This window comes from Gorilla gorilla, chromosome 9 (genome assembly GCF_029281585.2).
Source record: "Gorilla gorilla gorilla isolate KB3781 chromosome 9, NHGRI_mGorGor1-v2.1_pri, whole genome shotgun sequence".
NCBI classification, from domain to species: domain Eukaryota; kingdom Metazoa; phylum Chordata; class Mammalia; order Primates; family Hominidae; genus Gorilla; species Gorilla gorilla.
The window spans coordinates 37,210,755-37,354,933 of record NC_073233.2 but is presented as its reverse complement, the minus strand read 5'-3'; the positions used below and the strand labels follow the sequence as shown (position 1 = coordinate 37,354,933).

At 37.3% G+C, this 144,179-nt stretch overlaps 2 protein-coding genes across 2 annotated transcripts in view; both read left to right on the top strand.

Moving 5' to 3' along the window:
- The window catches only part of DCDC1 (doublecortin domain containing 1), a 401,001-nt gene extending 358,809 nt beyond the window's left edge, over nt 1-42,192 (top strand). Inside the window, exon 21 of the mRNA XM_055356896.2 lies at nt 41,883-42,192. Within this exon, the coding sequence (XP_055212871.2) occupies nt 41,883-42,033 (151 nt within the window). The 3' untranslated portion in view covers nt 42,034-42,192. The remainder of the gene's footprint in view (nt 1-41,882) is intronic.
- Nucleotides 42,193-62,530: 20,338 nt separating this feature from the next.
- Nucleotides 62,531-132,276, top strand: LOC129523513 (doublecortin domain-containing protein 1-like). Its single transcript, XM_055356902.2, has 20 exons — nt 62,531-62,706; nt 65,957-66,049; nt 70,417-70,516; nt 73,207-73,342; nt 74,906-75,065; nt 78,812-78,970; nt 80,129-80,329; nt 84,432-84,525; nt 86,734-86,904; nt 89,126-89,311; nt 90,691-90,894; nt 92,169-92,370; nt 95,359-95,511; nt 96,219-96,320; nt 101,475-101,611; nt 102,859-103,038; nt 114,569-114,719; nt 117,174-117,341; nt 128,092-128,792; nt 130,554-132,276. The coding sequence occupies exons 1-18, from the start codon at nt 62,573-62,575 to the stop codon at nt 117,299-117,301; spliced, it is 2,691 nt and encodes an 896-aa protein (XP_055212877.2). The 5' UTR covers nt 62,531-62,572; the 3' UTR covers nt 117,302-117,341; nt 128,092-128,792; nt 130,554-132,276.
- Nucleotides 132,277-144,179: the final 11,903 nt, after the last annotated feature.

Here is a 144,179-nt window from a genome sequence, read left to right as displayed (position 1 = left end):
CATCCAAACCATAGCATATTGTGTGTGTTTGACTTTATAAATATGTACCAAGCTGTTTCTGATGTGGCTGTACCATTTTATGTTCTCATCAAAAATGAATGAAAGCTCCTGTTGCTCTGCATCCTCTATAGCCCTTAGTATTGGCAGGTTTGGGGTTTGTTTTTGTTTCATTTTGCTTTCTCTTTGCCATTCTAATAGATGTGTAGTGATCGTTCATTATGGTTTTAATTTTCAATTTACTAATGACTAATGATGTTATACCTCTTTTCCTGTGCTTTGTGCCATCTGTCTGTCTTCTTTCGGTGATGGGTCTGTTCAGATCATTTGCCCTTTTTAAAATTGGGTTGTTTCTTATTGCTGAATTTTAGAGTTCATTATACATAGTGGAGACAAGTCATTTATCAGATACATGATTTACAAATATTTTTCCCAGTCTATGTCTTCTCTTTCATTTTCTTAAGTGCTTACACAGAGCAAACGTTTTTAATTTTGATAACGTCTAATTTAAATTTTGTTTCTTTATGGATGATTGTGCTGATTGTGCCTTTGGGGATGTATCTAAAATCTCATGGCCAAACTCCTATTATTCTCTAGATGATTTAAGAGTTTTACCTTTTGCCATTAAGTCTGTGATCCATTTTGGTTTACTTTTTTTGTATAAGGTATGAGGTATTTATCAAGGTTCTTTTTGGTTTTTGTCTTATTTTTTGTTTTCCTTCATAGAGACATCCACTTGGTTCAGCACTATTTGCTGAAAGACAATTCTTTCTCAATTAGTTGCTTTTCTACCTATGTCAAAAGTCAGTTGACTATGTTTTTTGTGGGTCTATTTCTGGGCTCTCTCTTTTGCTCCATTGATTTTTATTTCTATCCTTGCACTAATACCACACTATGTTGATCATGTAACTCCATAGCAAGACCTGGAATTGGGTAGTGTGAGTCTTCTACCATTGTTCTTTTTCAGAATTACTTGGCAATTCGAATTGCTTTTGACCCTCCATATAACTTTTAGAAGCAGCTTGTCGAAATCTACAAAAGAGTTTGCTGGGATTTTTATTGGAATTACATTGAATCTATAGATCAAATTGGAAATAATTGTCATTAATATCTTAATGATATTAAGTTTTCCAGTTCATGAATATGGTGTATTTATTTATTTAGATCTTTGATTTTTAAACCAGTGTTTGTAGTTTTTACCATGTAGATACTGCACACATTTTAAAAAGACTTATACCTAAGTGCTTTATCTTAATATTTTGTGTAACTGTAAATGTGATGTTTTGAGATTTAGTTTCAAATTTTATTTCTTTCATTGCGGGTATATAGAAATACATTGATCTTGTAGCTCACAACCTTGTTAAACCTTCTTACTAACTCTAGGATTTTTATTGTACTTTTTTTTAAAGATAATCATATTGTCTGTGAATCAGGACTCTTATATTTCTTTCTTCCCAGCCTGTATGCCTTTCATTTCTTCTTTTTATTCCTCCCCTTAGTGTATTGCCAAGGATTTCTGGGACCATGATTAATAGCAGTAGTAAGAAATGAAATCTTTGTCTTACTCTTGATTTTAGGGGGAAACATTCAGTCTCTCACCATTGAGTATGATGTCAGCTGTATGGTATACATATATATTTATTATAATAAATATTATATATAATAAATATAATAAACAAAGATATATATTATATATTTATTAAATAAATATATAATATATTATAACATATACTATATGTTATATATCATAACAATAATATGTTATATATTATAATAAATATATAAATAATTTATATATATAGATAAATTACAGGTGTGAGCCACCCCACCTAGACTTTTTTACCCTTACAAAGGGCATGCATATATATATATATATATATAACTTGAGGTCAGGAGATCAAGACCAGCCTGGGCAACATGGTGAAACTCCATCTCTGCTAAAAATACAAAAGTTAGCCTGGCATGGTTGTGGGCGCCTGTAGTTTCAACTACTTGGGAGGCTGAGGCATGAGAAATACTTGAACCTGGGAGGCAGAGGTTGCAGTGAGTGGAGATTGTGCCACTGCACTGGGTGACTGAGTGAGTCTCCAGAAAGAAAAAAATGGGTAAAAAAGTTTCATTCTATTCCTGGTTTGCTGTAAATTTTTATTATGAATGCATTTAGAATTTTGTTGGATAATTTTTCTGCATCTATTGAGATCATTACATGATTTTCCTATTTAGTCTATGGTAAGTATGGTATGTTACATTAATTGATTTTCAAATATTGAGCAATCTTGCATTGTTATAATGAATCTCACTTGGTCGTATGATGTTTCATTCCTTTTTTATATTGCTGGATCTAATTTGGTAATATTTTGCTGAAGCTTTTTGCATCTATGTCCATGAGGAATATTGATCTGTAGTTTTTCTATTCTTGATAGAGCTTTAGCTGGGTTTAATATTGGGATAATGCTGGCTCATAAAATGAGTTGGGAAGTTTTCTCTCCTCTTCTATGTTCTGGTATAAACTATATAGCATTGGTATTATTCTTTATTAACTATTTGGTAGAACTTGACAATACAGTTCTTTGAGCCTGTACTTTTCTGTTCTGGAAAAATTTTGACTACAAATGTAACGTCTTGAATACACCTGTTAAAACTACATATTTCTTCTTGGAAAGAGATTTGTAGTTCTTGTCTTTCAAGTAGTTGTTATATTTTAATTTGTCATATATATGGGCATAGAGTTGTTGGTAGTATTCACTTATTATACTTTCACTGTGTATGGGATTGATCTAGTGATGTCCTGTTTTTCATTTCTGATATCAGTTATTGTTGTCTTGTTTTTCTCTGTGTCAGTCTAGCTAGAGGTTTATCAATTTTAGAAATAGTTTTTTCATTCATTAATTTTCTCTGTTGTTCATTGGTTTTCAATTTCATTGACCTATGCTCTAACCTTTATTATTTCTTTCTTTTTGCTTGCTTGATGCTTAATTTGCTTCTCTTTCTCTAGTTTCTTAAGGCAGAAGCTTAGATTACAGATTTTACATCTTTATTCTTTACTAATATAAAATTTAATGCTGTTAATTTCCTTCAAAGTAGTGCTGTAACACGGGCAATCTCTGAATTTTGATGTTGTATTTTCACTTTCATTTAGTTAGCTTATGAAAAGCTACATTAACTTAAATTAAAAGTATTTTATTTCAGAATATTTAAAAATTTTGACACTTCCTCTTTGATCCAGGGGTTATTTAGAAGTAAATTACACATAGTATTTTGAAGAAGTAGGATTTAACATAAGTTTTCAACATTTGCTATATGCTAGAAAAGTAATTTTTATATAATTTTTTTTCACGTGGAGTGCCATTTTACTTTTTTAAATTAAGTAAATATTAAAATTTAGGAAAGTTAAGCCTAATTTATGACTGAAAATCAAAATTAACTTGGTTGGTCTCAAATCTCTTATGAAATATGCAAAGTGCATTGAGTTTACCACAAGCTGTACAATATACTTGTTGGATCAACTTCAGTACCCACCTTCTTCATAGAATATAACACACAAAAACAAATTTCCTCTACTTTTATTTTAGATTTTTTTAATATCAAGACTAATATTGACAGTCAGGAAGTAGTAACTTTTCCTGAAATACTACACATTGTCTTACAAACAGCTTATAACAGATGTCTAGACTTTGGACTTTGTTTCTTCAGTTTACATAGTGGTTGAAAATTTAATTATTCCTTTAGCTTTGTGTCTCTCAGTACCATCATGGCCTCTCCATGCATCTTTACAGTATACCTTCTGAGACCTGCTGAGGATATGACTCAGCAAATCACCATGGTGATGGGAGAAAGCCAGGTTGTGGGGGCACCAGCTATAACGGGGTAATACTTGGAAGGCAATTTCTTTCTGAGAACTTGCTGCATCCTAGCTTGGAGTCCTGGCCTGGAAAGCTTGAATATGGAAAGTCAGGTTGGTATCTATCTTTGGCAGGAGTGCCTCACTGGGTCTGGGTTTAAATAACTCCTTGGAAGTCAGATCTTTCATTCAGCCGCAGGGAGCTTACCCTGTTAAGTAGCCTGTCTTGGTTTGTCAGTCATTATTTGTTCACTGCAAGGGGTTAACCCTCAGCTACATGGTCACCATTTCAGGATCTTGTTATTCGGAAAGTAGGATTCAGACCTGTAATTTAACATGTTGATACATTTCTGTTAAAAGAAAAATACAGCATTTCTTTTAAAATGACTTGTTAGCAATTTATAGTTAACATACACTCAAATGAGACCTTATGGGAAGAAGTATGATTTTACTTATGTTTTTCTTAAGGTACCTTAAGACAGTGCATTTTACATTGTACTTTATTTGTGTAACATTTGCTCTTAGAAAGACAGGGAACATACCATTTTCATTTTTGGTTTCTCAACAACACAGAAGTGCATGGCACATACTAGGCCTCAAGCACTGCTTGTTGAATGAATATTACATATGTGGGTGAAGTATATGATATTCTTTCTCCTTGTTTTACTTTTATCCTTCATTTTCAGTACATTTAAATTCTTTTCCCAAAAATATTATGAAAGCTGTTTTCTCTTTGTCTTATATGTTCCCAGTGTTTATCTGAAGGAATGCAATTTGCTACCCATGTTACTTAAAAAAATTTACTTGTATGTTTATTGGTAAAATCTTTCATAAATAAACTTATTTTGGTGTTATGCCTACTGAATAATTCCAGAAGTATATATATTTTTTCAAGCTGGAGAAGACAAGAGAGATTAGGGAAGAGACAGCAGAGATCAAATGTGCAGGCTTGTACACCTGGTGTAGTTACGTTTAGAGTAACCACAGAACCTAGTGACGTCGGTGGTGCATGGCATGCCCTAAATAAACATCTAGTTTAAAGCGTCCCAATTTGAGCTGTCCGATCCAGTTGCCACTGAGTTTTCTTTTATGTTACTTAAGAGCCTTACTAATTTTCAGCACCAATACAATTCAGTTTTTAGAATTAGGCAATTAGAATCATGGCATTTTGCTGATTGGGAATACCCAACTAAGCCTGGTGACCTTGCATGGGACCCCTTTGTCTCTGTCTTTTTATTTATTATTATGGTATATGGTTAAGGTGTACACTCTGATGTTTTGATAAATGTATATCTAGTATTACAGTCTATTTCTAGAGTCACACTCACTCCCAGCTATGCTGCCTCCCTCCTCCTTAAGGCAGGCTCTCATAGCCTTCTCTCCTGTCTGCTCTTGAGGTCTTGGGTTCTCATTACAGCTGAGCACCTGCTGTTTCAAGCCAGCCTCCTCATGGTTACCAGGGATGTCCCTTAGCCCTCCCTTGGCAAACCCGTTTGTCAGTTGCCTCACTCTCTGGCAGCACCTATTTTTATGCCAGCAATATTACAGCTTTCTCACATCAGCTTTTCTTCGTAACTCTCACTTAAATGTGACTTTATGATACCAGGAAGCTTCCCACCCCAAAATTATTTTGGAATTGCATAATTTCAAGGCTACTGGCCTGGAAAATGTCACAAGAATGGGAAGTTCTTACCCATGTTACTTACTGGAACATAAATTTGCTTCACTGCACTTGCGTGATTAGCGTCAGTGAAACTGTCTATTCATGTCACGTCTTTACTAAATAACTTTAACTACAATTCCACTGTGTAAATAGCCTAGTACAGTTAATAAGAAAAAAAAACATAGAATTGTATTATAAAACACACGTGCTTTGTTATTAGTGTAAACTAAATGTCCTCAGACCTTACTACCCGAGGTAAAAATAAGGTCACCTAACAAATAGCTGCATTTCCTAATTGCTTCATCTGCACAGCTGCAGCACCTTCACTCTTCTAGATCATCTTTCCTATGTCTCCCTGGTTATTTCTGAGTGTCTCCAGTGTTTCACATTTTGTCTCTTATATTTTTTGGCTGTGGCTTCCTTGCTGAGAGCCCACGACTCATAAAGAAAGTTCTTACCTGTCCTGTGGGTGCCTCCATAACAACAGGGGTTTGCTGCTCCTAGGAGCATCTTCCGGTGCATCCCTAACACTACAAATGTCTCAAGATGCAATAAGGTGTTGTGCTTTGTTCAGTCCCCACAGTGATGATTCTGGGTTATGCTCCTGGGAGAGCATATCTTCAAATGAGATCTTACAGGAATAAGAAGAATGTTTTTGTATCTCTCTTAAGGTACCAAATGCATTTTACATTGCATGCACAAACTCAGCTGCATATATATATATATATATGTTCCACTGTAGTTGACACCCCAACTCTGTGCTGCTTTTGTCACTTAGATTCTGAGGCAGCTCTGATTGTGCCTTTTGTTTTCACACTATCTCTTGAAAAAGCGTCTTCTTCCCATCTTAGGGTTTCTTTCTTGGCAGGTTTTGGGGCTGACTCGAGTAGAGATACACCATCCTTCACCTTTCCAGTCTAAGTGTTTTGGGCTCAGGTATGCACACACACCTGCACACATGACCAGTCACCGCTCACCTCTCCAAATTAAGACACGAGTCTTCCCTGGATCGTCTCTTCCCGTCATTCACAGCAACTTTTGGTAGCCTGAGAGGTTTCTAGTTCAACTTTTTACAAGAACAACCACAAATTGGTTTTATTTTTGGCATCCCACAGCATTCATCTTTTAAAAAATGGCTTCCTAGGTAAAGGCATGAGAAATATCTTGAATGCACAATATTATATATTATTTAAAGAGGATGCTTTCTCCGACTCTATAAATACATTATTGAATAGATTTGAGCAGAAATAATTCACTCAGCCTGGTAGTGCTCCACCTTAGAAAGCACAAATATGCTGGTTTCTAATGTGTAAAGCACAGAAGAGAGCAAAAGCCTACTTAAATGTACTTTAAATGTCTGTATTTTGATGCGATATGGGTGCATTTCTGTGCATTAGAGAGTGAGGATAAAGAGGACTACAGATTCTCAGATTTGTTTTTATTTTTCCAAATTCCCAAGGACCATGATAGGGCTCTCAGATTCAACCTGGGAGTCAATAGAGCAGTCTATGTTTGTTTGGAATGTCTTGTTCTTCAGGAATATAAATGATCTTGATTTTGGAACAGAGTTTCACTCACATTAAATGAAATATTGAAAAATATCTTCTCCCTCTGTACTATGTAAACAGGCTTTACAAAAGTCATTTCTCTGTTCTGATATTATTTGATCTTACAAAGCATTCGACTCATTGAACTACTTCCTACTTGTGAAACACTTTCTTCTCTTGATTTCTCTCCATCACTGAACACTCCTTTTCAATCTCTTTTACTGCCCCCATCTTATTTTGTCCTAACTCTAAATGTCACGTATGCCAGGGCTGTGTTCTCTGACTTCTCTATTACCTCTCTACTTCCTGGATGATCTCATCTACTCCCATGAATTGAAATGCCATAGAAATATCAGTGATTCCCAAATCTGTAGCTCCAGTTTCAACCTCTGCAGGTTCATAGATCCATTTTCATGCCAGCCACTTTCATCTGGAGGTGTTACTGGAATTTCTAACCATATGAAGCCATATGAAGCTCATTTGAAGTATTTGGGGCCAGAGGAACAGCTGGTGGAAAGGCTGTAGATCAAGCTTGTCCAACCCATGGCCCATGGGCCACATGTAGCCTACGATGCCTTTGAATGTGACCCAACACAAATTTGTAAACTTTCTTAAAACGTTATAAGATTTTTTTGCATTTTTTTTCTCATCAGCTATCAGCTATCATTAGTGTTAGTGTATTTTATGTGTGGCTCAAGACAATTCTTCTTCCTCCAGTGCAGCCCAGGGGAGCCAAAAAATTGGATGCCCCTGCTGTAGATAGAGAAAGGCTTAGTATGTTCTAGAAGCAGAAAGAAAGCTGGGAGGCTGGAGAAGAGTGGGGCGAGGGAAGCAGTTAGATACAGATTAGGAGATTAGGTCACAGAGGTGACCAAATAGCGTGCTTATTTTCCTTTCCCAAACTTACTCCTTACTCCAGTCATCATCATCATCATCCAATTTTTTTTTTCAAGCTGAATAGCTGGGAATTTTCCCTCTTTTCTTTTTCCTTCACTAGCCCCATCCCAATACCTATTCTATCCCCAAGTTCAATGGATGAATGTGTTCATTTATTTCCATGCCTACATCTTGAGTTTGTCCATTTATTTTGATTTTCACTAAACTGTACTCTCAGGCACCATCATCCATTCTACAGCATTTGGTTCCTAACTGCTCTTTCTGCTTCTACTTTTGCTCTCTACTATTTATTCTCCATCTAGCAGCCAGAGTCATTATTTTTAAATGAAAACCAGATAATTTCACTCTCCTGCTTAGTACTCTTCATTATGTTTGGAATAGAATCTGAACTTCTTATCTTGGCTTGCAAAACACTCCACAGTCTGGCTTCTGCCCACCTCTGTGACCTTATCTCCTGTATTTAACTGCTTCCCTCACCACACACTGCTCCAGCCTCCCAGCTTTCTTTCTGCTTCTAGAACATACTAAGCCTTTCTCTATCTACAGCAGGGGCATCCAATTTTTTGGCTTCCCTAGGCTGCACTGGAGGAATAAGAATTGCCTTGAGCCACACATAAAATACACTAACACTAATGATAGCTGATAGCTGATGAGAAAAAAAAATGCAAAAAAACTTATAATGTTTTAAGAAAGTTTACAAATTTCTGTTGGATCACATTCAAAGGCATCCTAGGCTACATGTGGCCAATGGGCCATGGGTTGGACAAGCTTGATCTAGAGCCTTTCCACCAGCTGTTCCTCTGGCCCCAAATACTTCAAATGAGCTTCATATGGCTCATTTTTTCTTATCATTCAAATCTCAGCTTAAATATAGCCCTATAAGAGAGGTTTTTCCTGATGACTCCATATAAATTAGCCATACAGTCCATCTCTATCATGTTGACTTATTTTAACTCTGGATGATGGTATTTTGAGATATTCTTTATTTGTTTATTAATTATAAGCTCCATGATAACAGTAAAAATGTTTGTCTTGTTCATGTCTGTATCCCAAGTGCCCAGAACAGTTTCTGGCATTGTAGATAATTAAGAAATATTTATCATCAAATGGCTCAGTTTCATTTGTGGTTTTCTCTCCCTTAAAAACAAAGAAATAGCCTGGGTGCAGTGGCTCACGTCTGTAATCCCAGCACTTTGGGAGGCTGAGGCAGGCAGATCACTTGAGGTCAGGAGTACGAGAGCAGCCTGGCCAACATAGTGAAATCCTGCCTCTACTAAAAATACAAAAATTAGCTGGGTGTGATGGTGCATGCCTGTAGTCCCAGCTACATGGGAGGCTGAGGCAGGAGAATCGCCTGAACCCGGGAGGTGGAGGTTGCAGTGAGCCTAGATTATGCCACGGCACTCCAGCCTGGGCAACAGATTGAGATTCCATCTCAAACAAACAAAAACAAATAAACAAGCAAACAAACAAAAACTAATGGCATTCTACTTTTTCGGTTTCTTTTTGTATTTTTCTTAAAGACAGTAGGAGTTATTTTCACTAGGTCACTTCAGAAAGAATACCATTCTCTTTGATGGTATTGTTTAGTGCAATGAGTTCAGGTCATGAGCAGAACTGTTTATTATATTTGGAATTTCCTACATTTGTTACTCTACCTACTTACATTGTAAGCTTTTTATCTGTTTCTGGAAAAGAAACTACTGATTGTCTACAAATTTTCATTCTTTCTTTCTTTTTAATTATTAAGGGTGGAAACAGGTCTAGCCAAAACACTTAACACCCCAGTCTCCAGTACAGATATAATTTGGCTTTAATATAAAAAGTAGAAGTCATTGGCTGGGTGTGGTGGCTCACACCTGTAATCCCAGCACTTTGGGAGGCCGAGGCAGGTGGATCACAAGGTCACGAGATCGAGACCATCCTGACCAACATGGTGAAACCCCGTCTCTACTAAAAATACAAAAATTAGCTGGGCATGGTGGTGCGTGCCTGTAGTCCCAGCTAATTGGGAGGCTGAGGCAGGAGAATCACTTGAACCCGGGAGGCGGAGCTTACAGTGAGCCAAGGTCATGCCACTGCACTCCAGCCTGGAGACAGAGCGAGACTCCATCTCAAAAAAAAAAAAAAAAAAAAAAGAGAAAAATGTGGAAGTCATTATGTAAAATCCTTGGGTAAACTACTTGAAAGGTACTGAACAAAGTATTAGGCGGAAATCTTTTACTATTGCCTTTTTTTTTCTTGCTGTCTGGGGAGTGAACATGATGGCTGGAGCTGCAGCAATTATTTGTGACCATGAAGCAACCACAGGGAAGGAAAAGATGTAAGAATAGTAGAGAAAGAAGAAGACATGCTTTGGGTTTCTGATGACTAAATAAATGTCATAACAATCTTGGGCTGCCAATCTCTGGATTTATACACTACAGAAAAATATACCTCTATCATGTTTAATCCACCATTATGTGAGTTTTCTGCTAGACGCTGCTGAGCCTAATACTAATTTCTGTCCCCCTCAAAAAAATGGCACTTTTTTGAATGTTAGGAATATCAGGATGTCAATTTTAATATATTGTTTCATAAAGTGTCTTACTATTCATTAAAAAAATTTGTCATAATTTAGTTTTGGAATTTATTTCCATAAATGTAGATTGCCATGTTCTCATGGTCCTCTCCTGATAGAAGCACTGTGGCTTGGGGGAAGGATGTGGACTTTGGAATCAGATGATCATGTGTTTGAAACTAAGCCTCTTCACCTGTGGCAAATTCCTTGATTATCTGGGCCCCACCTTCCTCACTGCAACTCATATAGTTTATTATCTCATTTACTTTTAATATTTCATATACTTTTAGTAAGGGTAAAGTGAGGTGATAAAAATAGTTTATCTTCTGTTTGCTGTCATATTTTTACTCAGATGTCTACATGTTTTAAAATGTCATTGTACTATACATTTAAGATACGCACATTTTACTTTATGTGAATTATATCTTAATTTTTAAAAACTTATAAATAGGCATACCATAAATATAAAAAAAGAAACCCACATACTTCAACATACTGCAGTGTTTTAACATGATTATCATTAGTTCTATAATAAAAAAGAGAGATAATCATTCTGTTTGATGGATTGAAATTTACAGGCATTTTAATTTTAAAGTTCAGAAACTGAAATGATTGCATTCTCCTGGACCTTCTCACACATGATAGTCAAACATGCGGAAGCTTTCTTTTTTCATTTCTGACTCCCCTTCTAAAGCTCCTTACCTTAAAATCTTTTAAGATTCACAATTATTGCCAAGAAGTGTTGTGATTTTGTTTCCTGTGCTGAAGACTTGAAGTGTGGGAAACAGAATCGAAAAGTTGTGCTTTTTATTTAAATTAAGGAGTCAGTGTCTCCTTTCTTGAGATGATTCACAAGGAAAGAATTGTTCAGAAATGAAGGAATCATCTGATCTCTGTGGAAAAGATTGTGGCCAAGGTTAGATGTGTGGACTTTGAGACCCTGGGAACTCACCAACCGCCCTGGACTCCCAACCTTTTAGGAAAGACTGTATTTCTTGCCTTAGTTAGTGAGGTGCCATTCCCAGTTTTCTCCTTCTCCAGTCTCTTCTCCCGTTGTTTCCAAATGTATCAGCACATGTGGAAGCAGTTCCCCCTGTCATTTGGGAGGTGCCAATTTACTTCTATGAGAGACAGGCTGGTTTTTACATTACACTGGCAACTATCCTGGACTTTCAAAAAACAGCTGTGTGCTTACCAGCTGACCTGCTTTCAACTAAACAGCTGCTTCTTAAAGTCACGGGTAGAGTTTGCAAATCCTTGGGGATTGAACGTCACGTTACGCCCACCTTTGTTTGAGGATATGAAATGTCCAGGTTATGAACAATAGGAATTGCTTCTGATACAATCACAGCAGATGACCTTCTGTGCTGGCTGCTCTAACTGACTCACCCTGAGATCAGATTAGGCAGACCTTGTGTGTTGTGTCAAGAATTGTATGAATCCGGTTATTCTCCTATTTCTCATCAGTTGCTTACCAAACTAAAATCAGTGAATTTTTGTGAGAGAAAAACCTGTTTTTCCCAGGTTGTTTTTGAAGTGAGGCAGTGAGAATACAGACAAGATTTCTTGTGTGTGAAATATAGTGCTGAGTGGCATATTTGTTGGTGAGGGAGAGAGGAGGCCCAGTGACACAGTTCTGTATACACACATGCCCAAACACACACCTATGCTCACACACACACAGCCATCTCACATGGAGTAACTATGGATTGAGATATCTTTATTTCTGTCTTCGTGAAATAAACTCTAAAAACCATGGAATAAACTCCATTTATTTTTGCTCCTTTTACCTCTTCACCTGTATGATGCACAGTAATTTTGCTCCCCAGGACAGCTTTTAAGATTCTAATCTTGTTCCTGTCCAGCACTTTTCTCACAGCAGTAAGGAAAGGACTGGCATTCCTCCACTATTGTATATAAAGGAGAACCCATTCTTGGGAATAAGAGCATTGTTTATGTTGAAATTCCCTTAGCTTAGCTGAACCTTCGATTATATCGCCCATTTAGATAACCAGATTTTTACCCCCTGTGGTCTGTTTCCATTCTCAGAGAATTGTCAACAATTTATTTCTGCTCTGGTGATTATTTTCATGAGTGAGGGAGAGAGACATCTGGGAAGATTTTGATAACTGAGTAATGTACACAAAACTCTAAGCACGTTTTTTAAAGATATAATGTGAAAAAATATAGCTTTCCTTAAAAATAGCAAATTGAACTTAGTCACTGCTGAGGTGGCATTTGTAAGCTGTGACAATTTTTTAAAAATATAAATTGCACTGTTAACTTGATTCCAGATATCATGGAAAACACTTTTATTTGTATTTCATAAATCTGAGTAATGTTATTTGAAAAAATCCAATATGATTTATGTAATTTTAATGGATCGCAAATGTGAACCAAATAATTCTATTATTTTTGTAAAAGTTATATGAATTTAGAATTAGACTGCATGGGCTTAAAAGTGCTATGTCGATTTTATGCAACATAATACTGACAATATAAACCCCTAACCACAAAGATTTTTCATTTCGCAATATTGTGTTTCCTCTGTATAATTCCATTTATTAGGCACTTTCATCCAGAAGCAATAAAAAGTAAGCAAAGACATGTAATGGTCGGTATATTTTGCCCAATGGGAAACACTTCTGATTATGTGTTCATTGGGGAAATGTTGCTTCATACACTGTTATTCCCATTGTTGAATATTTACAAGGACCAGAGAATATTCAAAGCAAAGCCTTTTTTTTTATTTTGTTAAGTTCCATGTTTATGGCATTGTGTACAAAATGCACATAAAAGACATTTTCTTATCTATTCCTGTTATATTAGAGAAGTTCATGCCCCACTCTTAGCATTTTCCAACACAGCTGTAGAGTAGTTTAAAGCCTATTTTTTAAATAAGCGATGCTCAATTTGTCTTTGATGATCCGGATGATTCAGGTGAGATGGGAGCACGGTCGGGCCCTTATTTGCATAAAAATTAATCACAGAAAAATGTAAATTGATAAAATTTTGCCTGGCTTTTCCCCCCTATTTGAGAACCCGTGGATGGCTCCCAGAAGCAATCATCTCAGTATGGGGCCGCATTGGATGCTGTACAAATGATCACATTTGTGTTGAATACTCACTCATTTAAATGTCAGCACTGATGGGGCGGTGCATCAGTAGAAAAAAATGAAAAATAAATACACAGCAGCTGAAGACTATCAAATCTGTGGGCACTCTTTAGAGATATATGATCTACTGTGAAAAAATTGCAGATTAATTATCCTTTTTGCAAATGGTAATTGTTTTAGTATCACACCAGGAAAAAATCTGCAATTTATTTGGAATCAAACAAAACACAGTAATGTTAAATACGTCATTACATCATTGTGTTTATTAGAAGCCTGCAATTAATTCCTAAGGCTCCTTTGGTCTTTAATGCTACATAAAATGAGACAAAAGAGTGTTGCTATTAATTCTGAAACAAATGCTTATCTTTCAAATCAGTCTGAGTTGTATGAAAAAGGAAGCAATGTTATGAAAGTTTTGGTAGATACTGTATACTAACTTAATTTCATTGTGCTGCTGACACTGTTGATAATATATTCACAGATCCATTGAAGCTATAATGTTAAATTGGAAGGTTTTTGTTCAGTAGCTTGTAACTTTAACTCACCTTGGAAGAAGTTGTGGAGAAGCGTCTTCTCAAGAGGTGCTTTAAGAAAAACAACAGCAATACTAATTTGCGGGACAATAGTCAGAAACTATTTGTAAGACCTGAAACATAAAAATTCTTTGCGCTGCCTCTAGTGTACCTTTAACATGCATGAGTTTTTAGACATGTAATTTATGTCCATTTGAAATAAAGAATTTTGGTTAGCTATCTCAAGGAAAAAATAAATTTATTTAAATAAAAATAGGCATAAGCAATTACATTTTCACTCTAAAAGATGGTTGAAAGCCTTTTTTCACAGTAGTATGATTGTTTTTATGGCTTATCCAATCCCTTTATCTTTGCTTCTGGGTGGCTCTTTTTGGCTCCTATGCCTCAGCTGCTTTGGTGTTCCCAGCGTGTGGTATCCATGCAGCATTCCAGCCCAGATGGATATTAGGTTCTTTCTTATTATTCTATAACTTTAGCATAGATTTTAAATGACTGAAACGTTGAACAGATCTTTATTAGCTAGGGAAGACAAAGTTAAAACACAGCCTTTCCACCTGCTGACTTACTAAACTCCTATTGAATTAATATTACAGTAACCAATAGTGCCAACACACTAGAAATATTTTGAGATGGTTGAAATCTACTGGCTTTGTAGTTAGTTTGGTGAACAGCCCTTAAAATTTAAATTGACTAACACTTAGAAACTATGCCTGCTTTTGACATTAAATATAAATTGGCATATAATAAGAATAATCACACACCATTTATGTTATTTAACAATAACATCACATTTAACTCTGGAAGTCAGCCCTTCCAGAGTGCTGACTGTGAGCCAGATACCATTCTATTTCTTTACAAATAATAATTTGTTTAATCTTTATAGCAGTTCTATGAAGTAGGTATTCTTTTTAAAATTTATTTTAATTCATGGGGTACATGTGCAGGTTTGTTATATGAATATATTGCATAGTGGTGAGATTTGGGGTTCTAGTGTGCCCGTCACTCAAATGGTGAACATTGTACCCAACAGGTAATTTTTCAACCCTCGCTCTCTTTCCACCCTCTCCGCTTTTGGAGTCCCCAGTGTCTATTCTTTCCCTCTGTGGGCCCATGGTACCCATTGTTTAGCTCCCACTTATAAGTAAGAACATGTGGTATTTGATTTTCTGTTTCTTAGTTATTTCACTTAGGTTAATGACCTCCAGCTCCATCCATGTTGCTGCAAAAGACATAATTTTATTTCTTTATGGCTATGTTGTGTTCGTGGTGTATATATACCACATTATCATCTGTTGACAATTAAGTTAATTCCATGACTTTGCTATTGTGAACAGTGCTGTGATAAACATATGAGTGCAGGTGTCTTTTTGATATAGTGATTTCTCTTCCTTTGGGCAGATACACAGTAGCGGGGTTTCTGGGTCAAATGGTAGTTCTGTTTTTAGTTCTTCTAGGAGAGGCCCCTATCCAGTTTTACAGAGTTTATCATTATCAGAATCTTTGGGGAAACCTCTTAATTTCTCTTTCACTGGCATATTTTATTTGTTTATGTCAAAGGCATTCTTTTCATTCATTTATTGATCCATCTATTTATTTAAATAAGATTGCTCTTAAAATTTGCAGGGTTGAGAAAAAAACAAAAATGGAAGCCCATGGGCCACCCCCATTTCTGCACAGCCACAACTCTATCCAACACCACAATGGGCTTCCAAATTCACAGCCACACCATCCCCCATGTCCAATATTTGCCCTTTCATGCCTGACAGAGCTATCTCTTGTCTACCTTTCAGTACTAGGAGTTGTACACTAGTAGCATGATATACTACTGGTATACTAGTATTCCAGTCTCTAAAAACAAGTATGGAGCTATTTGGCCAAAGAAGTCTGAGGCCTCAGAGAATGGTCTAGAAGTGAAAAGAAGGCACACAGGTGTCAGATGGGCACTCCCTTTGGTTTCATGGACTCATTGCCCACTGAGTGAAGCCGGAGGCCCAGGGAAGGTGCCATGGCTACATAGATCTGCAGTTAGTATTGTTCTGCATTTTACAAAATGTATTTGGTGTGAGTTATATGCCAGATGCTGTGCTAGGCACTGGGGATGTACTGAAACAAAGTGGACAAAGTCCTATAGTCTACTCTAGTAGATTACAGCCTAGTAGAAATAGATACCATTTCTTATACACTGAATTTTATGATGTCCACAATATCAAGCTGTGACAAATATAGGATTGTTTGCATGTGTGTTTATTAAGAGTTTTCTTTGTATAAAGTACAGTGTTAGAGGAAAATATAAATGACCCTTTTGAGAGGCTCAGAAACTTTGGGAAATTGCTATTGCTTCTTGCCTGTCAGAGAAAATGTCCCAATTTTGCTGTAAAAGAACAGAGAGAAGATCATCTCACATCCTGATTTTAACAGTTTTACTCAACGAATATTTATTGGGTGACTTCTTTTATGACAGTCACACTTGAACTGAACTATTAAAATTACTGTTCAAACTAGGTCACTTTCTAGGCATTTAAGGCTCTTTATGTCTAAACATGGGTTATTTTTCCATGTGGTTTGTATGGCTGTAGGCATCTGTAAAGCTTTTCCTTTAACTTGCTGGACAAGTCTTGGACCTCATTTCCCTCACTGAGAAATGATAAGTGTGAAAAATTAACCATAATTCCTCTCAGATCCAAGAGAAACAGCATCTAGACCTGAAGGCTGGTAAGTGAAAGTGTTCCCTACTCACCCTTGGTCACTGTAATGAGAAGTAAAACATAGATAAGATGCATGGGACATTCCCTGGGCATGTACTGGCTCAGTATTTCACTGTATTTAAAGGTTTGTTCAGAAATGCAAGATTTATGCAACTAGTAAATACCTACCTGATTTTAATACTTTCATTATGATTTAATTTGGAAGGTAATTTGGCATTTAGGCCCTTGAGAGATAGGTGTTCCTCCACAGTAACTTGCAGAGTGCAAGCAGGCTTCCTCACTTCCTGCTCCTTTCTTGCCTTGTTTCTTGTTGAGTTTCATGTTCTCTCTTAGATGATCTATTCGAAGTGTGATGATGTACTTGCTGTTTTAGTTATTCTTTGTGGAGGAGGTGAATCCCAGATGCTTCTAGTCAGCCTTCTTGAAGTTCCTCCCTCTCCAAATTTCTTATATTAATAGGAGAGTAGAGGTTAATGGGCACAGTTATGTAGTTCAGAGTTTGGAGGCTCTAAAATTAGAATTCCTATCTCTGTATTTGAAAGTAAATTATTCTTTTTGATCTTTTAAAATACAGGCATAATCAAGTCCCTACATGTACATGTACATATAAACCAGGCACAGAAAGACAGACATTGCATATTCTTATCCATATATGGGAGCCAAAAGAGTTGATCTCCTGGAGGTAGGGAGTAGAATGATAGATACCAGAGGCTGAGAAGTGTGTGTGTGTGTGTGTGTGTGTGTGTGTGTGTGTGTGTGTGTGTGTGTGTTGAGGGGGGACTGGGAGGATGAAGAAATTCGGTTAATGGCACTTGTAGAGTTAGATGGAAGGAATAAGTTCTAACATTCTATAGCACTGTAGGGTTTCTATCGTTAGCAAAAAGGTGTTGTATATTTCAAAACAGCTAAAAGGAAGACTTGAAATGTTATCAACACATAGAAATGATAAACACTTGAGGTAATGTATATCCTAAATGCCATACTTGATCATTACACATTCTATGCGTGGAACAAAATATCACATTTACCCCATAAATATGTACAAATATTGTGTATCAATAAAAAAGATGTACAAATATTACATATCAATAAAAAGAGAAACTTTATTTCAATATCTTCTTATCTATTATGTATTTATTATGTTTCAGATATTGTGCTAGACTTTGTGGATATAACCATGTGCAAGATGGTCAGGATCTCTGTCCTTGCAGAACTTATAGTGTAGTAAGGGGAACAGAAATTAATCAGTTGTTGGTTAAGACATAAGTGGTGCAAGTTAAAACCATCCAATGTACAGAAGCACCTAATCCAGACAGGTCTGAGGTCACATTAAGTCTTCAGATTCGTGTGAGAATAGGTAAGTCACCTACAATTGGCGTGGATATCCACATAACTTTTAGAGAACTTCTTTCTATTTTTATCACTTCCCGAGTCAGAGTTAAGTAATTTTAAACATTATGGTCAAATCTGTAGGTATTGGCCTACTGACTTCTTTTACAGAAAAAGAATTCTAATTAGCACCACTCCTTTAGAGAACAATATGGCAATATACATCAATAACTTTAAGTGCTAATATTCTTTGACTTAGCAATTACATTTCTTACGGTTTGGTTTTTTTAGGAAACAGGGTCTTGCTCTGTCACCCAGGGTGGAGTGCAGTGGCACAATCTTGGCTCATTTCAGCCTTGACCTCCTGGGCTCAAGTCATCCTCCCACCTCAGCACCCACGAGTAGCTGGGAATACAGGCAAGCCACAATGCCTGGCTGGTTTTTGTATTTTTTTGTAGAGATGGGGTTTCACTATATTGCCCCTGCTGGTCTTGAACACCTGAGCTCAGGCAATCTGCCCACCTTGGCCTCCCAAAATGCTGGGATTACAGGTGCGAGCCACCATGCCTGGCCAGCAATAACCTTTCTAAATGTCTAGCCTAAGGTAGTAATCCTACATATTGAAAGAGGAAAATGCTTTATGAACAAATATATTCATTAAATATTTTATATAATTTTAAAAATTAGAAGAAACATATTTAATAATAAGGATTTAGTTAAGCAATCTATGGTATTTTGTATAAGCTAATTTTTATTGCTACGTAATATTTGTACATATTTATGAAGTACATGTGATTTTATTACAAGCATGAATGTGTAATGGTCAAGTCAGAGTGTTTGGAGTGTCCCATTGAGTATTTACCGTTTCTATGTGTTGGGAACTTTTCAAGTCTTTTCTTCTAGCTATTTTCAAATGCACAATACATTGTTGCTAACTATAGTTACCCTACTCTGCTATCAAACATTAGAACTTATTCCTTCTAACTATATGTTTGTATCCATTAAGAAAGCTCTGTTCATCCCCCACAATCCCCAACCACACACCTTTTCCAGTCTCTGGTATCATTCTGCTCTCTACCTTCATGAAATCAACATTTTTAGCTCTCACATATGAGTGAGAATGTGTGATATTTGTCTTTCTGTTCCTGGCTTATTCCACTTATCATAATGACCTCTAGTTTCATCTATGTTGCTGCAAATGACATGATTTCATTTTTTATGGCTAAATAATATTCCATTTTATATATACTCCACATTTTCTTTGTCGATTTGTCCACTGATGGAAGCTTAGGTTGATTCCATAGCTTGCTACTGTGAATAATGCTGCAATGAAGACAGGAGTGTAGGTATCCTTTTGATATACTGATTTCTTTTCCTTTGGATAAATGCCCAGTAGTGGGATGGCTAGATTGTATGGTAGTTCTATTTTTAGCTTTTTTGAGAAATCTCCATACTGTTTTCCCTAATGGCTGTACTAATTTACATTCCCACCAACAGTGTATAAGAGTTTCTTTTCTCCACATCCTTGCCAGCATCTGTTATTTTTTGTCTTTTTAATAATAACCATTCTAACTGGGGTGAGATGATATCTCATTGTAGTTTTGATTTGCATTTCTCTGATGATTAGTGATGTTGAGTATTTTTTCAAATGCCTGTTGGCCATCTGTATGTCTTTTTTTTTTAAAGTCTATTCACATTCTTTGCCCACTTTTTCATGGAATTATTTGTCTTTTTACTGTTGAATTGTCTAAGTTCCTTGTATATTCTGGATATCAGCCCCTTGTCAGACAAATAGTTTGCAAATATTTTCTCCCATTCAACAGATAGTCTTTTCACTTTGTTGATTGTTTACTTTGCTGTGCAGAAGCTTTTTAGTTTAATATAGTCTATTTGTGTATTTTTGACTTTGCTACCTGTGCTTTTGGGGTTTTAGCCATAATATCCATAGGCAGAACAAAGTTTTGAAGTGCTTTTTGTTTTCTTCTAGTTTTATAGTTTCGGGTCTTAGGTTTAAGTTTTCAATTCATCTTGAGTTGATTTTTGTATATGGTGAGAGATAGGTGTCTAATTTCATTCTTCTGCATATGGAGATCCAATTTTCCCAAAACTGATTATTGAATAGGGTGTCTTTTCACCAATGTTTGTTCTTAGCATCTTTGTCAAAAATCTGTTGGCTGTAAATATGTGGATTAATTTTTAGGTTCTCATTTCTGCTTCATTGGTACATTTGTCTGTTTTTGTACCAATTCCATGTTATTTTTGTCACTGTAGCCTTGTAATATATTTTGAAGTCAGGTAGCATGATGCCTCCAGCTTTGTTCTTTTGCTCAGGATTGCTTTGGTTATTTGGAGTCTTTTTTGTTTCCATACGAATTTTAGAATTTTTTTTCTATTTCTGTAAAAAATGACATTGGCACTTTGATAGGGATTGTACTGAATCTGTAGATTGCTTTTGGCTGTATGGTAATTTTAATGATATTAGTTCTTCTGATCCCTGAACATGGAATGTCTTTCCATTTGTTTGTGTCCCCTTCATTTTCTTTCATCAGTGTATTGTTGTTTTCCTTGTAGAAGTCTTTCACTTTGGTTAAATCTATTGCTAGGTATTTTATTTTATTACTTTGTAGCTATTATAAATGAGCCTCGATTTCTTTCTCAGCTAGTTCACGTTTGGTATATAGAAATACTACCAATTATTGTATGTTAATTTTGTGTCCTGTAAATTTATTGATTATCTCAGAGGTTTGTTTTCATGAAATCCGTAGTTTTTTTTTATAGCTATAAGATTATATTATCTGCAAAGAGGGACAGTTTGACATCATCTTTTCCAATTTGGGTGCCTTTTATTTTTTTCTTTTGCCTGATTGCTCTGGCTAGGACTTCCAGTACTATGTTGAATAAGAATGGTGAGAGTGGGGTATCCTTGTCTTGCTCCAGTTCTTAGAGGTAATGTTTTCAGCTTTTCCCCATTCAGTATGTTAGCTGTGGGTTTGTCATATGTTGCCTTTATTATGCTGAGGTATGTTCTCTCAGTATCTAGTTTGTTGATAGTTTTTATCATGAAGAAATGTTAAATTTTATCAAATGCTTTTTCTGTGTCTATTGAGATAATCTTACAGTTTTTGTACTTCATTCTCTTGATGTGTTGTATCAAATTTATTGATTTGTGCATGTTGAACCATCCTTGAATCCCTGAGATAAATCCCACTTGATTGTGGTGTGTTATCTTTTTAATGTACTGTTGGATTCAGTTTGCTAGTATTTTGTTGAAAAATTTTACATCTAAATTCATCAAGGATATTGGCTTGTAGTTTTCTTTTTGTTGTTGCATCCTTGTCTGGTTTTGGTATTAAGGTAACACTGGCCTTATAGAACGAGCTAGAGAGAGTTCCATAGTCTTTATTTTTTATGGGGAATAGTTTAGAATAGTTTGAAGAAAGCTGGTAAATTCTTCTTTGTAAGTTTGGTAGAATTTGGCAGTGAAGCCATCAGGTCTGGACTTTTCTTTGCGGAAGACTTTTTGTTACTGATTGAATCTCATTACTTCTTATTGGTTTGTTCAGGTCTTCTGTTTCTTCCTGATTAAATCTTGGTAGGTTGTATGTGTCCAGAAATTTACCCATTCCCTCTAGGTTTTCCAGTTTGCGAATGTATAGTTATTCATAATAGTCTCTGATGAGCTTTTGTTTTCTGTGGTATTAGTTGTAATGTCTCCATTTTCATTTCTGGGTTTATTTGGGTCTTCTCTCTTTTTTTCTTGATGATTCTAGCTAACAGTTCATTGCTTTTGCTTATCTTTTTGAAAAACCAACTTTTTGTCGATCCTTCGTATTATCTTTTATGTGTGTATTTCATTTATTTCTGCTCTGATATTATTTCTTTCCTTCTACTAATTTTGGGATTTTTTTCTTGCTTTTGTAGTCCCTTGAGGTGCTTTGTTAGATTGTTTGAAATCTTTCTTTTTTTTTTTGATGTAGCTGTTTATTGCCATAAATTTCCCTCTTAGCACTGCTTTTGCTGTATCCGACAGGCTTTGGTGTGTTGCGTTTTGGTTTGCATTTTTTCAAGAACTTTTTTTATTTCTCCTTAATTTCTTCCTTGATCCAATGGTCATTCAGGAGAATGTTTAATTTCTATGTATTTGTAGTTTCAAAAGTTCCTCTTGTTATTATCTTCTAGTTTTATCTTTTTTTTGGTCTGAGAAGAGACTTGATATGACTTCAGGTTTTTAAAATATGTTGGGACTTCTTTTGTGTCCTAACAAATGGTCTGTCCTGGAGAATGTTCCATGTACTGATGAGAAAAAAATGAGTATTCTGTAGCTATAGGATGAAGTGTCCTGTAAAAGTCTGTTTAGTCCATTTGGTCTAACATGCAGTTTAAATCCAATGTTTCTTTCTTAATTTTCTATCTACATGACCTGTCTATGTTGAGAGTAGGATGTTGATGTATCCAACTGTTACTGTATTACAGTTTATTTCTCCCTTTATGTTTAATATTATTTGGTTCATGTATCTGAATGCTTCTGTGTTGGGTGCATATATGTTTAGAATAGTTATATCCTCTTACTGAATTGATCACTTTATCATTATATAATGACTTTCTTTGTCTCTTTTTATTATTTTAAACCAACGTCTGTTTTATCTAAGTGTAGCTACTCCTGCTCACATTTGGTTTTCATTTTCAGGGAATCTGTTTTTCTATGCCTTTACTTTCAGACTATATGTGTCTTTATAGATAAAGTGAGTTTCTTGTAAGCCACTGTATTAGTGTGTTCTCGCATTGCTGTAAAGAAAAGAGGTTTAATTGGTCCATGGTTCCACAGGCTGTAAAGGAAACATGGCAGCTTCTGCTTGGCTTCTGGAGATGCCTCAGGAAACTTACAGTCATAGTGGAAGACAAACAGGGAGCCAGTACTTCACATGGCCAGAGCAGGAGGAAGAGAGAGAGGGGGGAGATGCTCCATTTTTTTTTTTTTTTTGAGATGGAGTCTCACTCTGTCACCCAGGTTGGAGTGCAGTGGTGCCATCTTGGCCCACTCTTTAACTTCCACCTCCCCGGTTCAAGTGATTCTCCTGCCTCAGCTTCATGAGTAGATGGGATTACAAGTGCACACCATCACGCCTGGCTAAATTTTGTATTTTTAGTAGAGATGGGGTTTTGCCATGTTGCCCAGGCTGATCTCGAACTCCTGACCTCAGGTTATCCACCCACTTCAGCCCCCGAAAGTGCTGGGATTACGGTCATAAGCCACCACGCCTGGCCGGTGCTACATACTTTTAAACAAGCAGATGTTGTAAGAACTCTTATCAAGAGGACAGCACCAGGGGGATGATTTTAAACCGTGAGAAACTACCCCTGTGATTCAGTCACCTCCCACCAGGCCCCACCTCCAACACTGGGGATTATAATTGAACATGAGATTTGGGTGGGGACACAGATCCAAACCATATCAGCCACATAGTGTTTGATCATTTTCTTTTAATCCATTTGGCTTGTCTGTATCTTTTAAATGGAAAGTTTAATCTATTTACATTCAAGGTTATGTTATGATGTGAGGACTTATTTTTGTCAATTTATTAATTCTTTTTTTGTTTTCTTTTTTGGTATAGCCTTGTTTCTTTCTCTCTCTTTTATTTTTATCATTGTGGTTTGGTAGTTTTCTATAGTGGTAACATGTTAGTCTTTTCTCTTTCTTATTTATGTGTTTGCTCTACCAGTGGGTTTTATACTTTTGTATGTTTTCATGATGGTAGATATCATCCTCTTGTTTCCAAGTGTAGGATTTTAAGCATTTTTTGTAGGGCTGGTCTAGTGATAACAAATTTTCTCAGCTTTTGCTTTTCTGAGAAAGACTTTATTTCTCCTTCATTAATGAAGGATAACTTTTCTGGATATAACATGCGACAGTTTTTTTCTTTCAGCATTTTGAATATATTATCTCATTCTCTCCTATAATGTTTCTACTAAGAAACCTGCTGTTAGTCTGCTAGAGGTTTCCTCTTAAGTGACTAGATGCTTTTCTCTAGCTGTGTTTAGAATTTTCTCTGTTATTGACTTTGCCAGTTATACTATAATATGCAATGGAGAAGACTTTTTTGAATTGCATCTATTTGAGGATCTCTGAGCTTCCTGTACTTGGATGTCTAAATCTCTTGCTGGACTTGGGAAGGTTTCAGTTATTATTTCATTCAATATGTTTTCTATCCTTTTTGTTTTCTATTTGCCTCCTGGGACACTGGAAATTCAAATATTTGATCACTTTATGGTGTGCCATATGTAACGTAGACTTTGTTTTTCTTTTCAAAATTTTTGTTTGATTGGTTATTTCAAAAAGCCTGTTTTTGGCCAAGTGCAGTGGCTCACGTCTGTAATCCCAGCACTTTGGGAGGCCGAGGCAGGCCGATCACAAGGTCAGGAGATCGAGACCATCGTGGCTAATACAGTGAAACCCCGTCTCTACTAAAAATACAAAAAATTAGCCGGGCGTGGTGGCGAGCACCTGTAGTCCCAGCTACTCGGGAAGCTGAGGCAGGAGAATGGTGTGAACCCGGGAGGCAGAGCTTGCAGTGAGCCAAGATCGCACCACTGCACTCCAGCCTGGGTGGCAGAGTGAGACTCCGTCTCAAAAAAAAAAAAAAAAAAAAAAAAAAAGGCCTGTTTTTAAGTTCAGAAATTCTTTCTTCTACATGACATACTCTTGGTGAAGCTCTCAAATGTATTTTTTTATGTCATTCAATGGATTATTTCATTCCTAGGATTTGTTTGGTTCTTTTGTAATGATATCTATCTCTTTAATAAATTTCTCATTTATATCTTGAATTATTTTCCTAATTTCTTTGTATTGTTTATCTGTATTTTCTTGTATCTCACTGAGCTTCTTTAGTATCATTATTTTGAATTCTTTCTCTGGCATTTCATAATTTATTTTTCACTAGACTCTTACTGGAGAATTATTGTGTTCTTTTGTTCTTTTGGAGATGTGATCTTTTCTTGACTGTTCTTTTTTGTGTGTGTGTCTTTATATTACTGATGTCTGCATATCTGGCATAATAGTTGCTTCATCCAATTTTTTGAATTAGCTTTTGTAGATAAGGACTTTTTCATGAAGATGTATTTATGGTGTTGGTTGGGTCAGTAATGTCTGTGATTTCCTCAGTGGATTAGGATGGAGTTGTTAGTTGTGGTGAAATTTTGCTGGGGATGGGGATACCAGGTGGAACTTTGTGTGTGGGGGGGGGCACCAGCTGTGATGATAGTGGCAGATTGGGTGGGCCCAACCTCAGGCCTCTGGAAGGAGTGCTCAGGTGCCAATGGTGGTGTGCTGTGCTGGGCAATCTCCAGGCCCCCAGATGGCATGCTTAGGCACTGGATAAGGAGCTGGGCTGGGCCAACTTGACCTCAGGTCCCCTATGGTGCATGCAGATGCTGGCTGTGGTAGGCAGATATGGGGTAATCCCCAGGTCCCTGGTGAAAAGGTTGAGTTGGGGGAAGGATCAGTGGCTGTGCTGTGGCCCTGCTACTGGGGAGGGCAGGGTTGCTCTCATTGGCAGAAACCATAGTCAGGCAGCTGGGGAGTGTACACTTTAGCCCCAGATGGTGGCTGCAGGTGGAGTAGCTTGTCCTCAGGGCATTAGCAAATGTGTGACAGTTCCTCTGTTGGGGGTGGTGGAGTCACTGCCAATGGCTCATGCTTTGGCCTTGGTGGCAACTGCCAGCAACAGTGGCAGAGTCTGTCCTTGGGGTGCTTGAAAATGTACATAGTTTTGCTGGTGGGAGCAGTGGGGTCACAACTAACAGCTTGCACTTTAGCCCTGGTGGCAGCAGCAAGCCACAGTGGTAGCTGCAAGTGGGAGATGTCAATGTAGCTCCATGGATTTGTAGATGTAGGGGCTGTTGGACCCCAGGGCAGGATGTAGTCTTGTGGGGACTGGGCCCTCAAAATGGTGCCATGCTGTAGCTGCTTAGGACTTGGGGAACCAGCATGAGCTCTCTCTCTCTGAAGCAATGCTGTTGTGTGGCCTCCAGGCATCTCACTATGTTAGTTTCAGGACCTGCGAGGGTTGAGGCACTTTCCCATGGCTCCAACTACAGGAGTCTATTGTGGAAATGTAGATTGCTAGGGATATCTTACTTACCCTTTCCCCACACTGGGGATCCTTTCCAGATTCCCATTCTATCCTAATTAAATAGGCTGCCTCATTTCCCTCCTTCCTTGCTTTTGGTGTTTTCTGTCACTTCTCTGTTGAATTCCAGTGTTCTGTCTTAGATGATCTATTAGAAGTGTGATAATCTGCCCACTATTTTGGTTCTTCTTTGTGAAGGAGGCAAATACCAGATACCTCTAGTCAAGTCCCTCTTCTATGAACTTTTATGCAGTTACTAAGAATGATGAATATGAAAAACATAATGCAAATATTACCAGTTTTAAAGAAAATTAGGACATAAAAATTTAAAATGTAGTTTGATTATAATATTACAACTTGTTTTAAATAAAAGGAAATGAATGAAAATGACCTCCAAAAAATCTGTAGTAAAAAATCTAGCTAAAGAGGAATATGCAAATATGAATTATAAGATTTTCTCTATTTCTACACTCAAAACTTACCTCAAAGCAAAGAAGCAATTACTGTTGGAATTTATAACTTATTTTCAAATTATGTATTAGTTTCTTTTGGCTGATGTAACAAACTGCCGCAAATTTGGTGACTTAAAACAATAGAAATTTATCTTCATAATTCTAGATGCCAGAAATTTAAAAATCAGTATCATTGAGCCAAAATCAAGTGTCAGTGGGGCCATACTACCTCTGGAGGTTATAGGGAACAATACATTCCTTGCCTCTCAGCTTTTGGTGGCTGCCAGCATCCCTTGATTTGAGGCCTCATCACTTTAATCTTTGCTTTTGTGATCATATTGCCTTCCCCTCTTTTGTAGTGTCAAAATTCCTTCTGCCTCTCTCTTCTAAGGACACTTGTGATTAGGTTTAGGGCCTAAACACAGATAATCCAGGAAATCTACCTATTTCAAAATCCTGAACTTAATCATACCCACAAAGTTTAATTTTGCCTCTGAAGTAATATTCATGTTTTAGGAATTAGGGTGTGAGCATCTTTAGAGGGACCATTATTCTACCACAGACTGTAACATATCAACTCTTTGTTTTGTAAATCTTGCGGTGGCTTTGGCCAAAAAAGAATCATTATTTATGCATAAATAAATTGATTGGCAATGATGGAATTTCAGTACTTAATTTTGAGAAATAATTTTGAGTAGGGGAATTTTGTGATATCTTGCAAATTAATGCAAATGATCTCTTACTTAGAAGTAAAGGAATTTGTGTGTTTTTAAATGTTCTCTCACTTTAAAGATTTAAGAATTCAATAATTTCGAGTATCAATATATGGCAAATTGAGAAGTTAGAATTCACCAGCTAGATTTTAAATGTGCAGAATCCCTCCCTATACATTTCAAGACCCCTAGTGGATGCCTGAAACCACAGAAAATATCAAACCATATATATATATATATATAAAATTTGATATATATATAATTTGATATATATATTTGATGTATATATAACCACAGATAATATCAAACCATATATATATACACACACTTTGTTTTTTCTTATATAAACATAAGTGATAAAGTTTAATTTATAAATTATACACAGTAATACAATAGTAATAACTAGTTATAAAATAGAACAATTATAACAATATGCTGTAATAACGGTTATGTTAATGTGGTCTCTTCCTCTCTTTTTCTCTCTCTTTCAACAAGAGTTTTCCCTTTAGTATTTTCAGACTGTGATTGATCACTTGTTTCTGAAACTGAAGAAAGCAAAACTGTGATAAAGGGGACTACTGGAGTCCAGGTTAACTTATTCATTCATTGAGTAAATAGCAGAATGTGTCCTATGGGCTAGACGCTGTTCTGAATCCTAGGGAACCAAATTCCCATGTCCTGTCTGTTGACTCTTCAAACCCCTCAGGAAGAATCAGCGGTGCTATGGTCAGTTCTCTGCAGTACTTTCTACAAAACCCATGATTACCCTGATCACCTGTGTTACTGGTACCTATTCCATTGGCCCATCCTGCTCACCAAACTGGGACTCCTCAAGGATAGAAACTGTCTCAGTTCCTGGGATCCCTGGCACCCAGCAACATAAATGTAGGTGGTGAAAATGTGTTGGATGGTGTTTCCCAAGGCAGACTTTAGACAAAGCATCCTTGTTATTTCATTACATTTGTGGACTTCCTACTAATATTCATTCTTTTCCCATACCTCAGAGCTCTCATACCTCATCATTTCTTTTCTCTACCTAACTGCTCTTGTCCTTTTCATGTGGGACCTCTGGGGTGTTTTTCTTTGTTTTTCAGTTTCTTGTTCTTATTTCTCATCTGTTTCCTAAGATCTTTGATTGACACAGAACTGAAATGTGACTCATAATAGACTATCTATAGACTTTAAGAGCTGTTTGGGGAAATATTTCTGAATTGGAGATACTTTTGAAAAGCTATCACTCACTTCCTTATAACTTCTAATCTCTTTGACCTGTTGTGATGATTGAAGACTGTCCCACAATTTCCTGGGTAAACACACAGAACCACCTTAGACTAGGCAAGTGGGTCCCCTGGCCAGATCCCAGGCCCCAGGAGCCTTTACCTCAAAGTGTCTGCCTTGAAATTTTCTAAGATATCTCTGGTGACAAGAATGCTTTAAGTCCAGACTGGGATGGTGTGGGTCCCATCCCCATTTTTTCCCTTCAAGGCCCTCTCTGATCCTCTACTCATTGTGGGATTGGACAGATACCCTGAGAAGCTATAGGTTCAGAGGGTAACCTGATGAGTGGATCATTCTTGCTGGCCAGCACAATATTTCTTTTGTGGTATGATATGGAGACTGGGCCTCCAGAATGGTACTGACATGGTGATTTTTGGGTGACTCTCACTCATGTCAGATACAGAACAAGTTCAAGGCTCTGGACTTTGGATGATTCACTGCCTATTCTTGAGTTTAAGTTATGTGTGTACACCTATGTGTTGGCTTTCGCCTGTATGTGTTCTGACCATGGCACCACCTCTTGTCCATGGCAATCTTGCGTAGAGAATGGCAGCAGGTTTGCTTTATCCTTTGCACTCCACTGGTGTCCAAGGGACTCACTCACCCTGTCTGCAGGCTCCAAGCCACATGTCTGTTTGGCAGTCCTCTGGAAGTTACCATGCCTATCTTTTCTGAGGGCTTTAGAGATTACTGCTCCGAAGCCTCAACAAGCCATTTGGATCTATGTCCTCTCATACCTCTGATCGACATGACATGCTGTCCTGTTGATCTTAAGCCATGCAGAAGAAAGGATGAACATTCCTTGTGCAAATGAGACTCATCATTTCATTCTGCCTATTGGCCCCTCTTCCATCCTCCCCACTTGTGTTAAGGGTGAAGATGTGGTTAACATTGGAAGAAACCACATTCTTGAATGCAATGATTGTAGCAGAAAAAGTTCAAATATATATATATAATTGGACTTATATTGGTCTATGATTATGCTATAAAATTCCAAAAAATAATTTTAACATGATTAGAAAACAAATCATCGTTCACATTTTCCTACATACTCTGGGTAACACTTGTACTTGGTTATCATCAGTGAACCCCAGCAATGACCTCTGAGGGAGTCTTTGTAAGCTGGTATTCATGGATGGTGTGATGGATGCTGCGGTGTCATGAGTAATTATGTTAACAGCATTGCATCATGGTGTTAAGGAACTGCAGAGGCAAAAAGATCTATGCCATGTCAATACAAATAAATTCCAAAGAGCCATGACAGTGGAACTTCTTGAGGGGAGGGATATGAAATTAGTCAAGAACTGCACATTCGATGATAAAGAACACAAAGAGGTGGTTCCTGAACCTGAGATAATGTCTAGAACTTATGAAGAATCTTCACGTGCACCACTTGAGCAATAAACAAATGTGTAAGCATCTCTTCTCTATCCATTAATCACTATACCTCACACAGACCTGTAAGTTTTGGAATGAATTCTAAAATTGTGTTGTTTACATAGGCAAGTACCCTACAAAAACTATTTTTGCAGGGCACTGCACACCCTAGGAGTGGCCCTGGAGATTTTTTAAAAAACATATTTTTAGTGCCAATACTTCTGAAGAGCTAACACTTCCTGCCTATAGGAGTGTTTCTTGAAGAACTTGGAGAAGTGGATGAAAATCAGAAGAAGGAAAAACAGGACAAGAATTTACGAAAACAGCAATGAGAATTAGGAAGGATATGACTTAATGGTGGCAGAAACACATGAAAATTTCCCAGAAGTAGATAGCAGAAAAAGCAGTAAAATGTTCAGAGGAAGTGCACAGGAAAATGTAAAAGACTGGGGCCAATGAAAAAACCCAAGATTATCCTAGAAAGTGTGTTAAGCTAAGCTGCTGTGGCAAAGAGACTCCAAAACATTTAGGCTTACCCCGAAGCTCATTTCTGTTTGCATGATAGTTTATAGATAGGTAGTGCTACAGAGCTGGTAGGTGGCTCTGCCATTCTTATCATGTGGCTCCCACCTGTGGCTCTAAAGCAGTTAGTCCAGCTCTTATCATCTCCCAGTCAGTGGGGTGGAGAAGAGGGACTAGTGGAGTACATGTCCAGTTGCTTTAAGGGTAAGGTCTGTGAGTGGTGCCCATCATATCCACTCACAACCTATCTGGCCAGAACTTTGATACATGGCTACACCTAAATGCAAAGAAATCTTGTAATAGCTGGGTAGCCGTGTACCCAGCTAAAAGTCTATTACTACTGAAGGAAGAGAAAATTGATTTGGGGAATTAACTGTTTCTGTCTGATATGGACAAATAGAGGCAATCAGCACTTTAGTTGACAGCAAAATTAGTTGACGTAACTGAGGCCAGGAAATGACCAGGCCAGGAAATGACCAGTTGAAGATATGAATTGCTCTCTCTTCTAGCTCGAACTCTGTCTTTACTCGAAGAATCATATGTTTGGGAGTTATATAATATCAAAAGATTATTCTTCCTTGGTTTCTTGAAATGGCACGAACTTCTTTTGTATTCCTTGTAATGCCTAGCGTGGTGCTGGGGAGAGACAGCAAGTGCTCAAGAGAGCATTCATTTATCTTGCTTTCATTTAAATAAATATGGAAACTTTAGGGAGTTTATCCACCAAATATCTGAGATACCAAAGCTAACCTACCTATCAAGCCCAGATAGGTGATGAATGCAACAGATTCAAGAACTCCAGGATCACGTGTGGTTCCATCATAAGCAGGTATTGTTGAAGAAGGGATGGTTTTTTGTTTACAAATCTTGCACTTTGTAGAGACTACTGAGTTGCAAAGAGAGCTTTGCTTTTACACCAAGTATGAAACTCTGACTATGGGAGATAATGATAGGTTTTTAGTGCTGAATATAAATTACTCCTATGTATCCAGAATCTAAATAACCAGGAAGCTCAACCAACTAGAAAAACAAAACAAAATAGCAGGTAAAAGACTTATGTTAAAAGCGAACTTCCAAGAGATGTCAGGATTGGCTTTGTATCCATTTGTATATCCATTTATTTTTCTAGATTAAATATATATGTACTACTGGCAATTATTATTAATGTACCATATGTTTCCACCATATTTAATAATTAATCTTTTAAAAATAAATTTAGATTGTGTTAAGGTGCTTAAAGAAAATCAGTTGGGAGGGATATAATATAACATTATGGAAATTATGATGAAATAAATATTCTTTTCAGTGTCATTGTTGAAATGATTTCTTATTCTTAGAAACTCCCAGCTATACAGGATGGATTATTATCATAGCATAGCATTCTCCTTCTTAGCCCTTAATTGCCATTAAAGTCCAGTTCCTGTTTTAAATAATTTGCTAGTTATCAAAATAATGTAAAGAGATAGGGCAAAGGGGCATGAATATACAATAAGGCAGATGAACAAATTTCAACTGTATTTATTAGTTTGTACAAAATATTCCAGAAATAAAGTAGAATAATGTTTAATTTACAAAAATTACTTGATCTTTGTAAATTTTGGCTTGCAAATTAATAATGCTGCAGTCTTTAGTGTCTTGTTTCTTTTAGGATGAAGTTACTTAAAATTTAAATCTTAAAATAATGGTTTACATAAAATATTAATTTATCTTTAATGTTCATTGTAAGTTGCAAAATAAAAATGGGCTAAAATATTTCATAGAGTGATACTGGTTAAAAACTAGAGAGTAATATTTAATGTATTCAGGTTTCAGTGGTGCATCTAACCTTTTAACCCTTATGCAGTGTTTAAGACCAGCTTGTGCATGTAGTTCCAAATCTGGAGTGATTTGTTCCCTGTCCAGAGTACTAGAACCTTAGAAACCTTCAAAACAGTTCAAATCCATGGAATTTTGATGGGCTATTTTCAAATTCCATCAAAGTAAGTAATTATTACTATTACTTTTTATAATCTATATATTTATTTTTCTTATTCTTTCCTTTTTTTCAGAGATGGAGTACTTAAAATCAGTCTTATAAACTGAATCCTATCAAAATTAATGCACAAAATATATTATTGTACCCATATGAATAATATCCTCTTCACTGTTTCTACGGAAACATACCATTTTAAATTCATTATAAATACATTCTAAGTGCTATTATCTTATTGCTTAGGTAATCCTAAAAACTGAAAAGTGGTCAGCAAAATAAATAGCACCTTGCGTAAAACAAAACGTTAAAGCGTTTGTTTAACAGTCATGGGATGTGAATCTGATCATTTTAACCCTCATGTTTGTTAGACACTGCTTATTTGAGCTGGAATTTGCTGGAATATCTGTTATTTATCTATTATATACTGTGCCAGATCCAAATGATATATTGTCTAATTTTATTACTATGTTCATTACCTTATTGGAAACAATACAATTTTGTCCTGATAGAATATGAAAAAGACTATTTCTTTTCAACTAGGGCACATTTAGATTTGTTTTTCTTTTACTGTTGATTTCCAAGAGTGCTAAATAGTATCTTTTTGTTACAATGTATACAGACTTGCACAAATTTTCATAGTTGTAGTTCCATTAAAGGCACTGGACTCCGAAAAATTATCTAAAGTATTTTTGTTTTCCATTACTTTAAAAGATTAATTGAATAAAGCATTGTGGTGGATCTGTGGCTCCATTAATCATTCTGAAATTGATATGTTTAATTCTGGATTTTGTTTTTGAGAGAGGAGATAACTGTCAATCAAATATTGAACAGAGACCCTAGTATTTCTTTTAAGTTCAAATAAATCTGGGAGGAAATTGCAATTTTGTTCATACTCCTATCCATGGAAGTAGATACTCATGAAGTATCATAAATGGAATTTTGCCTTTAATGGGAAGGCAAAGCTAATAAAGACATTATATTAAATAAATAAAATTGCCTTTGAAGCTTATTTGGCTGCCTTGTGGGCTGTGTGTATACATGAGTGTTTTCAAGTAGGTCCTTCCAAAGCCTGAGATGTTTTGTTTTATATAACATTTCTATCAGAAATACCAATTGTTCAAGAACACCCCTGTCCACACTGAAGAAAAACATGGAAATATTAAATAGAAGCAAGTTCTCCAGGGGACTACGAAAAGGCTGCCTGTAAGCATTGCATGAATCACTGTCTCCACCTAGTGCTAGCTTTTAAGAATTAGGATTCCAGAGAACTTACTGATGCTGTAAAGTTCTAATTTGTGTTGTGCACATGTGTTGTCATTATAGCTGGGCCAGCTAGTGCCATTACAGTTAAGGGTCTGTCAGCTTTTCATTTATAAAGCACAATATTAAGAGTTCTATTGCTTTTACATGAAAGGTCAATCTGTGTCAGAACTCTGCAGTCTAATAGCCTTTGCTCTATGTTAATGTTTATTAACAGTGTAAGTTGAACATGACCGGCTCATTTTAAAGACACCCTGATGGGCTGAAGTTATATAGGCACTGCAACCAGATAATGAAAAACTGTAGAAGTAAACTAGGATGTGATTTTATATCCATACAAGTATGCTTATATAAGATATATACATATAGTTGTTCTATTATATATTTATACTTGAAGATTAAATTCCATCCCCAACACCCAACTTCTTGGTTGAGAGATAATTTAGATTGAATTTAGACTCTTTTATGGCATACTACCTGAGAGTGTGATCAGATAGAGATTTAGATTGCTCCTCACCCGTGTCTTTTGGGTGCTTCAGTTCGAGTTTCCTAGTAAACAGTAGCCTGAAGAAGTTTATATGCTAAGGTTTATTAGGAAGTGCAATCCCAGGTCAGCAACAGCGAAAGAAAAATGAAAGCAGGGAAGGGAAGGGAAGGAGGGAAATAAAGTACCAGGTGGAGTGAGATGGATTTGGCCATAGCTTCAAAAGTAAACTCACTTGGGACACCTTTCATCCAGGTTTGTAGGACCCACGTATCTTGGGAAGGAAAGGAAAGGGATTTATTTATTGATTCCTCTTGTCTCTAGGTTCTAATTAGTCAAAGTTTGCCCCAAGAGGCATTGAGTCCCCCTCACTTCTGGGTTATATTACTGATCCTCCGAGGACCTTTTAGGCAGTCACTGGGGAAGCCAGAGTCCATGCCCTGTGGGACAATATTTTATCTGAGACAGGAAGTGGTGGAATGACTGGTCAGCTCCAAGAAATGGAGCACTCCAGTAGTTCAGTGGGTATGAAGGAACACTCCATACCCATGAGCATTCCATAGTTCAGTGGGTATGAAGGAAGCTGTGCCAAAGCCTGGCCCTCTCTCTGGGAGTATATAAGAGAATCAGTGCTGGTAGAAGATGAAGTGACTACAGTGGTCACCTAAGATCTTCACTGAACATGTGAACAGGGAGGAGAATGGGGCTGAGCGAATTTGGAGAGGCATGTAAACCGGGCCCAGTACAGTCCACCTCTTAGGCCATTCAGATCCACTTGCACCTCTAACAATATCCCTATCTTATAGGAGAATAAGATGCCCTCAATTCTGCCTCAAGGGGTTGGGGTTATAGTTAAGTACTTCAATGTGGTCATCCATTGCAGTCTCCTAAAATGACTCAAAAAGGGTTTGCAAATCAAGCCTCAACCTTCACTGCTGCAGTTGGTCCTAAGATTCTGATTGGAAGGCATCAACTTCCTCCTTTTCCATCAATTTTAGATTTCTCTTATTCTTGGCCAGTGCTTTGATTAGTGTGAGTTACTTTACCCAGGACTTTATCCTTGAGAAGTCTCAGCCCTTAATGTATTTGCCCATACTAGACTATGACTGATGCAATTGCCCCTTTCCTCTATTCACTGGGCATAGAAGCACTACCAAATGTCCCCAAGGTCCCCTGGGTTTCAGACCTTTGCCTCCACTGTGTAGGGGCAAATTTCAGTCCTCATGGCAATCAAGATCAATTCTCCAATCACTCCCCAGGTCAGTGGAAGACTTATTGCATCCACTGGCAGAAGTGTTACCACAGTGAAAATCAGTACCCAGCAAAGCCTAAGGTTTTAGAAATAGGAATACAGATTCTGAAGTAGCTTTTTGAAAGTGATGGCAAGAAGGGCCAGTCCTCCCTCTACCATTGGTTTCTGAACCCATGTATTCTAGCTGTTAAGGACACACCACCATGTAATGCTGGGATTATTGCATATACTGATCCTTAGGATAACACCCCAACCTTACCAGTGTTACCCCAAGCTGGAGACTTAGTTCAGACTTCAGGGCCATTCTTTCATTCTCTGATGCCAACTGCTTCTGGGAGATAATGTACAATGTAAGACAGGTGAATCCTGTGGTTCACTATTGCACCTCCTTTGCCATAAAATGGGTCTCTTAATCTGAGACAATGTTGTGTGTGATATCAGGTCAATAGATAAACATTCTGATGGGGCACTTTGGGCATCCTGTCCACTTGGTTGTTGAGAACCTCTTCTGTGATAGATGCTCTCTGGTAGGCATTTACATGACAAATAAAGTTTCATGAGCTTTATACCCTCCCCGTAGATCCATCCACATGCTTTTTCCTCAAAATTCCATTTCCCTGATCTTCCAGTTTTGTCTTCTTGAGGCTTCTGATCAGCAGGTGAAATCATTAATAATGTGTCAATGTATATCCACAGCTCTGGTTACCTATACTTTCTACAAAGTGGATGATCAAGTATTCCACTCACAGCTCAACCTAATGGGACAATTTCTCACCACTGTCTTTCAGGGACACATCCAAGTGGGACTATAAATGTAACAGCAGTGCACTCTGACCAGCACTAACATATCACACTGACCTCTTTGTGAACCAGGCTTGAGTTCTTCTGCCATTAAGTCAAATAGTCATAGAGAAACTGTCTTCAGGCCATAGGTGTAAGTTAAGGGAGAAGAATCAGTGCAAAAACCTGGATTTGCTTGAGCCTGATCCTAAATATTTCACTTCCATTGTACAATATAGGATGTCATTGCATCTGTCTTACCACCTGTCATGAAGGATATTACCACACCCAGCTCATGATGGGTGGCTCAGTTTTCATAGTCACTTCACCATGCATGTCCCAGTTCTTAGTCTCAAAAACAGTGTTTCAATAAACCAGGGATTGTTTTTCAAAAACACAGTTGTTTTCTGTTGCAAAGAGGATGATCTTGCTCAACAATCTTAGGACCAACACTGCACCTCTCTTAATGGGCTTACCAGAGACTTAACACAGAATCCTTTATCACCTCAGATAACTTTAGTACAATTGGGTCTGCCAGGTCAGAAGGAGGAAATACCCTTTGTCAGATGTTTCTGTTAGTTCAGGTATGTTTTAAGAAAAGACCTTTGACTTCGGTAATGTGAAAACCCTGATGAGGCAGTTTCACTGGAGTTTCAGAGATGAAAATCTAATAGGAATGGTTTAGGAGAGAAAGGGAAGAGAATGAAAAAGGAGATGAGTCTTTTAAGGTCTTTGCTGCAAAGGGACACACAGAAATAAGGCAATAACTAGTCATGGATGTGGGTGTAGAGAGGGTTCTTTTTTCCATGTCAGATTGTCAGACATTATGCAGATGGAATGATGCAGAAGGGAAGGAAAATTAACAGCAGAAAGCAGGAGCAAAGTCCTAGATGAGGGAGGATAAGGGTCTGAGGCACAAGCACAAGTACTGGCCTTCAATCAGAGAATAGACAGCTCCGCTATAGTGGAGGGCAGGAGGGCAGGCAGAGTGTATGGGTACAGAGGCAGGGAGCTGGGTAGATTTGCTGGTGGGAGGATGAGGAAAGTCTTCTGACCACTTCTATTTTCTCAGTGAAATAAGAAGGGCTCCAGCAGACATTGAGAAATGGGCAGTGGGAAGTGAGAGGTTTGATGAGAAAGAAGTCATGTGCCCCTCAGGGGTTGGAGTCAATGGGATGGAGGAATGCAGTGAGATGGCCCAGCAGTGCTAAGGGTCCACTTGAGGTTTGCGGTTATAAATTTAAAAGAGTAGTTGTCAACACTACCCGATCTCATGCTCCCTCTTTATAAAAAATATATTTTAATGACTTCTTTATTATCCTAAAATAAAATTTATAGTTAAGATAACCTACCCACTAATGTAATTTTAAAGAAATGGTTGACCAGTAATAATTATGGAAATAAAAGAAAAATAACTTTAAAGTAAAAGTAATATATATTATAATATAGATTCTCAGCACAGCTATTCTGGACAACATTAAGTTTGCAGATACTTGCTCCTATGCATAGAACGAACTGGATATGTGAACTATAAATACCAAAGGATACAACTATGTTGTATTGGTGACTCAAATACCATAAATGGTAATGCTATCAATGATGTGATTTTTCCAAAATAGTGAACAACATAAAAAAAAATCAGAGCTTCCCTAGTTGAGATATTGGAGGGAGCTGAATTTCTATAAAATTCAGTGTGTATGAAAAAGTACTTTGGGCTGGGCATGGTGGCTCATGCCTATAATCCTTGCACTTTGGGAGGCCAAGGTGGGAGAATTACTTGAGGCCAAGACTTTGAGACCAGCATGGGCAACATAGCTACACCCCATCTCAATAAAAAAAAAAATTGTGTCATTTTGTAAAATATACTTTGGCTTTAGACTCCAATTTTCCCCAACATGAATGCTCAGAGGGAAATTTGAAAGTCTGTGAGATGCAGGACAAACTTTCCCATATTTTGAAGGATATTTGGTATTCTTGGTCTCCTGCCAGTTAGATGACAGTAGTGTCATCTAATCATTGTGACAACCAAAAAAGTCCTCAAATTCTTAAACACTCCCTAGTATATCCGTACTGCTCCCCAAACCACATTGTGATCTGATCATTTGTAGCAATTTCATTCATGGTTGTTTGTGTTTTTCTCCAACCACTGATCAACTCTTCAAGTATAGGCTTTGAGTTGGACTTAACCAGAGTTGGTTTATTTATTTATTTTTTAAGTTAATACAGAGAAGGAGAAGGGGCAATGGGTTGAGGGCAAGCACAAGACAGTGGCTATGACGCTGGACCATGAATCTTAACTGAGTACAAAGGGAAGAGCCTACCTGGCAGGGAGGTTATGAAGTATAAATAGGTGATCAATGCAGTGGCTTGGATAATCTGGAAGAGTTGAGGAATTATTGGAATACGGATACTTAAATACATGAACTAGAGATAAAGGAGGTGGTGGTGAAAGGGTGATGGTGTTGAAAATAGGATTTTGAAAGTGGTGTAGTTATTTGTATTGACCAGTTTGAGGTTGTGTTCATGGGAAGAGTAGGCTGATATTTGAAAAGGGGTTAAAGTCTTGGGAGGCCCTGAGAGGCCAGGGTGGATTGTCTACTCAGATAATGAAAAGATGTTGGATAATTACAGGAGCAGAGATGTAGAGAGAACAAAAGTAAGCCAGGATAGTAAACTCTTCAATGAATGAGAAGAGAGGATATAGGAGAACTGATATAAATGCAACCAGGAAGTGAAGTAGGTGTTATGGTCTATTGATATGTGCTTCAAAGCGACTGGGGATCTTTGGAAGTGGATGGAGTAACAATAAACTAGATATGGCTATGAGAAACAACAAAGCAAGCTTTTATATCTTCAGGCCCAGAAGATATTGACGTGTGAATGAGAAAACTACAGGAAAGGTTTTCAAAAGAAGCGAGTTCTTGGAGGTAGACCACGTATTCCAAAAAATAAAATAAAATAGGTATGATTTAAATATATGTGTTCCTGTTACTTTTACCTGCAGTTGTAGGAGCTTACCGCCTTCTGAAGTTGTTCGCTAATATTCCAATAACTCAAATATGTTGTCTGAATTAATGAACTTTCCATTTCTCTTTAGACTTCAATTTGGGTTGCTGGGTATTGGTTGTCTTGTATGTAGCCAACACTCCACGAAACAAGACATATAAAAAGCATTGCTCAGATAATGAATTTGTGATTTCACAGAGCAAAGAAGAGAAATACAAGGCCAAGTACTATGGATGGATCTGATGGGGCTAAGGGATCTCAGAAAATTTGCAGGCTCAGATGACCATCATGTGCACTGGAAAATTATGGGTGATGCACTGCTCCTGCACTCTCATTCATTAATCAGTGATGTATTGCATTAGTAAATGTCCGTCGTTTCATTTCTAGGACCAGTATTTCTTAGCTATTATAATTATGCTCTTGCCACAATGTTACATTTTATTGGCTAGTACTGATTTAGGAATTTTACATCTTTAATTATAAATACAATTGCTGTATCACTTGTTAAATTACCACTGACTAACTTTATTATGAAGCTTATCTCCCCTTCATGGGATGAATTAACTAGTTTTCTGTATCTTTATGGTTTAAAGTATTTTATATCACATGAAAAGATCTGTCCCATGTTCTGCAAAGATATATGATCAGGAGCTCATTTTTAGTATTTTCTATTTCAAATCTGTGAGGTTTTTTCCAGAAATTAATTTATTCATTAGAATTGTTGTATTTAGGCCGGGCGCAGTGGCTCACACCTGTAATCCCAGCACTTTGGGAGGCCGAGGAGGGCAGATCACGAGGTCAGGAGATCGAGACCATCCTGGATAACACGGTGAAACCCCGTCACTACTAAAAATACAAAAAAATAGCCGGGTGTGGTGGCAGGCGCCTGTAGTCACAGCTACTCGGGAGGCTGCGGCAGGAGAATGGCGTGAACCCGGGAGGCGGAGTTTGCAGTGAGCCGAGATCGATCGAGCCACTGCATTCCAGCCTGGGCGACAGAGCGAGACTCTGTCTCAAAAAAAAAAAAAAAAAAAAATTGTTGTATTTATTAATATATACATGCATAATATACTCTTACTTTTCATTTTGTTAATGTTAAATATTTAGCTCAATTTTTCTGTTTGGTTTGTCTTACATTCTTATTCATCTAGATTTATTTGCAAGAGATTTGCTATTATATTTTTTATTTCAAAGACATATTTTGGGGGTTGTTTCTACTTTTTGCCTACTATTAATAGTGCTGCTGTGAACTTTCATGCACAAGTATTGTTTGAATACGTACTTTCAAATCTTTTGAGTTTATAAACCTAAGTATGGGATTGCTGGGTCACGCGGCATTCTAATATTTGACTCTCTGAAGAACTGTCAAACTGAAAAACACTTCTTTGGACCATTCTGCTGAGGGTCTACTTTCCAAGTTATTGATTTCTATTTGAACCTTTATTATAATTCCCCTCCACATATTTTTCCTTAGGACAATTTTATATTTAAAAAAATAATAATTTGAGTTGAATGTTTTATTAATTTCCCTTCTCTACTTAGCTTTTAATAAATTAGCACTTAATATTATAAATTTATCTTTGGATATAATTCTACATGTATCCTGTAAGGTTTCAAGTACGTTATTTCATTGCTTACTAAATAACTACTGATCACATTTCTTCCCCCCCATCTGGTATGATAGAGTTTTAGGGAAGAAATGTGTGTTTACTTATAATTAATATATAATTAATATAATGCTTATGATAATAAATATAATACTTATATATAATGTAATTAATATAATTACTATATAATTAATATAATATGTGGTCGAAATTTTAAAATTGCATTTATATCTGATTTTATTTTCTCATTTGTCACAATATATGACTTATTCTATTTTTATTTTAAAACTATATTAAAGTTTACTTTGTGTATATGTGGCAAATATTAGAAATATTCCATGAATTGTTGAGAAAGATATATTCTCCATTAGCATGTTACAGTGTATATAAATATTTGCATTTATTAGTTATAGCATTCAGATATTTTGTTTCTATTACTTTAAAAAATTTATCTGGTACTTTGCAATCTGTTGGTCTTTTAATAATGTATCCCACAATAATTGTATGTCAGCTAACTTCTCTTTTACTGTCTAAAGTTTTGCTTGATTTTTATGTTAATATTGTTATTTATGTCATTGTTATTATAAAAGGACTGTTATTCTACTTTACCTTTTGCCTCAAATACAGTTGTCTAGCAATAACATTGCCAATTTTGCCTTAATGCTTTCCTGATTTTAAAATTTATTATTTTTTAGTAAGTTACTCTCATTTGTGTCTCTTTACACAGCAAATTTTCAGATTTGGGTTTTTAATTCAAACTGAGTTTTTGCCTAGTGTATAGTAAGTACTCAATGAATAAAATGAATATTTTAAAGTGATATTTAACCTTGCTAAATTTCTTTTTGTTTTTTATCTTTTGTTTTAGGTGGGCCATAAAACATGAAGGAACCAGTAAGCCAGGCCAGTGGAAACATTCTAGAGTTGAAAATCCTCTATGGAACAAGCTTACCTATATGTGGCCTGTCCTTCCCAGCGGCCAACTTAATGAGGTTGTTAGCTTAAGAGATGGTCATTGAGACTTACTTTAAGGCCCAGTTGTGTGGTCAAATTCCTGACAACTTCCATATAGCTTTTGAATTGCAGCTGTTAGGTGCAAGATATCAAACTTGCTAATTCTGTTGTTCTATCAATTAATTAGAAAGATGTGTTTAAGTCTCCCATTATGGAGATGAACTTATCTATTTTTTTCTTGTAATCTGTCAAATATTGCTTCATATATTTTGAGATTTAATTCTTAGGCACACACGTGTTCAAAATATTATATCTCCCTGGTGGATTGAAACTTCTATTATTATGTAGAAACTGTCACTAGCTCTAATCACTAGTCTCATTTATCCAATACTAATAGAAACATTCCAACTTTCTTTTGGTTATTATTTTCCTAGTAAATCTTCTTTCCACCCTTTCCTTTCTGTGTTTATATGTTCTTCTGTTTTAGAGGGGCTCCCAGTAATCAGCATATGGTTCATTTAAAAATTTTATCTGGCAATTTTTGTGTGTAGTCTGAAGTATTTGGTCTTTTCTATGTGTTGCAATTACAGGTGTGAATTGTATTTGGATTATTATGGGCTTTCTATTTGTCCTGGCTTTTCTGTTTTCTCCCCTCACCCCTTTCTTGTGTTCTTTCAGACCAAATGTTTTTTTTTTCTCATTACATTTTCCCCATCAACTAGTTTGGAAATTATAACATTTTTATTCTGTTTATTTCTGAACATTTTAGCTTGCATACCTAAATGATCAAAGTTTAAAGTTAACAAGTATATTAATTTGTTACTTTCTTCTCTCAAATAATCCAATCATATGATTTGTGACTTATATGCTATTATAGTAATATAGTGTAATTTTATCTTTTAATAATTTTCCATTAGATCACATTGTGTGTAGTCAATATATATTTAGAGTTATCCCCAATTTTTCATCTTTCTGGTTATAATTTCTTCTTATGTTCCAGTCCTTCCACCTGGGCTACTTTCTTTTAGCTGAATACAACCTTCTTTTAGTTATTGGTAGCAAGCTCTTCTCATTTTTACTTATCTGAAAATGTCTTTATTTTGCCCTTATTCATGTAAGGTATTTTCACATAGCAAAGCAAATACATCATCACTGACTTCTACTTTCCATTGTTGTTATGGAGAGGTCAGCTATCATTCTAAATGTATTCCCATGTAGGTATCTATCTTTTTTCTCTGGTTGGTTTTAATATCTTCTCTCTGGTATTTTACAGTTTCAGCACAATATATCTGGGAGAAGATTTCTTTTTATTTATCATTCTTCAGATTCTAAGATTCTTTGGGGTTCTTGAATCTGTGGATTGGCATCTTGCAGAATTTCTGGAAAATTATCACCTATCAACTCTTCAAATATTTTCTCTCTTATATTCTCCCACTCCCTTATTTTTTCTTTAAAAATTTATTTATAATTATTATGGACACATTGTATTTATACATAATTTATGAGATACATGTGATGTTTTGATACAGGCATATCATGTAGTGTGTAATGATAAAATCAGAGTAATTAGAGTATCCATCACCTCAAGCATTTATCATTTCTTTGTTTTAGGAACATTCCATTTCTACTATTTTGGTTATTTAAAAATATACAGTAAATTGCTGTTTAGTCATTCTATCGTGCTACTGACTACTAGATCTTATTCATTCTATCTAAACTGTAGTTTTGTACCTATTAAACACCTCCCTTTATTCCCTCCTCCCCGCTACCTTTCCCAGCCTCTGGCAACCATCATTCTAGTCTCTATCTCCATGAGTTAAATTTTATTTATTTTTTTGCTCCTATGTATGAGTGAAAACATGCAATATTTGTCTTTTTGTGCTTGGCTTATTTTACTTAACAAAATGTCCTCCAGTTCCACCTGTGTTGTTGCAAATGAGAGGATTGCATTCTTTTTTATGGCTGAAATACTTCACTGTGTATACATACATTTTCTTTATCCATTCATCTGTTGATGAATACTTAGGTTGATTCCATATTTTGCCATTATGAATAGTGCTGAATAGTGCTGCAATAAACAAGGGAATGCAGACATTTCTTTGATGTATTGATTTCCTTTCTTCTGGATGTATATCCAGTAGTGGGATTACTGGAACATATGGTAGTTCTATTTTTAGTTTTTGGAGGAACCTCCACACTGTTCTCCATAATGGCTGTACTAATTTACATTCCCACCAACAGTGTAGGGTTGGTGGGAGAAAAGGTTTCTCTTTCTTCTTATTCTCACCAGCATTCATTGTTGTCTTTCTTTTGGATAAAAGTCATTTTAACTGGGGTGAGATGATATCTCATTGCAGTTTTGATTCTCATTTATCTGATGATTAGTGATATTGAGCATTTTTGCATATACCTGTTTGCCATTTGTATGACTTCTTTTAAGAAATGTCTATTCAGCTCTTTTGCCCATTTTTTATTATTATACTTTAAGTTCTGGGGTACAGGTACACAACGTGCAGGGTTGTTAAATGGGTATACACTTGCCGTGGTGGTTTGCTGCACCCATCAACCCATCATCTATATTAGGTATTTCTCCTAATGCTATTCCTCCCCTAGCTCCCCACCCCCCGACAGGCCCCACTGTGTGATGTTCCCCTCCCTGTGTCCATCTGTTCTCATTGTTCAACTCCCACTTATGAGTGAGAACATACGGTGTTTGGTTTTCTGTTCTTCTGTTAGTATGCTGAGAATGATGGTTTCCAGCTTCATCCATGTCCCTGCAAAGGACATGAACTCATCCCTTTTTATGGCTGCATGGTATTCCATGGTGTATATGTGCCACATTTTCTTTATCCAGTCTATCATTGTGGGCATTTGGGTTGGTTTCAAGTCTTTGCTATTGTGAATAGTGCCACAATAAGCATACATGTGCATGTGTCTTTATAGTAGAATCATTTATAATTCTTTAGGTATATACCGAGTAATGGGATTGCTGGGTCAAATGGCATTTCTGGTTCTAGATCCTTGAGGAATCACCACACTGTCTTCCACAATGGTTGAACTAATTTACACTCCCACCAACAGTGTGAAAGCATTCCTATTTCTCCACATCCTCTCCAGCATCTGTTGTTTCCTGACTTTTTAATGATCACTATTCTAACTGGCGTGAGATGGTATCTCATTGTGATTTTGATTTGCATTTCTCTAATGACCAGTGATGATGAGCTTTATTTAATATGTTTGTTGGTTGCACGAGTGTGTTCTTTTGAGAAGTATCTATTTATATCCTTTGCTCACTTTTTGATGGGGTTGTTTGCTTTTTTCTTGTAAATGTGTTTAAGTTCTTTGTAGATTCTGGATATTAGACATTTGTCAGATGGATAGATTGCAAAAATGTTCTCCCATTCTGTAGGTTGCCTTTTCACTCTGATGATAGTTTCCTTTGCTTTGCAGAAGCTCTTTAGTTTAATTAGATCCCATTTGTCTATTCTGGCTTTGTTGCCATTGCTTTTGGTGTTTTAGTCATGAAGTCTTTTCCCATGCCTATGTCCTGAATGGTATTGCCTAGGTTTTCTTCCAGGGTTTTTATGGTGTTAGGTCTTATGTTTAAGTCTTTAATCCATCTTGAGTTAATTTTTGTATATGGTGTAAGGAAGGGGTCCAGTTTCAATTTTCTGCATATTGCTAGCCAGTTTTCCCAACACCATTTATTAAATAGGGAATCCTTTCCCTGTTGCTTACTTTTGTCAGGTTTGTCAAAGATCAGATGGTTTTAGATGTGTGGTGTTATTTCTGAGGCCTCCGTTCTGTTCCATTGGTCTATATATCTGTTGTTGTAGCAGTACCATGCTGTTTTGGTTACTGTAACCTTGTAGTATAGTTTGAAGTCAGGTAGCATGATGCCTCCAGCTTTGTTCTTTTGGCTTAGGATTGTCTTGGCTATGAGGGCTCTTTTTTGGTTCCATATGAAATTTAAAGTAGTTTTTTCTACTTCTGTGAAGAAAGTCAATGGTAGCTTGATGGGGAGAGCATTGAATCTATAAATTACTTTGGGCAGTATGGCCATTTTCACGATTTTGATTCTATCTATGAGCATGGAATGTTTTTCCATTTGTTTGTGTCCTCTCTTATTTCCTTGAGCAGTGGTTTGTAGTTCTCCTTGAAGAGGTCCTTCACATCCCTTGTAAGTTGTATTCCTAGGTATTTTATTCTCTTAGTAGCAATTATGAATGGGAGTTCACGCATTATTTGGCTCTCTGCTTGTCTATTATTGGTGTATAGGAATGCTTGTGATTTTTGCACATTGATTTTGTATCCTGAGACTTTGCAGAAGTTGCTTATCAGCTTAAGAAGATTTTGGGCTGAGATGATGAGGTTTTCTAAATATACAATCATGTTATCTGCAAACAGAGACAATTTGACTTCCTCTCTTCCTATTCAAATACCCTTTATTTCTTTCTCTTGCCTGATTGCCCTGGGCCAGCCACTTCCAATACTATGTTGAATAGGAGTGGTGAGAGAGGGCATACTTGTCTCGTGCCAGTTTTCTAAGGAAATGTCTATTCAGCTCTTTTGCCCACTTTTTTTGTTAGGTTATTTGATTTTTTTTCCTATTGAGTTGTTTGAGCTTCTTATGCATTCTAGTTATTAGTCCCTTCTCAGACGTGTAGTTTGCAAATATTTTCTTCCATTCTTTGGGTTGTCTTTTTACTTTGTTGCTTGTTTTGTTTGCTGTGCAGAAGCTTTTTAGCTTGATGTGATCCCATGTTTTCATTTTTGCTTTGGTTTCTTGTGCTTTTGTGGTATTACTCAAGAAATTCTTCCCAGACTATTCTTGTGCTGAAGTTACTTCTTAATGTTTTCTTCTAATAGTTTCATAAGTTTAGGTCTTAGATTTGAGAATTTAATTCATTTTGATTTTATTTTTGCATATGTTGAGAAATAGGGGTCTGGTTTCATTCTTCTGTATACGGATATCCATTTTCCCCCAGCACCATTTATTGAAGAAGGTGTCCTTTTTCCATGGTATGTTCTTAGCATATTTGACAAAAATGAGTTCACTGTAAATGTGTGAATTTATTTATAGGCCATCTATTCTATTCATTTAGTCTATATGTTTTTATGCCAGTACCATGCTATTTTGGTTACTATAGCTTTGTAATACAATTTCAAGTCAGGTAATGCTTCACTCTGTTCCTTACAGAAATCTGATTAGGTGCACGCAAGACCTTCTTATTTTGACTTCCATGTCTCTTAACTCTTCTTTACTATTTTTCATCTCTTTGTATCTTTATGATGCATTTTTGCATCATATTTTCAGACATTTTTCTTCCAGATTATTAATTTTCTCTTCATCTTTGTCTAATATTATTTAAACTCCAAGGATCAACCTGTGATATGAATCCTCAATGATTATTTTTCTTCACACAGCGAAAATGTTTGAGATAGTCTGTTTTACTTGTAACATCCTGGAAAAGTATTATTTATGGTTTACCTTTTCAGTGAAATTTAGCCTATTGTGATTCTTGTTTTATGAAGGGAGATGGTCTCCTGTTAGATTTCCTTTCTTGGCTGACCTTTGGAATTTGTGTCCTGAGCCCTTCCTCTGCAAGACCAAATTCCATCCAGGTAAAAGCTAGGTTGAGCATTCTGCTTATCTCTCTGGATCTCTAGTATGTAATATTTTATTTCTAGGTCAATGGCACAGTGTAAAAGATTTTTTAGACATAATTTATCCTGACTTTTTAGTTGTTTGCAGCAGAGAGTCAATCAACTTGTCTAATTTGTCGTATTTTCTGGTCTCAACCAAGTTTTTATTCTTTCCTCTTAAAAATCATGATCCCCTGTGCTTTCTCACTGATTGAATCAATGAGTCGCAGCACTTTTGATCATGAATAGATGGAGTCTGAAGCCAAGAAGTCATTGTTTTGGCCCCTAAAGATGTTCTTAAACTTAGACTCTAGTGAAGCAACAGTCTGGAAAACTGAGTTTTGTTAAAAAAAAAAAAAGAGTTATTCAAAATAGCAAAAGCATTGTGGTGGGCAGTCTAAGCCAGTGGCTGGATGAATTAATATGTTTGAAACTCAGGGTTTGAGGGCCCACATGGAGCCAAGCATGAAGGGGTGGCATGGAGAGACAAGGAGGCCAAGCATGAGCCAAGAAAAGACTGAATTGCACCGATTTTTCTACTGAGGTGTAAGGAGGATGAGGCTAAAACCAGAGATCAGGCAGGATAACGTACACCACTGCTGGTGGTAAGCAGGTGCCAGCAGGTTGCCTAGTAGCCAAATAGGGCAAGAGGAATGTCCTTAGAGGCCTCTGAGAATCCAGGACATCACAAGTACCTCCATATGGACACCGTGGACCTCTTTCCCAATGGTATATGATTTATTGAGCTTTCATATGAACTCAGAAACCATCTTCAGGGGGAAAAGTGTATCTCTGAAAGGAAACAACAGTCCTGTTAAGAAGTTCGAACCTTCAATTTGATTGACTAGGTAGTCAAAAGGACAGAGCTAAAAAACGAACAAAAAAAGAGGCTGTTTTAAATAGGCAGGAACTGGGACACTTCTAGTTGGAATATCAAGCTTCCCACCCACCTAATGGATGGGTGGTGAACAGAGCTGCCTCACAAGAAGATACTTTTTTTATGTATGGAAAGAGAAACAATTATAATTATTACAAATTTCATAGATTGTGCATATCTATCTATAGATAGATAGATAGATAGATAGATAGATAGATAGATAGATTGATTGATTGATTTTTGAGATGGAGTTTTGCTCTTGTTACCCTGGCTGAAGTGCAATGGCACCTTCTTGGCTCATTGCAACCTCTGCCTCCTGGGTTCAAGCAATTCTCCTGCCTCTGCCTCCTAAGTAGCTGGGATTACAGGCATGTGCCACCATGCCTGGCTAATTTTGTATTTTTAGTAGAGATAGGGTTTCACCATGTTGGTCAGATTGGTCTTGAACTCCTGACCTCAAGTGATCCACCCATCTCAGCTTCCCAAAGTGCTAGGATTGCAGGCATGAGCCACTGCACCTGGCCAATATTGTGCACATATATATAAATATATACATTTAACTTGGCATAAAAGTACAAGTAATTCAGTTAATTAATTGATTTAAGTGATTAATGGTAATTATATTAGAAAACCTAAGTGAACAAAGTTCCTTTTAATATTTACTTTAAAAATGACATTTTTGGCCGGGCACGATGGCTCACACCTATAATCCCAGCACTTTGGGAGGCTGAGGCGGGCAGATCATGCGGTCAGGAGTTGGAGACCAGCCTGACCAACGTAGTGAAACCCCGTCTCTACTAAAAATACAAAAATTTGCCGGGCATGGTGGCAGATGCCTGTAGTCCCAGCTACTCAGGAGGCTGAGGCAGGAGAATTGCTTGAACCCAGGAGGCAGAGGTTGCAGTGAGCTGAGATTGTGCCACTGCACTCCAACCTGGGAGACAGAATGAGACTCTGTCTCAAAAAAAAAAAAAAAAAAAAAAAAGACATTTTTGTCGATTGTCTGTGATTTGACAATTACATGATCTTAGGCATGAATACAAACTACCTCAAAGTTCTCTAGGCTATTCAAACAGAACAGTAGCTTTTGTGTGGAGTAGATAAGTTACTGCACCCCAACAAAAATCTGTCCCTTACTTGTAAACCAAAAGGAAAGAACTAAGGCACTACAGTAGCTAAAGATAGACAAGTTGACTATGTATTTCAAAATGACTCAGTCTAAGGGTCCTCCTACTTATTGAAATGTCTGAGGAAGAGAAGAGAATACTTACCAAGCAGGGAAACTCAAATTTAAAATTAAGTACAGTGTATTTCACTTAAAGTCTGAATCCACCTTATTTGAAGGAACCATATTTTCTTCCAGTCCTATTTTCAAGCAATTGATTCTTTTTTAGCAGAACAAACTCTATTTCAGTGAACAGTTAAATGCAATTCATATTTTGGTTGGAAAGCTTTCCATATAAATAAACTGTGATTAGGAAATGTGACACTCATATTGTGGCATTCAGAATACTTTGGGTACTATACGAATAAATAATAATTTTATACCAGATTTAAGTTTCCAACTTTACTATTTATCTAACCATTATGTATTACATATTTAGGCAATGCAGACAGAGCAAGGAAGGAGATAGACATGGTTCCTAAGTTCATGAAGCTTACAGATTAAGAAGTATAAGCTAGAGTCAACAAGGAAGAAACCAGAAAAGGAAGGAGACAGAGTTGATGAATAAAGGAGAAGGAAGGGAGAGAGAAGAAACTCACAGAAAAAGTTTGGTGTTCCAGAAATCAAGGCTATTCATTGAGCCAGTTTATTTAGTCATATAGTCACTATGAAGAAAGATCAGCTGGGCTGATTGTCCAAATGGGCCTGAAAATTAAGTAAAAATACTAAATCTAGGAAAACCATCTAACAAACAACACCCTGAGTGAGACTCCAATTCTCCTGTTAGTTCCTTGACAAGAAACTTTCAAAATAGAATGATGACTAGGGAAGTATGAACAATATAGAAATATGGAATCATCTTGGTAATGTCTCAGACTGCATTAATACCAAAAACTGTGTACCTCTCAGTGGTGACAGCTGCTTTGAGAACTGATTTCATGCTGTCCCCACTTTTAAATATTATTCATACTAAAAGGCAATTGATAATATTTTTATGAACAAATAGCATTTAATATATCTAGGGATATCAGTATTTTTTAAATATCGTAAAGCCTTATTGAAAACCAACATTAATAAATTCTTTTGGTTTCTTTTGTGACTAAGTTCACTGGAAAAAAATTAGAGGAACTCAAGTTATTTTCTCACTCTATGGGGGAAAAGTTGTGAATTGAAAAATTGTGCTTCTAAACACTTAAAGGTAAGGAGCAATGGATTTTCATATTCAAGGAAGGAATTGTGGTAAAAAGTAAGATTAAAAAGATGTACGATTTTGGAATGAGCTGTTGGATAGTTATTTTAAAATATCTAAATTAAAATATATCCATTTGGACGGGCCATGCCAGACAGAACAAAGCTAAAAGTTTATTACTCTGTTGAGAGATGATAATAAGTAGCTACCAGAATAAAGAAGTGGGGAAAGGAGACGTAGGAAGGCTCAGGAGAGAACATTGAAGAATATATTATATTGTTAATAGCAAATAGATAAAAGAGGACTAATATAGCTATGAAACTTAGATTGCTGGTTAAGAGCTGGACTCCCAAAACGAACACATGCTCTCTCTGTTATGAGAGAGAGATGAAAAAAAAAAAGAAGAATGATCAATTTAAGGGAGCACCACAGCTCATCTAGGGTCTCCCGACTGTGGAGCTGTGACATAGAACAGTGTGAACACAGAGAAAACCAATAAAGACATGAATGGGAACATAAGAATTCCAACTGAGAAAATGGAGGGAGAAGAACCAGCACTCCAGTCAGTTTAATTACATGTCTGTACTTTTTGTTGTTCTTCATTATCCCAACGCCATATTTCTCTATGTCTATGAAGGACAGAAGGAAAGTGCCTGAAACACAAGAACAAGAATTAAAGCAGCTTAAAGGAAGAACCGACAGTAGTAGTTAACATTTGTAAAGTTTTGAAACCCAAGTTAACGTTTTAATCTCATTTAATTGGGTTTCTGTGATGTCTCACATTAAAAAGAGAAGACTCTTGGGCTTCCTTCATCTAACTGGAAAGTAAAAGAAGCCATCCAAAGACAGCAGTGCTTCAGTAGTGCCAAAGCCAATGTCTGCAGATGCTACCATTTGCCATGGGACAAGTTGGAAGTGAGAAAATGTAGAAATAGCTAGGAGCTAAGACAGCACACTTCAGATATGTTCATCAGAAATATAGCATACTTGGGATATCGAAAAGAACAGTTACACACCCTGAATCTATGAATCGACATGTATCACAGACAAAGCATGAAGGAGAATCTGGTTTCTTTTGCCTTTCCCTGCCATGGTTCAGAAAGAAAGAGATATATTAGCTATTTTACACCAAGACTTCAATGCAACAGTAATTTTCTAATGAGATTCCCTCACCATCTCTCTCACCTACCCAACCCTTGCTTCATGATCTTTTATGACTGAAACCAGTATAAAAGTTGATTTTCTCCATCAACTAAATTGTTCCATATCTCCGCTATAGAATAGTTACAGACAAATCCCAAACATACTTATTGAAGTTATGTGACTCCATCCCACTACTTCCCTTTATACAACAGGCCAATTTCAAATAAAAATATACAATGAAGTTGTCGTAACCTTTGATAATTTATTCTCAGTAACCATAATAAGAAAAAACAGCCCCATGTTGCTCCATTCATAGATAGCAGACACTTATCTAAATAAACACTTGATCATCTACCCTCTGCAATATTATTTCTGTACTGGTGAAAGGTTCTCAGTGAGGTTTAAGAATAAAATGAAGCTTCTTTAGTTCAAATTTTTCTTATTTAGAATTGTGTTAAGTCACCCTTATTGTTTGTCACTGTTGTTAACATGTTTATCAAGCAAAATATTCTAGTAAAAATATAAAGGAAAAAACATTTAAACTGAAATCATTCTGCTCATCTGATTTTTAAACACTTATTTATACTGCTTTTCTCCTAATTAAATGCAATTAATGGTATTTATGCACTCATCTCACAAATTTGTGCATCATGATTAGATGCTTTTTCAGTAATCTTCACAGTTTTCAGATTTTGTTTATAATTTATTTAAAACACTTTCTACAACATAATTGCAAGATTCAAAAACTTTTCAGGGAATGTAAGTTAATATAATAATGTATGTTGTCCTAGCTTTTAAAAATTTTGGAATATTACTAGTAAATTTCCAAAATTTTTAAAATTTAAAAAATTACTAGCTTTGGAAATTTTAGATTGACTAGGGAAGGCTTCATTGAGGTGATACTTGAGTAAAGACCTGAAGAACAAGCAGATCTCTAGGAAAATAGCATGCCAGGAAATGTAAACAACTGAAATGATGTGTTTAAGGGACATTGAGGTAAAATATGACAGAAGCAGTGTGAGTGAGGGAGAGGGCAGCAGGGGAGAAGGTCAGAGAGAAAATAGGAGGTACTGATCATACAGGGCCTTCCATGTCATTATAAGGCCTTTGGCTCTTAGTCTGAGATAGAAAGCCATGGGAGGGTCTGGAGCAAAGGAGTGATATGCTCTGACTTAAGGATAAATAGGATCATTATGACAATAGAGTAAAATGGGCTGAGGTAGAAACAGGAATAAACAGTTGGAAGGCTTTTGCAGTCTCTAACTGAGAAGAAATAATTTCTTGGACCAGGATGGTAGGAATGGAGGTGATGAAAAGTAGTTGGGTCCTTGATATAGGGTCCTTGATATAGTCTAATAATGCAAGCACGTGTAACTGATGGATTAAGTTAAAAATAAATAGCTAAAATAATTTTATAAGACCATATATTAGAAATTTACAAAGATGTTTTAACTAACTTGTGAGACGAAGAAGAAAGCATAATGAAAATTTTAAAAAGGAAACATTTAGAATCAAAGCAAAAGGTGTTAGAATCAGCTAAAGCATACTTGAAGGAAATTTATAGCCTTAAATGCTTATATTAAAATGGAAAAGAGGCTAAAAATTAATGAGATAAGCATCTGTTCTGCCAATGGTGACAGAATGAAGTCAAAGAATTAGAAGGAAAGAAACAGTAAATGGTAAGAGCAGAAACTGATGCTCTTACATCAGAAATAGATGATTCATATAAACCAGAGTCTTACATCAGTTCTTACATCAGAAATAGATGATTCATATAAACCAGAGTCATCAAAGTCAAATTTAGGTTCTTTGAAAATATTAATAAAATCAATATAATTGGCAAAACTGATTAAGATAAAAAATAATAATATTAAAAATGTTACCAAAACTCCAAGGGTTCAGTCTAGGTCCTGCTGCTTGCCACACAGAAAGCCAATCACTGAGACAACAAATATTGCCAGGCAAGAAGGCTTTAATCTCATTTAATTGGGCTGCAGCCAAGGAGATAGGAGATCAGTTTCAGATCTATTTCCCTGGCCCATTAAAATTAGGGGTTTATATAGCAGGAAAGAAACACAACCGTGTATGGAAAAACAGGAACTGGGGAGAGGTAAAGAAGAGCGGTTGGGCAACAGGAAGCGGGTGGTTAGTTAGGCAATCATAACAACTGGGGGTCTGGCATCTCATTGTCCAGATACAGTGATCTGGTATGTTTTAGTTCCTTGATGCTATCTGGGAGGCCTGATGATTGGCTTCCTGAGAAAGGAACTCAGATAAGACAAATGTAACTTTCTCAAGTTTCAAGACTGGAAGGGTCAATTTCTATGTTTATTCAAGAGAAACGATTAACATAAGTTCTATCGGATAATTGGGCCAGTTTCAAGAATAAAAGATATGAATATAGACACTGAGATTCAGAAGATTGCAAAAGAATATTACAAGTAACTTTGTGCTAATAAATATAGTAGCTTAAATAAATAAAATGGCCAAATTTCTGGACAAAAGTAATGTAACAAAATGGACCCAAGAAGAGACAGCCTAAATAGTCCAAAAACCATAGAAAAAATAGAATCAGTAGTCAAAATTTCCACACAGAAATAATTTCATGATCTAATAGTTTTACTGACAAATTCTACTAAACATAGGAAACAAATATTTCAGAATATAAGAAAAGAAGTGTGAAAAAAACCTTTTAAATGGTACATTTTCAAGACATGATAAATCAAGTACTGACAGCCAGCCTGCAAAAGTAACAAACTGCTCAGCTCATGTACCTAGAAGGTCACAATAAGCAAACAAAATGTAGAGGTGGGGTCAGCTCATTAAAGAGAAGAAAGTTTCATTATTGGGAAATTGAAACTTAAGAGGGGAAAGGGACGGTTTATAACCTTACAAGGGGAATAATGAAACTTAAGCAACATTCGGGAAGATTTTAACCCCATAGTTCTCAACCAATGAGGAACTGGGAGAGGGACTTGTGTGGTGAGGGATAAATTACCTGTTGTGACTGCCCTGGATGTGCCTGCTCACCAGACACCTGATCTTGCAAGACCGTTATTAAAAACTCTCACTTTTGCTGTTCTTCGTGCCTCTAAGTCCATTCTTTGGGTTTGGACCGGTGAGTGTGTTTCTCACAACCTGGTGGTCCATCCAGGATCTCTGTGCCTGCATAGAGTGGGACTCCAGCCAAGAGGGGAGAGGCGTCCCGACCAATTTAGGTGGCCCGCTCTGTCTGGGTGTCCCAGCTCCCCACTGAAGCCATAGATAAACCTGAGACTGTTATTCAGGAGACAGTGGAGGTAACAGGGAGAAAAGCAAGCCCTGCGGCAACCAGGCAACCTCGTGCATGAGCCAAGATAGGAAAATTGGACTATAAGTACTGCCTTGGTAGTTAGGCATTTTCAGAGGTCAAGTATGTGTGTCTGAGATGTATCCTAGATACAAAGCAAGTGTGGAGTCCCAATCTGTGGTTCCATTATCCCGCGAGGGAAACAGCTGGAGACAGACAAAGCAGTTGACTCACAGGGTGTAAAAGAAACTTCCAATAAGGGGGTTGAGTACACAGGAAAACTCAGACATGAGGACCAGCTGAAAATGGAAAGCAAAAATTCTAGGCCTAGGGAACAAAGGAAGGAGGGAGCCAACGTGGCCCCCTCCAACATTCCCACAGATAATTCACTGGGAAGAATGTTACAGGCTTGGGGAAATAACCCCCAAACCATGGATAAGGAAAAACAAAAAATGATAAAGTATTGCTGTTTTATCTGGCCCAAAGACCCCCGTTAGTATGCCTTCGGTCTTTTGGCCTAAGATTGGCTCAGATGAGGATTGGGTGTGCCAAGCTTTAATTCTCTATGTGAGTAATAAAACCCCATCCTCACAAGAAGAGATGGGTTATGCTCTCTGCTGGATCAAGTAATTAGCCCCCATGTTCCCCCTCAAAGAAGAAAGGAAAAAAGGGATAAAGTAAGAAAGGAAATCAGAAAGAGAAAGGGGAGGAAACAGCAAATGTAGAGGGCCAGAGAGGGAGAGAAGGAGTTAAGCTGCTGACCCTGAAGGCAGGGGAGAGCCAGCTGCACAGCTGTGTGTGAGAGCTGGCTGCTAAAAACTTGATAAAAGCTGCTGCTGAATCTTTGTCGTTTCAGCAGAGCTGTCCGTCTTTGCAGACAGACAGGAGGGAGCCAGGGCACAGCACGGCTTGGCTCGTGCCCAGAGAGAGAAAGAGGAAGAAACTGAGTGTTAGGGAGAAAGGAAACAGGAGATGATAGAGAGAGAGAGAGAGATAGAAGAAGAAAAATGAACGAGAGAGAAACTGGAAAAGACAGAGATCAAAGAGAGACCCAGAAGGTGAGACTGGGGAGAAAAATAATGTAAAAGAAAGGAAGAGTACAAGAGGAAGTGAGAGGATGTGGAGAGGTTGGCAGGGCTCGGGGAAGGTTCTGGAGGTTCAAGCAACAAGGAGGTGCAGGGAAAGGGTGCAATGAGGCCACTGAGGAGGGACAGAGCCCAGAAACTGGTGGATGCAAGTGAGAAAGGGATGTGGAGGAGAGTTTAGGATCAGGCTGCTTGAGGAGTAGTGGGTTGCCTACAGCAAAGTAGCTGTTTGTCAGCAGGCGGTAGAAAGGATTCAGGTTATGGAAGGGTAAATGGATGAGATAACCATTAAAGGTTTTGTTGTTGTTTTCCTGAGAGGCTGTAAGTCCACCGGGGGCAGCTGTCAGTAAGGCTGCAGAAGGGTTGGGGAGCTACATAAGGAAGATAAAATAGAAACTGCAGAAGATTGATGGATGGAATGAAAAACCGATTGAGGAATTACTGAGGGAAGCTCAGAAGGTCTTTGTGAGGAGAGAGGAAGAGAAGCAGAAACAAAAAGTGAAAATCATGGTTTCCACTGTGGAATAGGTAATCAGAAAAAGGTTAGATCAAGATCTCCCTCGAAGGAGACGAGGGAATGATAGATTTCGACACAGGGAAGGAAGGGAAAGGCAGTGAAAAGCTCCTAAGACTATGAGTGGATGTTACAAGTGTGGAAAGCCTGGGCATTTTTAGAGAGAATATCCTGAATGGAAGAAAAGGTGATCCCCCTCATGACCGTTGATGAGGACTGGGGGAGTCAGGGGTTCCTTTTGAGTAGGTCCCACCAGGAACCCTTGATAAATTTGAAGGCGGGACCTGAGGGAGAAAAAGTGACATTTTGGGTTAATACTGGGGTGGCTTGCTCCTCCCTAATTCACCAACCAAGGGATACAGAACTCTCTAAGGGAAAATTGGCAGTATCAGGGGTAAGAGGGGAGGGATTTGAGGTTCTGATAGTCAAGAAAATGTTAAATGGAACCACAACAAATTGAAGGGTCACTCTTACATGTTTCTGAAGCAGGAACTAACCTCCTGGGTAAAAGCGTAGTTGTGAGGTTGGGTTTAGGATTAGGAATAGAGGAAGGACAAATAAAGGTAATGATAAGCCTCCTAATAGAGGAGAAGGAAAGAAAAATTAATCCCCTTATGTGGGTTGGGGAAGGCAACAGGGGAGGGTTAAAAATTACACCCTTACAGATTGAACTAAAACAACCATAAGAAGTAGTTTGCAAGAGCAATATCCCATTGCTATTGAAGGGAGAAAAGACCTCCAACCAGTAATGGAGGGATTAATTAAAAATTGACTATTAGAACCTACATATCACCATAAAATATTCCTTTGTGTTGCTTATCTGGGAGGTAGAGTTTCTGTGTCTGTTCCCAGACATCTTCCAGCTGCAGGCATCTTCCCCCAGTCTGCTTTTAGCTTCCTTTAGTGTGCCTAAAGGGAAAGGAATGTGTTTATTAAGGCCCAGTGTTTCTACTGGAGCCCACTGTATGAATGTGAAGTTTGGTGATAACCCAGGAGTCTTCCCCTCTCCCTTTCTGTGCTTAAGCTGTTTATCTGTGATTTACAACCTCAACTTTCAGGCTGCCCTTTGTTAGAAGAGAGTGATTTCTTTGAACTGCATGAGCTTAGGAAGGAAGGTACCTCAAGGGTGTTAAGGGAAATTATGGAAGGTTTACAAATTAGAAGGGAATATCACACCCCTTGGCATCCCCCTTCCTCTGGAAAGGTAGAAAGAATAAATCAAACTCTCAAAAAGCATATCACCAAACTAATCATAGAAACTAAAATGCTTTGAACCAAATGTCTCCCATTAGCACTCATTAGGATTAGGACAGCCCCAAGAAAAGACTTGGGATTGTCCCTCTATGAGTTATTATATGGACTCGCATATTTGGACAGGGCTACAGGTCTTCCTACTATGGAAACCAAGGACCAATTTTTAAGAAATTATATACTGGCCATATCCTCCACCCTGTCATCCCTCAGGTTAAAAAAGGACTTCTGACTCAAACTCTGCCTCTTAAATTCGTGGTTCACCACTTCCAGCCTGGTGACTTGGTGCTGATTAAGACTTGGAAAGAAGACAAGCTCCACCTAAACTGGGAAGGTCCCTATCAAGTGTTCCTAACCACTGAGACCGCTGTGCAAACAGCTGAATGTGGTGGACTCACTATACTCCAGTCAAGGGACTGGTAAAAGAGACCCCAGAAGGGAGGGAAAAAGACCAGTGCATGGGTCACCTGAGGAACCCTTAAAGTTAACTCTGAGAAAAATGTAAAAAGAAAACATGAGGCCAGGCACAGTGGCTTATGCCTGTAATCCCAGCACTTTGGGAGGCCGAGGCGGGCGGATCACAAGGTCAGGAGTTCGAGACCAGCCTGACCAACATGGTGAAACCCCATCTCTACTAAAAATACAAAACTTAGCTGGGCGTGGTGGCACTCACCTGTAATCCCAGCTACTCAGGAGGCTGAGGCAGGGGAATCGCTTGAACCTGGGAGGGAAAAGTTGCAGTGAGCTGAGATCGCACCATTGCACTCCAGCCTGGCGACAGGGTGGGACTCCGTCTCAAAAAAACCCAAACAAACAAAAAAAAACATGGGCTGGTCCCATTTCTGGAGGTTAATATGGCTGGGATGGGCTGCTATACAGAGAAGAGAAGGTCAAAATGGAAACTGGCAGGGGGCTACTCCCTACCCAATCAGGTTGGTAATTAATGTAACGAAGACGGTAGCATCCCAGACTATAAGATTTGATGCCTGCCAGGTTTTACCTTGTGGGAATTTAGAAAATCAGAGATGGCTCTCACAGGCAGATACATATCTTTGCCCTGAACCAGATACAAGGTACAGTAGGGTGTTACCCTGCCCCAGCTGGGATGACGTATGATGGACTACCCAATTTCAGGGTTGGACAGTAACATAGGGTAAGTAACTCTGAATTGGGAGACCCTTGAAGAATAAACTACATGTGTCCAAGGGGCCAAGGTCTCCCTGCCAAATAACTGCCTATACTTATCACCATTGACAATCCAGCTGTTCTAGACCAAAAACCAAAAGTAGCATCTCAGGTATATGGGTTAGGGGCTGTCAACACAGGAAAAGACCCCCTAGGGTGATTTGTTCCCAAACTAATCAAGAACTCAGCCTCCCATTTGTCTGGGACTACTCCAAACCCAGACCCTAATAAACACTTTACCAAACAATGACCCTAAAAGGGTAAAAATAATTGAGGTAAAGGATTTAAAACAAACCTTAGAAATTGAGACAGGGTACAGGGATGTGAATGCCTGGATCAAATGGGTCAACTTTTTGGTACAAGCCCTCAACAAGAGTAACTGCTACATGTGTTGCTGCAGGATGACCCCAGGCACAGGTGGTTCTGTTTCCCCTAGGATGGAATATTGATCCTAAAGGAATGCATTGCATGTTGGCTCTATGCCAGGATAAGGATGCTTGGGGAAATGAGACCTATAAGACTCTGTGATTGCTCTTTCCCACGTTGCAGAGGTCGGATCCCAGAGCAATCCCTTCATTCTCTGTAGGGAATATGAACCACTCCTCTTGCCTCTCTAGGCAGGCAGCAGAATTCAGTAAGCCTGTGGGAGAACTCCCAACTTGTACCTACATCCTAAACGTCGCTGGTTAGTCAAGCAATGGCAATTATTCAGCTCTCCATATACCCGAAGCTGGTGATATTGTGGGAAAAGGAACCTACCTCCATAACCTGTTACCATCCAATTGGACTGGAACTTGTGCTTTAGTCTAATTGGCCATTCCATTCACCCTGGCATTCCACAAGATACCTGAAAATACACATGGCCACCGAAACCAGAGAGATTTGACAAGTTCTTTTGATCCCAATACATATGTTGACTTGATAGGAGTCCCTAGGGGGTCGCCTAATAAATTTAAGGCCCGAAACCAAATACCTGCTGGGTTTGAGTCAGCACTCTTCTGGTGGTCAACTATTAAGATTGTGAATTGGATTAACTACATCTATTGTAATCAACAGAGATTCATCAGTCATACTTGGAATGCACTCAAAGGGATGGTTAGCCAGTTTGATGCCACCAGCTGAGTGGCCTGGGAAACAGGCTTGCGTTAAGACATGATACTAGCAGAAAAAGGAGACGTATGTGTTATGCTGGGTGGAAAATATTGTACTTTCATTCCTAACAATACTGCCCCAGATGGCACCATCACAAAAACTTTATAAGGGCTGACAACTGTAGCCAGTGAACTGGCAGAGAATGCTGGAATTGATGACCCATTTACACGTTGGGTAGAAGGTTGGTTTGGAAAATGGAAAGGCATGGTAGCTTCAATCCTTAAATCTCTTATAATTGTGGCAGGAGTCTTAACAGCAGTGGGATGTTGTGCCTCTACGTCCATTCTTTGGGTTTGGATGGGTGAGTGTGTTTCTCACAAGAAGCAATACTTTCCAATTCATTTCATGAGGCTAGCAGAAGGTTCATACCAAACCTTGAGGAAGGTAACAAATGAAAATTACATGTTAATTTCATTTATGAATGTACATGCAAAAATCTTAAAATATTAGCACATTTAATTCAACAATTTATAACAAGTGTCATACATCATGAGCAATTTTGATTTATCCAGGAAGGCAATATTAGTTTAAATTTTTAAAAATTAATGTAATTAACACATAAGTGATGAGAGTTTAGTCATATAGGCAAATCTCAGTAAATGAAGGAAAAAGAGCTTCATATGATTTAACACAAATTCAAGAAAAAATATTAACAAAATATAAATTTCTTAACCTAATAGAGAGCACTTATATCCCAAATAGACTTTTAAAAAAACTAACCAAACTTATTCTTAAATGTATATGAATTAACAAAGGGCCAACAAGAGCCAATTCCCAAAAAAAGAAAAAAAAGCTGAGCATATTTGCCCTACCAGTTATCAAGACTTACCACATAAAAATATATTATAATCAAAGCAGTACATTACTATGAAGGGAAAGACAAACTGACAAACTGAAGAGAAACAAAAGCAGATCTACACTTACATGCAGTAGTGATATTTTACAGGATGGTCATTGCAGATTAACAAGAGATGCTGCCAGAGCAATGGTTTATGAAAGTAGGAAAAAAAAAAAAAAAGAGAAAGAAAGAACAAACTTGGACCTTGCCCAGCATCATCACTGATCATCCCTTCCTGCATTTACTCTTCTTTCACACACAAGTGTCTATCTCTGTGAACAGCAATAGCATCCACCCAGTTACCCAAACTGTGAACCTGGAAACCCCCTTGCCTCCTTTTATTGCCCCAGCATCATATTCTATTAATCTTCAAGTCTGATAAACCTACTCTATCCCTCTTTTTACCCATCCTTTACTGCATTAACTCCTACAAAGGCTTCAGGACTCAGTTCTACGACATTTCTGAGTTAGGTTCTCCTCCCTATGTGGTCCCATCACACCTGTAACCTGTCGTCATACTTACACTATTGTAATTGCCAGTCTATATTTAGGTAAGTTTCTGAAGACCTGCTATAAATTATTCGAGGAAGAGTATCTTGTGTGGTTCATAGTTTTATTTTTGGTGCATAATATCATGCCTAGAATATATGGTAAACATTCAAAAATATTTGAAGAATACGTGAATTAATCAATAAATGATTTTATGGATAAATTGATACAAACTGAATTAAAAAGTAACTGAATTCTATAACTGAAACGTGAAATGTGTTTATGTTCATTATTTTATTTTATTTTTGCAATATTCTCCAAATATATTCCTTTTTTGCCAATTAGATCTAGTTTAAGGTGGTATTATTTCAGGCTATTTTAAAACCACTTTTGTCACATTCCTTCTTCACACTGATTAAAGATATTTAACATGTAAACAAAAGTATTCCAAGTTCATTCGGTTCTATTTTTCGAGAATGATGTTTCTCTGAGAGGGAATAAATCATTCATCTTGCAGCATAACACAGGTTGTTACAGAAATTTTAAAAATAATTATCTTTCCTCTTCAAATAAAACATTAATTAGAATTGTCTGGAGCATCTTAGGTACCCCAATACATTTTTGCTGAATGAATGAGAGATTAAAGGTATAAACTGTGTTTAATATTTTTAAAAATCTAGACATGACCCTTCTTCTGTATTTATTATTATGTTTTTGTCATTTCTTTCTGAAGGAGTTTGATTGGCCAATACAAGGACTGCTTGTTCCGAGCAGTCCTCCCATGAAGAAACCCATCTGTAAGACAACAGAGCCATATGCCCCTGTGCGACTCAGAGTTTTGCAGAATGGAGAGAAGAATAAAAACAGATCCGTTACTATCCTTGGTCCAGATATCTCACCTGGACGGAAAACGCAGTAAGAACAACTTGTTCATACTTATTAAATACACTTTCTAGTTTGTACAGATTTTTGTGTTCTTAATTATGGATGTTTTTCTGTGGGAATTCTGTATTTATTTAGCAAAAGGGCTCCCATATTCATATTTGAAGGTGAAAATAGAGACTAGGACTCATTTAGTTTCTTCATCTGGAATTTGATTTGAACTCTGCTAATTTAGAAGATAATGGATTAGAAATGAGTAGCTCTGATTTTTTAAAAGTTCTATTTTTAAAAATTCTGTGATCAATGTATATTTGAATTAGCATTTTTGTTTGAGTTTTATAAATGTGTCTTGAAATAATTGAACTCAACATCCTTCTTAAATATAATTTTGTAACTCCTTATATAAGTTAAATTATACACAATTATGTTTAAATCTTTAGAATATTTAATGAACAAATACAGTTCTCAAAAGTATAACTTTATATAATTTATAGTCTTCCTTGGAATAACATTTTAAAAGTTTATCACCCTAGAAAAACATTTATTGACACTTTAGCTTACCTTATTATTGGGATAAAATTTTCCCAATAGCCAATATTTTCTCCAACATTGGAGAAAAATCGCCTGCTGTCTTTTCATTTCATTTTATGACAAAAGGCATCATAGATCATTGAAGAGCTCTGATGTAAAGAATGAGCTAAACACATTGTTTCTCATATTATTAGCAGCCATATTACCTCTTGACCTTTCTTTTGAGATGTTTAGAATATTTGAGGCTGCTATAATAGTTTAATATTACTTTCTTCACATTGATTAAATATACTTCATACATCGCTGAACAATGAGTAACATTCAGATTGGCTGACCACTGAACTGCCTGTAAAGATGATAAAGTAAAAAATTAATCTTCAAAGTAAAGTCAAGCCTCAAATTGAATTCTTTGACGCATACATTTCATAATTAGCTCATTCTGCTAGATGTAAAATATGAGGGTAATGTCCTTAAAGTAGTGTATGACTCTTCAAAAGTAACACCCAAAGTTAACACAAAATTTCTGTTTCTTCCTACATTCATTATTTTTCTTGTTTTCTATCTTTAATTGTGGCTCAAAGTTACATACAGATATTATCTTATCACATCAATGTTTTAAAATGCATGGTTCAGTCAGGTAATCCGAACAAATTTTAAGAGATTGAAATGGTAAATTTGGACAACTGTTCTAGCAGAGAATATGTGAAATGCTGTGCTGCCCATATGCTATGTTCATGGAACAGTATGTCCCAGTTCATCACGTATTCAGGTATTAGAGTTACTTGTTCACCATATGAATTAATTACTCCCAAATAATTAAAATACACTGGCATACACTTAACACTAAAACTCTACTACATATAGTTTAATTTCTCTGCTGATTCAGAAAGTGTTCTATAATATCATCAATAGAATTCCCCCACCCCTAGAGCTGGATGTTAAGTACTGGTTCACAGAAGGTTTAAATGGAAGGTCTTGGGTTACATTGCAGGGTGGCTGGTTGTCCAGCTTCAGAGAGCTCCGTTCACATGGTTATCTGTATGAATGGCATCCTAGAGTTGTGCCAGGCAGAAGCCCTGCCGTGCCTTGGTGTATTTAATAAATACAAGTTACACATCTTCCAGAAGAAATAACTTCTAGTGACATATATTACTTGCATTAACCTGAAATTTATTTGTAAGAAGGAGTGTTGGGCTGTTTAGTGTCTCTACAAGCAAAATCATGCTGGAAGTATGAAATATAGATATACTTTAACCAAATCTTGCCCTAGTAACATGCTGTCCTTCAGCTATTTAATAATTTACTGGAGGTAGTTTTGAGGAGTTTTTGTTGTTGTTATTGGTTCTTTCATCTACAAAGCCTAAGGAAAATCAAATAGTATTTGTTCATTACTTAGTCGGTTATTACTCTAGTGAGTGACAAGGTCTTGTCCATTAGTCTTAATAGTGACTGTCGAGTTTATATAAATTAAGACCTTCATAATTTTTCTTGTGTCACAGGCAAATTTTGTCTCTCAGAAATGTAAGTTAAACAAGAAAAATTTTATAAGTTACATTTAAGGAATTTTAAGAGGAAAGGCCCCAGATGAGGCTTTGAAGTAAATTTTATATTTTAGATGATTTCAATATATATATTACTTATTAGTAAGTTATGATCTCTGAACTCACTTGAGCTCCTTAGTAGAGCTTGTAAGTCCTTTTATGACCTATCCCTGCATATTTCTCTAGCTCTGTTTCCTATCAACACTCACCCAATTCCCACTCTCAAACCACCCACCACCACTTTCCAACACTTCCTATGTGCTTAAATAATAAAAGTCTTTTGAAAATGAGTTTAGATTTCCCTTCCAGATGTTGACCCTGAATGAGACACTCTCTCCTCTCGAGTTAGTTATGGCTACTGTGTATTCCACTACTCCAGCCCTGGGCCTTCCACCAGTACAGCACCTATCATTCAGTTTCATGATTATCTGCTTATGTTCCATCCATGAGATAGAGAACAGGGATGCTTCATTCATAGCAGATGTACAATCTGCTATGTTATGATCATAGATCATTGTGTTCTGATGAATCAAGTATTAAGGTACTAGGGAGTCACTTTGTTAGCCACATGATTAAGGGCCTACATAGGCCTTAAATTAGTGACTACTGAACGAATGAATGGTTAGCTATATTTGATCACCATTTGTAATGAAAGAACAATTAATTATAAAGTATTTGATAACTATTTCATTTAATAAAATATAGATTCTAAAAAATGCACAAAACAGTTTCCTAACTTAAAACTTTGAGCAGATGTATATTCAAGTTAAGCATCTTTTTCTATGATCATCATTATTTATTTTTCAGTCTAAAAATTTTAAATTTGGGGTTAATAATAAGACACTATATGAATAAAAAATTACAGGTAAAATGAATGCAATCTCTGAATTTTCTTCAAAGTTGAAAAATTTATATTTCATAGTGTTCAGCATTATTAGAAGAGAAATAAAATAGTGAAAATGTATTGTTTTACAAAATTACTCATAGTATAAATATTTATGTAATAACATGTCATGTTATGTAATATTTAAAATGAAGTTAAGTATTTCATTGTGATAGTTTTTGAAACTGTATATTTTAAAGAAAGAGATTACTTTAGGGCAAATCATGATAAATTAAGACCTTATAATTTTTCACATATTAAAGTATGTCAAGAGATAATTGACAATGTATTCTGAGATATCAGTCAAATCTCGGATCATTTGTTTCAGAAGTGTTCACACTGAAAAGAAAGAGAAAATCTGTGTCACTAAATATTCTGAAACAGAAATGGACCAGGTAGAATTTCACCAATTTTTGGAAAGGTAAATACTTAATATCCTAAATGCAAATGCTTTTTCCATTTAAATACCTGAATGATTATTTGTAACAGATAACATACTATATATATGGTATATATGATATATAGTGCGTACTATATATATACTCAAATACATACTATATATATAGTATATATATACATACTATATACTTATATATATACTTAAATACATACTATATATACTATATATATAGTATGTACTATGTAAGTATATATATACTTAATATATATAGTATGTAATATTTGGTTTATATTTGCTTGCATTAAGGGTGGGGTAGTGAAATTTTATGTTTTACCTATTATAAACCAATTTAAATATATATATAAAAATTGGTTTATAATAGGTTAAATATTATATATACACATATGTATATCTATTACATATATACACATATGTACATCTATTACATATATACATATGTGTATATATGTAATAGATGTACATATGTGTATATATGACATATATACATATGTGTGTATATGTAATAGATGTACATATGTGTATATATTACATACGTATTACATATGTATTTTACATATGTATATTACATATTACATGTACTAAATATGTATTACATGTGTAATACATAATACAATTACATATGTACATAATACAAATTACATATGTACATAATGCAAATTATGTACATAATACAATTACATATGTACATAATACAAATTACATATGTATTACATAATACATGTATTACACATGTATATTACATATGTATTACATAATACATGTATTACACATGTATATTACATATGTATCACATAATACATGTATTACATATGTATATTACATGTGTATCACATAATACATGTATTACATCTGTATATTACATGTGTATCACATAATACATGTATTACATCTGTGTATTACATATGTATCACATAATACATGTATTACATCTGTATATTACATATGTATCACATAATACATGTATTACATCTGTATATTACATATGTATCACATAATACATGTATTACATCTGTATATTACATGTGTATATATGTCATATATACACATGTGTATATATGACATATATACCTACCTAAGAAAACTGGTTGTTAATATAATGATTCTGGAGTTTTTAATCTGTGGAATATATAAACTATGTGAGCCTATGATACCCATGGTAATTAATACAATGTTTTTCCCTGAAATGTCAAGGTCTATCAAATTCCCCTAGCTTTCTGAATGGCCAACTCTGTAAATATAAATTAATCTCATTTAAAAAACATATTTCACAATTTACAGCAACTTTCTTTGGTTTATATTTGCTTGAATTAAGAGTGGCATAGTTAAATTTTTATATTTTACCTATTATAAACCAGTTTTTAAAACATGAATGTCTTAGTCTGTTTTGTGTTACTATAAAGAAATACCTGAGGCTGGTTAATTTAGAAAGTAAAAAGGTTTATGTGGTTCATGATTCTGATGGCTGGAAAGTTCAAGATTGGGCATCTGCATCTGGTGAGGGCTTCAGGCAGCTTCCACTCATGGCAGAAGGTGAAGAGGAGCTGGCAAATGCAGAGACTACATAGAGGAGAAGAAGTAAGAGAGAGGGGGAAGGTGCCAGCATCTTTGTAACAATCAGCTCTGAAATAACTAATAGAATGAGAATTCACTCATTTCCAAGGGGGGGCATTAATCTATTTATGAGGGATCTTCTATCATGACTCAAACACCTCTCATTAGGCCTCATCTCCATCATTGGAGATCAAATTTCAATATGAGATTTGCAGAGGACAAACATCTAAACCATAGCACTAACGTATATTATGTTTATGAAATATGTTGTAATTTTTTTAATCAGTATTTTTCTACCAAATCAAGAATTAGATCACTGCTGAAAGGTTGGAGCACTTGGTGTGAACTTTTTTGCAAAGTATGCCTTGTCAAATATGAGGGAATAGTTTTATTGAGTTTAAGGAAAATTATGCTATCTTTGGTTATTTAATAATTCACTCTAGACAATTTTGAGGTTCTCTTTGTTGTTGTTGATTTTTCCATCTACAAAACTGAGGTGTGATCTAATAGTATAATAAGTTCCATTTTAGAATAATAGATACAGAACTTTTGTTGTTGTTGGTACCTTCTACTTTCTGTAAAGTTGCTGGCAACATAGAATATTGGAAAGACCACTGGATTAGGAGGCAAAGGAATTTATTTTAACCCCCGCATTGCCACTAACTAGCTGGATGTCTTCAGCAAAGCCCTGTCCTTCTCCAAGGCTTGTTTTCCTCAATTGTTAACAGTCATCTGTTGTTATATTATGTAACATCAACCGGTGTAGGATGTTCTGCTGGAGGTTTTTGGTGTTTTTCTTTCTTTTTCTTTTCTTTTTTCTTTTCTTTCTTTCTTTTTTTCTTTTTTTTTTTTAGAACAAGGCATTGCTTGCTCTCAAGGAACTCCCAACTAACTTTTGGGGAAGAAAATTTGCTTAGTGAAACAATCAGAAAGCCACATGCAGCAGTATTTAACCATACAGAATTGAAAATGATCAAGGGATCATTATATGATGATATATTTCCTGGTTTATATATAACCAGGAAAGAGAGAGAACATTGTAAGGGGCAGCTGTCAGAGAAGGCCACAGGGAGAAGAAAGAAAATGAGACAAAAATCCAAAGCAAGAAGATAAAAAAAAGGAGAAAGCACGTGACCATAGCTTCTCAAAGGTTTTGTTACGGTTTGGAAAGAACTGAAAGAGTGTAGAACAGCTCCTGGGGTGGGGTGTCCTGGCAAGTGATTAGCCTAAGAGCTCCACTGCTGTGGAGCTGTAGCTGACTGTGGATCTGGGAGGCATAGCTCCTTTCTTTAAAAATAGGGATCTTGCTATGTTGCCCAGGCTGATCTTGAACTCCTGGCCTCAAGTGGTCCTCCTATCTTGACCTCCCCAAGTGCTGGGATTACAGGTATGGACCACCATACCCAGCCTGTTTTATTTACTTCTAAGCTAACCTTAGAGAAATGGAGGGCCTGATTATCTGTTTAATTGCTTTATCCCATTGAGGATATAAAATTTAGAAACATTCTTTATAAAGCTATGTCTTGCTGATGAGCATAAAGTCAACTTTATGTAATTTTGTGTTAGAATGTAAACAGTATATTCTAACACAAAATATATTTAGCAAGAATCTTCTACTTCTTCCATAGGAGGGATATCCTCACAGTACTGTTTAGAAAATGCTCCATCAGTCTCCTGTAGCTCTACTTTTTCCTCACAATTCCATCTATTTACATCTGTCCTAAAGCTTGCTGTCTAGGCTCCAGCCTCTCCCACCTCCAGCCCATTTTCCACCTTTCTGACAGTTAACTTTCGGAAAAGCAGACCAGATAACACCACATATCTGCTCTAATGCCTTCAATGGCTTTCTGCTGCTTATGGGCTAGAAGGCAGGTTCCTCAGTCTAGAATCGTAAGTACTTTCAGTTGGTTTCTGTTTTCTTTTTCAGTTTCATCTGGTCCATACCCTCCTCATGTCCATACACTCAGCTCCAGTCTAGTGCTTTTTGATGAAATCCTGTTTATCCTTTAAAACCCAACCCAAATGCCACTCCCTTAGATAAGGCTTCTCTGGAAAAATTGTTTTCCCCTTTGTTCTCACAGCACGCTGGCCAGGTGCCTATGGCAGCACCTACGACTTCATATTACACTTCAGTTGCTCACCTTTCTCTACCCTGACCAGATTCGGAGCTCCTCAGGGAACTACAAAACTGTCATTCATCTCAGTATCCACAGGGCTTGTCCAGTGCTTGTTTGGGAGGGCAGGGGGTTGTGGGAGTGGGAAATCAGTGTTCAGTGTTTAACCAGGCTAAAAACGTCTGTTTCAAAGGTAGTTGAAACAGACTACCCTCTGGTGGAGGGAGCTGAGGAACTTGGTGACAAATTAGACTTTGACAACCTTGGAGAAAGAACAAGACTACATCAGAAAAAGCCAAGGAAAAAATTTTTTAGGTAGGAGAAAGAACGCAGGCACAGAAATAGAAAAGTGTGGGGCATACCAAGGAACTAAAAGTCAATAGCAGTGTGTCTAGCTATTTATTGGTCACGTCTGGGACTGTGCTAAGAGCCCTTTTCAAAATCAACCTTTAATCTTCACAGAAACCCTGGAAGGTAAGAAATCTAGCCTTAGACAGGTTAAATAATTTGCCCAAGTGCCACAATTTGGAGAGGAAAATGGGACTCGAATGGGTCTGATGGGCCCCAGAGTCCAGCTCATGACTAACAGTCCTGCAGAGAGAGTTGTCATTATGGATTCAGGCCCCAGATTTCTTTTATTTTCTCTCTTTGCTGCTGGAAGCTTTCTGTATGCAAGGTCAATTTTTGTGTCTTTTATTACAGGTGCACTGAGATTTTAAATTTACCTTCTGCAGCTCGGAGATTGTACAATGAAAAGGGGAAGGAAATATTTGCCTTAAAAGACCTGCAAAGAGATGAACTGGTAAAGACATGGATTTGAAACTGGCAATATTAATTTATTAATACCCCATCCAAGAAAGAATGCCCTTAAATATAAGTCTTCAAATGCTTACCATTTTAATTCTTATTTTCTCTCAGAATTATCCTAACTGAGCAAACATCAGAAAGTAATACTAACAGCTAACATTATTCAGAGCTTCCTATATGTCTGGCATGGTTTTCAGAGTGGTATATAAATTAAACTTTTTTTTTTTTTTTTGAGATGGAGTTTCACTCTGATACCCAGGTTGGAGTGCAGTGGCGCAGTCTTGGCTCACTGCAACCTCTGCCTCCCATGCTCAAGCAATTCTTCCACCTCAGCCTCCAGAGTAGCTGGGATTATAGGCATGTGCCACTATGCCTAGCTGATTTTTTGTATTTTCGGTAGAGATGGATTTCAACATGTTGCTCAGGCTGGTCTCACACTCCTGAGCTCAGGTGATCCACCTGCCTCAGCCTCCCAAAGTGGTGGGATTACAGGTGTGGGCCACCGCGACCGGCCGAATTAATCTACTTAATGTTCATCATGATCCTAGACTCTAGAAATTAAGGAAGAAACTGGAGAAGGCCAAATTGTTAATCATTTGTAATTTCTATCTCCTGCTCTGAAGGAGGTAAATTCTCTACTCTTTTTGAGACCTTCAAAATGTAGTTGTTTAATGGTTTTTTACTAAATGGTAATTTCACTTTTTCAGGACAAAATTATGTCTACTTTTTTCATACACTCTATTTGGTGACTGGAGAAGGCTGAAAAGCGGAAGGACTTTAGCAGCCCAGCCTTCCCCCTCATTTATAGAATTTGAGGCATAGGTTTGAAAAATTTAAAAAAAAGATACCTTCCTTGATTGATGCCTACAATTCTTTGAACAGAGAACAAAGCTTGTACCATTTCGTCAGAACTCAACTCAGGCCCTGAACCTAAATACTGGAGACAGTCTTAAACAGAAGTATCAATGGCCAACATCAGAGGCAGAATCACAGGGTGGAGAGTCTGTTGTTCTCAGAGACTGCTAGATCTCATTTTGAATCCTAATGCCATCTCTCCAAGTGTTTTGTTTGTTTGCTTTTAGTGTTTTTGTTTGTTCTGCTGTGCTATTCACTGTGGGTTTTTTAGAGAATGAATTTAAGGTAGATTACATTAAATCATACAATACAAAAAGTTAATTTAATGGTAAGTATAGATGAGGCCACCACGGCAAAGCAGGTATGAGTGGAAGGAGGATAAGATGGAGCCAGGAGTGATTGTATATTTGCTAGAAATTAATCTGTCACTGCTCTGAAGAGTAACATGAAGATGGAAACATAAACAGTTATTTACATGATTAAATATGTCCAAAAGAGAAAAAGAAATCCGTTGTTCAAAATAAGAAATTTTTGCCTGGGTGCGGTGGCTCATACCTGTAATCCCAGCACTTTGGGAGGCCAAGGCGGGTGGATCACCTGAGCTTAAGAGTTCAAGACTACCCTGAGCAACATGGCGAAACCCTGCCTCTACTAGAATACAAAAAATTAGCTGGGCATGGTGGCAGGTGCCTGTAATCCCAGCTACTCAGGAGGCTGAGGCACGAGAATCACGAGCCCTGGAGGCAGAGGTTGCAGTGAGCTGAAAGCATGCCACTGCACTCCAGCTTGGGCTACAGAGTGAGACTCCATCTCAAATAATAATAATAATAATTATTATTATTATTATTATTATTTAAAGTTTCCCCTGGGTCTTCATACACAGAATGTCAAATGTTTGTAATAATGACTTTGCAATGATCAGAAAAGGCAGCACTGAGGTTCTCTTTCTTCTTACTGAGCCTTTCTCAATATGTTACTTTCTTTTCTCATCTTTAAAGAAATATTTATCCATTTAAGGACATTTAAGAAATACATATAAGCAAAAAGAAAAGGAGAAGAGGAAAAGTATTATCCATAATCTTGTCACCTGGCAATAATAGCCACATTGACATTTTGGTGTTTGTACTACAAATTCATTTATACCAGGGGTCATTAAACGTTTTCTGTAAAGAATGAGATAGTAGATATTGTAGGTTTTGTGGGCCACATGGTGCCTGCTGTACATCAGCTCTGCTCCTGATGCATGAAAACAGCCATAGACAACGTGTAAATGAATGGGAATAGCTGTGTTCTAATAAAACTCTACTCACAAAAACAGGCAGGGGACCAGATTTGGGTTTTAGGGATAGTTCGCCAATCTCTAATTTTGCCAATCTGTAATTTACTCCTTCCTTCCTTCTTTCCTACCTTCCTCCGTCTCTCCCTCCCTCCCTCCCTTGCTCCCTTCTTTCCTCTCTTCTTTCCCACCTCCTTCCCTCCCTCACTCCCTTCCTCTTTTCTTCCTTCCTTCCCTCTTCTTCTTAAACAATTATTTTTTAAACTTTAATTTTGAAATAATTATAGATTCACAGGATGTTGCAAAAATAATATGGTAATATACAAAGATAGTATTTTCACTTAATACAAAACTCTTGAAATTCATCAAAGTTGTTGCCTTTATCAGCAGTTTGATTTTTTTTGAAAGTACTGAGTGGTACACAGTTTTCTTTAATCATTCACCTATTATATTAATAGGACATTTTGATTTTTTAAATTGTTTTCAGTTTAGATTATTACAGATAATGCTGCTGTGACAATTATATACAGGATAAGAGATGCTTTGTTTGATAGGTGTATGTTTCATGTGGAGAACTCTGGATCAATCCTGACCTGTCCATTTCTCAGCAAAAGAAACAAATATTCCTGAGGAACCTAGAATCAGACATTGCCAAAATTCAAATCTTCTGCAGCACACATAAAATAGAAGGTAAGCATTGGAATTATTTACCTTAATATATTCAGCCAAAATGAAATGCTTGATGATATTGCTTTTTAAAAAGTCAAAGTTTGTTTAAACAAGTAATATTTCACCTCTGCATCTTGCTGTTTAACTCTTTAAACTAAATTATATGTTTGACAGGGTTGAGTATTTTAGTTCACACTACAGTTTGAATGTGCAAAGAGAACATCATCTTTTTATTTTGTCGTTAACAGATCTGACCTTCTTTGTGAGCCTTATGCATTCTCTAATCATGTTTACATTTTGTTCCATCCATTAATTTAATTAGTCCCTTTAGGGAGAGCTTTCAGATTTCTCTATCTCCAGAATCTCACATTAAGTTCCACTCTAAGATAGAAAGAAAGCACTTGGGATGCAGATCTTCTTGCTTCCTGAGCTCTACTGGCTGAAGTCGATGACTGGAGTGACTTATGGTTCCTTCTGTTGGTTCAGACGATACTCTGGGTGGGTGTGCTTCCTCCCTGATTCAGCCTTCTCTCTGCTTCCTGTGGCCCTCTGGAGCCTGACTATGACTGAATGGTCATCTCGTCACCTCTGCAGTCCTTGCTACAGAGCCACCTCACCCCTGCTTGGCATCCACTTTTGGAAAGCTCCCCAAAAAGATTCTCAGCAACTCCTGGGTCTTAGCTGCACCTCCCAGAAACCAGATCCCAGTTCACGTGGCTGGCTGTGCCTCAGATTGGAGTAGCAAGAGTAGCTCAAAAGGGGACAATGGGCAGTGTCCTCACTGTTTCCCCAGTTTAACTAAGATACCCGAAGTGAAGCCTGTAGAGAGAATCAAGACATGCTGTGCTAGTTTTCTGGCTTTCTCTGTCTTGTGCCCCAGATCCCCTCTGGCCCAGGAGTGATGGTTTTTCTCCAGGTCAATCCTGAAGTTAAACTCTTGATACAGTAAGTGGGAGCTACAGGCTTTTGGAGAAACCATAGATCATGACTGTGTCATCCTGACTTCCACGGTCGATGGCAGTATGCTGTTTGAATGTCAAAAACTATCTTTGGACTTTTGCTTTTCTTTTATAAAAGTTCTAATTTCCTCATGATCTTCCTCCTTCCATTAAGTTTTCTCCAGGAACCAGGACAAAAGTCCATATAGAGAAAAGAAAAAGAGAAAAAAAATTAGTATAATTTAAAACATTGCCCTATTATATATATTGAACACCGTGTAGTAAAACTTTGCATGTGTCATTCAAGGCTTTCTCTGGGACTGGGACTTCCACTGATGAGTTTTGGATCCCAGAGAATGATCTAGAAACATATATCTAAATAATGTAGCCCATTTGAATAATTACAATATATGATAATTAACTGATCTTTGGAAAGACCTATTTTTACTATTTTTGACTAAGAATATCTTGAGAGTAAAGAATCTATAAAAATTAAAATTAAATTCAACTGAGTTTAATAAGTAACCTATGAATACAGCAAATAGATGGAATTTTTTTGCATTTGTATTTTAGTGTGTGTTTTTAAATTCCTGATGCTCTGCAGTTGTAACTAATATGTCTTTGCAACTTGTGAATTTCTGCTCAGCTCTTGTTTTAGAAGTCCAAAGTGACATTGTATCTGGAAGCAAGCTTGCTGTGCATAAACCTGTAGCAATTTTTGGAGAAGAGAAGCAAGTTACAGAACCAGAAGAAAAGCAAATGCAGGAAGATCCTCTAACAACGGAAAATGCTTCCAGTGAAATTCTGTAAGTAATCAGTGTAGCCTGAAAAGCTACCTGGCTGCTTTTTGAACTCAGCTCATTAGCCCGATAACAGCACAGAGCCCATGCAGGGAGCTCATGCCAAGTTTGTGAAACTAATGGCAGCTGAAGAGCTAGTATTTAATTAGTTTTCCGGCAAAATGATACTACTACAGCTTCGATGTTCAACCATCACAATGATCTATTTTCAGTAATATTGTTACAGTGTTATTATTTTTAAGAGGCTAGAATTTTAGGATAGTAGGCATTTATTTGAGGAATTCATCAAATTTTGTTTCCATAATCATTGACTTCAGGATAAATTAAACTTCTTCCCTAAGTTCAAGTTAGACACATGTTAATATACAGTTATCATTCTGGATCATTGAAATAGCTTTCTGATTTCTCTCTATTGCCATAATATCTTCCTTCCAATTCCCCTCTAAGTTAAACTGTAGACAATTAACTTTCTAATGCACAATCCTTTTCACATAGTTTTTTAAGGGCTACCTATGGCAGACAGAAAAACCTATTCATCTGGAATCCCAAGGCCTTCTGACCCTGGTTCATGCCTGTCATTGACCCTCATTTGCATTCCCATGCCCGCTGTCTCTTTCTGCCACATGAATTCCAACCTCCAGCTCAGCAACGACAAGCTGTCGCCTGCATATTGCACATTCTGTTTATGTTCTGTTGCAGACCTCTGAGCCACATATGAATTTCTCTCCAATGCAGTGCCTTTACTTGCCCCGTACTTATCTGTAGAATGATACTTTAGCATTGAAGTCAATTACAGCAATGACTGTACGTGGCAATGTGCTTGTCAGTCCCTCTCCCCCTTGCCTACCCCTCCCTCTACCAGCCTGGGAACGTTGAGGGCAAAGACTCTGTCACATGGGTTCTAATTATCATTTACTGAATAAATGAATGAAAGATTGAATGTGTTTCCGAATTATAAAACCAAAAATACCTGGCCAATTACCTCTGCAATAATTGTGAAAATAATTTATATATCATTGTTATTAATTGTTTCTATCCTCAATTATAAGAATATGAACTTTTATTTTAGGAACCAAACTTCCTCATTTGGATGAGTGATTCAGTTGGTCCTATGACTGACACTAACAAAGGCACCAGAAGGCATTTTTCAGAGAGAATGATTGGTCCTAGATGGCATCTTTCTCAACAGTCAGGGAATTGACCACGAACTTTCACATCCCCTTCTAAAGAATATGTCATCTAGCCTGAGTCTGCACTTGGAAAAAAATAAACAGAAAGTAAGAAAAAAGAAACATTTTTGAGAGCAAAGATCGTCATTGTTCTGAATCAGAGATTTCATGAAGGCCTGGAGTCCTTGAGGTTAAAAGTGATTGGGTTCTCTCAGAGTACAATGCAGGCATCTCCTGCATATTCCAAGCAGGCTCTTTTGCTCAAGCCTCTTCTTGAATACTCCTAATAACAGAGAGATCACTGTTTTCAAGGAGGCCCATTCTAACATTTAAATAATTATTTAGACCATCTCCATCTTATTATTCCATATGTTTCTCTGTACTATGCCCTATACCTCTTCCACTTGGCAGCCCTTAAACTATTGGAAATATTTTTTAATATACAGGGTTATCTATTTTCCAGGCTTTCACTAGTCATTTGAACCATTTCTGATGACATGATTCTGAAATAATCCTAAATCATCTTACATTAGGAAGTCACTGTAAGATTTTTCCCAGACTTTCTTAAATGTGCTTGTTTGGAGTTTTTTGCATATTTGAAAAATGGGATGATTTAAGGAGGGACATGCATAAAGCCAGCAGCTAGAACATCAATCTAGAAGGATCCTTTTTGATTGCTTTTTTATCATAAAGGTGTCCGGCACAAACGATAAGAAAAATGGAAAAGAAATTCTAGTAGCACTTGCCTACTTTGTGCTTTGCAGGTAAAAAAGATTTGGAACATAGAGAGTGGGGGAAACTTTCTCATTTCCTCACTGAATCACAGGTACCTGCCCACCTCTTCAGCCTCGTCTAGAACTACCATCCCCTCACTCACTGCATACCTGTCACACCACTGTCTTTCTGTTCTTCAAATGGGCTAACCATAATCTTGCTTCATAGCCTTTTCATTTGTTCTTTTCTCTGCTTGGAATGCTCTCCCTCTAGATCCTTACATGGCTGGCCCCTTCCTATTGTCTTTGTCTCAATTCAAACATCACCTCTCAGAGAAGCCTTCTTTGACTCCATTGCTAACGTAAACCTTACCCCATCCCAGTCAATTTCCATTACAATATGCTATTTTATTCAACTTATGGCATTTATCTTGTTTATTCATTTACTTGTCTATTTAATCTCTCCTCTTCCCACTAGAATGTAAACTCCACGAGCACTGATAACTTACCTGTCTTGTAGATGTTCAATAAATATTGATTAAAGGAGTGAATAACTAACGAATGGTTTGTTCTATGAATGAACAAATTAATAAAGCAAGATGGACTGAAAAATGACTGTTCTAAAACTGACTTGACTATACCTCATTTGCCAGGAAGTTCAAGAGCTGATAGAGAAATTCTGAGTAAGAAAGTTAAACATCTGGATTTGGGTGAAGAATCTTGTTTGCATCCTGCTAACTTTGTTAAAACTAAGAATGACTTTTTTTTTTTTTTTCCTTTTCCCCAAAGAAATGGAATTGATGAGAAAGCTGTGCTTTTTATTTTTAACACAAGATGGCGCTGTTGTTTTTTTAACTGTAAAGGGAGCGGTTTGCCTTCAGAAGCCGCTTGTGCTGCCTGCAGTTCTGAATGAGGCAGTGATTACCCACCAGTTTCATATCCACATGTAATACTTCTATTACATTTGAAAAGAGTACGGTCAGCTCTGCTAGCACAGGAATTGTCCCTGAAGATTTTGGTAATTTAATAATGCTTGTAGTTACATCAAATTATGACAAGCACCTTGGTGATCAGTCTGTCCCAGAGAACTTTATTTACAGGTACGCATACTTGGAGTGCTGAAATAGGCTTGCTGCTTTGCCTGTATATTTATCCTTCCTCAGTCAAGCAGTCCTCATATCACAATCCCACTGAAGGCAAATGTGCTCTCAACAGTGGCCTGGAACTTTATATATACAGATCTATATGGTGGCTACTGATCCCCTTTATATCTTCATTTTAGTAAGAAGCCAGAAGGCTGACTCAATTATTCAAACTATGACTATTTACTCTGTTTAGTATATTATTCTCTATCAAAAGCTGGCTCATATGTGCAGATGCTATTTGAGTTTCTCTAGATTTCTCTGTGGAGAAATCTTGGAAAGTTAAGGTTTCTTAACCTTGTCTAATGAGTAAACTTTACAAAACCGGGTAATCTAGGCTGTACTGTTCTAGTCAGAATTGTGACCCAATTATGGGGTAGAGAGAGGGAATCTCATTACATGTTCATTGTGAATTTCTCAAACTACTGAGTAGTCAATCTTTCTGATTTTTGAAATACAATACATGGTCCCATTTTTTTCTGAGTAAACATGACAAAGATGAATGCTGTTTATTATGTGATTGAGGAATTTTATTTGTAGCCTTATATTAAAAGATCTAAATGATGTATTAGTAAGATGTGAATTTCCAGTATTAGGCACCCTTACGGAAATAAGATTTATAGATCCACCAACATCCTGTGGAATAAGATCAGACTACACCTCAGAAAAAAATTCTGTGAACACGAATGAGATTTCTTAGACTTATGTTTGCTTCTGAACCTTGATAGAGATTCACACGCAAGAGCTCATCTTCGAATGAAGGCTTGTCACACGCTTCCCAGGTATGCCTGGCAGGAAACTTCACATGACTTTGATGAGGATGACAGTCTTCCAAAGAAAACGGAAAAAGGGCTCTTTGAAAATGTGGAACCACAGAAGAAACACAGGTAAAAAGTTGCAAAGGATTCCTCTTAAAGATTTCTGTCTAGTGTTAGTTTTCTCACCTTGGGACACAAATATTCCCAAGAGTTTTCGCTGCTGTTAGCTGCTGTTTCTATCAACATGCACATTTTTGTCTTATGTTTTTGATTAAAATATTTACAAAATTTTGCGGGAAGGTCCTTTACTCTTTGGTTTATTTTGTTCAGTGTATAATGTCTTACTCATTTGTGTGTTTTTTTCTATTAAACAGTATGCTTATCCACCTTTGCCTCCTGACAACTTAGCACAGAGCCTGTATATTTGTTGAATGAATGTGTGAGTGAACTTCTGAATAAGCATTTAAGATGCCCTAATGTTTTTAAGAAATTAAGAAAATGCAGTTTCTTCCTTTTTAGTTTAATGTTTTTTGTCAATGTCCAATGAAAAGACAGGAATATATAGTACTTTGTATTATTTCACAATCTTTAGACATTTACTTGACATTACAGCAGTCACTGGAACACATGAATTAAATTTTTTTGACACTTCAACATTTAGCACTAGGCCATGCACGTAGTAGGGGCTTAATAGATGTTTATAGATTAATTTAATTGACAATGTGTTGTGATATGTAATATGTTACTTCTGCTTAGTGTAAGGTCCTTAAGACAGTCATTTAAATTATTAGTGCATCATTATTTTATGATATGCTATGACTTGCTAGAGGTGAGTTAAAAACTTGGAGAATGGTGTTCTGTTTCCAGGGATACTGTAGATAGAGGATAGAAACAATCACAGTTTGAATAGAATTCCTTTATTTCTCTGTTTTGATTCTACATGCCCCTGCCCCCATTCTCTTACTTAATTTTAAATTTTACTTTTTCCTCTTTAAATTACCTTGTCAGCTGAAGTTCTTTTTTCTTTGCTAACGATTTTTTCAAATATTCTCCTGGTAAACATTTATTTATGTTACAAAATAAACTCAGAATTCTACTTCTTATGTCAGCTTAGAAGTGCAGTGCTAGTAGCATTGCCGTCATTCTAATGACATGGTCTATCATTTCAAGTTAACGTGTTTCATGTTGGACCTCTCACCAACAGAACTTATAATCTCCAGCACATCAAGTGCATGATCGAGTGCATGGGAAATTTTTCTGCCACTAATAGAGATTTCTTTATCTCAGCTGTTCACCAAAGCATAGTAAATTGCACAAGCATTGCCATCAGCAGTTCGAATACAGAGATGGGCAGATTATAAGCCATGCTGCTCCTCAGCTAGTCTTGGGGGTTCAAGGTCCCAATCTCCGATCAGGCATGGAGGTGGTTTTGGTGGAGAAGAAATCTGATGGTAGTCATCAGCGCTGGATACACCAGGAAGACAGCAGGTAATCCCATTATATTTGGGTTTACTATATCAAAAGGTGAATAGGATCCTAATAAGTCTAGCATGGTCCCCACAGAACAAGATGAACTATATCTGAGAGTTCTGGGTCTTCTATTTAACTTAGCTGATAATTCTTTATCCTAGCCAAAGAAGAGGAAGGGAATAAAATCAAATATAAATGCTAGGTAAGCTACATATAATTTATCCACAATCAGATTCAGAGGAGGAATGTTCCCTCTGATCTCCTGGGTATAGTTTTATCTGGCCATTGGGCTCAAGACTGAACTTTCATCAATGTCATTTTTATGAAATGAAGAGATCAAATAAGAATTCTAAAAAGTCCCCAATTTTCAAATTTTTTGATACTTTTCATTAACTTACTCCCCATCCTTCCCCCAACACACACCTTCCCTCTTTCCTCCACCTTCATAAAATAACCAATTTGTGGTTTCCACTCACGCAGTATAAACTAATTCCTATCTTAGCAAATATATCAACCTAATTCAATGTCTGGTCCTGGATCCAAATTTGAACCAACTACAGTACTGTAAAAAAGTTATTTTTAAGATAATCAGGAGAAATATAAAACAGCTTGGCTACCTGATGACATAATAGGACATAATAAGGAAGTCCTATTAATTTTGTTGCGTACAATAATGGTTCAATGGTAATGTTAAAAAAAAAGTCCTGATAAGTTGGAAACATTGTAGTATTTACAGATGAAATTAAAAGCTATCTTAGATTTGTTGTAAGACATTCTATCATAAATAAAAATTTTAAAAGTTGAGGGGAATGGATGAAATGAGAATGGCAGAATGTTGATGGCTGTTAGGTCCATATGCTGGTTGATTACACATTTCTCTCTCTCTCTCTCTCTTTTTTTTTGGGTGCATATGGAACATTTCTTTAATCGAACAAAAAAGAAAACAATTCCCTGTTTTTTAGATTGGTCTGCTTCAAATTCTACCATTAGTGTGATATGGTGGGCCTCCAGGGACCTCTTTAATCTCTTGAAATAGTGTACAAAGTGTATGTTTGTGCATCGTGCAATTTATTTTTTCTGGGAAAGAGCTGAGATTTTCACTGGCTTCTCAAAAGGTCTGCGATGAAAAGGCTTATGAATCAGTACTTTGAGGGAGGTTGCACAAGCTTCAGCAGGCGGCAGCAGCGAGCCCTGCCTGGGTAGGAGAGGAGCTGGTCTTACTCTGCTCACTGAGAAGAGCAAAGCCTCCGGCAAGGAGAACTCGCTGGGCTGATGTTAGAAAAGACGGGAAAACCAATTGTGTAGACAGACCTGGTGAAAGTGTTTCTTTGCCCCGTTCACCTGGGCTAAGCTGCCTTTGCAATGTGTAGGTAGGACAGCAGGCTTTTGTTTCTGTGAATGGTTTGCCATATGGAACCAGAATTCATTCATTCAACTGCCAAGGGTTATTGAGGGCAGTGTTTTAGGAGCTGTTGCTTTACAAATAACAAAACAGATAAAAAATCTTTACTCTTATGGAGCTGACATCCTAGTGTTTCCTCATTTCTACATTGTATTGAGCAATTTATATTATTGCCTCGGCTTTCTGTATTATAGTAGAGGTCCCCACTTAAACCTAAATTGCAATTTGAGCATGGCTGATAAATTTGGGTGGACATGCATGGGGAATGAGAATGTGACCCTACGGCAAGAGAAAGCCATTGCATAATGAGTTTGACCCAGGAATACTTGGTCATTGGAAGAGAATACTAGTTCTGAATCTTGCTCAGTGTCTGTCTGCCTAAAACTCTATGAGATGTTGGGTCATGTGTAGCACTGCCTTGGAAAATCTAACCATGTATAACACAGAAGAGAAGGACAGTTTCTTTCCATCTCCTCCCACTTTGCAGAACATTCTGTACTTTTGTCATCTTGGGAGCTCCTCATGTCAAGACACGGAAAAGAGAGGCAGTTAGTGGAAGGGAGATGGTCATATTGGTTGATCCGTCATTGGAAAAGTTCAGAGTCCAGAGAGAAGAGGTGGAGCATCAGGGGGCCCAGTGGGACAAGATTTGCTGATAAACACAAGTCCCCCTCTAGGGACACCCAGACAGACTTGAACAAAATAGTTTTTGTTTTGTTTTGTTTTGTTTTTTTTTTGAGACAGTCTCTGTTGCCCAGGCTGGAGTGCAGTGGCGTGATCTCGGCTCACTGCAAGCTCTGCCTCCCGGGTTCATGCCATTCTCCTGCCTCAGCCTCTCCGAGTAGCTGGGACTACAGGTGCCCGCCACCATGCCCAGCTAATTTTTTATATTTTTAGTAGAGACAGGGTTTCATCATGGTCTCCATCTCCTGACCTCGTGATCCGCCCTCCTTGGCCTCCCAAAGTGCTGGGATTACAAGCGTGAGCCACCGCGCCCGGCCAAGAGTTTTTGCAGAAGTCTTGTTGATTAGGTGTGGGCATGATTCAGAACAATATATGTCCCATGGCAGAAGTGTGTTTGCACAGTGACAGTAATTCTGAGCTTTATTGCACAACTTCCCTTGCCATATTGCTTTGATCTCTTTCATGTAGATGGGTGGCTTTTAAAACTCATTTGTTTTGATAAGCTGGTGAAACCTAGAGAACCGTGGGTTACACTATGTAGTAGAACTCAATGGAAAATTGCATTTATGTTAACCACAGTCTTTTTATCCTCCATATTTTACCCAGGCTAGTAAATTAGGGTATATATACCCATGTACATTACATATGTATATAATATATATCACCCTATGGCTGAAGGAGATTGCCCAAGAAAGGATAAACTTGCAATGGGGTCCCCTCCCCAAGGCTGGGGTTCAGGACTCATTAAAAAAGGTATGGTTCCATTCCACTGAATTGCAGAGCAGTTTTGCTGGTGTACCTGGCCAGAGCTTGTCTGTAGTGGCTGAATGTCTTAGTCTATTTTCTGTTACTTATAACAGAATAAGTGAAACAGGGCCGGGCATGGTGGCTCATGCCTGTAATCCCAGCACTTTGGGAGGCTGAGGTGGGAGGATCACCTGAGATCACCTGGCTGGACCAGCCTGGCCAACATGGTGAAACCTCGTCTCTACTAAAAATACAAAAATTAGCTGGGCGTAGTGGCACATGCCTGTAGTACCAGCTGCTCGGGAGACTGAGGCAGAAGAATCGTTTGAACCCAAGAGGTAGAGGTTGCAGTGAGTTGAGATCATGACACTGCACTCCAACCCGGGTGACAGAGTGAATCTCCATCTCAAAAAAGAAAAAAAAAAGAATACCTGAAACTGGGTTATTTATAAGAAATGAAATTTATTTCTTACAGTTCTGGAGGTTGGAAAGTCCAATGTTGAGGGGTGCATCTGGTGAGAGCTTTCTTGCAGCTGAGGGCTCTCTAGAGTCCTGAGATGGCACAGGTCATCATACGGCACAGGGCATCATACAGCACAGAACATCACGTCACATTCCTTTTCTTATAAACCCACTAGTTTCACTCCCATTATGACCTATTAATCCATTAACCCTTTCATCTGCGGATTAATCCAGGCAGACCCGTCTTGATCCAATCACCTCTTAAAGACTCCATTTCTTAATACTGCCACATTGGGAATTAAGTTTCAACATGAGTTTTGGAGGGGCATTCAAACCATGACACTGAGTGAGCAGGACATAATATTCTGGAACATATAGCGGGGTGCAGTCTGTTGCTGGGCACAGCAGCATTCAGAGGGAATGGGATGGTGGTACACTAGGAGGCCTGAAGCATGTGGTGTCCATGTCAGGAGAAAGTGAGCAAAGGAGCAATAGGCAAGCCCGGTCTATGAAGGTCCCGGGAGACCTGCTTCCTGGGCACCTGGCTGGAACAAAGCATCATTGGGTGTTCTCACTCCCTACTGCTGACCCCCTACCACAGCCAGAAAGAGCAGGAGAGCCCCTTCATCCTGCAGTCTTCTTCTAGCACTCTCTACTGAGAAAGCTTAACATCACACTTACTGTAGGGGAGAAATTCTTAAAGGATTCACATTCATTATTACAGGGCATGCATGGAGCTGAGAGGCAACACAGTGCTAAATGGCACAGAGGGAGATCTAATCTGGTCATGCTACTTTGTAATGTGGCTAATCCTGTTTTCCCAAGGACCTTTCACCTTGTGAGTAACCCTGACCTTGTGCTGGCAGTGTCTATGACCAAGACTAGAAATGAAGTTTGTGGCTATCCAGTTATTGTTCAGGTAAGATATGTATGGCTAAAGATTAGTCATGGCCTTTTAATTAAATTTAAGTAAAGCTTTGTGCTTCCTTGTAGTGGAGGAAAAAAAAAAACTGTCATAGAATCCTATTTGAATGTTGTTAAAATATTTACAATAGTCTGCCTAGATTTTAAATTGAACATGTTCATGTACCTCTTAATTTAGTTTAATCCAACAGTTGGTGATTGTGGGCTTGCTGCATGTCAGGCACTATGCTAGTTACTGAAATCAAACCCAATGGCAAGCATGAGAAATTGTCCCAACAGCATTCATCAAGCTTATGGTCTCAGTGGTGGCTGCAGGCAGGTGGATGGCTATTAGATGCACCTAAATTTGATCACCAGGAACATATGCAAGGCTCCTGTTTCTAAAGGCCTTGGCAGCTGGAGAGAAAGAACCTAGTCAGGGAGGTCTTCCCGAAGGATGCAAGATCCTCAATGTTAATTCTACCAAACGACCCATTTGAAATTCTCTTTTCATTCACTGTTGCAAATGCTTAAAGCAGCCAGACAATTTATGGAGACTCCAGAGAAGTCTGGCTTCATTTGAGTTTTGGACAAAGACCTGGGAAGATCTTTTTTTTCACATTTTTCTGTCATTCTCACATGCTTATAACCAAAACCACTCCTAAACGAATATGTGTTTTTCCTTGCTAGTAAGGGAGAAAGTGAAGAAGCATTCCTGCTTTGCATGTACTTTCTGTGTCCTCCTCAGTATTTTCCATCCTCTTGTTGAACAGAATAGATTGCCTCCGGATAACATTTGTTTCATTCTGTGTTTTTAATAGCAATGAAACAACTTGTTTTGCAGGCCCTGAATCCAAAATTGAGACATAGCAATCTGGACAAATACCAAAGCTTAATTAAGTCTTCTATCCTGGTGATAAATATGGACTAAAAAATTATTCTAGGAGATAGAGTACATATAACATTATATTCTTCTCTGTCAGGTGCCTCTTCAGCACAGACCACAGTGAGATACAACCTCATACACATACAATTTTAGTACCTTAATCATATTCATAAAATTATAGATATGGATGGTTTCTCCCAAGGTTACCATTTCATAAGAAATAATTTGCCCCCAAGGTAATTTGGATTACCTTTCAAGAATTTTTTGTTGCTGGTGTTGTGTTTATTGAAACAACTGGTTTGTGAGAAAATATTAAAGTTCATGTAAAATAATAAAAATGAGGCATCGCAGGTTAATGCTACTAGACCCTTTTCTGTCTCTTGAAAATATAGTCTTTGGTTTTTCAGACCTCTGAGGGAGACTTTATTGTCTGACCCATTAAATCAATTCTTGGGACTCATTTATTTTCTTCTTTGCTATTAAGCTCTCGCTTGGTAAAGTAGATGTTATTAATTATAAAAGTTCCTTGAGGTGTTATGACGTATTTAGTTAGAACTAATCTACTGGTTTAAGTTCTGTTAAATTGAAACTATTTCTTTACTTGTACTTGAGCCAACTTTCACAATTAGAATAAATATATTGTTTCTATTACATGTTTAACTGAATGTACTTAAAAAATAAACCTCTTTGATAATCAATGAAATATAAATTAAAATATCAACAAGGTACTTTTTTTCATTTATTATATTCATGTTTTGGAAATATTGCCCATTTTTTGGCAAGAATGTAAGGAAAATGTGTCATTTAGTATATTATTGGCACAAGTGCAAGGTAAAATAATTTCTCTAGAAGGCATTTTGATATATCATAATCTTTAAAATGATTTTTATATCGGCAACTCTACTTCTAGAAATTTGTCCTAAAAAATTATCATGGATTTCCCAAATATTTATTTACACTATTTGTTTATTTTAGAGAAATTTTGAGAAAGAACCTACATGTTTAACTATTGGAGATTAGTAAAATATCCCTAAAATGAAATGGTATATATTTTTAAAAGATGTTAGAAAAAGGTTCAGGGAATATTGTTAAGAAAAAAAATTGCAGTTACCAAATTGTGTGCATTTTATGATTCTATTTTTGTAAATCAAATAATGTGTATTTATAAACATATAAAAGATTGCATGTCTAATCACTAAAATTTCAAGAGTAGTAGTTGTCACTGTGTGGTGGGATTATGAGTAATTATATGCACTTTCTGGATATATGCAACGAAAAACAAGACACTATAACCCTCACATGAACTCACTTGACTCCATATTTTGCCTCTTTTTTCAGAAATATAAGCCGTACAACAATGGAGCTGCCAATCAAAAGTGGCATTACATGAAAAATATAAAAGCACTTGTGGCCTTTCATAGCACTGCCTTGGATAAGGAAATTACATCAGCAAATTATGCTGGTGTCTGTACATCATCTGTGATTAAAGAAGAAAACATTGATCAACCAGTAAGTGGTTCCTTCCTCTCGAAGATAAAAGAAAAATAGGGTAAAAGAGAGTAATTTAATAAAATGAGAAAATTTTTTTCCCTAGAAAACTTTATGTTCATACAAGTTGAATGCTGATTTTTGAGTGAAATCACTTAGACTCTGATTCTGGTAGGAAAGAATGAAGGAAAATTGTGAGAGAAAAAGAATTAGGTAGTTTATATTAATCTAACGTACTTAAAATTTTTATTATTGAAATTTTCATACATATTCTAAAGTAGAGAGACTAGGGAAATAAGTCTTCATTTATCCACCATTCATATTTAACTATTATCTAGGTTTTGCCATGTTTGCCAACCCCAGACATTATATTATTTCACCTCCGTATGAATCACATACTTCCAAAAATTTTGGACATTTTCTGACATACTCATCATGCCATTCTCACAGCTAACAAGATTAACAAAAATTCTTTGGCCATCTAATAGTCTATCCTTAATCAAATTTCCCAGGTTGCCCTAACATTTTTTTTTTATGGTTTGTTGGTTTGTGTCAAGATTCAAATCAGGTCTCTATGTGACACTCAGTTGCACAGTCTGGCTCCGTTTTCATATTGAATGCCCCTTAATGGGATTTGCTTACTTTCTTCTTTGTGGCATCCTTTGACTTGTTTCCCCATCCCCCACAATTTCTGTAAATGAAATTGAGTCCTATAGTTGTAATTAGATTTATGTTTAACATTTTTTTGGGCCAGAATCTTCATAAGTTTTCCCACATGTTTCCTATTTATCACTCACATAGGCAATGTGTGGGTTTTCCATTTTTAGTCATGATAGTTATGAGTGGGTTCAGGTGTTTACAACCTGATTTCATGTTTCAGAGTTCCCCAAAGACATTTCACTTAATGTTGCCCTCTTGTTTCAAAAGGGTCAATTTTGTCTAATTCTATCATTTTTTCGTACATTGATTAACTAAACTTTTAATAGAAGGAAGAACTTCAGCTCATCAATTCAATATTTGACTACTCAAAAATATGGTTGTAAGGGAAGGTAGGATGAACACCTAATTCTTTCTATTGATGTCACTTATCTATTGCAGTGTAACAAAACCCCTGAAAATTTAGTGGCTTAAATAAAAAACCCATTTTTTGCTTGGCGAGCCAGCGATTAGAGCTGGGGTCAGCTGGGCAGTTCTGCTGGTCCTGTCCCAGGTCACTAATGTGGCTACAGTCATCTGGTGGTTCTTTAGTAGTTGGGTGTTTTTATGGGGACTGGATGGTCAAAGATGGTGTCCCTCACCATCTGGTGGTTGGCAGGCTGTTAGCTGGGAACATTGGTTCTTCAACTACATGTCTTCTCGAGCAGGCTAGCTCAAGTTTGTTCACATTGTGGTATCGGGGTTCCAATGGCAGCTAAAAGAGAATAAGCTCCAATGTGCAAGCACTTCTTATGCATCTGCTTGCATCACATTTGTTAGTGCTGTGTTGGCCAAAGCAAGTCACATGGCCTTTCCCAGATTCAAGGAAAGAAGAAAAGGAGAAAGATCGTACTTCCCGATTGGAGGACCAAAACTGTCACATTTTAAAAGGGCATGCAAATAAGAGTAGGATGGTTTTATTGTGGCCATCTTTACAAATAATCTGCCACAATTTCTAGTGGCCAGTTTGTACAGTTTTAAATTGATGCCAGTTTACTTCCAACAGTCTCCAAAAAGTTGCAGTTTTGTTTTTATTTGCTTGGGGTTTATTTGTTTTTATTTATATTGTTAGCATCATTAAAACTCATAGGATTTTATATTTAAACATTTTCAAAATGTTTTAGTTATCAGTCTTTCTGTTGCTCCCTAATTGTCCCATTTTGGGGCAGTGGAGGCTCCTTCATGTTGGCTCCTGTGTCTTTTGGACATGATGATGGCTTCTTTTCATTCAGGACACAAGATATCCCTTGATTGTCTTGTATATTTCTTGCCTCAAATCTGGAGCCGGCCATTTCTCCAAGAAGCTGATTTTGCACATAGTTTATATTCATTGGTGTCGAATTGTCGTTACAGAATTTGGAAATACTTTAAATTTTTTAATTTAGCATTTTGGCTAAATTTATGCTAAATTTAAATTTAGCATAAAATTTTAAATTTAGCATTTTGGGGTGTTAAAAGTGCTATATTTATATTGTAAAATGTTCTACAGCAATGCTATAACAATTTAGATGCTCCTATATAAAGCCATCTTTTTCTCCCGTTTTAGGGATACTGTTATCTCTCACCTGATGGAAAGAGAAAAACTATGCTCTGCTTGGCTTGTGGACAATCCATGAGAACAGAGAAAGGACTGAAACAATTGCTTCCAGGGGTTCCATTCCTCTGTATTTCAGGCACCAAGACTCAGAAGCCCTTCTTACAAGGGCCCTTCAAGGTCATCAGTGTGGCTGAGGTATGTAATGATCTGAGCTCTGCTAATGCATATATGGCAACAATTTGGAAACTTTGATGCATTCATTATCTGCCTTGCACTCAAGTTCATCTCCACTCATCCAATCCATCTTCCTCAGATGCACCTTTACCATTCTACCTGCATTGATTTCCTTTTCCCCATTGTAATTTAAAATGCATTGTCTATTAATAGTTCAATAGACTCTTTGAAGTTAATTGGGCACTTCTGCAGCTTTAATCATTTACTGACATATTTCACTGTTCTCAGTGTTGCTTTTAAGTGAGGAAGTAACTGCAAATCTTTACTTCGTGGAACAGCTTTTTGCCTATATCCACAGGAAAAAACTTCTTTTTACTAGCATGGAACATTTCAGGGGGAATTGGATGTGTTGTTGTTAATGACTGTTCAGGTTGGGTGCCTGAATTCACACATCTATGTCTAATAGTATTTAGAGTTCACGGAGGAACAACAAAAAAAAAAACTCTTACCGCTTTCCTATAACCTTAGTTTAAAATGGTACCATTTAAAAAACCCTCCCTTTCAACTGTAGAAGTAAAAACTATGGGAACTTACACACCTGAATAAAAAGGAGCGATTCCTAAAAGGTGGAATACATCTTCCAGTCTGGTGTGCTCTTCAGGGCTTGCTCACCTCATCCCCAGATCACCCTCCTCCCTTCCCTAATCCTGATATGCATTGCGGTTACAAAAAACATCAACAGAAGCAATAGCTCTGAAGGAGAAAGGAAGTCAGTCCTCTGGGAAACCTGAAAGCATCTGGTTTGCTTTGAAGATAGTGGGATAATCTTAAGGAGATGGTGAGGAGTTGGTTGGAAAGAATCCCCAGTGCTACAGAATTTCAGACAGAACTTTGCCCTCAGGGCAGCGTCCTAGGTTGGGATGAAAAGGGAAAGCAGAAGAGTGGTGTTCACCACCCTTACTACCATGTGTTTAAAGCTACAACCATTCCCCTCCCCATTCATCAACATCTTCCACCATATGGTGGAATCATCCTAAAGTTAAAAATTCAGAGGCTATCCGTAATGTTAGTGTATTATTACTTTAATCCAGGCTCTCTCTGGCCATGGCAGAGAGAAAGCAAAAAACAAATAAACAAACAAACAAAAACAAGAGAATGCCAGAAAGACAAGCGAGATGCCCAAAGTCACCTAGTGACTCAGTGATAGGCCTGGGAGGGAACTGAAGAATTTGGATCCAACATCCTTCCGGCTCTAGTATTCAATATCTATAACACATGAAGAGAGCATTGCAAAATGTAGACACCACACACGTGTACACACATTTATTAAGAGACTAAAGTGTAGCACACTAAAACAAGAAAGTTTGAGTAAATGTACAATTTATTTTTTAAAAAATTAGGTTGATTTGTCGTGTGACAAGGCTGAAAAAACTCTAAGTTACTACCAAGCACGTCTATTGTCTTTACGGATGAAGACCTGCCCACAAGCTGCATCTCATAGTGGCATGGCAGCGACACACCAGAAGGCAGTGAAAATAATTGCATACAAAAATGGGGATGGATATCGTAATGGGAAGTTAATTGTGGCTGGAACATTCCCCATGGTAAGTGGCTATCACTTAAATGCTGCTTGCATCTTCAGAGGTAATGACAATGGCAACTCTTCTTAAAGAAAAAGCAGTGGGATTGAGTGATAAATGTCCCTGGCCAGATTCCCCAGTTAAAGCTGATGAGGTGAAGATCTCTGTTTACTTAAAGACATTTTATTTGATTGTATGTCAGTGGATACAGACTTAGAAAAACTAGAAACCAGAATTCAGTTTTTAGATTGGCTCTAGAGCAGAGATCTATAAGAAAGAGGAAAACAAAGCTACTGGATTTTCTTCCTACTTGTGATAGACGGAATGCCTTTTTCTGCCTTGTTTCTCATGCAGCTTCAAGTTGTATGTCATCTGAATCATCCAAGAGATGCCACCTCATTCACCATCTGGAGTATCTGGGCATTTATTTGTTGATAGGATGTTTTATTTTATTTTCAAATTGGGGAAGCAGGGGCTGTGTTAGGAGGAACTACCTGGTCTGCCTTGGGGGCTGCTCCTCATAGTCATAGGAAGAGAGAAGAAGCTAGAAGGCCCAAACCCAGCTTTGTCCTTGCACTACTTGGTGATTATCTTGACTATTCACTCTGGCCAATGCCTTTAGCAATGTATTTTACAAGTGATATTTGATATGATATGGAGTTACCCTGCAGACTTCCTTGCAAGCACACATATCTATTCCCTCACCTCTTTGGCTGAAAATATTTTTTTTAAATTAAGGTATTGTTATTCAATAAACTAAGCAAAATACAGAAGTTAGCAACTCCAAGATTCACCCAGGGATCCACAGCTGGCTTTTATGGTCTTGGACAAAAATTTTAATCTTTCATCCTGTTTTTCCATCTGCAAAATGGAGGTAATAATACCTGTCAGTTCTTGGTTTGAAGGTTAACTACTTACTTATTTTAAAGCGGTTTATCAGTATGAAGTATTACAACAGTTGTATAACATAAAGCAACACATTTGAAAGTGGATTTTTAAGTTGAACAGTTCTTAGAAGATACTCTGATGCTAAAATATATTAATATATGTCAGCTGCCATGTTAAATTTGTGGAGATAGGAAATTTACGGCTGGATTGGACTACCATTGTGAAATTAGGTAGGACAATCTAATATCCAAAATAGTCTGTAATCAAAGATCAGCATCATTAGTAATTCAGCTTTCTATTTTCTCAAATTCAATTATTTTGTTTCAGATTTTTAGAATGACAAGCTCTTAATGATCATTCCCAATGCTATCACCTTTGCCTGTCAGATCCTTACTGCCTGTGTTATCTAGCTTCTTACAGAATGCACGGAACAACTTGGGCTTGCCAGAGCAGCCTCCAAAGTATATACCAAAGATGGAACCCCAATCTTTACCTTGTGTGATTTGGTTTTATGGGCTCTAGATGAATCCTTTCTCCAGAGAGACTCTGAGAAACAAAAGCAAGATGCAGCTCCTGTTGGAAAAGAACAGATAATTGTTGAAAGTATGGAAGGTTGGCTACAATCTACAGCATTTAGCTGATTCTACTTATGCTTGATCATGAAAACGTTAAACGTGATTATTTCATTTAGTCAGTTTTTTCAGAATTTCAAAATCATAGGAAGCTACTTTTGTGACCCGAAGAGTGTCAATGAAATTGTCATGTTGTTTTCACCTTGCAGAATTATAAGAAAAATTAAAAATTAATGCAAATTTTGATTTTAGCACTGAAACAATAAATAAACTGCATATAATTAATAAAATATGTTTGACAGTTCAGCTACTTTATGGAACATAATCATTTTTTGTTCTTACTCAGAACCAAACTGAGTAAGAACAGACTGGTTTTGTTCTTACTCAGAACCAAACCAACTGGAGACCACTTAAGAAATTGGGGCTGGATCAATGGAAATCTCTTGCTACTATTAGACGAGAAGGTGTCCTCTCTATGCTTTTACTGTCATTCAACTCCCCTTCCCTGTCTCTGTCTTCTCCACTTTTTACTATCTCCCAGAAGCTCCAGTCAATATCCATCTATTGCATTTTTGGGCACACTGCATGATAATGATCTGTTTATAGCTGTGTGTCTTATTAGACTATTTGCAATTTGAGGGCGGTGACTGTGTGTGTCCCAAACGACAGTCTGCTAAATAAAAGCAAGTCTTGGTAGTAGTGATTCAGTAGTTTTCTCAGTATGAGATTTCCATGGTTGTACTGAGAGGCATAATTTAGAAGTTAAGAACTTGGATTTTGGAGCCAGAATACCAGCGTTCAAATCCCAGCTTTGTCGCTTGCTAGCTCAATGGCCTTGGGTAAGTTGTTTAACTATTCTCGTATTCCAATTTTCTTATTTATAAAGTTAGGATACATTTTTAACTAATTTTACTATTTTAAATTTCTTACATAAAATGTACATATTTTACAATTTGTAAAATAGTCAATTACTTCATGGATATAGATATATATATACACACACACATACATATATATGTGTATATATATATTTAACATGTCTCCATTATATAGATAACATTGTCTTAGTCCATTAGTGTTGCTGTAACAGAATACCACAGGCTGGTTAATTTATAAAGAACAGAACTTTATTTCTCACAATTCGGGAGGCTGGGAAGTCCAAGAGCAAGGCATTGGTAGATCTGGTTGTCTGGTGAGGGTTACATTCTCCAGAGGGGAAGAATGTTTTGTCCTCACACAATGGAAAACAGAAAGGGCAAAGGATCCCAGCACTGTGTGAAGCCTCTTTTATAAGGGTCTTAATTCTATTCACAAGAAGAGAAGCCCTTATGACTTAATCACCTCTTAAAGTCTCTATCTCTCATAATATCATTACATTGGCCATTAAATTTTAACACCAGAATTTTGGAAAGCACACATTCAAACCATAGCAAGTATATCTATATATCTATATTTTCACTTGAACACATATATATGTGTATATATATTCAATATCTGTATTTGATCATTATTAATATATTCATTTGGTCCTCATAAATATGAATAATAGTCATTTGTGTATTTATATACACACACGCACATATATAACTTAGAACAATGCCTGGTTGATATTTACCAAACATTCAGTGAAATTACTTATCACTTTTGTGTATAGGATATTACTTATTTTGTATTCAAACGAGTTTTAAGAAATAATTATGTGAACATTTAATGCCTAGCTGATTGCTGAAGCATATATTTCTGCCTTTATTTGGCATACAGAATATCTGAACTTCAGGTTTTATAAAATTGCAATTTCAAACACTCTTCTTTAAATTCTTATTTAAAGCCTGGTTGGAGTAATATTATTAATGTAGGACTATCAAAAGGGCATTCTTTTGATTCCATCTCTTCCTCCCTATATTCTAAAGGGTATCCTTAAATCAGGCAAGCCCATCAGTAGGCTGCCCCCTTTTATGGAATTGTGACTTGATGTTATGCCATCAGTTTGCATTAAGGAACTTTAAAGAAACAGCTGTTGGTAAGAATTCAACATAGTGCTTACTATGCAGGCAGTCGTTAAGAGCACAGGCTTCATTGGAAGATGGCCTGGATTCTGATCTTTACTCTGCCATCACCCAGCTGTGTCACTAAAGCTCAGTTATCATATCTGTAAAAGAGGACTGATAATAAGCCCTAACTCAGAGTCTCAGAGTATCATTTTTAGAATCACATGAGATGATGTATGTAAAGGCCTTAATAAAATACCCAGTATATAGTAACTTCTCAATGTATATTAATTTTCTATTGCAGGGTACTGTTAGCTATATCACGAATAGCCTCTTTATGAGGACCCTTAAATGAATTTTTCTCAGATCTCAGAACCAGGAAAAGTGCATTTTCTATGGAATTTCTCACTATATGTGGGCCATATGAAGTTGGAAATTGTGTTTTTCTCTTTGCTTTCGCCATTAGGAAGCTCAGAGCCCAAATTTTGCTTTATCTCTAGCAAGTAAAATCAAGGTGGTATTTATTTCTGTTTAACAATAAAAATAATATCTAACATTTATTGGATGTTCATCAGAGTAAATAGGCCAAACACTATTTCTTTTAAGCATATTACTTTGTTCTTTTAAAAAAAGAAACAGCAGAATGAGATATTATTATTCATTTAAAATATAAGAACACTAAGGTACTTTATCCCTGGCTTTAGTCTATTCCTATACTCCTTTCCCCTGTGCTTGATTTTTTTATCTCTATTTTTTCCATTTCAGAGTAAGAATTTTGGTAAGTCACCTCAAATTTCTTTCAGAACTAGGTGATGTGTAAGAAAGAAATTAAAACATATTTACAATCTTATTAGTTTATTTTTTGGGTTGTATATGAAGTTTCTGACCAAAATTATGCATTAGTCTCTGATTTTGGCATTGCCTGTTTAAATCAAATTAAGTTATTAATGAATAATAAAATATTTTGAATAAACAAATTCAGAAAACAAATTTATTCATTATTCATTGAACAATGATAAATGTGTCATTTTTTCCACCAGAAAATCCAAGAATGAAAGTGAAAAACAGATTATTTGCAAAATCTGTGACATCCGATAGTTTGGATGGTATAGACAAGTCTTTGCTTACCCTCATCCTCAGAAATCCTATTGCCATCTGGGTGTCTTGTGGTGAACCATTTCTACCTCCAAATGGTAACTTTTTTGTTTTTGCTTTCTTTCAAGCAAGTATATGAAGGGAGAGAGAAATACATTTTATGCCATCATAAGAAAATGAATTAAATGTGTATAATATCAACATAATAACATCACATTTATACAAAGAACAGAAGGTTCATCAACTAATATGTGCACAAGGATAGCTATACTGTCATGTTTGCACATTTGCCTGTTTTTTTCTTACTGGAATGGAGTATTCTGTGTGGAAAAATGTCTAATTTAGTTGATAAAGAGATCCTTGGTCTATAAGACTGAGAATAATGGTATACATTAGAAAATAACAAATGAGTTTAATTCACACTGAGGACGACCTGTCTGCACATTTTCATTTTTAAGAATTGCACCCTTTAGGCAGTAGGTGGATGTTTAAAAAATGAATGGTTCCAAGCCAGGCTTTCATCACCTCCAAATAGTTTGTGGAAGTGAAAAATGAAATATGGCTATTGCATATGGTAAATCTATATAATAAAACAGCATTGTTCTTCTTTTTTTTACCCCTCCATTCCATAAAGAAATGCCTTAAGCCCTGTCATCTTTCAAATGAAATTTCTTTTAATGACCCTTACCTTTTAATTACTTGTTTCTAATTGAATCTATTTCTTTGAGCAGAAAGTTCTTTATAAATTATTGGTGTGCATGATAAATTACTGTTGAGAAAATATCTTGTATTTTTATTATTCTAGCTTTGCAGAAAGCGGAAAAATTAGAGAAACAGAACTGGCTAAAAAAGGACAGAATTTTGGCTGATCTAGATACCATGAGACACAAAATGAGACAGTTAAAAGGTCAGTATGAACTATATCAAGCACAACCATATTTAATTCAAAATGTAGCCCCAAATTGCTAATGGTTATTTTCTACCATTAGATACCAAGTGTTTAAAGAGTACTATATAAATATTGTTTTACAGAAATCATTTGAGCAAAGTCTAAAACCTAATAATATATTTTTTGGTCTGATTTTATATCTGTAAATTTTATATTAAAATGAATACCAAATGACTTATGCATACGTCTTAAAAATTAAAAATTAGGAGGATACCTGGGCAAGAGAAACTACCTCATTGTTTTTGAAATAATCCCTCAACAGACGTTTTGTGGGCTTCAGAATTAATCTTTAAACAAAACTTGCTGTCATTCCTTGGGTATTGCTGGGGAAGAAGTTTTTTTTTTGTTTTTTTGTTTTGTTTTGTTTTTTTAAGTAATCTGAATGAGGAAGTACTAAAATCTTCAGAAGTCAGTGTCAGTAACTTAAAATGACTCCTTTTTATACAGCATAAGACATGCTATTCACAGTCAAAGTGATCAATTATTGGTCTCCTTCTTCCATTCTCTTTAACACAGAATCTTAGGTTTCTGACCTTATACTATTCCAAGGACTTGAGATACAAATGATTCTTTGGGGAGAAACAATGTACTATGGACTTGAGTCTAGGAAGGAACACATTTCAAACTCAGTAATTGCCATAGCAGAATTTCAACTCCTGATGCTGTCTTGTGTTAAAAGCATATGAATCTTGCTTCAGTAAATAGCAGAACTAGTCCTAACTGCATTAGACTTAACTGTGGTTTGCAATGGCTATTACCCAGTTCTTACCAAAAGAAGAATTGGGTGTAAGTGAAAATAATTACTACTACTAACTTCTACCACTCCTACTGCTAGACATTTTCACTTGAATGTTCCATGGACATTTCCAAAACTACAACTGTCATACTACCCCAACACCAATGCCTCCTTTGTTTCTGCTAGTAGAGGGTTCTACTACCATCTACCCAGGTGTTCCTTCTCAAAAACCTGGAAGTCATTCTTGGCATCTCCCTCTCTCTCACCTTCCCCAAGCAAATATTCAGTAAGCCTTGTCACTTTGAATCTGTTAAGTTGATCTCAAATGATTCTAACTCTCTCCATCTATATATCATTATCCAAGTTGAAGCTACCATCATCTATATATTCCTTGGGACCACTGGAACAGTTTTCTAACTGGTCTCCCTGCTTCCATCTTGACAGCGGTTTCCATTCTAGAAATAATGGTGACATTCTGAAGTTGAAGTTATCATACAAAAATGCGAAGGTATTATGATACTCCAGGCACAAAATCTTGCAAGGTTTCCTATTATCTTTAGGACAAATCCTTGAAACTCCTCAGCGTGGCCCTTTATAATCTTGTTCTCTGTAAGTTTCTGTTTCTCCTTGCCCACTACACTTCATACATTTTAGCTTTCTTTTAGCTCCCCAGACATACCATGCGCTTTCTTAACTCTGAGCTTTCGGCACATTTTAGTTCCCTCTACCTCAAAGTTTTCCCTCTCCTGTCCTGTTAGGTCGCTCCTACTCATTCTGTGTTTTTAAGGTTACTTGTTACTTCTTTCCTGAAGCCTTCCTCAGCATTCCAAGCCTAGGGTAATGTGGTTTATCCCACTTTGGACTTCCCCTCCAATAGTCATCATCACATTATTATGATTACCCATTTATGTGACAGTCTTTCCTATGTTAGATTATACATTCTATACCCTTCTCATTTGTTCTCTGAATAGTTGTAGAATGACTGATTTAAAGAATAAATGGAACTGCAACCATTTGCTCCAGGGAGTTTTCTAAGCTGTATTCCTGTATCAAGTTAAATACTGAAAATAGCACCTGGTATGGCTGCCTTTATTAAATTCTGATTTTATATTGTCTTCAGTTTTTATTACAATTAAGTATTCAAATTTTTTTTTCTTTTTTTTTTTTTTTTTTTTTTTGAGACGGAGTCTTGTTCTGTCGCCCAGGCTGGAGTGCAGCGGTGCGATCTCAGCTCACTGCAAGCTCCGCCTCCCGGGTTCACGCCATTCTCCTGTCTCAGCCTCCTGAGTAGCTGGGACTACAGGCACCCACTACCAAGCCTGGCTAATTTTTTCATACTTTTAGTAGAGAGGGGGTTTCACCGTGTTAGCCAGGATGGTCTTGATCTCCTGACCTTGTGATCTGCCCGCCTCGGCCTCCCAAAGTGCTGGGATTACAGGCATGAGCCACTGCGCCCGGCCAAGTATTTTAAAAATTTTAAGTTAATTTGTCGTCATCTACAATACCACTGTTTAAAACTCTGTATTTGGTCAGTGATGTCCATTCTGGAGGGATCCTTTGATGTGGTTTCTCTTAGAATTGAGTGCTAACATAAATCATGTCTCTATTGACAAAGTGGCATGTTTTCTGCTATTAAATATAAATTCAACACATGCTTATAAAACATTTACCCTCATGAAGGCCTTTTTCTAGCTGGTGAGATTATGAGGATAAATAAGAACAAATCTTAGTTAACTGCAAGGCTTATAAGATTGTGAGCTTCCTCAGGGTTGGCTAAAACAGGAGGTATGAATAGTTGCTAAATCAGCTGTTCTATATTATAGCCATTGGTAATTGCAACAAGCATTTATTGAGCATATGCTATGTACAAACCACTGTGCTAGGCTGATTTTACATTTCATTGGTAAGCATGAACATTGCTAACATTAATCATAATACTAGTAATAACTTTGTTGGGTTTTCATGATTAAGTAACAAATGTCAAATCTTTACTACATGGTTAGTATATAACAAATACTCAATAAATATTGGTGTAAGGATTCCTGAAAAGGCAACTCGTTTACCCACTTGGGGTTATAAAACTGATAAATAAGTAAAACGCAGGAATGGCAGATCAGGCTAAATGATCAGTGTTACATGTAAAGGCAATGTTGGAGCATTTAATTTAGTGTGAAAGCGAAATAAGTCTGCTAACTGAAACCCCAGATTGGGTGGGCTTACCCTTGCAGACACAGGTGATTCTGAATAAGGGTGGGCCTCCCAATAAGACAGCGAATGGGGAGAGCTGTCCGGGCAAGACTCATCCCATGAAAAAACAGCAAAGCACTTGTGTTCTCTAGTTTCTAAGAGAAACAATGGGCCAAGAATCCCCAGCTTGTTTTCCCCAATTTCCAATCAGAAAAATAATCTGCAATATCAGTGGAGCTCCATCCTCAAAATGAAACAATAGGACTAGGGAAGAGGCATGCCTCATTAATAGTTAGCTATTATAATTACTATCCCCTGATCTCATGTGAAATAAAATAGGATATATGGGAAAATGTAATAAGAAAATAAAAAACAATTCGTTCAATACATTATTGCATGGTTTCAATTTATGTTATTCATACCTATGTAAATAATAGTTTATCATAAAAACCTTTCCCCAAACTAAAATCTTTTGTGATGACATTATGTCTCTTCATGAAAATTATAGCGCAAATGCATTCATTTTCTTAAGACCGTTAGAAGCAAGTAGACAAAAAATGCATAATGTTTTTGCCTGTTTTCTATACTCAATCCCTAGCTCTCAGCAGTGTAAATGATAAACTATTGCTGAACTCTCTGTAGTTGAGCAAAATTTTAGTGTTCGAAATGCATTCTAAATAAAATATTTGTTGAAATGTTATTTATAAAAATGTATGGGCCATAAATTAATGTTATCTGCACTCTATAAATAGAGTTGGGTACAAACTATATTTAGTATAAATTTGTGTTATGTATTTGTGAGGTGCCACCATGGTCTTCTCCAAAGTGCATTGCTTAATGGCATTGTCACTGTAACTCATTGATTGATTCAATTATGTTTTCTTCACATCCATAAATTGCATATAAATGCTTATTAGGGACATAATAAGCATTTCTGGTTTCCCTGAAAAGTCATTGTTGCCATTTATTTTTATTGCTGGATCTATTTCCATAAACTTGAGCTAGAAGAGCACAAGTGCTTTATACTCTATAAGTACCAGATTATTTTCAGTTTTGTTTGAGTCATGGTCTGAAAATCTTCACATTAAGATTATGTTGGCAACAAAATTGAGACTCAATTTCATTTTAGTAATTCTGTTGTTTTATGAACCTAAGTGTTACTCTCTCTAAGAAGCCTTCTGTTGTGCCTCAGACTAGGTTAGCAACTCCTGTTAGGAGCTGTTATAGATCTTGTGCTTTCCCGGTGCAGCCCAATTGCAATCCACTATTGGTATAATCATTTCCTTGATGTCTGCCTTCCCGACCAAACTTGAGGCAGGAACTCATGCTCCAACATGTTTGTGCTTGCATTATCCAACACAACACCTCACCCGTAGCTGTTGCTCAATATAGGTTTTTGGAAAGAAGATACAAGAGAAAGCATTATTTTTACTTAATAAGCTTAGAGATCAATATGAAATGCGGGCTGAGTATATCTTCAACACAGAAAAAGAAAACAATTTCATAAGTGTGACTTTTTAAACCTCTTTTATAACTATTTTAAGTGGTCGTGGAAAGAACACATAAATTGGAATCACCACACTTATTAAATTGTGCCTGTGATTCTTTAGAATACAGTATTCCAATAAATATTTTCTCTTACTGCAGCTTCCTAACAGCATAAAGGGCACAGCAGAGGTGTCAGAAACTAATCGTGCTCACAGGGTATTATTAGATAGAAAAAAAAATTCCTGTCTCTTGGGTTAATATTATTTTAGAAATACTTAATCCCCAGGCTGCTAAGCTAATTGTGGGGGAAAGGCTTATTATTAGTAAAGAGAACAAAACATATGTTCCAAGACTAGAAGGATGATAGGGGCTATATATGGTCATGAATTCCATTTGACTAAATTACTGCTGAACCATATCATGGATGCAAGGCTGGGGCCAGTGTGGAAATCAGCATGTTATCTTCCTCTTCTACCTGTAGAGTATGTATATGAATCCTGGCTATTTAAAGCCTGAAGCTCCCATATGAAAGAGGTATTGTTAGATATTATTACCTTCGGCATCTTTGCTTTTATGATATATTTAGTATTTTAGCTTATGCTCCTGTGTGGAACGATTTATACATAGAGAGCCAAATCAGTTTATTTGAAATCTGAAAGCCTATCATGAGAAACAAAATTTCTAGAGACTTGTTTCCTCAGGGCGGCGAGTAGCGGCATGTCAGCCAGCCACCATGGTTCCTACCAAGAGCCCTGTGCAGCCCGTGGTGGTTGAAGGAGGCTGGACCAAACAGACTCAACAGGAAATTAAACTCATGGAACTTATAAGACATACAGAGGTATGTTCTTTGGGATTCTGGACATTAAAGACTCTGCCCTTTTTATCAGTATTTAAAAGTACAATATTGAATTTTAAAATGATACTGTTAATATATTCTCAGCATCTAATCAGTTATGACCATATAAGCATATGCCAAGCATTGAGTTGGCATTTGGAGAGTAGCTGTCTAAAAGACGGCCAGCTCATATGAGGGTCTGTTTTGTTTGAATGGAGACTGGAAATTATGACCTTAGCAAAGAAGAGAAAAAGGCCCAGTGGATATGTACAAAGGTAATTGTAATAATTGTAGTCAAGTTGAGCCTTCTGGCTTCATTGCTCATTACTCCTAAGGGCATGTCTCAATATGTAAAAACAGCAAGGAGTAAAATACTAATTGCAATGGAGACATTCAGAAGTGAAGAATTAAAGAAGTGGTTTCAGTCCAATTGGTTAATCAGTCAGGATTGCCAGACATAAAAAAGTCGAAAATATAAAGGTCAGCTGTTGAGAGAGGACCGGGGAGAGAGACCAGGGAAAACTTTTTTGCTTTGTGAAGTTTTTCATCAAAATGATATGTTCCTGTTTAATAAGATTTCTCAAATTCGTGAAATGTGTTCAATCTAAATCTTAGGCACGTGCCCAAGTCAAGGTTACTAGAACAAAAGGAATTGACATCCCTAGAAATATGACTTCGTGCCAAGCTAAGAAGGATAAATCACTGACCAGGGAATGAATGCAAAGCATTGAACTAGGACATGCTTGAAGTAGAATAAAAAGCTGCTTGGCAGGGATCTGGCAAAGTATAAGGGTGGCTGCTGTATTTTAAAAGACAGCGAGTAAGGACTGAAACAACACTCATGTATACTCTTGTCTGCATTTCTTGGTTAGAGGAAATGATGTGATTCTAATAAAAAACTCATTTGTTAGATGCAGAGAAATCTCTCAGTAGGAGAAACATCATGCAGAAGTCCAAAAATACTTCTCTCTGCATTTCTTCACATTATAAATGAAAGTTAAGTGCTTTGCCAAAATGAGTGCCTTATTATTATTATTCTAATGATTGTTATTGCCTTTAGCGTTTCATTGAAGCAACGGGAATTTACCAGAGTCAGTGACAAGAGAGACTAATGTACTTAATAGTTACTTCCTAAAATTTTTTCCATATAATTCATTAATTACAAGATATTTCTGGATTTTATCACATTCTTCACAAACACTATCCAGACAGTTCTCTAAACACAACATTCTCTGGGCTTTTCTTGACAGGCACACCTTTCTGAAATCCAAGAAATGGAATCCAGAATAAATTTTCCAATTGCAACCAAATGTATAGCAGTCAAGCCGAGCAACCTGTATAAGCAGCCCAACACAAAACGAGTGTGGATTTATCTAAATGGAGGCAGACCTGAAGATGGCACTTATGCCTGGGGCAAAACTATTTCAGAGGTAAATCTAGTGTGAAAGGAGTGTTTCATAGGCCTGAGTTTGAATCCCAGCTCTGATATTTCTAGATTGTTTGGTCAAGCAAATTACTTCTATGAACCTCATTTTCTTGTCCATAAAATAGTAACAGTACTTTCCTCATAGGATTGATTTCATGATTGAATGAACTTATATGTGTGAAAATGTGAAGTTCAATGCTGTCTGACATAGATGTGAATCTGAATAGGACACTTGTCCAGCAGAGAACAGTGCCAGTTCAACCCACTCCTACCAAAGAGTAAAATCTAAACTTTAAAATAATTTTCCTCATCCATTTTATCTTATTATTATTATATTATTTATTTATTTGAGACAGAGTCTCACTCTGTCTCCCAGGCTGGAGTGCAGTGGCATGTGTCCTTATCCATTTTAAATCCAGTTCACAAGAGTAACTTTTTTTACCCACCACGAATCATTTACTAGATATGTTCTGTCTAAGAAAAACAGTGGTACTCATTAGAGAAAGCCTATCATATTCTTATTACCCAGAGTGCTAGAGCTCTCAGAATTCTCACTTCCCAAAGTTAAAGTATTGACTAGGGAAAGAGGATTAACAGTTCATTTTTGGTTTGTAATTTCAGGGATAAAATTCTGACATTTTTTCTTAATCTTTAAATGAAGACTTTAGGCACATAATAAATGAATTTGGGTAGTCTTTTTAAAAGTCTTATCTGTTGCAATGATGTCTTAAATAGTAGTTTGTCTTTTTTATTTTGTGAAATGTTTTCATGAATTTTTCTGGGACAAGTGAAAGTCATATAGAGATGTTGTTGGTGGTGGGGCGTGTGGAAAGGCAAGATACTATAATAGACTGGCTTGGAGAAGTTCATGGAGGCTGGTGAGGGCACATAGAGTAGCAGGGCCAACTGAGATGGTTCTGCCCCTGGACATTAATCCAGTTACAAAGTGTAAGGGAGACCACTCTTCTTTGACAGGGAGTTTGCTTAAGAATGGTGACAGCAATTTCATATCAGAAGTTGACAACCAATTTGTTGTACTTCAGAAATAAGAGATTAAAATATGAAAAATGTATACCCCAAATTAGGAATACAAGTAAAGGATCTTCATACATGTAGGGAAAAAGGGAAAGTGATTTTTTAAAAAGATAGTGAAAGCTTTTTCAGAAGAGAGCTACCTAGAAAAAGCACTATAACAAAGCTGAAATATCTTTTCCTTGCTGGTTCTTTCAAAAATCAGAGTTCATGTTGTAGATGCTAAGTGTTAAAATGCACTTAAGTATTGCACCTAGAACTGATAAATTTCTGAGAGAATATGCAATGAGTAATAAATGGGTAAAGGGTAGAGCTGAGACAATGGGGGAAGATAGCCTATCAGATTCAGGGTAGAAAAAACTTACAATAACTTTGATGAAGAATACTTATATCTATATCTAACTGGGGGATGACTTTTTGATTTATGTGACTCTGGTGTAGCATATAAAAGGCATTTCATAACTCTTCTTCCATGATCATATAATTTTTATGAGCTTTATATATGAAGAGCCCTATTCTAGATGCTGTAAATTATTTTTCTAATTTATGTCTGTGGAAATATTTTTGTAAACTTAATAGTGCTATATAATTGACAGCTTAACATCAATAGTTGTAAGTAGCAGTAGAGTCTGTGGTCTCTTTAAATTAATATGTCAAATTGACAGAGTTTTAAAAAACTATATCCAAGGTTTACTTGGGAATATAGAGAAATGGGCACTCTGGAAGTACAACTCTTTGGAAGACAATTTGGCTGTACATATCATAAGAAAGTACATATCAAAGCAGAACTTGATCCCAAGGATATTTTAATGAACCTAGGCAACACCTATTTATTAAGAATATTTATTACAAGCCTATTTCTAACAGAGCTAGATTATGAATAATTTAAAACCTCATCAATAGGGAGTTGATTAAATGAATTATATAGCACATAGGATGAAATACAGTAATTCAAAATTACCTTTTTGAAATAATAATAAAGATGTTTAAGATATACTTAGTGAAAGAAGCATTATGTAAAGCATGTGGAGTTAAGTTCTGCACACATATATGCACAGATATAGAAAAAAGACTAGAATGATTTTATTAGGTGGCCATATTATGGGAGACATTTATTTTTCTTTCTTGCATGTTTTCCGATGTGTTCTACATTTTTTACGGTAAGTCCAGATTTTTTTAATAGGGAAAAGTTGTATGATAGGGAAGCTGATATTCCTCTGAGAGAAGTACTAATAGAATGTGATAAATGTAAAATTAGCAGTGAAGGCAGGAAACTCAGTTGAGAAAAGTGGAGCACAGTACCCACCTAGGGTGGCAGACAAGGCTCTACAGAGGAATCAATCAGGAACTCTGATGGAACTTGAGAAATGGAGAAGATTCAACACCTTAAGCAGAAAAAGCGTTAGCAAGGATTAGGGACACCCATGTAAATATAGGTGTTGGAATTCATAAAGTGTATTAAATAGGTGGCCCATGGACAGAGAAATTGGAAGAGATAGATGTGACCAGAGAGATTGTTTAAAAGCGTGTGATAGACCCCATATACATATGTATTAGTTTTCTCAGTCAGCCATAACAAAATACTAGACTGAGTATTAAACAGCAGAAACAACAGAAGTTGATTTTCTCACAGTTCTGGAGGCTGGATGTCCAAGATCAAGGTGCCAGCCGGGTTGGTTTCTGGTGAGGCCTCCCTTTTTGGCTTACAGACAGCCACCTCCTTGCTGTGTTCACACATATCCTTTCCTTTGTGTGCATGTGGAGAGAGAAAGAACCCTGGCGTCTCTTCTTTTTCTTGTATGTAAAGAAACCAGTCCCACTGGAATAGGGCTCCACCCTTATGGCTTTATTTAACCTTAATTACCTCCTTAAAGGCTCTATCTTCTAATATAGTCACAGTAGGGGTTAGGGCTTAACCATGAATTTGGAGTGGACGCAGTTTAGTCCATAACACTATCCTAAACTCAAGTGCTTGAACCACTACTTGCCTGTAAATAAAGAAATGGCATGGTGAAAACAATGTTTTGGGAAGATTAATGTGGCCTAGATGTGTAAAAGGACACTTAGAGAATGTCTAGAAACTTCGAATCTCTTCCTTTTCCTTTTCCATGCTGTGTATTTTTGTCTTTAGGGGCTTGCATGCGATTCTTTTTCATCAGTTAGGAATGTATCCTTTCACACTGTCAGGCTGTATAAAATACCTCTGGAGGATGGACTGTGTGTGAGAAATGAACAGGCAGCAGGAAGGGTAGGGTTTGGATTTCACTGGGGGTGTCTGGCTAATGACGCTGACTCCAGAGAAGCTCAGAGTTTCAGTGTTTGAGACTTTTGCTGGAAGAATGAGAAACAGAGCACATTTCAGAGTGCTTCTCTATACCTTCTATAATGAAACCCCCAGATGGTATTTGAATCCCATCCAATGTGGACTTTCTCTCAACTGCTTTCACTGCTGTGGCTATTCTGGATGATTTAGCCATGTTCTTCCCACCTACTCTTTGAACATTGCTAGACTTACTCTGATCTCCAACTGTTGTCGGCTCATCAGTCATCAATGCACCAAGGCAGCTCTCTCTCCAGGGTTAGTGGCTCTTTCTGCAGGACCAGCATCTTTCTCTGATTTATGATTGCCTGTGCCCTTCCTTCTATGGTCCTGAAGCGTTTGTCTTCTCCCATTCCTGCAGCAGCTCTCTAATTCTACAGAATCTCAAAATCAGAGTGTTCTTCCTTGGCCTAGGAATGGTTCTGAATGCATGAGCAGAAGCTCAAGGAGTGAAAAAGAGGTCCTTCTGATTTGGATAGGCAAGTACCTCACGCCCACAGGGAGTGTGCAATAGTTCCATGATGCCCATGTGCCCCGCCTGAGGAGACCTGGTCTATGAAAACAAAACTCAGAAAATAGACTGTGGGTGAGCAATTATTATAGAACAGTGTTTCTTCATCATGAACTTTGTTATTGCAAAAACATTTAATTTATAGTATACACTTTAAAGAGGATACTTGAGTAAATTTAGATACATTTGAAAAACAGAATTAAGAATGCCTCTTTTGTTTTGTTTTGTTTTTTGTTTGTTTCTTTTTGACACGGAGTTTCGCTTTTGTTGCCCAGGCTGGAGTGCAATGGTGCTATCTTAGCTCACTGAAACCTCCGCCTCCTGGGTTCAAGCAATTCTCCTGCCTCAGCCTTCTGAGTAGCTGGGATTACAGGCATGTGCCACCACACCTGGCTAATTTTGTATTTTTAGTAGAGATGGGGTTTCTCCATGTTGGTCAGGCTGGTCTCGAACTCCCGACCTCAGGTGATCCACCCGCCTCGGCCTCCCAAAGTGCTGGGATTACAGGCGTGAGCCACCGTGCCCAGCCTAAGAATGTCTTTAAAGGTCATAATATGACTAGATATCTTAGAACCTAATTGTACTGAAAACGTCTATTTTTTTCTTTTTAACTCATCTGTATTTGTTACATTCTTTTAGAGCAGAATGTGACTTGGGCACTACATTTCCAGGCACAAGCCTCACTGAGTTACTTTTTGAACAGCTTTACAAGATGCGTAGGTAGGCCTGTAATTTTGCTCCTCTAAACAATCTTGTTTCTCTCTCTTTCTCCCCGTTCCTTCCTTCCTTTCTTTCTCTTTCTTTCTTTCCTTCTTTCTTTCTTTCTTTCTTTCTTTCTTTCTTTCTTTCTTTCTTTCTTTCTTTCTTTCTTTCTTTCTCTCTCTCTCTCTCTCTCTCTCTTTCTTTCTATCTCTCTCTCTCTCTCTTTCTTTCTTTTTTTTTTTTTGACGGAATTTTGCTCTTGTTGCCCAGGCTGGAGTGCAATGGCATGATCTCAGCTCACTACAACCTCCACCTTCTGGGTTCAAGTGATTCTCCTGCCTCCCAAGTAGCTGGGACTACAGGCTTGCACCACAATGCCTGGCTAATTTTGTCTTTATAGTAGACATGAGGTTTCACCCTGTTGGTCAGGTTGGTCTCAGATTCCTGACCTCAAGTGATCCCCCCGCCTTGGCCTCCCAAAGTGTTGGGATTGCAGGTATGAGCCACCACACCTGGCCAAACAGTACTTTTCTTTGAGAAATAAGCCCTGTGGAGAGTTACGTTAAGTTGCTTCTGTTTAACATACTTATTTCTAGTGGACTAGTACGTGCAGAATTGGCAACCACAGGGTATGGAAAGTTTAAAAAGTAGATCCTAGAAGACTAACAAATACCTTACTTCTAGACATCAAGGTATATTTCAGAACACTTCAATGCCAACATATTTGGTCTGCTAAGGAATCTGGCTTGAACACTTTAGACCTCAAAGTTAACGTTAGGCTACATACATCTTACAGCACACATTACGTTGATCTGTTAAAAGAAGCCAATTTAAAACTAAAAAAGCATTACTAACCTGCTTTAGTGCCTAAAGCATCACAGCATTGCAAGTAGAAGTTGAAAGATACCTTATCTTCCCCTTAAAGGAGTTGTTGTCATGCCTTACATCTCTTTTTAATGTTAACCAAAATAAAGGAAAAAAGTCATTGAAAATATATTATCAGAGAGAATGAAGATAAAATATTGAACATGAATACAAGTCGTTCTTCAGCCAGAGCTTAGTCTATTTCTTCCATGCATGATGTGTCATTATCTCCTTCAAGGGGCAGCATTTCATCAGTTACAACAGAGAAAATGCTTTATTTTCATATTTAATTTTTTTTTGCTAAATTTATTGACTTTACATACAAATAGGTCTTAGGAGAAACCAAGTAAAATAACCATAGATTGAATTTATATTTTGCCTTTAAAGTATGTTTTAGTTAAATTATTTATATATTTTTTTCTGTTTGTGAGTAGAAAACATGATCCCTATAGAATACTGACATTTTAGTGGTAAAGAAAAATATAAGAAATACGTCTTTATGGGATCTTTTCAAACTACATAAATTTCTCTCAGATGCCTATCTCTATATAGCTCCTCATTTTTCCCCCTCCAGATAGAAACTCAACTGCCATACCCTTTGGTTTCCTTGGAGTAGAAAAAAAAATAGTGACTGCTATGGATTGAATTGTGCCCCAAAATTTATGTTGAAGACACAAACCCCAGTGTGACTATATTTGGAGATAAGGCTTTTAGTTGGTAATTAAGGTTAAATGAGGTCTTAAGGGTGGAACATTAATCCAGTAGAATTAGTGGCCTTATAAGAAGAGAAAGAGAGAGGGAGACCTCTTTCTCTCTGCCATATCAGGACACAACAAGGAGATGGCTGTCTACAAGTTAGAAAATGAGTCCTCACCAGGAACTGAATCTGCTGGCACCTTGATCTTCAACTTCCCAGACTCCAGAACTGCAAGAAATAAATTCTCATTGTTTAAGCCACCCAGTCTGTGGCAGCCTGAGCACACCAAAGTAGTGACTATTATTATAGAGAATTTAGAAAAATAATAAAATAAAACCATATGAATCTACTGCAATCTCTTTTTGAAAATGATCTCTATGAATTTTTTTATTATCTTAATAACATTTATTCTGTTTTCTATTTAGGAAACAGCATGTAGTCACTGTATTAAAATTAGAAAAAGGATAAAAGCACCAAGAAGGAAATGAAAATTACATCATCCACAAATAACTAGTTATTACAATTTTAGTGTATATATTTCTAAACAATGATAATTTTTTTTGCCTTTGTGATCATAGTAGATCACACATATATACAATTTTACAAGCTGGTCTGTTCTCTTATTGTGACTTTTTCCCCATATAATTTAACATTCTTAAAAAAAACATTATTTTCAATGGCATCATAACCTTCTATCAAATTGATGTATTATTTATTCATCCAGTTTTCTATTATTTGCCAGTTTGGTTGTTCTTAATTTTTTGCTATTATGAAGAGTGCTGCAATGAACATATTGATACATCAGTCTATATTTATTTTCTGATTATTTTCCTTAAGTAAATTCCTAGAGGGATTGCTAGGTCATGTTAATAAACATGCCTAAGAATTTTGATACCTGTCACCAAATTGTTTTCTAGGAATGTTTCAAGAGTTTATACTCCCATAGGTAGATATTGAGAATTCTCATCCATCCACCTGTTGTATACATGAAGATATCAACAGCACTGCAACAAAATTTAAAAACATATTTACAGGTTCGACAGAAGAAAAATATTATACCCATATTTCAATTTATATATTTTTAATTACTTGTTGAGGTGAATTTGATTTGTTTTGTGTTATCACTTATTGGTTATCTCTGAGTTCCCTAAGTCTTTTGCTATTTTTCTATTATATATATTTTTCATATTGATAAAAGCTTTTTATTAAGTAGTAAGTGTATTACATGTAACTTTATTAGATTTGTTGTAAGAAATTTCCAATTTACTATTGTGTCTATGGAGTTTTTTAATGTATAGAAAGTAATACATTTTATAAGTTTATTCATTGCTCTTAATGTTCAGATAGTCCTTTATCATTCTGAGGTCATATAAAGATTCACCTGCTTTTTCATCTAATTTTTTTGCAGTTGTGTTCTTCTCTTACTTTTCCTTTTTTTTCCCTTTTTCTGGTGTAAAATTTGAGTGAAGCTATTTTCTCTGCTTTATTTGTTTGCTTAAAATTATCTCAGCTCTATTCACTGACTAATATTTTTTTTCCCTCCCCTCTGAGTTGGAATACCAATGTTATGCTAAAATCTTACATATACTAGCTTCTGCTTTTAAGTTATGTAAAGTATGTATTACTTTTTAAATTATATAGATTTATATTTTAATGTCTTAAAGAAGTTGCTCATTGTTGCACTTTGTTGTCAGATTTTACTTGAATATTCTTGCCTGTTGATTTTTAAAGATGAATTTTGGAATTACAGTTCGACATCATAAAATCATCCTATAGGATTTTGACTGAAGTTGTATTAGACTATTAATTAATTTCCTAAGAATTTACACCTTTTACATTATTCAATTTCTACAACTAGGCTGTGGTATTCTTTTATTTTTGTATTTTTTACATATACTAAAATATGCTTATTTTAATATATGTAAAAAAGACTTATGTATACTTTTTTCTTGTCCATCAGCAAAATTTTATAGTTTTTTTGTTTACAAGGGTCTTAGATTTTTAAATAATTGTTATTTCTGGTTGATCTTTGTTTTGGGGATAGATTTTCCCCCACTGTATTTTCAAAATGCCTATTTTCAGTGAACACATAAATATTAATATTTTAACATTTATTTTGTATTTGGACACTTTGCTTTTATTTTTGTTAATTTCTCATTTGATTCACCTAAGTTTTCTAAGAATGAAGTCGTATTAAATTCACATGATGGTGATTTTGCTTACTCCTTTAAAGGAACTGTTTCTCTTATTCTGATTTTATGTTTTATTGCGTTGCTTATAATCATAAAAAAAATTCGTAACAACAAAAAGAGAGGAAAACATCTTTTATCTTCATGAATGATAAGAAACAAGGCTGAGTATATTGGCCCATGCCTGTAATCTCAACACTTTGGGAGGCTGAGGTGGGGGGATTGATTGAACCCAGGAGTTTGAGACCAGCCTGGGCAACATCGTGAAACCCTGTCTCTACAAAAACGAAAATTAGCCGGACATGGTGGTGCACGCCTGTAGTCCCAGATACTCGGGAGACTGAGATGGAAGGATCACCTGAGCCTGGGGAAGTCGAGGCTTCATTACAAACCCTGATCATGCCACTGCACTCCAGCCTAGGTGACAAAGTGAGACCCTGTCTCAAAAAAAAAAAAAAAAAAAAAAAAAAAAGATGAGAAAGAATGCTTTGGTTTTCTTTTTCTTGCCCACCTCCTTTTTTGGTTGTTTCACATTTTTTTTCTCTATGAAGACTTATTTTTAAAGTTTTAATTCATTTATTTTCTGATTACTTTTGTAGCAGGCGTATCATGTTCTGATAGTCTTAGTGCTTAACATTAGTCATTTTATATTATGACTTTCCCATAGTCAAGAAATTTGATTCATTTCTTGATAATCTGAAATATTTGTGTGTGATATGTCTTCTGAGGTTTTGTATACTGGAGGACATCATTTGTTTCTTTTAACCATAAATTGTAACTTGGCTGGATATAGAATTCTTATATTAAAATCTTCTCCCCTAAAAACTTTATAACTTCATAGATTTTGCTTCATTTTCTTTGGTATTCAGTGTTACAGAAAACAAAGTGTAAATGTAACTGAATTTTTCTCCCATGCTTGAAATCCACACTTTTTGCTTTGTAATATTTAAATCTTAGTCATATTGTTCATAAACTTTGCCTTATCCTAGGTCAGCTTACTTTATCTGAAGACGTGGATCTTTATTTGGAGCAGGAAAGTTTTCTTCTATTTTTTGATAATTGCTTAAGGTTAATGTATTCTAGATTCCTCTCCAGTAACACCAATAATGTATAGGTTTAATATCTGATGTCTTGACATTATAAATGTTTGACTTTTCTCTCTCATACACTTTGTCTCTTTTCCTTTTTCTGTATCCTGTGAGATCTTCTCCACCTAGTCTGCCCTAATACTGATTTGAATTTCTGTAATATTGAGTCTTTTTTCTTTCTTACCTTCTCTCCTCTTGTCATTCAGCTCTCTCTTCATCCTCACTTGAAACCCTATTTCTTCTCTCACTAGCAGCTATACAACTTTGGTTATTATATTTAACCTCTTTGTTCTCCATTTTTCTCATCAACAAAAGGTGGACACTAATTATTTCCACTGAACAAAATTAGATTGTTCTTGAGAACTTTTAGAAAAATACGCAGTCCCTAGAAATGTGTCAATATGTTTTAATCAGTATTACTGTTATCAGCAGCCTCAGCATCTCTCCTGTATCTGAGCAATACTCCTTTCCTTTAAGCTGTGCTTGTCTCGTTTCTGTGTGTATCTGTGAGTATATTTATGGAAGTCATATTTTTTGAATTTGGGGGTAACACAACACAGATACTTTTGAAAATGTACTCCTGCTGTAAATCTTTTTCGAAATCTTCACCTTGAGTACAATGTACCCTTTTTTTATGTTGTAGAATATTTTCATTAGCTTTACATTGTTGCTATTGTTGATTTTTCTATTTATATTTCCTTGTACAAGGAGAGATCTTTTGATAACAGACAGAATAGGTTAGTTCTCTTTGGTCACCCTAGACATCTACTTGGGAGCTGTCAGAATCCTCCCTCAATGGTAGGTTGAAGGATTGGTTTGTATGCAGAGTATTTAATCAAATTGCTTCTGACTGGATGGTATTTGGCAGGAGTAGGGCTGCATTTAACCAACATGGCACATGTATACATATGTAACAAACCTGCACATTGTGCGCATGTACCCTAGAACTTAAAGTATGATAAAAAATATATATATATAAATAAATAAAAATAAAATAATTTAATAATCATTAAAAAAAGACTACTCTCCTGTTGGTCCTCTCTGACTATCCTATTCTATAGAGGGGAATATATTTTTGGATAATTTGAATTATTATTAAATTCAATCCATTCATCCCTTACTCAAAATACTGGGTGAAAAGCTGCGCTTTTTGAACTGCATCGCCCCATCACTCTTCTTGTCTTGGCTCATATTCCTGATGCATTTGCCAGATGCAAGGTGTCATCACATGCCCAGCCCTGACCCCTGCCATTCTGCCTTGTTGTGAGTTGTAGCATCTAAACAGATCTATAAACAGAAGTATTGATGGTGATTTGGAGGGCTGATGTGGACTTGGCACCTGCATTTTGCGGGAACAGGCTTTTGGCCCTCTAATAGGTGAAAGCCATACAGGCAGGTATGTAGAAACCTCTCACTTTCTTCCTGCTTGCTTTTATTATTTTGTCTTAAAGTTTTATTCACCTTTTAATGGAATTGCCTTCAAGGGTCTGGCAGCATGTTGACTAATCTTTCTAGTACCATTGACACTGTATCTCTACATGTGTTTTTATGAGTAAGTATTCAAGATAAATTGAGAGAAGTTTAATAAGGCCTCTCTAGGAAGCTTTAAAATGTATCAGTTGAAAACAAAAGACTTTTTAACCATAGAATCATAGAGCCAGTGAAGTCTTAGACCAAAATTTTCGTTTTATCATTGAGGAGACTCTTTTGAAGCAAAGTTACCTGTCTGAAGTAATAAAGAGGCCAGAGCTTGGGTCTCCTCACCTTTTGTCATTCAAGTTCCTTGGTCACTAAAAAAAAATTGTTTTTAGCTATTTTGAGAAGTCTAGATTTTCAATCCAGTTTTAATCATATTTAGGAATTTCTTAAATAGCGAGAAGCCTTATTCCATGAAAAAATACGGAACTACAAGGTAAGCTTCACTGGAGAGTCCTGAAGCTCCTCACTGTTTAAGCACTTTAGGGAACATTTATATGCCCTTCTTCCCATCCCTTCTATACGTATGTCTAACAACTATCAGTGGGCAAATAATCAAACTGGGATAATAGTTTTCTCAGAAGAGTTGGTTCTTTGATACATGATCATATTGTGCTATTCCGTATTCAAATGTGGCTGTCCCTCTGTGTCTCAGCTGCTGCAAGACTGCTCCTCTCGTCTCAAAATGACCCACCCAGCTAGAGCACTGTACACCCCCAATGGAGAGCCAATTCAGTCCTGGGACGACATAGAGCGAGATATGGTCATCTGTGTGTCTATGGGACATGGTTTCAAAACCCCAAAAGGTATGCATGATAGTTTCTTTTCCATCAAGTCTTTGAAGAGTTAAAGCATTCAATCTTCTCTTGGAAGAGCTTATATTCCATCACAATGATTTTTAATAGTTATCCCCTCCCAAACATTTCTACTCCATGTTATGGAAGTTAAATTTATATATTTATGTGCTGGAACCTCGTGTTAACACTGTTTGCTCTGGAGAATTCAATCACATTTCAGTTAATCTTGAACCTTATCCAGGGGGCTTATTTGCAGAAATACTGAGAGCCTCATTTGAAGGTATTCCCCTAGTATGAACCCTGAGGAAAGTGAAGCTCCACTAATTTCCTATTTTTCAAATTACTTAAAACTTAATGTTTTATTAATAGTAATTATGTGGTTTGCAGTTTCTTTTCTTTAGTAATAAGTAAATATTTTCTAGAGTTATTATCTTGTCTATTCGTTGGTCATTTTCTTTGATAAATGACAGAAATTGAAAAGGACATATATTTGTTATTGAATGAACTCTAGTTCTTTATCCTATATATCCTGATGAAGTTAAAGCCAGTATTTGTAGGTAGGTATATATTAGCAAAGATATAATTTTCAGGAGATTCTGAAGAACACTGTTATCACTCTAAAGGAAACTAAAAGATTAGGTAATGAATTGCCTGGCATCCCTATGTTGGTAATAGTAGATATTTTCTTTTAAGAAGTCACCATAAAATTATTATTACTATGTTGTATGTAATGTAGGCAAACCAAAAACTTCTAAAACAGTTGCAGTTCTATCTTTACATTTAGCCCAGAAGGGACAAAAGGATAGAAATGGAGACCAAAAAGTAGGGAGACGGGATTTATTAGGATGCCTAGCACTGTTCTGAGGGAAGCCACAAATATTCCTCCTGCACCATCCTACATTATGGATGAGGTGCCAGTCCTTTTATTCTTTGTTTTCTGCTGTTCCCATCACCCATCACTACCCTTCACCCTGGCTCTTGGTGACCCTCACTACATGGTACTTAGAAGAACACACGAATGATGAGGTTCTTATTATCAGTAAGTATTAGTCAATAGCTTTCTGTATCCCCAAAGTTTGTAGGTTATAAAATAAACATAAGCTAGCTCCTTTTCTGAGAGTTTTCAATCTAATTAAAAATATGAACACTCGTGAAATAATTACAGTACAATCGAATAGTGAGCAAACATGTGTGCAGTAGGAGGTACCTTCCCAGTCCCTTCATTATCTAGGCTTAGTCTTCCATATTCCTGGGATGGGTTTCTGTTGCCTGTACCACACCTTCCTTGCAGTACTGTGTCCGTTGAGCCTGTGTGATAAATAAAGCTAAATATGCTTCAGGCAAGCTAGCCAAAAGGGTATCCAACGACAGAGAGAGATGTCGGCTGCCTTCCCAGAAACAAGCTTGTCAACAATAAAAACTGTGACTGGAAGAGAAAAAATATTGGAAATGCAAATATTGCTCTTTCTACCATTTTCCTCCATGTTAGCTCTGTGTATCTTTGATAAAGCTATGGAGACAAATGTTCATTTTTGCATCTTCAATTCTATAAATACATAGATTACCATCGTATGAAAGTTTCTTTCTTTCCTATGACAATAGGTTCCTCATGTTACCTTCATGGTGAAAGGATTAGTGGTTTCCTCCTATTGTCTCAGTTCTTTCCAATGAGCTATATATGTTCCAGGATACAGGAAATCTCTGATCGCAGAAAGTCTGATTTAGTCGTTCTTTAGAAACTTATTTTACTGTTGCCATTAAGTAAGTAATAATCATTTATTAGAAATCTAAATATTCAGAATGCTTTAAAAAAGAAAAGATAGAAATGCAACTACATGCCTATACCCATTGAGGGACATTTACTTAATCATTCCACTCATGATGTTTCTGTGACCTACTGGCTTAAGTATGTAGGAAGAAAACAAAGCAGTCTGGGAGTTTCAAAAGCACTCTATGATAACTTATTTTATGCATTATAATATCAAAAAACATTTAGTATGTGAAATTCATCAAAGAATCACTTCGGGTTTTTTAAAAAATCAATTGGATTTTGCAAAACAAACCAGAAGCTATTAGAATAGCTTCTTTCACACAAACCCCTGACAAAATTAAAAGAGTGTTTTATGCCATTTGCCATAAAATCTGAACACTGTTCTCACTGCTGCTTTCTGTCTTTTCAGTGGGTGCAATTTTTAGACCAGCCCTAGGTTAGCTTCCAATTCAGGCTTTGTAATAAACCTGGAAAGAAGTCCTCTCTAGCAACTTCCATTCTCTAGCAATCCAAAGACTATTAACAATATATCTCATGTGATAAGAAGTCAAAGTTGTAATGAGAGAGCCCAGGGTGGGAGCCAAGGATTTGTGAGGGGTCTTCAAGTTTTTCATCATCCTGGACTTTTAATTATTTTCTATAACATTGACTTGTCTCTCAACTTCTTTTTTTTTTTTTTTTTTTTTTAACAGAGTTAAAACAACTGATGGAGATCAGAGCAAATTATGCCAGAATCCGAAGGCAGCAGGGCCCTCAAGCCACAGACATTGTGGTGTCACCATCCACAAAGCTGCTGTCTCTGGCACATCTCCACAATTAACTCCTATCAGAACCATCGGATTTTCTGCTGTATTTTGCCGGTATAGCTATGTGCACATACTCATGTTTGTTATGACATTTATGATTATTTATCTCTTTTATTTTCATGCAGTTCCCCCCTCTTTCTTTTCTGAGACAGGTTCTTGCTCTGTCGCCCAGGCTGGAGTGTAGTGGCACAATCACAGCTTACTGCAGCCTTGACCTCCCCCTCCCCCGGGGCTCACGTGATCCTCCCATCTCAGCCTCCCAAGTAAATGGGACTACAGTCATGCACCACTACACCCAGCTAATATTTATATTTTTTGTAGAGATGGGGTTTTGCCTTGTTGCCCAGGCTGGTCTTGAACTCCTGAGCTCAAGCAATCCTCCCACCTCGACATCACAAAGTGCTGGGATTGTAGGCATGAGCCACTGCACCCAGCGATCTTTTTTGAAGGTTATTACCCTCCGCATTTTACATAAAGTGACATTTGATGCCTCAAGTTTGTTCCTGGAAAGGCAACAAAACTAGACAAAATAATGCCAGCAAAATAACTATCTTCGGTGTATTTTCTTCCAAGAAAAGAAGGAAACTACTAGTCATTAGTGAAATATAATTTCACAGGATCAAATAGCTTATGTAAAATACTTTTTATATATAATCGAACATTCCGTCAAACATTCCATATATGGAACAGAAAATATATTCCATATAAGGGATGTTTTGATAATACAAAAAGACTCTGACCACTAAACACTAAATTTGACCCTAGCTGACATTTTCTGGCTCAGCCACGATATTTTCCAAACCTCTGTATTAAAATCCTTAATATACTGAATACAAATGAAATGGCTGGTGGCCACCAAATGCCACACAAATCAATGCTTTCTTCTTCAATTTCTCATCAGTTTCACCTGTAGTAACAGTCCAGGACCTTTTATGGGGTACAGTTAGATTCTGTTCATGAGAGTAAAGCTTGGCAATTCCCAATATCTGCCCAGTGATCAAAAGTCATAGACTGTGTCCTCAATTCAAAAACTTAGGGAAAGGATATATGCGCTATTTAAAAGAAAAATTATGGAAGGTTTATTTTTTGAAAAGAAATCAAGGGAGATCCCTAGCAATCTTAGGTATTAATCCTACAGGTAGGGAAGAATTTACAAGAAGAAGACAGAACCATTAAAAAAATAGCAGTTACAAATCAGAGTTTAGTTTCTGCTTTTGGTGAAAAATTTCCAGAGAAATGCTCTTCTTCCCTGTTTTCCTCTGAAAACCACTCACAACTCTGTATGAATATAAATTGCACTCTGGCTAGGTGTGTACAGAATGGCTCTGCTGGGCTCACTTCTCAATCCTCCACTTTAATGTGATGCAGGAAGGCAGTATATCATTTCTACTGAAGGGGGCTCTTGGTAATCGCTGCAAAAGGCCTAGTATTTACTCCCAGTCTGCAAATCAGTAGGGCTGCATGAATAAATTCCTGCTGCCTCTGACACCACTAAAAGCAAAGCACATTGAGGTGAAATTTCACATTACATCAACAGCAATTTGCCCTTTTACAGACATTTTCTCTATGTGTTGTGTGATGTTAGAGATGTGAAGGTATTCCAATGCAGCTGTGTGCCATATAGGAGAAAAAGATTGCATGTGACTTCTGTTTTGCCTTTTCTTTTTTTTTTTAAGCAAGAAAGTCAAAACAAGAAGGGTTAAGAAACTTGCTCCCCGTTGGAAAGGGAGCCAAGAGGACTCTTGCCAGTTGGGCCTCTCCCTAGAATGACTCAATCACAATCCTTCTATAGACAATTTTTTGTTTTCATTCCTTGAAAACAAAGACATCTCTCTAGGTGCAAAAGTACCTATCACTTTCCTGCCAGGGAAGAGTTGATTTGCTATGAAAATGGCATAATTTCACCCTGGATCAAATGTGCAAATCCTTGTGAAGTCGTCACTGTTGCATGTGAATATGCCTGAAGCGAAAATTGGTAATATCACACAACGCTGTATCAAGCATCAGGAGACATAAGGCAAAAGTCGTAACTGAACTTTTCTATTACTAGTAAATGGGATTTTAGATGTAATGTAACAGTCATCAACACATCACATTTTACCAGCAAGGCAGCGACACTTACTTTGTAGATGACAGCTAGCCCTGGGTATCTTGGTAGTTCATAGCCACTTTTAGCTTAGACTAAAAACAGCCCTGCTCTTTCCTTACTCTTGACCTTCCTCTTGGGTTGGCTTCAAGGTGGACTGGGGAACAGTTTCTCTACCTTCAGCAAGGAATATAGGATAAGACCATTGCAAATCTGTTCAGCCATCTAGGCTTTTAATAAATGCAGTAATTTCCTTTGGGAACATGTTTATCAAATTTGAATCAGCCGCATATATGTAAGTCAGATTTCAGTATTTTTCTATCAACTGAAAACAATTTATTATTAAATACTAAAGCAACCATCCCTAAGTCCATGGCCTACTCCAAAAATTTATTTCCTGCTGGTTCACAAACACCCTTAAGGTGATCCAGATGTTAATCAACAGTGTAGAAGCATTTGGGATTTTCCTCAGGAGAACTGAATTTTTCTGCCCACCTCTCTAGCTTTCGTGACCTGATTAAGTGTTAGGGTAAAGTTGCATGTTTCTAAGCAAGTAAACTAAAAGCAATATGCCTGAAAGTCTGGCAGTCTTTCTGAGAATAACTAACAGTATTTATAAATAAGAAGCATTTTATCTGGATGCTTATGTCAGCTTTGTAAAACAGGATATATTAGTAATGATTCAAAATGCAAAGGTAGCTTTGAAGGGCAATAACCCTAAATCTCTGTTTTTTTCCTTGATTGTTTATCATAACGAAATATTGTTTTTCTAATTAAGAAAACAAAGCAACAATCAAACAAATGACAGCAGAAGGATAAATATAAATATATTCTCTTTTGTCAGAGACTCACTTAGAAATTGTGGCTCGTGGCTGTTGAAGCATTTGTGAGCTAACCTTCAATAATAGCCCAGGTGTGCTGAGTGCCATTGAGAGATTTGTGATTCACCATGGCAGCATTTTTTTTTTTTTTGCATCATTTGGAAGCGAATGATCAAAACACACAAATCTGCGTTATTCTAGTACATCACAAAATCAGATGCAAATGTCCCCAGTTACGGGAAATTTAGACTCAGTGGTGATTCTCAGTTGTTTCTATTGAACCGCTGGTTCTGGTTCCCTCCTGGCTTTGAAAATATCTCAACCCCGTGTCCCCTCTACGAGGCTAGGTAAGTAGAAAGAAAGAGTAACAGTTTGGTTCTCGACACAGTAAATTAGAATTCTGCATAAATGGCATGGTTTGGGGCTGTGTGGCCTTAAGCAACTACAAAGCAAGATCAACAAAGACCACTCAGGAGAAAGCTGATGAAAATAAATGGACTGACCGTGTAACCATAGGTATTCAGTGGGTAACTGCTGCCAGCTATAGCATTTTCTAATTCTACGAGTCTGGAATATGAAACTACTATCAATAGGCTGTCACCCCGTACCAAATGTATAAATAGAAATATATGAGAGAGGAAATACATATGCCCATAGTGCAACTGGGTTGAAGGAGAGAGGAAGAAAGGAGATGAGAAATTCTATTTCTATGGCAAGTAAAATGGTGATTCTGAATTGCATGTGCTATTGCTCATTGTCTGTGGTATCCCTCTGTGGGCTTGCAGGCAGATACAAGCTTCAGTCGAGCTGTTGGACCTATCAGGTCCTAGCTTGTCAGTCCTAGAGCAGTAATTTCAATGTGGGAAACTGATATTAGGGTTTTAGCTCAGGTGCACATGCTCAGGAATGTCAGCTGTGTGAGACCAACTGAGGCAGTTCGGTGGTCATCTCTGGTGCCACCACTGGAAGCTGTGTTTTAAAGGAAATTTCCTGAAGGGCACTGTCCTTTACTCAGTGACTATGCTGGAGAGAGGTGGAGGAGAGGAGGGAACTTCCCAGGGCTCCTAGGTTAGTGCCTCTAAAAATCTAAAATCTGATTATATCTCTGTTCTCATTTCCATTACTTTTTCTCTCTCTTCCCTCCTCCCTCTTCCTCCCTGCCTCTTGGCCTTTTCCTGTCTTCCTGGCTTTTCTCCTCTAAGAGTCTTTAAATCCCATCTTTCATTTAAAAAGAAAAAACTGTTTCCTGGAACAATTTGTGTATTGGCAAGAGATATTTCCTTAATATGATTCTCAAATTTGAGTGTGCACAAGAAACACCTGGTGTGCTAGATAAAATACAGATTTCCAGGCTTGGTCCCAGCACTGGTTATAATCTCTATGCCTAAGGTATAAGGAATCTGCATTTTAACAAGCACCTGGGAAGAAGCGCATCGTGACCACAGTGTAAGAAACTTTGCCAAGAGTTTTAGGCCTGCCAGGGACAGCGTTGTTTATTATCAGCGGGGCATGGCCCAAGTGGTAAGTACCAGTTTTAAGAACAAAGCCTGTATTCAGGGGCTATGAAGACAATGAAACATTTGCTTTGTATGTGAGTGTTTGAGTCTAAGTAGCCTCATGTTTTCTCATCACAGTTCCCTTAAGAAATGATGGAAATGTTCTTGAGTCAGATATGACCACCCAGAGATTTTAACTAGGACCCAGACATTGGAAGGCTAAACAAGTGAGTTTGAGGTGCTGAAGCTTCCCATGTTCATTAAGCTGCCTTCAGTGCTGAAAAAATCTTGCTATTTTAAAGGTCACAGGAATAATATCAGTGCTGTGGTACATATATCAGGGAGCGGAGTACTTTTGAGGGTGGGAAAAATAACCAGCTTCCTGGAGTTTTCTTATACATTTTTATATGTGCAAAGAAGGAGAGCTTTGGAACAAGGAGAGGATTTCTATTTTCCATCATTGCTCTTTCTCCTGTGAAGGAGCTACTTGAACCTCTCTTTTCTGTTTGCCCTAAGTCTAGTTAGCAAGGAAGTGTGAGCACCTGCATCCCTGGCAGGCTCACCCAAGAGTGTGAAAATCCACAGGACGTTATTTCAGTTCGGTAACAAATTCTCTTAGAAAAATGAATTTTCAGGATAGTTCTCTTGCCAGACCAATGAAATCCATATAGCTTGAGAGACAGACACTTTCCTTGGAAGACAGACACTTTCCTTGGAAAACAGAGAATACAAAGAAAATTAGTTTTTCTAACACTTAATTCATGTATATACCAGTTTGTTCTCTCTTTCTCTCTCTCTCTATCTATCTATATATATATATATATACACACACATTTTTATATATTTATACATTTTTATATACAAATATAAAAGTTTAAATTTTTCCTTGCCTCTTGCTTAGTGTAGTCATTTTGATAGGATAAATCCCATTGTGGATTTTGATTTTTATTACTCTATATTCTACTACCCCACCCTCTAAGCTAGCCCAGCTAACAGCTTTCCCAATGTTAAAACTGTGCGTGTGTATATATATGCAGAAGATAGAGAGAGAGAGAGAGACAGAGAGAGACAGAGAGACAGAGAGAGAGAGACCAGCTTGTATATACGTGGTATATGCATGAATATATATATATATACATGAAAAATATATATTTTTATACATACATATATATATTCAGGCAGTCACTGCACTCACTGTTATAGGTGCTGGGCATGCAAAGGTGAATGTGACAGATGTGATCCCTGTCCCCGCGGGGCTCATGCTGTGTGCTGGGGAGGAGAGGCATTTAGAAGTTAAACACCCAAATAAAATAATTATGTGCAATAAATAGTTACACATTGTATTAAGTCTTATGAAGGAAACCAAGTTCAGTTAGAGAATTACTGGAGGGGAGGTAGGGGTGACATACGTAATGAATGGCATGTTTAAAGCCTTATATAAGGAAGTGAGTTAAGCTAAAAGACAAGAATGAATCAGCCATTGCAAATGGAAAGAAGCAGAATGAGGGTTGTCGTAGGGAACAGAGTACCAGGCAGAGGTGAGAATCAGGAAAGAGCGTGGCATGCTCAAGCTACCAAAGGAAGGTCCAAAGTAGCCACTGTCCAACAGAAAGATCACAGGAGCCACATGAGTAATTTGAAATTTTCTAGTAGCCACATTTTTAGAAAAGTTAAAAGAAATGTGTGAAAAACATTTTCATACCATATTTTATTCAACTCAATATATCCAAAGTATTAGCATTTCAACATATCATCAGTGTAAAATTATTGAGGCATATTTCTTTGTTACTGTTCTAAGGTCTCCATATCCTGTGTGTATTTTACACTTACAGCACATCTCAATTCAGACTAGCTGTATTTCAAGTACTTCATGGCTACTTTTCTTAAAAGAACTAATTCACACACACAAAAAAACAAAACAACAACAACAACAAAATGGCACTAGGACTGGTCTAGTTGCTGGGCATGCAAAGGTGCATGCAATAGTTATGACTGCTTGGATAGGCCTAGAATGTTGGACTAACAGGCACAAGATGAGCTTGAAGGGGCATGCGTGGGCCTGATTATGAGGGCCTTGTACGTAGTGCTAAGGAGTTGGGAGATTATATATATATATATATAAGTGCACTTTATATATATATATATATAAGTGCACTTTATATATATAACTTGAACAAGCTTAATGTAATACACAATGTCTAGTCCAACATTCACATTAGTTCTTACTGGCTTCCCACTGCAATGTATATATATGTATGTGTGTGTGTATGTATATATGTGTATATATATGTGTGTGTATATATGTGTATATATATGTATATATATGTATATGTGTGTCTAAGTGTACTTAATACACTAAGGGTACTCAGGTTTTATCACCATAATTCCCTTAGAAATAATGGAAATGTTATTGAGTCAGAACTAACCACCCAGAGATTATAACTAGGACCCAGACATTGGAAGGCGAAACAAGTGGGTTTAAGGTACTGAAGCTCTCCATGTTAATTAAACTACCTTCAGTGCTGATAAAATCTTGCTATTTTAAAGGTCACAGAAATAATATCAGTGCTTGATATATATATCAAGCTGGAATAATATCAGTGCTATATAAAAAGATAGATAGAGAGGGAGATAGATAGATAGATAGATAGTGCAGTGGGAAGCCAGTAAAGAGAACAAATGTGAATGTTGGACTAGACATTGTGTATTAAGTTAGGCTTGTTCAAGTTACAAGTTACAGAGACTCACTCAGTTTACCTCTGGTGATGGAGGTTTGTTGGGAGGATTAACAAGGAAGAGAGGAAGCACAGGAAAGCCCAGCAAACAGGCTTCGTGGTGGCCTCTGTTCAAGACGCATGCCTGTCTGGGTCCCAGTGGCCACCCCGGTAGTCTGCCATTCCTGCTCTTGACTTCCCTGTTTCTCTGTGCTTCTTGGTCCTCGTGTGAATTTTCTACTTATCTGAGGGCTCTTCTGTTGTACACTAAGATATGGCACCTACCTACTCATGGCTTCTGTTGCTTAACAGCTTCTGTTTATATTTTTTCCTGCCTTCTCTTTATATTTATTTTGGCTTCAGGGTCACTGTACCATCTGAACTACTTTCTTTGTGTCTTCTAACATAAGGTTGAATGGATGGCTTCTACTCATTCCTTTAGATTAGGATGTCAGGGACACATGATGCAAAGCACAGTTTCCCTACGTAAGGAACAGTGTGGACTGATCTTTCCTCAGGAAGCTGTGCACATGGCATTGTTAGTATAGACATGTATTTCTGCCATTGTTTTGGTTCTGTTCTACCTTCACTACTGAGGAATGAAATTAGCAATAGAATCAGCTAGGCTGTCACTATTCCTAATCAGTCAGTGAGAGGCTTGCCCTTGGGTATACACTTAAAACTGACTTTGGTGGGGTGACCTTGATGTTATTTTTCTAAGCAGCTGACACAAAATTGAGGTTAGAATCTGTGACTTTGATTACAATATCAGGATGAATACCATCTGAGATCTTAGGTAACACTTCTGAACATAATCAAGTCTGTCTAAAGAAGTGGATGTTGCAGAGACTGGCAAAACTCAAGACACTCTGGTTGGCATTCAGGAAATTTTTTCAAATCAATTCCAGTGTCAAACCCTTTTTGTCAGACGTTTCCTTGCCTCTCGTTTAATGTAATCATTTTGATAGGATAAATCCCATTGTGAATTTTTATTTTTATGACTTTCTTTCCTACTACCTCACTCTCAAAGGCCAGACTTGCCCGCAGCTTTCCTAATGTTAAAATATGAATTCTGTTCACTGGGTGTGACAGTGGTCTGCTGTGTTTTGAGTTGGAAATACTCATTATTCTCTAGGACACCCATGGAGCAGTGTTATCCATTAGATAACACCCAGCTCCCATGGGAAGGTTGATATGGGCCACATCTATACATTTAACCAAAGCTGTGTCTTCAAGAGGCGTCTCAGGGAGTTTTCACCAGCAATACAGGCACCACAGCAACAGCACATACCAGGGTCAACAGGACTCTGCCTCACTCAGGAAATGACTTGATGGCAGAGGTTGATTTCCATTTGCACAAACATACAACTGTTAATATGAGTAAAATGGGATGCATTTATAGGATTTTGTAAGTACTTCAAAGTTGTTTACTTACCCTATCTGGCTTCAGACCACTGCCATCACTCACTGATATAATAACACTAATTTTCCAACTAGTGACTGCACACACCCCCACCCCCAGAGCCTTGCTTCTATCGAATTCTTTGTCAAAGTTGTAGCCAGAATGATCTTTCTAGAATAAGAATCATATCATGTCACTTCCTTGCTTGAAGAGCTTAAGTGGCCCTCTGTTGCCATCAAAGTGAAGGACAAACTCCCTCCTATGTGCCCAAAGGCCTTTGGAATCCGGAGGTCCCCTGGCTCTGAAGTCTGGGTTCTCAGCCCTTTGTTCACAGAGTTCTGCACTCCACCCATGCTAAACTTTCCCCCATTCCCCAAGATTGTATATTCTCTCTTACTTCCATGATTTTGCACATTTTCTTCCTGCAGCTTTCTCATGTCATTTTATATGACTGTGTGGGGAACTTCCTTCCATGTGCTCCCCCTGTACCTGTTGCTCACCCTTGTAGGACTTACCACTGTGGACATGCCCTTTCTCTCACTGGTCTGCAAACTCCATGAAAGTAGGATGTTCAGAATTGTGTTCCCAGTGCCTGAATAGCCCTTACTACATAGCAGGCGTTCATGAATATTTGTCGGATGAATGTGAGATTTAGGGTAACTTGTTGGTTTAAAAACTTTTATTTTTGTTCCTTTTTAGCCATGCATTGAAATATCTGCTTTTCAAATGTAAGTACTACACTAAATCAGAGTTTAGCTTTTTGTAGAACTTTCTTCTCACATGCATTATGTCAATCCATAGAGCATCACATTGCCTTCTTATAAAACAAATCTGCACCTGTTGATAAGACAGTATAGACTAAATTCCCTTTACCAAAAGGCAAACCAAAGCAATGTTGACTAGGAATCCTACTTTGCCAACTGTACCTTTCAAAACACTCCAACAGCCTGAAAGAGTGGAAAACACTTTTCTTCCATCAGAGACCAGACAGACCCTCTGTTGCAGGCAGCCTGGCTTAGAAGGGAAGACTTGTCACCCCCTTTCACAAGCGTGATGATTTGTGGCTGAGAAGGGAGAGGCTGCTCTCTGAACCACATGCTCCCTGTTGCAGGCAGGCTAAGGAAAGATGAATGGCATTATAAGACAGACATCTGAATGTTTCGTATTAAATTAGTCCCACAGAGCACCCAGAATTCTCATTCCATAAATCACAAAGTAAAGCAAACTCACTCCCAGGTTAGATTGCTGTGACTTTGGCCTGGGGTGTCATAGATAATCTGAGAACAGTTAAACATTTGTCTGAAATAGTAATAATTTTGAGCATATTTACTCAGTGGCATAGAGGTGACCCAGACTGATCTCTGCTGCCAGAAACAGCATGTAAATGGGAGTCAGCCAATTTAGAAGATTTCCACACAAGACTCACTGCTTCTCACATCCTCTGTCTACTCTGAAACTGCCATGAGCTCTTTCAGGAGCTCCTGGGTGCTGCAGGCCCAGATGAGCAAACTTCACCCTCTCTATAGAGCAGGTATGGGCTGGGCGTGGTGGCTCATGCCTGTAATCCTAGCACTTTGGGAGGCTGAGGTGGGTGGATCACCTGAGGTCAGGAGTTCAAGACCAGCCTGGCCAACATGGTGAAACCCCATCTCTACTAAAAATACAAAAATTAACCACGTGTGGTGGTGGGCACTTGTAATCCCAGCTACTTGAGAGGCTGAGGCAGGAGAATCGCTGGAACCCGGGAGGCGGAGGCTGCAGTGAGCCGAGATCACACCACTACACTCCAGCCTGGGCAACAGGGTAAGACTCCATATCAAAAAAAAAAAAAAAGCAGGTATGAAAGAGCATGGATGCACCCCTCCCCCTCTACTAAATTGCAGTTATAGCACCATTTTGAAATCCACCTTCACCTTGTCTTGGTGTAAGAATCAGAGTTAGGAAGCATCTTGATTCCACTAAAGCCACATTTCTCTTCAATGACAAAGGCTTATTCTGAGACTATTTTACATATCTTTGGATCTATTCTGGTTCTTCCATTCTTGAGCTGACATTGTGGGTATTCAGGACACTAATTAGAATGGAAGGAATATTGGGCTGGGACTCATGAGATCATCCAACTTGATGCTGACTGGCCAAGGGACCATATAAGCTGCTACATCCTCTTCCAGAAAATGAAAAGAGCAGATTCCTCTAAAGTTGCACCCAGCTTTAAAAGTCTGATTCTAATTCAGTGATATGATTAGGAAGATATGATTTTATTTTTTCCTCTCTCTCTCTTCCAGCTGATTCCTGGAAGTTCATCTGCTTAGTAGGTCCTTTCTACAGGTGCTCACCAGGATCTGCATACGGGGTCACCTTCACCTTCAGAAGCCCAATTTAAATCTCACCAGAGCAACAGAGGGAGGTCATAGCATTACTTTGTGGTAGCCAAGGCCTGGAGGTCACTCCTTCCAGGGAAAGATTCCTGGACTTGGAGACAAAGGCCTGGCTTGAGTCTTACCTTCCTGAAGTCTTGGGAAAGTTTCTTCGTATAAGACTCAAATGAGATCATCAACACAGGAAGAGAAGGGCACTAACATTTTTAGTGTCTACCTGTACCAGGCACCATATTGGACTTTTACATAAATGTTGTCTGTCTTATTCAGTATTCATAACCACCCTACGAAGTAGATACTTCTTCTACTACTTTTACATTTTACAGATGGGAAAGCTGGGCTTTCAAGAAGTGAAATATCTTTGCTAAAGGCACCAGCCAATAAGTGGCAGAACTGGGATTTATACCCAAATCTGCCTAACCTCAAAGCCTCCTTTTTCCATTTAGGTTCCCTAGAAACCCCTTGTAAGTTTTCAGTGCAATAGAAATGTTAGATGTGGTCTTGGTAATTCTCAAAATGAGTTCACTAGATGCCTTGAAGTGATCATTTTTATGGTTTAGTTGCTGCTTATTTGGATGACTTTCCTGATGACAACTGAGTTAGGCAAGGTAAGCTACATTTGGATGCCCAACCCAAGGTGTGAGAACAGAAATCTATTTCTCACAGTTCTGGAGGCTGGGAAGTCCAAGATCACAATCAAGGCACTGGTGTATGGTGAGGGTCTTCTTACTGCTTCCCCACAGGGCAGAAAGTGGAAGGGCAAGGGAAAGCAAACCCACTCCCACATGCCCTTTTTATAGCAGCATTAATCCATTTATGAGGGTAAATCCCTCATGACCCAAATACCTCTCAAAATGCCCCACTTCCCAACGATGTTGCACTGGGGAGTCAGTTTACAGAACATGACTTTTGGAAGTCATATTCAGACCACAGTAGGTGCCATAATTAAGTACCACAAGAGGGGTAGCTTAAACAACAAAAGTGTATTGTCTCACAGTTCTGAAGGCTGGAAGTCCAAGATCAAGGTGTTGGCAGCACTGATTCCTTCTGAGGGCTATGAGGAAGAATCTGTGCCATTCCTCTCCTTAGTTTCTGATGATTTGCTGGTGCTGTGGACTGAAAATTTGTGTCCCTCCAAAATTCATATGTTGAAACCCAATCCTCAATGTAATAGTAGTAAGAGCTGGGACCCTTAGGGGCTAAGTAAGTCATGAGGGCAGTAGCCTCATGAATGGAATTAGTGCCCTTATAAAATAAGCCCAAGAGAGCTGCCATGCCTCTTCCACTATGTGGGAACACAGCAAGAAGGCACCATTGGAACCAGGCACCATATGAAACAGGAAGCAAGCCCTCACTAGACACCAAATCTGCCGACACCTTGATCATAGACTTCCCAGCCTCCAGAACAGTGAGAAATAAATTTGTATTGTTTCTAAGCTACCCAGTCTATGTTATTTCATGATAGAAACCTGAACAGACTAAGAAAAGCTGGCAATCTTTTGACATTTCTTGGGTTGTAGAAGCATCACCTCAATCCCTGCCTTCATATTTATGTGACATTCTTCCTGTGTCCTTGGGTCCAAATTTTCCCATTGTTGTAAGGACATCAGTGATACTGGATTAGGAGCCCACCCTAGTCTAGTGTGACTTCATCTTACCTAATTACCTAATTACATCTGCAATGATCTTATTTCCAAATAAGATCACATCTTGAGGTGCTGGGGGTTAGGATTTTGACATGTGAATTTTGGGGGAATGCAATTCAACCCATAATAATCAGTAACAAAAATCCCCAAACCTCACCCACACAAGCCTTCATCATAGCACAAGCGCCCTACCATTAAAGATTTCAACATTCTTTCTTGATGACATGCCTCTCTCTTTTATGTCTTTCTTGTTCCTTACTAACACTAATGTCTGATATTAATGGAAAAACCATTAAAAAAAACTATTATCCTATGAGGTAAATTGAATGCACTCAACTGTAAAAGGAAGACTTATCGATCAATTTTAGTTAAACTTTGCTTGTATGACACTTTGCTGCTAAGGAATGTGTTTTTATTGCCTGGCCACATAGTTCAGATTTCCAGTCAGTCTTAGTAAAGACCCCTTTTATAACACTGATAAAATTTTATCACAGAGCTATGAAAACAAAATTAGATTTCATAACTCACATCAGGCCTTGAAGGGGATGCCTCTATAAATTTTACAAACCCTATCAAGTTTAATGCAGCTATTCTGATAATTTTTTCAATAGCAAATTCTACTGAACTTCATATATACTATTTGTGTATATAAATGTGTGTGTGTGTGTGCGTGTGTTCATGTATATACATATATATAGATTTGTTTCTCTCTCTACCTTACAGGAAAGAAAACTTTCTTTACCCACTTATAAACAGAAGACTGTGACAAGAAGGCCAATTATTTCCATCGCTGAAGAATCTAAATTTGGCAAATCTTCTAAATAACAATCCTGCATAGTTTATTTTAAAAAATTTAGTCGTAAAATTTATCCTTCAAAAATCTGCATTTTAAATAAACCCTGACAGTGATTTCTCAAGACGGTAAAGATATTAGTCTGAGAATGCCACTCTAACAGACTGCTCTGGGCATCTTTTCTCTTTGCCTTGGCCAGGCCTCTCAGAATTGAGTTAGCGTGTGACTCCATTTGCACAGCGGGACAGATGAGTACAACTGAAATAAAAAGTGGAGGCCTCTGCAAAAAATAATAAATAAAAAATTTATCCTTCAAAATAACAGTTTTTTCAATGGGCCTATTTTGAAGAATGAACGTTGACAAATGAGACAATATATCCATAAATTCATAGTATGACATACCATAATTGAGAGCATTGTTAGCCATAGACATTTTGTATGCCAGTGAAATCTGTATACATTCTCTAAATTTTTCCAGTTTATCGTGTGGCTTATTGGAAAAAAAATCATATACATTGAATGCATGTTTTGTCTCCCCAACTAAATGATAAGTGCCTAGAGGGCAGGAAGACCCTTGGTTTTATTTACTTGAGACAGAGCTCTACCCACAAGGGCTCACTGATAAAACTCATCAGTCCCACCCCACAGCAACATGATGGGGACATGAGGTTCAGTTCTTCTACTCTTGGCCTGAGCCGCAAACCAAAATTAAAACAGTACAATGGGAATAGAGGATCTGCTTTACAGAATTTCCTTTCAGTCAGCTGCTCAGAAACTACAATCCTCAGAGTGAAATTAAATGGAGTTATACTGGGATAGTCCTCTCTGTTTTTCAGAGGCAAGAAACACTTCTCGAAATTGTACAAATGAAAGAAATGTCATGGTATAAACTAGACATCTTATATCCTTAAAATATATCTTTGATGATTATACATATTGGTTTCAAATCCCAAGTTTGAAGAAACATCCAAAAGTTATGTGAAATTACTTATAGATGAATTGACAACATTTGAGACTTCGACAGACAATCATGAAGCAGTTCTCAAGTTGATTTGGTTTATATAGCTCTTTAAGAATCTTTTGGAAAGCCATAATCTCACAAAATACACATATGCAATTTTTTTTTTTTGAGATGGAGTCTCACTCTGTTGCCCAGTCTGGAGTTCAGTGGCGCGATCTCAGCTCACTACAAGCTCCCCTTCCCGGGTTCAAGCAATTCTCCTGTCTCACCCTCCTGAGTAGCTGGGCCTACAGGCGCCTGCCACCACACCCAGCTAACTTTTGTATTTTTAGTAGAGATGGGGTTTCACCTTGTTGGTCAGGCTGGTCTCAAACTCCTGACCTCAGGTGATCCACTCGCCTCTGCCTCCCAAAGTGCTGGGATTACAGGCGTGAGCCACCACACCCAGCCCAAAAAATGTTTGTTCACAGAACTGTGGATGTTTGTCACAGAACTTTCCAAATAAAGAAGTTCTGATAAAAGAGAAGATATTTCTCATTTCCATAATCTTTAAGGTGTGGGGGATACGTAATCTGGACTTCTCAAATGGATGATTTCTAAATACGCGTCAGATGAAGTGATTCTAACTTTCTCTGTAGTAATATCTTATTTTGTTTTATTCAAAAACAATAAACCATGTAGATTTATTAGCATGTGTGGGTGTGATTTTTGCATCTAGGAATCTTAAGTGGGAAAAGAGAAGGAAATATCAACTTCCTCAAACTGCGTTGTTAATTTTGGTCATTCCTTGGAGAAAACCCTTATTACCTGGAAGGAAAAAAGCTAATTAAGTTGACATGTCTCACAATCACAAAGCCATTTTGCTGGCTCCTGTTACAGGCAGAAGGAATACATACTGCTTTCCTTTTGTCTGTCAGGAGAATAATAGGGAACACTGACAGGCCTGGCAGTTGGGGATTGAAACTCAGCAGAGGAGTGGCCTGTAAACGCACAGAGCCTACCTGGAAATCCCTGCTGTTTGGCCATGGTAAAATGGGGGCACCTTGGGTTGGAACCCCCAGCTATTTCCACTGCTACAATTTTAGTGCATTTATCTTTTATCTAAGATGGTGATGTTGCCAAGCGTTCAGATGACTTTCCAATGATTTTATTCCTAAGTCATGTTACAACTGTACTTCTGTTAATTTAGTCACTGTTTACTGTAGTTTTAGTTATAAATCCTGCAAAAAGTGTCTTCTGACTCCTTTTAAGGTATTTAGAAACCTCCTTAAAGCTATTAAATTTTGATATGTAAAAACATATTGGATTATGAATTAATGTCAATGTCATTGGCTAAATTATCAGATTATTAAGAGCACTAGACTAGGAGCCTGAAGATGCCCTTCAAGACCGCTATCCACTGTTTTGTTTCCAGAGCCCAGCATGGTGCCTGGGACACAGTAGGTGCTCGTTAAACCTTTGTTGAGTATCAAATGTAGAGTTGAGTTTCAACTGTAGCTTGATTCTCACCACCCATGGGACATATCTATTTTCTTATCTGCGGAATGAGAATAGTAATATTTCCCTTCAGCCCCAAAAAGTTATTTTTATCATCAGATAAAATGAAGCATGGAAAAGCACTTTTTCTGTGTTTTTAATGAAAGTAGTAGTCTTCAAAATTAGGCATATATACTGTAGAGGAAGAAAAATAACTTTCTCTCAACCCTTCTGAGTTCTTAGCTGGGACAGACCACTAACAAAAGACAGACTAACAAGAGAAACACAAACAGAAGTTTATTAATGTGTATATCCCATTTATATATGGGAGGTGCCCAGGAAATGAGGAATTCTCAAAGAGGTGGTCTAAGTTTCAGGCTTAAATCCCATCTTTAACTAAAACAAAGAAAGAAGGGTGTGGGGAAGACCAGTTAAAAGGAAATGGCCAGTGTTCGCAGGAGGGGAAGTCTTGCCCAGTAGGTAAGAGCACAGGTGTGAAAGCTAATGAAGGTTAGCTAGGAAACTACCATCTATGGATCAGACATTATGCTAGTACTTTAGATGCATTGACCTGTTTAATCCACACAACTGTTATTAGCTCCACTTTGCATATCTGGAAACTGAGGCCCTGATGTTAAGTAAATTTGCCTCAACTCATGGCTAAGAAAGGGGTTAGAGAAGTATGAGACTAACAGCGTGGACACTAAACCCCTACACTAACCATGGCCCATCTGTTTATTCCAGAAGTGTTTATTGAGCACCTACCATATGCTACGTACTTACTGTATCAAGTTCATTTCCACATTAGCAGATAATATGTCAAGAGAAAGGAAAGTTCATAGAGGAGAAAACAAAAGGAGAAGGTGAATGCAAAGTGCACCCTGCTTGTTCCTTTGATTGAACTCAGGAGAAACAACACTTTTTTTTTTTTTTTTTTTGCTACCACTCTCTGAGCTTCTGGAATCTCTCCATCTGCTCTCTGTTTGAACTTCAGCAAATATAAAACTTATATTTTCTCTGCTCCTGGAGCTTTCAGAATCCCAAAACATTTGGTTTAGATTAAATCCGTTGACTGAGGCATTATAATTCGGCTTCAACACAGATGATTCCATCAAGCATCGCCTTATCTAACCAAACTGCTTATTACAGTAACAGAGTACACTAGTCAGGGGGCAAGGGCAGGGCCAGGGGGAGAAGGTCATTCAGGTTTAGCAGCCACATGTACACAGCAGGGTGGTGTCCTTTTAGAATCGAGAGGAATGGATTCATAAAATCCAATCGGGAGCATGTGTGTGCATTTATACAAGCCTTTTTTTTTTTTGCCTGAATCTAAATTATAGAGATTTTAATAGCTCCAGTAATTAGACAAGTATGCAGTCAACCCCATTATGTTCCTGTGTAATATCACACTCCCTAGGGCCTACCTTTTCTGCTTGCTGGGCTCCCTGCATGGGCCCCCTTCTCCCTTATTTTCTACCATAGGGAAGCGGTTTTCTTTTCAAAGAGCTTACTGTTCACATTGTTTTCATCCCCTCAATCCGGAGGTTGGATTTGCTTTCTCAGGGGTTTCACCATTGCATTGGCTAGTTATGTAAGAAAAGGACAGAGCAGGCTCTTGTAGTTCATTTGCATCCCCACAGTGCCTGGTGCACGCACTGGGAGCATGGTGGATGTGTTAACTTGAGAAGAGACTTCGCACAATGCCCGGTGCAGTGTAGATGTTTCAAAATTGTTTACAACTCAAAACACTTGATGATCAGATTATTGACCTTAAAGGGAGCAGAAGCACATTATTCACTATCTTAAATTAGGAAATCTTTTGTAGAAAACTGCCTTTCTAGCTTCCTGATTGCCTCGCATTCGTTTTTCTCTCTAGTATTTTGTAACTTTCTACTATCCATAGTAATATTTCACTTCGTCAGCAGAGATAATCACCCTGCAGGTGCTGAGGGCTATATCTTGAGATATGTTGGCCATTTTGAATTTTTTTATATTGCTGTTTCTTCTAGAACTAAAAAAAACAAAACAACAACAACAACAACAACAACAACTTTGGATGATTTAAAATTAAGGGCAGGATGTGCTGTATTAGTAAAATTATGCAGTTCATCCAATTAAGAGATTGACTTTTCCCATCTATGTATCCCATACATATTTTCTTAGGGGCTGTCAGAAAGCAGCTTTGGTGCCATTTACTTTTTGTGATTTTTTTCACGAAGATATTCTCAAGAATAATTGTAGAAAGATGTGTGGAGTTTAGTTTCCTGAGGTCAGCTTTTCCTGTGCAGTCCTTCCCCACCAAAAGGAAAATAACAATCTATAATAAATTAACTATATTTCCTTCACAAGGATCTGAATGTTGTCCCCTAGAAAGCAATTCTAGAAGTCTATGAAGCTGGCCTCCACACTATCTAGAAACAAAAACAAAAACAATCCCCAAAATAACATAAAATCAAATGTTTAAATCATCCTTGGAATTGAGTTAGTTGTCATTGGCAAACTGATACTCTCTTTTCTCTAGGAAGTGGTGACAGCAACAGTGGTGGGGCAATGGTACTGAGGCTTGGAAGTCAGTGATGTTTCCTAAGACTGTTGTCTAAAAATCTTTTCTACCAAGGGAGTAAAGGGATAACGAGCTGGGATATTTTTGAAGGATACTCACAATTTGCAACACAAATAAAATCTAGTTTTAAAATATGTGTGTTTTTTCAGCTCTAATGACTGAAAATGTTAAACTAAATATTTTGCTTAAACAAGTAAAGATGAAGGGGTTAGATGAGCAAATTAGAATGCAGAAGCTGCCTCTGCTGCCAGTTTTCCCTAGAAGAGAATGGCTAATTCATATGCGATGTATTCTTGTCTCTCCTTGGGAGAAAGAAAGGCTGCCCTGGGAGGAGCCCGGCTGTTCAGCATTTTGCTGCTGGTCAGGATTGATTCCAGATGTGGGAGGTAAATGCTAGAAAGAGTTTGGAAAATGGAGTGGAAATGAAAAATCCCTCAGGCCATTTGAGTGCTGATGACAGATGAGGTAGATATTTTCAGGTAACTAATGAACTTGCTGGGAGCTTGGAGAGTGCTTAGCCCAATAGATATTTAACAGGCAGGAAAGACCCAGCTGAAATACATGGCTGCTCCCATGCACTGTGCACCCAAAACAGGGGGAAGCGGGGAGTCCCAAGGGTAACACATAAATATCGAAAGCTAAGACACAGCCAGCTACTCTGTAAATAAGCTGAATTTGCCTTTTCCTGAAGCTAATTCACAATTTATGCGTGGATTTTTTTTCAATTTCTCATTATTTGATTTATCATGACTATGTCATCGTTCGAAGAAATATTTTTAAAAATGTTCCCCATGTGTAAGTCAGTCAGGCAGAAGAAGAGACAGAACGGCACAGTAGTTATAAGCAGAGTTTCTGGAGTGACTCAGACATGGGTTCAAATATTGGCTCTGCCACTTTCTACCTCAATCTTGAGCAAGTCACTCTCAGCCTCAGTTTCTTTATTTATAAAATGAGTAAAATCTTAATATTTATTTTGGATGAGTTGTGAGAATTAAGTGAGATGTTCTATGTAAAGCACTTAGCCCAACAGTCAATTAATGCTCAATAAATATAAAGCTAACATCATAATTTTTGTTATTTCAGGAATGGAGTTTGGGCCAGGAGGTGATACACCATCTCAGCATGAAAACAATTTAATCTTTTTAGTAGTAGAGATTTTTTGATTTATGAGCCATTCATATCATTAACAAGTGCTGCTATTTTCAACTTTAATATTGGTATTTCAGAGTTCTTGGTTGCAAGCAACAGAAATCTATAATTTACAACAAAAGCAATGAGGAGATTACATGAAGGGAAAGAGGGGGCTCACAGAATTGGAGGGATGCCGGAGAACAAGAAGCTGAAGGTAGGAAGCAGAGCAGGAGACACAGAAATCTATGGTACCTGGGGCAGACAGGCAGGCAGGTGAATAACTTCCTATTATTTACCTTCGTTCCAGACCAGTAGCCCAACACTCAAGGTCTCAGGAGAGAAGATCGTGCCTGACTGACCAGGCTCCGTTCACATGCTCAAATCCTGGCTGAGAGGACAGGGAGAGGAAAGATATGTAGAAGATGAGCCCCCAGCATTAATGTCTCACCTCAGTTACAGACACAAGGAGAAACTGATATACTATAAAGCAGGAAAATGTATGCTGGTAGCCAAAACTCATAAACATCCATCATTACTGATCCAATATTCTATAATGCTTTCCACAGATTTTTGCTTTCTTCTAAGCACATGCTCTTGGGTATAATGATCATGTTGCTCAAGTCACACTCCCAAGTTCTAAGAGCTGAAAAAGACTTAAAGGCAACTACCAGTTTCTCTTGCTTGACTTAGAAAGGGAAAGCAGTGCCTAGACTCCATCTCCAACGGGGTAACAATGGTCTGAGGAGAAAGACTATCTACACACACACACACACTGAAAGGGCCAGAAAGGTAAAGCCAGCATTGCCACATACAGTGGTGCAGATTGAGAAGGCAAGAGGGGACTGAAATTCAGTGTTCATTCCTCTCAAAATGCCTCTGCCCAGAGGAAGAAACTTCTTTTTATAATTTTCACAAGGACACCCCCACATTGTCAAGCCCTGAACACATGATGTTACATCAGCTCAGAAGGGGTGCCATTTTTGAAGTTGGGCAAAGTTACTTTATGGGCTAGTGGTGGCCCTTGCTAAATCCCACACTCGCCAGAAGGGAGGGAGAAAACAAATGAAACAGGGATGGCTGCCTCCCTCCATTTCTTCCTTTTGGCATTTTTTTATTGTCTTTTTCTTCTTCTTTCTCCTTGAATCAGAAAATCTCAACATTGAAGGAGCCTTGGACAACCACCTAATCCTATATTCATTGAATAGTTGAACTGTATCCGCCCGGCGTAATACCCATGGCAACTGGTCTTCCACATGTAAGCATCTCCATGGACAGGAAATTTGCCACCTTACCACATAGCCCTTCTCCCTTCTGATAGTTCTGAGGAAAATTCTTTCTTACATCGACCTGAGATGTAGGTACCTGTAATTTCTATTCCCTCTGATTAGTTCTTTATCTGTGGCTGCAATGAGCAAGCCTGACCCTTCTTACAAATGAGAGGCCTGTCAATAGTTGAAGTCCAATGTGATGCTTCTCCAAGGCTGTAACTTTCACACTCAGTCCTTGGGCAACATGATTTCATGATACATCTGGTGAAAACTTCTTTAATTTCTCTCTCATTCATATTATATAGCCTTCTTACAATGTGTCATCCAGAACTAAATGTAGCAGCCAAACATCTCCAAATGAAGCTTACTAGAATAATAAATATTAATAATTATAAAAGTCATAATAAAAATAGCTGCCCCAACTAAATTAAAAACTTGCTATATGCCAGGCATTGTGATAAACACTTTACTTATGATATTTAATCATCATAACAACCTTTCAGAGATTCTGTCATTTTTTTCCTTTTATAGATGATGAAATAGCCTCTGAGAGGTTAAGTCACTCACCCAAAATTTCCACTGCCAGGAAGTGGTAGTGATGGGATTCAAACCTGGGTGGCCCTGAGACCAGAGCTTCCACTCTACCCACTTCACTATACTTCTCTTACTACAGGTAAAAACCACATCAACTCTGTTCTTTTTTGCCATTTCTCCTGAGTGCTCACCAAGATTTCACCAGCCTTAAGCAAATTATCTGATATCATTCAGTGCCACGGTTCTTATTCTGGTAGTCATTTGCATGAAACATTTTTTGATAGAGATTATACTGCCGGGTTCCATGTACTGAGATATACATATACTGAGAGGAAGGGTATATCAAAAGTAGGTTGTCGAAGAGTAGGAAGCATTGCACCTAAACTTCCATGATTAACTCCATGTGTTTTACTCAAAGCATCAGATTGCTCTTTAGACTTCTTGGGTGCTTTGGAAATTTTGATGGTGCTTTTTGGAGAGTGGCTTGGGAAGCCAAAAAAGAGTTGAGGGCAATTACTGCTTTAACCAAAACAATAGAACAGCAGGAAGTTCAGTGCAGTCCCCTAGCTTCTCCCCTTCTTTACTCATTTAATCCTGGAGAAGTCTGTGAATTATGGTATACACTGAATTTCCAACTTGGTGGACATTGGCCCTTTTCATTATCTGAAGCTCTTTTCATTGCTCTGTTTCTGGGCCTTATGGGAAATGATTCAAGTACTCCATGGAAGATGATCAATTCTCAAGCTAACCCCAGACAAGTATGAAGAATTCTCCCAAAATCACATGATAGCAAGTTGATAAGATTTCTCTCATCTTCAGTCAGTGGGAAGACCAAACTGCTTAAACAAGTTTGCTTCCTCAGGGATGGGTGTGGTGGCTCACTCCTGTAATCCCAGCACTTTGGGAGGCGCAGGCAAAAACATCACTGGAGCCCAGGAGTTCGAGACCAGCTTAGGCAACAGAGTGAAACCCCATCTCAAAAAAAAAAAAAAAAAGAAAGAAAGAAAGAAAAAAAACCAGTTTACTTCCATAGCTGCTGCAGCTCTCCTAACAGTCCTAGAACTCTGGAAAGTCAGTAAGCTCTAATCACCATAACTGAGTTCACTCTGCCGTTTAGTAACAGAATAATTAATTCTGTTAGGATTGCGTCAATGAAAACATGTGTAAAACGGTGTCATAATACTAACTGTAAAATTCAGTGGCAAAATCCAGAGTGTTCTGAAGTAGCAGATCTCTGCTTCTTTAGGACAAGAGTTCTCTTTAGTTTTGCCCGTTCTTTTATCTCGGTCCCTAGCTTAGTGCTCAGCACATGGTAAACAGTCAATAAATACTTTTTGAACATCAGCTTTAACCTAACATAGAGGTGCCTTAAAAATGCCTAATCCTTCAAGAGGTTGTGAAACATCATGTATCTTTAAAATTGTCAGCTACTTTGAATTGTGAAGTCTTGTTTTTCTATTTGCTCCACACCTTAACCCCCTTACATAAAATAGGCTACTTTTATTTTTCACCAGTTTGTCTTTCCACTACTGTCAATGGTAACTCAAACCTAAACACTTTGATGGAGATATTTTCTTGTTTTAAATCGCCGCAGATGAAATGTTTAAAAGGAATTCCAAATTTTGGTCTCTTTCAAACTGACTCTATGCTGAATATGTAACGTTACCTTTTAAATTTAGAGACTTTACTGGCTAAGATTTGTCACTTGGACCTCAAATTTTAGGAGGAAAATGCTAGTTATAATTCAAAAGATCAGTTTTACGTTTTGTATGTAATATAGCCCACTAGGTGGCATACGAACACATGGAAAACTCGGTCTATGTATTAAAGATGAATCCAGTCTACTGTTTTAAAAATAGGTTTTACATCGCGTTGAACTATGTGGTTGTAATAGTATTGAAACTCTTAGCATTTGTGAACTGGAAAATTCGGTGGTGACAGAACTGTGTTTCTGTATTAGATAAGAGATGTTCTAATAGAATCCTGCTGCTCCTTTTGATGGAATACCGTTCTGAAATTGCATCCCAGGATGAAAAAGTTGGTACCGTGGCACCCTGTCAAGTAGCTCCTGTTGCTGTGAGGTGTGATTAAAAGACACATAAGCCAGCAGAAAATGTGACACAAAGGGCATCTATATAAAAAATTAACAGACTACTTGATATCATTTAGGCCAGATTTAGAATCACAATAAAGACCTTGTTTTAGTCTGTTTTGTGCTACTATCACAGAATACCACAGACTGGGTAATTTGTAATGAACAGAAATTTATTGGCTCACACTTCTGGAAGCTGAAAAGTTGAGTATCAAGGTGATGGCACCTAACAAGTGTCTTCTGGCCACATCATCACATGGCAGAAGGCGAGAGGGTGAGAGACGGAGCAAGAGGAGGCTAAAGGCACCCTTCCTAACAGTACCAATCCCACCATGGAGGTGGAGCCCTCATGGCCCTCAGCCCCCAGTACTGTTATGATAACAATTAAAATGTCAACATGAGTTTTGAAGGAGACAAACATTCAAACCATGGCAGCCCTCTTCCAGCATTCAGCATTTCTGGGCTAAGGAAATGGAAGCAGTTTGGATGAGGAAAGGAAGGCTTTCAGAAGAATCCCTCCTCCAGTGGGAGCACAGCTGTGCCTGTTAAATGACATAGGTTTCTCCTTGACCAAACTCTACTCAGGCTCTTCTGAACTCTTTTTTTCAACTAGTCCTCTACTTTTGGACTTCTGTGTTCATCTCAGCATTGTCTAGCTCTAGCAAGAACACTGCTGGCCGAGCACGGTGGCTCACTCCTGTAATCCCAGCACTTTGGGAGGCCAAGGAGGGCGGATCACGAGGTCAGGAGATCGAGACCATCCTGGCTAACACGGTGAAACCCCGTCTCTACTAAAAATACAAAAAAATTAGCCAGGCTCAATGGCGGGCACCTGTAGTCCCAGCTACTCGGGAGGCTGAGGCAGGAGAATGGCGTGAACCCGGGGGGCAGAGCTTGCAGTGAGCCAAGGTCGCACCACTGCACTCCAGCCTGGGTGACAGAGCGAGGCTCTGTCTCAAAAAAAAAAAAAAAAAAAAAAGAACACTGCTAAGTCAGTTCAGCTATCCTCCTTCTTTGATCACCTTTAATATCTAATCAGGTTCTTCATGCTCCACCATCCCCCAGGTGATGTCACCCTGGCCTGCCTTCAGCAAGAACCCCATTAGGTTGCTTTAGCTGCTATCGCCCTCTTATCCCTAATGTTTCCTCTTACCAGTTTTCGCACTGAGCCTCTCCACCCCCCACAACTCTGCTTCTTGACTATAAATTTCCACTTTTCCTTGTTGTACTCAGAGTTGAGGCTACTGGGCTCAGAAAACAATACCCCAGAGTATGGTGCTTTGACATGCTGGGGACTTTGATCTAAAGAAGCAGCATCAGAAACAAAGTATCTCTGATCTCCCTCTCCCCTCAGTCCTGTTTCTCTCCTGAAGTGCAAGAAGGGGTTTTCTCTGAGTTTTTCCTCATCTGATTAAGAGAAGTCCGTCCGGAAGGGCATGCAATTTTTGTAAACTCTTTCCCTGGAAACTACATTAACCAGAGAAGATTAATTCCTATGCAGGAGCGGAGACTAAAGGCCTCCAGGCCCAGGATACACTGCCAGATAGACTTTTCACCTATTCTTCTGAGGGTAGTAACCCTCAGAAGGCTTTATCTTCATAATAAGACAACCTTTGTTTGCAGTGCAGTTTCTCCCCTCACCCTCCTGTAGCTTGGCACCACTACCCTCCAGGAGCCTCTTTCTATAGCTCAAAATGCTATTTAAGCTTCAACCATCTGGCCCTTCTTTGAGTATCATATTTTGTGTGGCTCCCATGCACATGTGCACATAATACATTTGTATTCCTTTTCTCCTGTTAATCTGTTTACTGTCAGTTTATTTCATAGACTCAAATTACCAAACCTTCAGAGGGAAAAAGGAAAAAGCTCCTTTCACCCCTACGTGTACAGTCACCTCTCTCCTGCACTGCAAAACCCCATCTCAGTTGTCCTACTCCTATTGCAATGGTCCTGAATAAAGTCAGTCTCACTGCCCTTTAACAAGCATCATGAATAATTTTTTCTTTAACACAACCTCTCAGCTGTGGCCCTTGTTCTGTTTAGATAACTAGCAATTTGGCCAAGAGTACATCTGAAGACCTCCTGCCATCTTTCGAACTTAATAAAAATAGCTTTAATAGCTACATGCTTTATGAAATAATATTTACCATCTTTGTTTAAAAATGTTCCGTTCTTTCAACATTTTACTCTAAGATCCTAGATCTTTAGAAAGTTTTTCTTGACTTTCTAGGCCTGGGTAAGTTAACCCCTGCAATGTGCTCCTATAACATCCTATGTTTCTGCTGTTATTGCCTCAATTACACAGGACCGTAACTACCTGTTTAAGACCTGTCTCCCCCTCTAGACTGAAAGCTCAGTGAGGGTAGAGAACCTGGCTGCCCCGCTCTCCACTATTTCCTCAGGGGGATGCATAGCAGTGCCTAGCACTAAAAAGGTATTTGCTGATTAAACAAAAATGACTTCCGAAGAAAGTGAATATATTGACCTCTAAACTAAAAGTGTTAAAATGTTTGCAAGGGATTCTCCATAACATAAAATTCAAAGTTATTCCCTTCCTTATATTCTCAGATTCCAGCCTCTATTTTTATGATGGTTCTGGCCTTCTGCTTTAAGTCACCACCAAAGCAAATAGCGTCCAAAAACCGCCACCCAGAAATAACTTTGGGCTGTGCAAGCCAAATCAGAAGTATTCAATTAAATTAACATTTATTGACCACCAGTAAACATGAGAACCAAACTGTACAGGAAATATTTGGTATTTTATCCTCACCAGGGATGTTCCCAAGTGCATTATAATGTATCAAAATGTCTTATCATTTTTCTTTAATTAGATACCCTTGGATGGATGTACAGGAAACAGTGTACATTATGCAACAAAGTTTTTCTTAATTTTTGTCAAAGACAACCTTGCAAACAGGACTGGAGCTTCTAGCAGCTTCTGGCAAGGAAATTTTATAAATGAGAATTTGTAGCAGAGGTCACGAGTTTAGTCTCCGACATTGTATCAACTGGATTGGCATCCCAGTTCTATCACGTCCTGTCTTGAGACCTTGAGTACTTTATTTAACCTCTTATGAAGCTATAGTTTTAAAAGGGTAAAAATAGCATTTATCTTATGGGGTTATTGGGAAGATTAAATGAAACAACATGCATAAGCTCTTAGCATAGTGGCTGGCCCATAGCAAGAGATCAATAAACATTAGATATTATTATCATTATTATTTATCAGAATGGCTTTTCTTAGAAGCCTTTTGTAGTCAAAGACAGCCAAAATGAATATTCCATAGATTCTCTCATATATCTTTTGGTTCTGTCCATTAGACCCTGATATTGTTGCCGCAAATAAGTATACATGTGCCCCAAGAATATGCTAGGTTTTTGTATTGAAATCAGGAGCCACTGATAATCATCCGCCGCCTTTTCCTTTTTGGAATAACTTTTTCTCTCTATTATTCCCAAGATTAGGTGCTTGCCTCTATTTATTTAGTCATTCATCTGTCCATTCAACAGACATTGATTGCTAAGTAGTAG

Excerpts from the sequence above, each read along its gene's own strand:
- LOC129523513 (XM_055356902.2), top strand. The coding sequence starts at position 62,573 with ATGAAGAAACCCATCTGTAAGACAACAGAGCCATATGCCCCTGTGCGA. Across the intron at positions 66,050-70,416 it reads TTTCACCAATTTTTGGAAAG|GTGCACTGAGATTTTAAATT; the intron begins GTAAATACTTAA and ends CTTTTATTACAG. Across the intron at positions 75,066-78,811 it reads AATGCTTCCAGTGAAATTCT|AGATTCACACGCAAGAGCTC; the intron begins GTAAGTAATCAG and ends GAACCTTGATAG.